Source organism: Cyprinodon tularosa, unplaced genomic scaffold, assembly GCF_016077235.1.
Source record: "Cyprinodon tularosa strain WSP-4 unplaced genomic scaffold, ASM1607723v1 ctg17, whole genome shotgun sequence".
Classification (NCBI taxonomy): domain Eukaryota; kingdom Metazoa; phylum Chordata; class Actinopteri; order Cyprinodontiformes; family Cyprinodontidae; genus Cyprinodon; species Cyprinodon tularosa.
This window is the reverse complement of record NW_024038531.1, coordinates 1-144179: the sequence shown is the minus strand read 5'-3', so window position 1 is coordinate 144179 and position 144179 is coordinate 1. Positions and strand designations below refer to the sequence as shown.

Here is a 144179-nt window from a genome sequence, read left to right as displayed (position 1 = left end):
TTAAAAGTTTAATAAAGAGCCCTATAATACAATGTAAATTTGAGGACATCCTCAGTTGTCAGAAAAACGATTGTCAGTTCTCAAGTATTAGAAGAAAACGTCAGTTCTCAGACAAAACACGACAACTGTTCTTTGCAGAGTTTTGCACATTGAGAGTCTGAAATTTATGTCCATTTTCCTTGCAAAACAGCTCGACCCCTTTGAGGTTGGATGGAGAGCGTTTGAACAGCAGTTTTTCAGTTCTTTCCATAGATTCTCAAATACATTCAGGTCTGGACTCAGACTTTCCCATTCTATCATCTGGATATGTTTATTTTTTAACCATTCCAGTGATGATTTTGCTTTAAGTTTTGGATAATTGTCTTGTTGGGAGATAAATCTCTCTCCCAGTCTCATGTCTTTTGCAGACTCCAACAGGCTTTCTTCCAGAATGGTCCTACCCATCCATCCATCCATCCATCCATCCATCCATCCATCCATCCATCCATCCATCCATCCATCCATCCATCCATCCATACATACATACATCCATTTTCCGTCCCGCTTATCCCAAGCAGGGTCGCCTATCACTAGGTACACCCTGGACATGTCGCCAGTCCATCACAGGGCAACACAGAGACAAACAACCGTTCATGCACACACTCACACCTAAGAAGAAGTTATAGAAGCCAGTTACCTAGCAGTCATGTTCTTGGAATGTGGGAGGAAGCCGGAGTACCCAGAGGGAACATGCAAACAAGAGAATCGAACCTGGGTGCCACCCACTGGACCATAGGCAAGCTCATGGTGCTGCACATTCTTTCTAATTTTAATCGTCTTCCCTGTCCCTGCTAAAGTAAAGCAACCCCGAAATCTAATGCTTCTACCACCCTGTTTGACAATGGGGATTGTGTGTTCAGGATGATGAGCTGTGTTGTCTTATGCCAAATAAAACATTGGAGTTAATGCCGAAATGTTAGATTTTGGTTTCATCTGATCAGAGAACCTTCCACATGTTTGCTGTGTCTCCCAGGTGGCTTGAGGCAAACTTAAAACAAGACTTTATGTGTGCAGTGCTGTATATGACTACCTCAGCTGTAAATCTCAGTTCATCCTGAGTGATCGTTAGCCTCTCGGCTGCATCTCTGATCAGCCTTCCCCTTATGTGAGATAGAAATTAAGAGGGGTGGGCAGGTTTTCGTAGATTTGCAGTGGTCTGGTGCTCCTTTCATTCCAGTAGTCTTGCTTGCACAGTGCCCATTGGGATGTTTAAAGGTTGAGAACTGTTTTTGTATCCAAATCTGGCTTTAGAATTTTCTACAACAGTATCTTGGACATGCCTGGTGTGTTCCATGATTTTTATGATACTCTCTGCATTTTAAACATACCTTTAAAACTATCATGGTGCATCTATGAACATGCAAACATATAGTTCGCATAAACATATAGAAGAAAATCAAAATGTAGATAGATCAAATGGAAGTTGTATGAACAGAACAGTGTACTGTATGTATAGTGTCAAAAATTATTTGACACTATACATACACCATGTTGTGAGAGTTTACCCGAAGATTATGAATATATTAAATAACTAGAACCGGAAGCTATAGTTAATTAATAGATCATTGAAATTAAGGGCCACTCTAATTTTCAGTTGAATGATTATAACTGTGGTTTTACTTACTGACCAGGGTTTTTACCTAAAAGGTTGGACTTCTGAATCCAGCTGTTAAAAATTCTGTTGTCTTTAACCAGTTTAATAATTTAGACTATGGCTAACAGCAACATTATTAATCACCAACCACATAAATGTGTCTCTTCATTTGGATGCTACTAAAAGAAGAGTGAATCCAGCCTGAGTGATAAATCGTTCCCCGTGTAAAATAAACACAAAAGACTGTGAGTTAAAATACATTGGTACTGTACCTTTATTAGTTACGATCACACATTATTATATGTAATAATTAAGCAGACAGTAAACACTACTGAAAATAAGCAAGAATGAATAAATAAAAGGGGAAGAGGGGTTTAAGAGTCCGTTCAAAGTCTGAGGAATGTTCGAAGTTCAGGGCCATAAAGGGCCATGCATGCAAAATGAAGGATCACCATTGGTTCAGATATTCAGCATTTAACAGAAATCTGAATTGTATGATAAAGGTTACGAAGCACTAATGGATCTTGTTGATCAGAGTACTCTCAATTCTCATTGTACTTAAAAAAGTACACATTCCATTTGGATTGGCTGTTTTCATGTAAACTGGATTTAGTGGAGTGTGAGCTCTTTTTTCTTATATTTTATGTCTTTATGCTGACAGCTTTGCAGGAATAGAGGCCACAGTTTAGGTGTAGTAAAGGTCTCCCAGCTAACAGAGATCCATTTTAAGGGACTCCTGTCATTGTTAACTCCACTGCCTACAATGTGAACTTATTATTAAGCCATTAAGTTTCAATTCTTTCTGCATGCTGATTGAGTTGATTATATATAATTTAGATACAATATTTCTGTTTGTGCTCTTGATATCCAATTTCTGGAAGATGTGTAATAATATTATTATTATTATCAATATTATTGGTAAATGGCCGGTACTTATGCCGCGCTTCTTTTTCAAGACGGGAAACTTAACCAAAGCATTTTACACTACATTTAGTCATTCACAAGCCACATTGTAGCCAGAGCTTCTCTGGGGTTAACTGACCGAAACAAGGCTAACAGACACAGACGCCTCTGGACTGCATTGATCACCATCAGTAGACAATGCATATGAAGTGTCTTGCCCAAGGGCACAATGACATTTAAAACCAGAGCTGGGGCTTGAACCCTGAACCATTCGATTGCTGCAGCCGACAGTGGCCTTGGATTCAGGAGTTTGCCTTGAAGTCAAAGGGTTGTCGCTTGTAAAATATAAGGATATAAAAAATAATTTTATTAATCAGTTTTAGTGTTATTGAAAAGTAACTATGCAGTTGGAAAGCCACAACTCTGGTCAAATACAGGTTCATAAAGGATGAAATTTCTATTTACCTTAAAACTTTAAACTTTTCCTGCTTATGGATCCAGTTCAACTCAAGTCTAAGAATTATAGCAATGCACAGCTCTCAAGCTGGTCATAATCTATCATAAGTTGAATCGCTAACAAAAATAATGTCTCTAAAGGAAGGAAACAGTGTTATAATTAACCTAGGTGGCACTGGGATTAAAAAGTAAAAATAATTGTGCATTCTATTTATTGCGAGCAGCTTGAAGGTGCGATGCAAGTTTTTCTTAGACTGATTCTAATAAGTACACAGAGGCCTGTGAATTAAAACAGTTGGCTCACAAATCCTTGGCACTTATATACCAAACATAAAACAAGTCATGGGGCTTTAAATCATAGGACCTTCAGGAGAGAAAGAAGAATTGTTTGTTTTATCTACAAAAACTTTTATGTACTAAATATCAAAATGCAATTTCATTTTTTGTACTGCTTTGTTGGATGAGATGTTCCTGTTTGCTTTTGACTTTTTGATCCAACTTTTCTAGAGAGATTCTTCAGGATATGCATAAAACATGCAGCAGGATGTTTAACTGACCCCGTTGTTAAATATGCATTAGTTTGTTTGGCTGAATTCGCAGCATTAATGTGTTTCTCTTTTGTTGTATTTCTGGGGAAGATAGCTATCTATTGAAAACCTACATTATTAAGCTCTATGGCTGTTCTCATGGTAACCACATATGTCTTCAAATCAACTGAAGACTAAACATCTAATCGAGTCTTCTGTACTGTTCTATTATTGTTTTACTCATAGTGAGCATAACAGTTAAACATTTTCTTCGCTGATCATTACTGACATCCTGTTAACCCTCTTTCACCCATAAAATGCTGAAGATAGTCACCTGCACATCATGATGGGCAAATTGCAATAGATGATTAGAAAAAAGTTGGAAAAAATCTAATCTTCCCCCATCGGTCAGGGGGATCTAGGTTTAAATATATATTTACTAAATATTCTAGACTCTCTAAAATGCATAGTCAATTTTACTAGTTAAGAGAATTTTTTTCCAAGCAAGTTCTGGGATACATCAAAGACCTATTTGACTTAATGTTTGTTTTACTTTACTTTTGTTCTGCTGCACTTTGTGTATAGCTTTTGTTTTTCAGCTGCTTTTTGCCCTCCACACACCTCTCAATTTTTGCCTCCTTCTCCTTCAATCCACTCCTGTCTCTCTCAACAGCTGATAATTAAAGAAGATTGGTAGCTTCTTGATGTTCACAGCCTCACTCAGTGCTGATCTCCTCTGCAACTAAGGCAGAATAAGTTACCATTGAGTGAAAGTTTGAGGACTTGGGTCTCATTAAGGTTAAATTTAAAAGCTGAGCAGAAAGGATGTGCTGTACATGTCAAGTAAAAAGAAAATTGAGCCCTGGTCTGAGAATGGAGAGTCAAGGGTGATTTAGCCGGTCAGTTAAGCAGCCATGTGTCTGATGAACTCCTCTCCATGTCAAGGAATTTATTTCTACTAAGGATTAAGAGCATGTTTTCTTCACATTCTATCTTAGTGAAATATTGTCTTCCTATTAGAGCCTATTTCCTGCATTGTTTCAATAATTTTTTTTCTGTAATTTTAAATAGATTGCATATTGGAAGTATGATGATTTTACAAATCTGCACTACATGTGAGTATATGCCGAAAAAGTGAGTTTAGACAAAAGTTTACTAACAGTTGAAAAAAAAAATAAAAAGAAGAATATATTTTATAATAGTCTTTCACACTAACAGTTTTTTTGGTAGGTTCACACACACACACACACACAACACACACACACACACACACACACACACACACACACACACACACACACACATATATATATATATATATATATATTTTGTATATATATATCAGTGGCGGCCGGCCCATAGGGGGCACTGGGGCACCGCCCTCCCTGATAAGAAGAGAGAAACGTAAAATATATTTTTAGAAATTAACTCATAAATGTCTGTTTTACTCTCTAGACTGTGTAACTATAAGCAAAACAAATTATATAAACTACATTTCCCTATCTACTGTCATTAATTTGTGGATTTCCACAGACAGACTCCTACCGTCTCTGTTCTGGGGGCTGTGATCAGACTGACCCACATTTGCAGAGAATCTGTCAATCATGTACTATTGCTAGGTGAATTTAATGGCCAATCAGCGTCTCGGAACTTTATGGTATTGGGGCGCTGAAAATACTGCGCTTTTACAGGCTTCTCTTCTGAACCCAAGCGCAGGTGCAGACAATTAGAGGGAAGATGGCGAATGTAACGAGCGAGATGCAGCTTCCACCAAATTCGGTGAGATCCTTATTTATCTACCCGTTTGCCAGAAGAACATCCCTGTTGTATGATATGAACATTTCATTTCATGGTTATTGTGACTGTGACGAATCCACCTCGTCGCTTAAAACAACCTCTCTAACTTTGCGCGCCACACACACATTCCTGTTATACTGTGTTTGTGAGGACCAATACACTCGCGCTGAGATCAGTAGCTCTATTAACTTAAAACACACAAGCTGTCCTGGTTACCTGCTGGCGTATTGAGGGTGCACACTTAATATTTCAGTGGGGTTAGCCGTGTGTGTGTGTGTGTGTGTGTGTGTGTGTGTGGGTATGTGGGGGGTGTGGGTGTGTACGTGTTTATGCGGGGACTTGTCATCTTCAGTCTGGCTGCGTCTTTGCTGGGTTCAAACCCAGTTTGGTGTAATTGAATAAGTCAATGAATCTGTGTAAAAGAATTAAGTTGTAAAAATTATTTGTTTTTGTACATCAATTGTTTGTGGAGGTAATATATGGACAAAACTGATTAATGAGAAGAAATCAGAAATAAGAGAGCCTGAGGTGAGGGGCTTAAACTATTTAATGAGGGCTGTGGGAAGAAAAGCGGCAATTTTTGTTTTCTGTTTCTTTGTTACATTGCTGGTAACTGGAGGGAGGCTGAGGCCCAGAGTATCTTGTATATGTTTAGTTTCTTTTGCACCCTGTTTTGAGTTTTTGAGCTCAATAAATCACCAACACCGGTAACCCGACTGAGACTGGATTCTTGGAGGCCAAAGAACCCCGTCACAGTGACCCAAATCATCACTGTTACTGTTATTATATAGTAAATTAAATCATTACTGTTAAATTGTATGTATTGTCCAATTGTTTATTTGAATTCTTATTCCGGGTTAGTTGGAGACATACACTAGGCTATATCAGCCCCACCAAAAATATTTTTCACCAGCCGCCACTGATATATATATATATATATATATATATTTATATATATATATATATATATCAGAATCAGACATACTAGATAGGGTTAGGGTGTTCCTGTTGTGTTCACAGCAGCCCAGATATTGAACCCGTTGACACTTGTTTTTTGGTTATATTATTTGGCCAGACAGAATACCAGTTGACCTGTTGGTAACCATTTCCATCCCACCTTCTGCCGTTGCCCACACTGTATCTTATGTATCAGTTCTATTGTTGCTTAGCTACAGACGCAACAGCCAAAAGCATTTCTGACACTAGCTGGTGATTTTAATCACAACTAATTTTCTGGTACACTGCCAACGTTCAAGCAGTTTGTCATCTGCTGTACCAGAAACAACAAAAGTTTGGACTCATACAAACGTCAAGGGCTCCTACTGCTCTAGAGTAAGACCTCCTCTCTGTGAATCGGATCACAATCTTGTTCTTCTCTCAGTATAAGCCACTTAATAGGAGACAACCTGCATTACAAAGAAATAAGAAGATGGTCACAGGAAGCTGAAGAAGCCCTCTAAGTATCTACACATACTTACCGGTATGTGTAGATAATACCATCCCTACCTATAGGGATGCAGTTACTTCAGATACAAGTGAGACTTAATTAGGAGCATACAGGAGTAGCTTAAGATCCAAATAAGAGAAAGCAAGGAGGCATACAGGAAAAGGCTGGCAAGCAATATCTTGCAGAACAATATCAGATGTGTGGTCAGGGATGAAGATCAATTGAGAATTGGCTCTACACTGAGCCTCTCCCAAATGACCGAGCTCCTTAACCTGTCTCTAAGGGAGAGCCCAGCCACCCTGCAGAGAAAGCTTATTTCAGCCACTTGTATCCGGGATCTCCTTCTTTCAGTCACGATCCAGATTTCATGACCATAGGTGAGGGTAGGAACGTAGACGGACCGGTAAATTGAGAGCTTTGCCTATTCGCATTATAGCAAAAAGCAGGGACGAGATCCGTTGGTCCCCAAACCAGACCCCCTCGAGTCCTCGGCTGCGCCTAGAAATCCTGTCCATAAAAGTTATGAACTGGACCGGTGACAGAGGGCAGCCCTGTCGGAGTCCAACATGCACTGGGAACAGGTCCGACTTAATGCCGGCAATGCGAACCAGAATCCTGCTCCACTTGTACAGAGAACGGATGGCCCCTAATAAAGGGGCCCCTGACTTCAACAATCAGCCGGACTCTCCTCTCCAGCAGCCTGGCATAGGCCTTTCCGGGGAGGCTTAGAAGTGTGATTCCCCGATATTTGGAACACACCCTCCGGTCTCCCTTCTTCTAGAGGGAAACCACCACCAATTCAGGATCACATAGCCAAATGGCCTGGTTCACATTGGAAAAAATTAGATTTGTATTGTTCAGACTGTCATGGAAAGATCAGATACAGCTTAAATGATGATCTTCTTTTACGCAAACCTTAGGAAGATCAGACCCCAAACGAGACTATAGAATAACCACTTTTTTTACACAGCACTTCTTAAATTACTGACACATCCAGATTTTCAGCATTCCCCCATGTGACTGTTAAAGCCTCCTATATGCTTTATTAAACAAATTTACTTAAGTGGGTGCCTGTCTCCAACATAAGTAATTTGAGAAGATACAATATATTGAACTGAAATGTGCTCCATGTTCCTGGAAAGACTGCAGTGCTGTTTTAATCTTATAAAGAGTCATGATAAAATTTATCTTATTTAAATGTATGTCTTAATTTCTCAGATGTTCGGATGTCATTTTTGTGACATATTTGTTTATTTCTCTTTTACAGATTTGGTGAGCATTTGATGGACATAAAATGTACACATATAAAAAAGATGTATTTACAGATGCACAAGATCAAAGACATGAGAATGTTTGTTTAAAGGTTAACGACAGTGGATAATTCACAAAGATGTGTGCTATTAATGCTGTGTTGGCAACAACAACCATTATGTTTTACTGTAGCTGATTTCAACACTTTATTCTGTCCTTTGACATGCAGAACTCATACTCTTTTGACTAGTGAACTCGTAAATAACCCTAGTTATTATATTGTCCAACAGAGACAGCATAATAACACGGTCCAGGTCACAAAATTAATCTCTTTTAGAAGTTTTATGAAAACACATCAGCTCTAAGTAAACTTTTATTCTATATCAGGGGAGGAGCAGCCTAGTGGTTAGGGCAGAGGGCTTGGAATTCTGAGGTTCTGAGTGCAAATCCCAGTCCAACAGGCTGCCACTCTGGCTCTCTGAGCAAGACCCTTAACCTCTGATTTCTTCCCGGGTGCCTCACTATGGCAGCCCACTGCTTACCAAGGGCCTGTTGTATTAGGTTATTCTATTTATTATCTATGGTGAAAGCTAAGTGAGCTAGCCAGTGGCCAGAGGTAAAAATAACATGGATACTCTAAAAACCTGCATAGCTAACAGAGCTAAATCCTAAAGACTGTTTTTGATTGGGAGTTTTGCAACATAGATGTGTAATCAACAGATTTGGTACAAAACTGTAATTCAAATATTTGATCCTATCATGTAACTATAAGCCAGAAACTCAGAGGAATGTTTCCAACTCCTTATTTTATCTTAGAGTAGTTTGAAGAAAATATGGGTGTCATGATGGGTTTTAGTGCTAGCCCAAGATGCAGAACACACACGGAGAAACTGGGTAAAATGTCCAAAAGAGTTTATTAAAGTGCAAACATGGATATGACACGGGTATTGGTTCAGACTGGGGAGCGGGTTCACTGGAGATAGTTCAGGGACTGGAGACTGTTGGTAGGAAGAGTTCATGAGGGGCTAAGCTCCTAGCTTCAGGTTAGCGAGGCAGTCCTAGATTTGAGCTTCCAGCTCACTGCAGAGAACACGGGGAGGACTCTAGAAAACAGATTCTTCGTAGGTACCTCTAGGGAAACTCCTCATAGTAGTCTCCGGGTTTCATCCACGTAGGAATCTTCGGATTGGCTCACCAGGGCAGATTAGCTGGTTAGACTCTCCTAGAGCTTCTGGCTTGAGACTGGTTTCTTGTGATGCAGCTCTCCCAGAGCTGCAGGCCAGAGATGAGTTGCCAGAGAGACTGCTCTTCCAGAGCTTCACGAGGGGACAGGAGGTTAAGCTCATCCAGAGCTTCACGAGGAGACAGGAGGCTAAGCTCATCCAGAGCTTCACGAGGAGACAGGATTCCTGTGAGGCAGAAACAAGGAAGAGTTAGAATCTGGTCTCAACCTAGAAACAACCAAGACTCAGTCTATAGCAGAAGGTTCAGGAAGCTAACCAACTAAGATCAACACTGCGGCGTAGAATCCAGGTCTGAAGGTAGCTTAAATACTGTGGTCCTCCTGATTACTAGATCAGCCACAGGTGTGTGAGAGGCTCAGCTTCAGGAGGACCCACGGCGCACTCTGCTGGAGGCAGAGGGTAATCTCCAGAACCTGACAGTGACTCCAGCCCTAAGAGAAGAGAGACAAAAAAGAGCAGAAGAGGATCCTCGGCGCCCTCTGGTGGGCAAGCCAGAGGATCCCAACAATGGGCAATACATTATTTTGGTTTTACTGTCTTACAACTTCATGCAATTTACATACACTTTCCATTTACAGCTTATGATAAGAAAGAAATTTTAACCTCAACTTAATGTAGATGTGTGCATAAAGTGTATATATTACATGTAGCTTATGAGCACTTTAATATCATAAGGAATCAAAAAGGTATGTATTTCAAGTTTTCCCAGGCGGATGAAATTCTACTGAACTGAAATGTTTTTTACTAACTCAAATTTTGTTTTTTTTTCTTATTAGGTTTGATGTAGAAAACAATCATTCCAGACTAGTCACCATAACACCATAATGTGATGCAATCGGTCATTAATTTTCTTATGAGATTTTTCCCCAGTAAGAGGTATTGCTGCAATAACTTGATGTGTTGATGCACAACAAGGCTTAATTCAATATTGTTGGACCATATTTCATTGAAGGATCAACTGATTTTGTGTTGTATTGTAATTTGGACTAAATTCAATTTTACTCAATATCTGTATGTATCTACATGGTTGAACTGTACTGGATTTTTTAAATAGTTAGTGAAATCAACCTGGGCATGGAATCGAACTCTTTGGGTCTGATCTTCAATGATCTTACATTAAGAGCACTAAATAACATATTGTAGGGTGTTCACCAGCGTGTAAAAAGGTCACGCTGAAACCAAGGTCCAGTCACAAACTTTATTTATTCAATACAATCAAACAGAAAATGCTTGTTCCCTTACAATGTTACCATCAACAACTGCAACCTCGAGAACACAATGTTAATCCAGCATGAATAGACCACCAACATAAACAACCCTCTTCAAAACAAAAAAAGGACAAAATGGTGATGTTTCCCCATTTTGACGCTACCCAGCAGCCCTTGCCCAGCAGCTACTCCAGCCTCACAGGACATTATACAATGCATATTTTATTTTCGTACGTTGAATATGCAGATTACATGTACAAGGCTGTTCGAGTTTAAAAGAAAGATGAGGTTATAAACCACGAATTTAGAAGTAATATTGACAATGTTAATTAAAAATAAATAAATAAACAAGACTGATATATATAATTTATAGTGTGCTTCATATAGGTGGTCTGTCTTAAAGGGATTCAAACAGAAGTAAAAGCTTCAATTTTGGAATTCACAACAGTTAAATATGAAAGATAAAATATGTAGAAAAATAGTAATTAATACCCGTCTTGCTGATCCTGAGGAAGACTCAGAACTCGACTATGAACAGAAAAAAGCTGTTATAATTGCTCAGAATGTTTTCCCAGTGACAGCATTTATTACAGACTTTGTAGAAATGTGTAGAAGGGGCCAAAAATAGCTGGCTGTGAGTACAAGTACATGCAGCACCAAGCACCAATTACTTTTAGAGATTTATTTGCAAACAGTTACAGTTTGCTCCAGATGTAACCACAGCTCAGCCAGTGGAAAGTAAGATGTAATCTTAGCTCTGCAATTGAACTGTAACTGTAATGATCTGCCATTCTGGACTTTTTGCTACTTCAACGGCAACCCGGTGGACCTTAAGTGGGGGTAATAATTCAGAATGCATAAAATTCCACCGGTAAAATTTCTACCAGCAGATGGAGCCCTTGCACGCAGCCCCAAGCTGACACCAACAGTTCCAAACCCCACCGCTGTGGAACTGTTATAGCTAGGGGTCAGAAATGTTCTGCATTGGTGGTTGACATGATGTAGAACTAATATAATACAATAAAACCTGCCTTTTCCCAAGAATGTCTTTATTATTCAAAAAAGACCTATCATTTCTGAGAATTAAAAAACAACAACTTTGAGTCATGTTTGAACTGATGCAGGTTGGTCTGTGTACTAGTCATCCAATTTATATACTAGGAAACTAGAGGGTGTTAGCTTTCAAATAATGTATTGCACATGTAATTTGGGCTTACAGTTCCTAAGTAATTTGCTTTTCCATTTGGGTATGCAAAATATGCAAGGATTACCCAAAATGAGGTGGATGTTAAGAGGTTAAACGCTGTTTTCCCTGGTTACTATGTTGTCCCCTGGTGGGCAGCAAAGGTGGTGGTTCCTTTCCCCTAACTACTTTCCACACCTGCTCCCAATTAACTGATAACCCCACCCTTGGTTCTGACCAGAGATGGCAAAAGTACTCACTTTCCGTACTTGAGTAAAAGTACAGATACTTGTGTTAAAAAATACTCTGGTAAAAGTGGAAGTACTGATTAAACTTCTTTACTCAAGTAAAAGTAACAAAGTACAGGCTTGTAAATTTACTTAAAGTTTAAAAGTAAAAGTAGAAACCAGTTTTTTCATGCCGTTGCCTACATTTTAAATGGATGTCTGTCAATAGGACTAGATCTACGTTGTGTTCATTTTCAATCATCTCGTCGTCCATGCTACTATGCTAACGCCACCGCCACCAAGCTGCAATGATTTGCCGCGAATGAATACCGTCGAATCTGTCGATTCATCTAGTAGTGGTTCGTCAAATGCAACGTAGATTCCCATCCAATTAGATTGAATTTGGTATTGATGACGTATAAAATAATAACGATAACTCCATTGAAATGATTCAAAACTAAAGTAACGAGACAATTTTTTAAAATGTAAGGAGTAGAAAGTACAGATATTTGTGTAAAAATGTAAGGAGTAGAAGTAAAAAGTCGCCATAAAAATAAGTAGTAAAGTAAAGTAAAAATATCAGAAAAATCTACTTGAGTACAGTTACGAAGTATTTGTACTTCGTTACTTCCCATATCTGGTTCTGACTCCCATATATATTCACCCTCTGCAGTTCCTCAGGGCTGGATTCTGTTCATTCCTTCTTCTATGTTTCTCCTGAGCTTCTCTAGTTTTTCGTTCCTGAATTCCCAGCCTGCTACTTCTGGATTTATGTTTTTGTACCATCTATCTCACCATTATAACTGCAAGAGTCTTCTCTGCCTCCTCTGCTGTGCATTTCGGTCCACAACAACATCCACCAACCGTGAAAGAAAATAAAGAAGTTCAGACAAAGACAATTCTTCAAGCTCACTTATACAGGTGCTGGTCATAAAATTAGAATATCATGAAAAAGTAGATTGATTTCAGTAATTCCATTTAAAAAGTGAAACTTGTATATTATGTTCATACATTACATACAAACTCATATATTTCAGATGTTTATATTGTTTAATTTTGATGATTACAAATGACAACAAATGAAAATCTCAAATTCATCATATCAGAAAATTAGAATATTGTGAAAAGGTTCAAAATTGATGGCCCCTGGTGCCACACTCTAATCAGCTAATTAACTCAAACCACCTGCAAAAGCCTTTAAATGGTCTTTCAGTCTAGTTCTATAGGCTACACAATCATGGGGAAGACTGCTGACTTGACAGTTGTCCAAAAGACGACCATCGACACCTTGCACAAGGAGGGCAAGACACAAAAGGTCATCGCTAAAGAGGCTGGCTGTTCACAGAGCTCAGTGTCCAAGCACATTAATAGAGAGGCGAAGGGAAGGAAAAGATGTGGTCGAAAAAAGTGTACAAGCAAGAGAGATAACCGCACCCTGGAGAGGATTGTGAAACAAAACCCATTCAAAAATGTGGGGGAGATTCACAAAGAGTGGACTGCAGCTGGAGTGAGTGCTTCAAGAACCACCACACACAGACGTATGAAAGACATGGGTTTCTGCTGTCGCATTCCTTGTGTCAAGCCACTCTTGAACCACAGACAGCGTCAGAAGCGTCTTGCCTGGGCTAAAGAGAAACAGGACTGGACTGCTGGTGAGTGGTCCAAAGTCATGTTCTCTGATGAAAGTAAATTTTGCATTTCCTTTGGAAATCAAGGTCCCAGAGTCTGGAGGAAAAGAAGAGAGGCACTTCATCCACGTTGCTTGAAGTCCAGTGTAAAGTTTCCACAGTCAGTGATGGTTTGGGGTGCCATGTCATCTGCTGGTGTTGGTCCATTGTGTTTTCTGAAGTCCAGGGTCAACGCAGCCACATACCAGGAAGTTTTAGAGCACTTCATGCTTCCTGCAGCTGACCAACTTTTTGGAGATGCAGATTTCATTTTCCAACAGGACTTGGCACCTGCACACAGTGCCAAAGCTACCAGTACCTGGTTGAAGGACCATGGTATCCCTGTTCTTAATTGGCCAGCAAACTCTCCTGACCTTAACCCCATAGAAAATCTATGGGGTATTGTGAAGAAGAAGATGCAATACACCAGACCCAACAATTCAGAAGAGCTAAAAGCCACTATTAGAGCAACCTGGGCTATCATAACACCTGAGCAGTGCCACAGACTGATCGACTCCATGCCACGCCGCATTGCTGCAGTAATACAGGCCAAAGGAGGCCCAACTAAATACTGAGTGCTGTACATGCTCATACTTTTCATGTTCATACTTTTCAGTTGGCCAACATTTCTATAAATCCTTTGTTTTTATTGGTCTTCAGTAATATTCTAATTTTCTGATATGATGAATTTGAGATTTTCATTTGTTGTCATTTGTAATCATCAAAATTAAACAAAATAAACATCTGAAATATATGAGTTTGTATGTAATGTATGAATATAATATACAAGTTTCACTTTTTAAATGGAATTACTGAAATCAATCTACTTTTTCATGATATTCTAATTTTATGACCAGCACCTGTAAACTTGGAGTTTTGTTTATTTAAGTATTTGTAAAAATTTAAAATCTTTGGTTTTGTTTGAAAATATTTGCTGTATTGAAAAACAGTATTAAAAAATTTGGGTCATTATTGAAACTCTTACTTCAAATAATAATAAAACATGTTCTGATATTTATGCTTCCTATGGGGCTCTATTTTGATTTCCTATGATTCAGCCCATACCAGATCCAAAGAATCCTCAAATACCACTTAGACACACCATCTCTTAAAAATTAAATATCCATCTTCAGTTTAACTAAAAAAAAAATTTTTTTCACTTTTATTTAAATTTTTTTACTATTCATTTTGAATAATTAGTTTCTTTTCTTTTTAAACTGTTGTCTAAACACTTTACATTTATGTCTTTACAATAGTGCACAATCCACTTTAATTTATGGTCATTCTCACCATATTTTCTATGTTAAAACGGAATTAAAAATTATTACAATGAGTTTGTATGTGGTAAATGTTTGCTTGTCTTTTCAACAGAGATGGGAAGTAAAGAAGTACAAATACTTCGTAACTGTACTCAAGTAGATTTTTCTGATATTTTTACTTTACTTTACTACCTATTTTTATGGCAACTTTTTACTTCTACTCCTTACATTTTTACACAAATATCTGTACTTTCTACTCCTTATATTTAAAAAAATTGGCTAGTTACTTTAGTTTTGAATCATTTCAATGGAGTTACCGTTATTATTTTATACGTCATCAATACCAAATTCAATCTAATTGGATGGGAATCTACGTTGCATTTGACGAACCACTACAAGATGAATCGACAGATTCGGCGGTATTCATTCGCGGCAAGTCATTGCAGCTTCAGTACTTCCACTTTTACCAGAGTTTTTTTTAACACAAGTATCTGTACTTTTACTCAAGTATGGAAAGTGAGTACTTTTGCCATCTCTGCTTTTCAATGGCTTACCATACAATATGCTTCACAGAGGTACAGCAATTTAGCAGTGAAAATCAATTTTATACCAATTTTGTGCTAACACTAGGACAAACATTGTGCATAAAAGTTAATACTTCCTGTTATATTAACTAAGAAAAACTGTTATACATTTTTCTGATCTGCATATGGCATAAGAAAGCAGAAAGTTTCCCTGTTAAACCAGTTATCCTATCGTGATATCGAAAACAAAAAATAAAACAATGCAAAAACACTAGCCTGGGTGCCATTCCGAACTTAGTCCCGCCCACAAAGTTTGAGGTCGGGAAGTTCGGTCTGGCTCTGCTCCATAGTAGCGCGAGTATTATCGCCCACTGTCAGGCGATCCAATCAAATATAATGGCTGATAACAATAATGGCTGCCGCTGGAGAGTTAAGGTGAGTAGATTCTGCTATTAGGTCTGTTCTAGAAGATATCGACAGCAAATTAATTTTAAAAGAGGAACAGAGAAACGCGATCAAGTCTCATCTTCTTATTATAGGCGTGCAACTGCACGCTTTGATTTTTGTGGACAACAACTATGCCTCGCTTAACATACGTCACGCACTCTGTTGCTCTTATTGGTTGTAGGTCTATCCAATTGAGTGCAGAGGCATTTTTTTTCCTGGTTCGTTCGAAACACGCCCCATAATCACAGCTCTATGGATGATTAAATGCGCTCAAGGACTCACCAGGATTACCATGTTTATAAAAGTTAAAGCTTGGACACACAATTATTTTTGCAAATAGGCTAAATGGCATTACTGTCATCCTTCTGCCATTAAAGGGGTAAGGTTTTATCTTTTATCTTAAATGATTGTGTATTTTACAACACTGTATGTAAATGTTATGGTTTATTCTTTATAAATACACTTACTGAGACGAGTGGACAAATTGAATAATCCCAATTTGATGAATAAAATGGTATTTTCTCTGAATTTACAATTTCTTCGATCTGCTGTAAACAAAAAAAAAAAAATGAACACCACATCTTAATTCTTTAGCTGTTAAATGGACTGAAAAAAAGAATGCAGTTTTGTAGTCTATGTAAACATTTTGTGATGGTGATTGAAACCAGCCAATTTAAACAATCAGGATAAAAGACTATCATAACCCATGCTGTTGATCTTTGATATCTATGGTACATGTACTGTTGAAAGAGTTTGCAGACTTGGTCTCCTAGAAAGAAAAATTATATTTTCACTCTATAGTTAAATACTCCCACCAGTAAAGTCAGTTGTATGTAGGTACTTAGCAAGTTCTCCTTGGGCAAGTGTGGCTGGTCTCCAGGTACTTTGGCTTTCCTTTGCGGTCCAAATAAAAAAGTTGACTTAATTGGTCTCTTACGTGCCCTTAATTAAGAGTGCATGCATTCATTGCTATGTGTGCTGTGGGTCTCTGTGTTGCCCTGTGATAGACATATGATCTCTTCAGGATGTAGCATACCACTGACCCAATGAATGCTGTAGATCACTTTAAAGAAAGCTTCCCTAGATTCCTTCAACAGGCAAACCCTTAATCTATGAAAACATGTATCTGAAAGAAATTATGCAGGAGTATCTTGTTTCTAATTGGTTACTGTAATTAAATCAAAAAGGTGGCAGGGTTATGCTTATTTATTGTTGATAACATATAAAGAGTACATGGGATGTGATACTTTTTTATAGACTAACAGAAGAGAATCTCACCAATCTCCTTGGCTTAAGGTAGGTAGTTTTTTTTTTTTTTTTTTTTTTTTTTTTTTTAGAGTGTCCTTTCTGGCAATGTGGCAATAAGAATAATTGCTTTGTTGCAAAAAAAGAGAGCCCAAGGCAACTTGGGTTAGCTTTTTGAGTGGAACCAGATCAAACATTTTGGAGAATCTAACAACAATTGTATGACTGGGAAATCATTGGAGGGGGGTAAACCTATGATGAAGTCCATGGATAAGTGAGACCAAGGACATAAGGGGATGAGGAGAGGTCTCAGCAACACCAAGTGGGGACGATGGTTAAAAGTTCCTAAGTTATTTTCTTTTCCATTTGGGTATGCAAAATAAGCAAGGATTACTTCAAAATGAGGTGGATGCTAGATGGCTGTAGGGTAGTCCAAGGTAGTTCACGAAAGTTGGGAACAGACATGGTGTGCCTGGTCACATGAGCAGGCTACTTATCAACAAAGAAATGATTTTATTCCTGCCTGCTCTTTGGAGGTGACTACACTTGTAATGGGGCAAAGCAGGTCTTGATGTTCAGATTTAGCCACCTATCCCATTGAGAGTATCTCTTATTTTTGCTACCAAAGCAGCCCTCGACATCATAAAATAGCTGCGGTCTTAATGCAATTACCTGCTCATCTGACTTGTTTATAATTTAAACACCGTTCCAAAAAAAAAAAAAATCTTCTGGTGGCAACATTATGACATTTGGAAAGCTGACAGAAAAACATTAAGTTTAAAATAATGACAACTATGATGAAGGAATATGTGTTAATCTCTACTTGTTAGAAGTAATGATGTACTTGACTGGTGTAAATACTTTTTGCTTAGTCCAACTAACAGCTACAATCACTTATACAGGTATTTTTCTGCCAAACATCTTGCAGTATTGGCTTCCTGTTACACATTCCCCATCATAGAGGTCACATAGAGTAGCTGCAATGCTTTGTACTGATGCAGCACAAAGTGTAGCAGCCCCTGACCTTCCCTGTGGTCAATATCTTGTTAGTGCTAACCTTTGAGGCCTCAGTTGCTCCTCTGAGATCCAGGTCTTTGCTTTCTTTGTGCCTCTCAGCTCCTGCCCTTGTACTGTTATTGCCTTAAAATTATATCACACATCCATATTGCCACGACTCACTGATGAATTTATTCCGGCTCACCGTCCTAACATTGCTGTCTAATACTGCCAGTGCAGTTCTTTAGTCAAGTTTATTTATATATCAGCATTCCTAATGTGACTCATCACTTCCCTTGAAGACTGATTTTGGTCAACCTTAGATTCATATTGATAATTCAGACGCAAAGAGTTTTTTTTTCCATTTATATGAGGTTTTAGATGCAAATCTATTTTCCATTTAGCAGTGTTACTGTAGCATTGTGTGCTTGGTTTTAACAATCGGTGAGTTCCTCTTTTCTTGTTTTCTGTTGTTTTAACCAAGACAGAACATCAAGCAGGTCTCTCCTTCAAGTGTTTTCTTATATCTTTATCTACTGGCTGAACATATGAAGTCACAGCTTCATTGTCAGTAATGATGCACCAGGAAAACTTATATGATGATTATGTATCCTGACATCTTCACTAGGCTTGGAAACACTACTTATTAATAAAAGATTCTATGTATTATCTAAAACATCTCATGCAGTAAATGTGTCCTGCTGTCACTGTTCGCCATTCTGATAATCGTCAGCCCAGCAAGTGTAAATCCTGTCTTGCCAAGGCTTGTTCTCCTCACCAGAATGAAGAAAATATTGAATAATTGAGAGAGAAAGAGCATTAAAATGAAAAGCAGAGGTGTGAACATTGGAGGTGAGAGCATGTGTGAGAATGTCTTCATTAATTTGTGTAATAAAGTCCTTTTCCTGATAGCTTGTTGTTGCCTATGTTAAGTTCAGAGTCTGCTGACCAAAGAGGGGCTATAAATGTGTCACCTTGCTAGCACCAAAGCTTAAGAGTCAGCAAGGACCACATACTATTGCTGAATGTTTAAAATAGAAAAGCACACGCACCATCTGGGATTCTATTTATACATAAGATTATATTTCACATGTAAGGAACATGGCAAAGTTAATCTGTTCTGTTGATTTCCTTTATGGTGTGCCATCTCCACACATGCTCAGACTAATAGGGCTTCCTCCTGATACTGTCTTAGTCTAATAATGTTCCACCAACCAAGATATCAACAAGAGAACATGAATCAGTTTTTATGTCCTCTGCTATGAATACAAAAGAAAAAAGTCAGATAAGAGTATTTAAAGGCCTCACTGTTATAGGGTTCCTATGCATTCTGAATATGTCTTCAAGTTTGATCAGGTGTATTTCAGGGCTGGTTGAATATCTAACAAGAGAATGAATTTAAAAAGAAAATATAAAAACATGTTTCTGACTTAATGTCTTATCCCATTGGTTATTCCATCCATCCATCCATCCATCCATCCATCCATCCATCCATCCATCCATCCATCCATCCAACCAACAACAATCTTGTTTACAGATTAAGTGAACACCTCATATTAATGTATAAGCACTGTTTTTGATTGGAAATGATTGGGGTTCAATTTCCAGATTATAACAGCAACAGGCTAAACATAATCCTCAATATGTACAAATCTATTTGTCTGAGATACAAGGATGTAATCAAACTGGACCACTCAGCAGGCCAATCACTCGAAAAATGTTGAACGATCAAACTATCAAACTTGACCTTACTCTAATTATCATATTGAACAAATATTGAACAAGTTGTAAAACATGCTGTATGTTAGACAAATCAAAAAATAATACAGTTCAACTGTTTTGTGTACTGATTTTGTTCATATTTTAATTCAGGATCAAATTATTTTTGCTTTTGAGAAATGAAAGAAGACACGTTTCACTAGACTAACACATCTTAATTATAAGAGGAAGCAACCTTTATGTGTCCATGGGAAGAAGGCTCATTTTCTTTAGCACATCGGGCAGGGCTGATGAGTGTCAGATGCAGTCTAGATGAACTGTAACTCTCTGACGTGAGAGCCTACCTGGAACGGAGACTATGCTTGTGACACCTCCTTAATGTGAAGGAGACGACAGGTAGACAAGGCAATGCAGGAGCCTAAAGGGCTTTAGAAATGTGCCTGAAAGGACTAATGAAGATGCTGGGCACTAGCTGCTCTGACAAAAACACAATTTATTCAGCAGAGATCTCATGTAAGGCTGCGTTGCTCTATATATTTGTCAGACAAATCAAATTTTAGATTGTTGTGAAGGCAAATTAATTGACAGGACCTCTAAGGTGACCAAGAGGGTTTATTGCATTGCTTTGGTGACAGTAGTATCATCTGTGGCTTGTTATTTTATTTTATTTTTCTTATAGGATTCAAATCCTTTAAGAGAACCAATCTCAGGGAAGCCATGGCAGGATTGTCTGGATTTCAGTTTCCGGCTCTGCAAATGGCTCAGTGTGCTGTTCAAGTTTTAAAAGCTACATATGAAGGTCACCAGACTGTAGGTTTAACTATCCTGGCTTCCTGATTCTACCTCCCCTTAACTTTAAATGAAGGAAGATTTTCTGCTTGAGCAAAACAAGTTTACATAGAATAACCTACAACAATTGACTTCATAGCTGATTAATGGATAGTTTGATAATCATCAAACCCCTGTCAAACTACTTAGATCTGAATTTCTTTTTTATTAGTTGTAGTGATAGACATTACAACATTACATTCATTTAAAACTGATAATATGTTTAGTTGTGTTAGTTATCTCCATCTGAGATTAGCTGCAATTTATTTTAAAATGTCAATTGATGTGGCATGCAACTCAAAGATGCAATATACCATGTAATGCACATATCGGCCACTACATTGCAATGTATATGTAAAAATGTAAATCCCTCTATTTTCCCATAATAGTGAAATTCACGCTATGCATTTTGACCCAACCCCTTGTATATATATGCTGTCTGCACAATCGAAAAATACTTAGATAACCATGATACTACTTCTTTCCAGCATTCAGGAAGTATACAAACAGTGTTGATTAATGTGACAAAGAACACAACCAGTTATTTTATAATACAACCTAGATAATGGCATGACAAGCTGTACTTTATGATAGCAGCTTAAAACTCAATAAATTAAAGGTAACACCACAAGGCAGATGTTTGCTCTAAAATTATTTATTGTCAAAAGCTCAGAACATAGGACACAGAATTCAAGCAGACATATCAAGGTACTAACAAAACAATTGCTTTTAAATAAATCAGCATGTGGCTGCTCATCAGCAGGGACAGGTTCTCTGGATACTCTGTAGGGTTAGTGACTTCAGAACAAAGATGAGCCCAGAGGAGGGAGTGAAGTCCGGAGGGATGTTTCTCCATAGCTTGTGTTCCAGAGTTCCAGGAGAGAAGCAGAGCAGAAGAATTCGGAGGGATTATCCAAAGGCGAAGCAGGAACAAATTTCCATGCCAGAACTTCAGAAGTCCGAAGAGGAGCTGAAGGGATAACCAAGCGAGGTGAGAAGACAGGTCCAAGGTCCAAAAACAGGTCAGGTAACAGAGAATAACAGGGGAAACCAAAACTCAGAAGTCCAGGGACAGAAATTAGTCAGGATCAGGTAATCATAAACTCATAGTTAGCTAGAAAACTCTCGGCTCGAATAATCTTGCACCAATGGCTGAAAACAGGCAGCTTAAATGCAAAGCAGGAGCAGGTCAATCTGATGAAAGACTGAGTGGGTGGAGCTAAGCAGATTGGAAAAAAACAAAACAAATCCAGCCATCAGTGCCAAGATCAGGACATTTACATTACAATTTTGAATAGTGAAATCGATTCTCATATTTAGATGTACAATATCAGAAGTTGGATTAAAAACAATGTTAAGGTAATAACTATATAAAATAAATATTAATACATAACAAATAGAATCAATCTTAGCAAATGGAAAATATTATTATATATCAGCGTACCATCCTATAGATCAAAGGGTCAAATTCCATTCCCAGAGTGCTGGTGTCCTTCAACTTTTAGATATGCTTCTGCTTGACCACTGGAGTTTTACACTCCTGCTATAGATAATAGCAATATATTCACTTTCTTCTTCTAGAAATTGCCAAATATTTCTTTAATATTAACTTAATCTTTCAAAATTAAACTAATAAAATGACTTATTGTAAAGAGCAAACAGCTTTTATAAGGGGTAATATTTGTCAGATTGTAATTATCTATAAAATGCAACCTCAACAAAAGGAATCATGATAATTTAGGAAAAATGTTGGAGTGGAAGGTTCTGCTAATCATGCTTTTATTTTTTTATAGTGTTTAAGATGCTAAATTTCCATAGGAAACAATCATATGTACAAAGACACACAGACCAAATGCAATTAAGGGCTGCAAATTAACCACAAAGGTTAATACTGTTCTTTGTGAGGAAGCTGGAATACCAAGAGAAAATCAGCAGAAATCTTGTAAAACATGCAGATACTGTAGATCCTGGCTGGGATTTAAACCCAGGAAAATGTTGTAGCAAGGCAAGCTTCAATAGTATCTTGTTTTGTTCTCTTATTTATTTCATTCTCAGCAATCTGAAATAAAACTTTGTCACAAAACATGCATATGTTGTCATAAAACACAACATTTTAATACCAAAGGGAGATTTTTCTTTTGAAATAAATCCTTGAATTTATTAACATATTCATATTTAAAGGTAATCAGAACAGAAAATAAAGTAAATTTAATTATATAATTAAATCATCTTTTTAATAAGCAAAAAGTATTCCAATCTTTTTATCTTGTAGTATTGAACACAGCCATGGTGATGTATAAGGCATATAATCATATGCTCCCGCCCCATGTCCAGGAGCTATTTGGTGAGAGAGAATCAGCAAACACCTTAGAGTAAGAGGTATATAAAAAAAAGTTAAAACTACAATGAATTAAGAAAGATTTTTTTATTTCAGTTAAACGGGTCAGTATATGGAATAAGTTAAATGAGGAATTTGAAAAATACAAAACAATAGAAGTCTTTAAAAGGCCTTATAAATCTTTGCTTTTTGAAAGTAGCAAAGCTATATAATCTATGCACTTTCCCTTTTTGTTGTGTTCAGTTGTATATTGTGATACTGTAGGAAAACTATTTGCTCTCCTTGGTACTATGTTAGAATTGTGTAAGTATCTTTTCACTTCAGCCTACACCCTTTTGGTCATTACATCTGCTCTGCCAACATTTGATTGTTACAATAAGTTTTTTCATCCGTTTCCTTTGAAAACAAGTACATGATGGGCCTTACAATGCAGATTTTATGTGTATTATTGAAACTATTGATACTAGAGAATTACTTTTGGTGTACTGGACTTTCAGCTATGTTCTTTTGTAAATTTGTCCATGTACAGCTGTGATTTACAATAGTAAAAGAAAGCTCAAAGGTGGCACATCTTCACAGATGCATGACAGAAATGTCAAGTGGTAATGAGGTCTTCGAACCTGAAAAACATGGAGCTGATGATCATTCTTAAATATTGTTGAAAAATGTCAAAAAGCTTGTCAGCAATTGTAAAAAGTACTTGAATATTACAATTCCAATAAAGTCAAATTTATAAAAAAATCTATTTAATCAATCATTCAACACCTAAAAGGTAATTAACCATTTGAATTTGAACAAAAAAATCTGTTGTCATAAAGATTGTTTTTATAGAGACTTTATTATTTTACAGTTTTATTATTGTTCAGTTTTCAAGGTGCTTTAAGTCAAAAGTAAGTTTCCAGCAGTGAGAATTTTCTCCTGTAAGTATTTATATATATGCTAAGTGCTGAGTAGAGACTGCTGAAGCAGAAAAGAGTTGATGTTAGGAGAATATCGAAGTATTAATGAAAGTTTTGATTAAAATAAACAAGTAAAGCAGGTGTTGGATTAAAAAAGTGACGCTGCAGGAAAACAAACATATGAAACAAATTAGATGTCTGATCATATAAACCTGGTGACCTTTGAAACCATTCATGCTCAATAACTGTGTGGTCAGGACTTCATTATCACCATTTCTTTTACAAGATGATGGCTGACGTGATCTATCATTTTATTTCGTTGGGATAAAATAGAGAGTACACAGATTAGGACTGAATCTTAGCAGAGGTGTAAAGCTCCACTGCCATCTATTGATGGCATGTGGGATAGTTCTGTGAGCGGTCTCAGACTCAAATTGAGTTTTTGGCAAATTGTTTTCTGTAGGAAAACTATAAATCAGTTTTGTTAAACACTTTCCATTGAAATATATTTTATTTGACCACAATATGTTAAAGTAAAGCAGCTTTGGAATACAACACAGCAAGGACAACACAGTTCCCATGTGTAGGAGATGACAAGTAGATAAGACAATAAATTAGGTGACACACCAGAATGAATGGTTTCACAACTAAAAAGTACAATAAACATTTGCTTCAGAGAATTGATAATTCTTAAACCTCATCAGCAAGGGATTTCAAACAGAGGTGTCTCTCCATATAAACAAATAATCAGCATTTTATTCATCAAAGAAATGATAAACACATATTTTGCTTCATGTAGATTTCCATGTAGATTTATCTGTTGGTATTGTATATATGTTGTTTTCTTTCTAGCTCTAAGAGTTCAATCATATTGCAGAGATGTTTAAGATTGAAGCCAGTTACAGTTATAGTGGATTCTAAGGAAAACCATATGAAAATTAGAAGTGCAAACCCTATCACCACCAAATGTTTCAGATGAAATCACATGGACGCGTTTTGGTTACAAATAGGTACATTTTCAGTCTCTTCCCTTTCACTAGCTTATCCAGTCTTTTTACATGTACTGGGAATCCATGATGTCGAGATACTTGGCATCAATCACTCTGGGAAGCAAGCTGGTCCTGGAATAGAAAGCACAACATCCTTAAAATATTTTGCTTTTTTATTTAGTACAACAGCTTCTAATAAACAGCTTTGTTTACATATACTATCTGGAGGGAAATGAAATGAACATCATTAGTAGGGATGGGAATTGAAAACCGGTTCCTGTTCAGAACTGGTTCCGTGTGTTCCGATTCCATGGCACCGTTTGGCAGCTCGCTTAACGGTTCTCTTAACGGTTCCAAGTAGCACCAGAGCCTAGCGCTGGGCAGTACAACGTCACATATTTTACGCAAGTTACGCACACGTCATTCAGTAAGCAAGTACATTGTGACCAAGTCTAGAAAAGCAAAACAAAAAAAATGGCATCCCATCGGGTAAACTGGTCGAAAGTTTGGATGTAAAGTGTCGACAACATCCGCGGGAGGAAACACATCCAACATGCAGAAACACCTGCGCACACAACGTGGCATACATTTTAACAAATGTTGCTGTGTTTTTGATGCTTCCGGACAGAAGAAGACGTTACGACTAGCATGGAAGGCAACTCTGGTGGTAATTAACTAGTTTTATATCACTGGCTGTGCTTAATGTGGTTCCTAGTACATATCATTTACTGGAAATAACCCCATTTCCTACCTCCCTTTGGGGTTATTAAACATGGTACGAAGTTGCTCTGCAGTTCAGGGTGACGCTCGCTTATTTAAATCAAGGGGAGATGAGTTTATTTCCCGACATTGTACAGTAATGCTTTTTCATTAAACAGATGCATTCTCCATTAGATTTATACTGTATGACTGTGACGACGGGTAGCATGACTGACCCAGAGGCTGCCAGCTCCTGTTTACTGCCTTATGTTTTCGCCGAGGCAGGCAAATATAGAACATCCCAGGCGAAGGTAGACAAATGTCACCGTGCACTTACCAAGTTCATTGTTTCACAGAATCGATACGAGAATCGATAAGGAATCTAATCATTTTACAGAATCGATAAGGGAATAGGAATCGTAAAAATCTTATCAATTCCCAACCCTAATCATTAGAATTTGCTGTCCTTACTTTGTCCTGATAAAACTTGCATATCACAGTAAGAGCTTGGATGTTACATGAAAGTCCAAAAGCCCTTATTGCATTTTTATACTGAAACTGTCTTTAAAGAAAATAAAGTAATTCATTTTAGATAAAACAACCTTTAATCATTATTCCTAACTACATGTAATTATGAGTCTTATTTTATTCAGTAAAATCAAAGCATTGAGCAGCTGATCTGAAACTTGACCATAGCCCTTTTTGATTCACCTCACTCATTAGTGGATGCGGGTATCTCACCTGACAGGGACCAGTAAGATCATCAGTAGAGGAAACACCATCTTCATGTATGGGAGAGGATACATCCCAAAAGCACACAAGATTATCAGCTGAACCATCTGCAGGGCTGTGAAGAAGTGTACTTTTCTCTGAGGCACACGTCGTATGTAGTGAGTCGGAGGATAAGATGTCTAGACCGACAGAAGGGGAATCAAGCAGTTATTGCACAATACAGTACAACATAAAGTATTGCTAAATTCCTTTTTCAATGAGTGCCAGGTCAACCCTAATTCATTATAATGGGTAGACACACTGTCTTACCGCTGACATTGGTACAAAGCCCTGACAGCATTGTTTTGGTTGTCTTCCACAAATAGCATCAAGGTTCAATATATCAAATATATTGAACCTAGATTTTTAAAATCTAGTTAAGGTTTCACTGATATAAGATTTTCAGGCTTGACTCAAACATAAAAGAGCAAAAAGCTATTTTCTCATGTGTCAAAAAAACCACTTTGACCATCTGCAGTCTTATTCAGATTCTTACTATGCTCAGTGTGTGCAACAAATCTATTTTAAATACACTATATTGCCAAAAGTATTTGCTCACCTGCCTTGACTCACATATGAGCTTAAGTGACATCCCGTTCCTAATCCATAGGGTTCAATATGACGTCGGTCCACCCTTTGCAGCTAGAACAGCTTCAACTCTTCTGGGAAGGCTGTCCACAAGGTTTAGGAGTGTGTTTATGGGAATTTTTGACCATTCTTCCAGAAGCGCATTTGTGAGGTCGCACACTGATGTTGGACGAGAAGGCCTGGCTCTCAGTCTCCGCTCTAATTCATCCCAAAGGTGTTCTATCGGGTTGAGGTCAGGACTCTGTGCAGGCCAGTCAAGTTCATCCACACCAGACTCTGTCATCCATGTCTTTATGGACCTTGCTTTGTGCACTGGTGCACAGTCATGTTGGAAGAGGAAGGGGCCAGCTCCAAACTGTTCCCACAAAGTTGGGAGCATGGAATTGTCCAAAATGTCTTGGTATGCTGAAGCATTCAGAGTTCCTTTCACTGGAACTAAGGGGCCAAGCCCAGCTCCTGAAAAACAACCCCACACCATAATCCCCCCTCCACCAAACTTTACACTTGGCACAATGCAGTCAGACAAGTACCGTTCTCCTGGCAACCGCCAAACCCAGACCCGTCCATCAGATTGCCAGATGGAGAAGCGCGATTCGTCACTCCAGAGAACGCGTCTCCACTGCTCTAGAGTCCAGTGGCGGCGTGCTTTACACCACCGCATCCGACGCTTTGCATTGCACTTGGTGATGTATGGCTTGGATGCAGCTGCTCGACCATGGAAACCCATTCCATGAAGCTCTCTGCGCACTGTTCTTGAGCTAATCTGAAGGCCACATGAAGTTTGGAGGTCTGTAGTGATTGACTCTGCAGAAAGTTGGCGACCTCTTCGCACTATGCGCGTCAGCATCCGCTGACCCCGCTCCGTCAGTTTACGTGGCCTACCACTTCGTGGCTGAGTTGCTGTCGTTCCCAAACACTTCCATTTTCTTATAATACAGCTGACAGTTGACTGTGGAATATTTAGGAGCGAGGAAATTTCACGACTGGATTTGTTGCACAGGTGGCATCCTATCACAGTTCCACGCTGGAATTCACTGAGCTCCTGAGAGCGACCCATTCTTTCACAAATGTTTGTAAAAACAGTCTGCATGCCTAGGTGCTTGAATTTATACACCTGTGGCCATGGAAGTGATTGGAACACCTGATTCCAATAATTTGGATGGGTGAGCAAATACTTTTGGCAATATAGTGTAGTTGACTTCCAAGTCTGATCTACTTAAAATTGACAATGAGCCACACCACCCATATTAATCATTGTAACCCCAACCCCTTTACCGGGGAGCAGAAGACCTCGCTTATTCAGCCAGGCCAACAATTCCCTTTAACGACACCCCTTTCAGAGAGTTAGACAGGTAAAACAAGGTTTTGAGGGGCTACTATATAAAACCTTGAGCTCAACGCTATTCCTGACATTTTTAATCGAAAAAGCTTCCTGGATGGGAAGTGAAATATCTTCAAACTTGGAAACAATGTCCAGTGGATTGTTTTTATGGAATTACTATGACCTGGATTACTGACAATCTTTACCAACATACACCCATATTAAAACCCCGTCTTGAAATCATCCTTTCATTTTACCAATTTTAGTCTTTGTTAAGGTAAGAGAGGCTGGCATACTGAGCACTATACTATCACATAAGTTTATTTTTGTATGCAAATTATTGTTATCATACTGAAAAAAATTTCAAAAATCTTTAGTTTAACAAGAATCTCAGGTGAAATTATTCTTTTTCTTTTTTGTTGTTCCTTTTCTTTACTATGGACTTTTTTTTCATTCAAGTACTCTTCATCAGTATTTTAATTAAGTACACCGGAGGACTGAAATTATGAGCCAAACAAGTAGAAACCTAATGGCTGAACCAAGCAATTAATAGTTTGAAAAATCTTTCTGCTCACCTGCTCTTTCAGCAGCAAGGTCATTCGGTCCACCATCTGATTTCCATCAAGTGAAGTGGCTGCAATGTAAAGGAAAAGACCATAGAGGACAGGCTTGGGAATCCACTGGAGAGGAATGGGTAGCATGAATGCAGATAGGCCGATCAGGATATTTGCTGCTAGTGAGGTGAGACGTGTCTCTTTGACACTGACGATCCTTTAACGACAGAAAGCAAACAGAGAAACAAAGAAAAACTGTTTTATTCAAAAATCTCTGTGGTTTCTTTATGGTAACGCAATAAAATAAATAACAATGGCTCACTCTGCAGAAATGTCTCTTTCAGAATTAAAAGGATTTGTTTCATTTTTGGTCAACAAAAATCTAAAAAATATCTTTGAAAATAAGCAGGTTGGGTGTTTATAAACCGATACTTCTTTACAAAAAAAAAAAAAAACAGCAAACATAATCTTTATGTTTTATCCCTGCTCTAAACTCAATCATAAATATTTATGTAATAAACAATAGATTCTATTAATCTGATAACATTCATCTGATGATCTTGCCTTAGATAATTAAGTTCTCCAAAGCATATGCATTTGGATAATGTTTATAGTGGCCTGTTTAAATTCAAGGATTTTCATAGTAAAACGAAATCTTACATTTTAATCTACAGTAAGAGTTTCTTAATCCTGGTCCTCAGGGCCCACTGTCCTACATGTTTTAGGAGTGCCCCTGCCTCAACACACCTGAACTGAATGAAAAGGTAATTAACAGGCTTTTGCAGCATTTGAGGGGTTACAAGGTGGAAATGCAATCATTTAAATCAGGTTTTCTTGAGTAGAGACACATCTAAAACACTGAAGGACAGTGGTCCCTAAGGAGCAGGGTTAAGAAATGCTGCTCTAAATTTGGGAATATCTCTAACATGGTGTTAAGGTTCTTAAGTGGAGCTAATCGCAGATAAAACTGGTCAGGTCTCAGTCCTAAGCTTCCAATTGTAAGCAATACCTTCAGAGCTTCAAGTAATGCAGCATTAAAATGTGTTGTTTATCTTAATTTCTGTAGTGGATCTCAAGACTCCATATTGCTTGACCAAGGACCCCAAGTACGGTCACAACTAAAACCTTTGGGATCAATGTTCTAGACCACAGATGCCAAACTCCAGTCCTTGAGGGTCGGCGTACCTTTTAGATATGTCTTTGCTTTAACATATCTGAATCAAATAATCAGGTTATCAATAGGACTCCACAGAACTGGGTGGCATGATGAGGAAGTTATTCAGTCGATATATTGACTTGTTTTTGACCAGGGATATAAACACATGGCAAAAATGCAGGTTCCACATGTTTATTGAAAGAAGAATACACAAATTATCACAGTAATAACATGAATTTAGCAAGTCATAATGAGTGAAAAGTATATAAAAATTGATGAAATGAAAGTCAGAATTTGATTTTCGCCCATGCTTCAAGAGAATGATTAAAGAAAATAAAATAATGAAACAGCCCTGAACAAATCGGGACCCCTAGAAAAGGTTTAACATAAAGTGATGAAAGGGAGATATATCTACAATCTTTTAATCAGTCAATGGGCCTATATATAGATTTACAGGCATCACAGTGCTGTTTGGTGACATGGTGTGTATCATACTCAATATGGACCAGAGGAAGCAAAGATAGAAAAAAAAGGAGATTAGACCATCTCCAAACAGCTTGATGTTCCTGGGATTACATAAACTCATATTGTTCAGAAATGTAAAATCTATGGGACTGTAGCCCAGAAGGAAAATCGATGACCAATAGAGATGGATAGTAAGAATTGTAACCCCTTTTGATGTTCCTTCTGTTAAAGGAACATCAGTAGCATATAACACCATCTGTTGTTGTTTGAGCAAAGGTGGACTTATGTAAGACAACCGAGGAGGTCACCATGGTTGAAAACAAATCATAAAATACAATGGAATTTACCAAACTACATGTTGCTAATTAATAAAACTCCTGCGAGAATATCATATGGAGAGATGGGGAAAAAAAGTAAAAATTTTACAAACATTTAACAGCTTAATGATCACAAACAGAAAAATGAAGCATATCAAGAAAATAACACTGCCTCCATTGTGAATGGAGAAGGAGGCTCTGCTATGTTCTGGAGCTTCTTTGCTTCATCTGGCAAAAGGGGTCTGAATCTCTGTAGGGTATGATGAAATCTCCGGACTAGCAAGGGATTCTTGAGAGAAATGTGCTGCTCGGAGAGCTTGGTCTCATTTGCAGGTCATGGATGTTGCAGCAGGAAATGACCCAAAACACACAGCTAAAAATGCCCATGAATGCCTAAGAGGAAAACATTAGCTATTCTGAAGTGGCCTTAAATGAGCCCTGACCCAAATCCAATGGAGCATCTTTGGAAGCAGCTGAAACAGGCTGTCTGGAAAAGGCATCCTTCAAACCATAGACAATTGGAGAAGTATGCTCATGAGGAGTGGGTCAAAATATTTGCTGAGAGAAGCAGAAGTCTGATTCACTGTTATAGGAATTGTCTCAAAAGGTTGTGCAACAAAATATTAAGTTCAGGGTTACCTTTTGTTTCATTAGTTTATTTTTTTTAAATCATCCCGAAGCCTGGTTGAAAAGCATTTTCTGAATTTAATTTCTTAATTTTCATAGATTTTTTTTTTTATATACTTATTATTTTGGTGTCCATTGTGTTTTTGTCTGTCATTAAACGAGGGGCACTAAGAATCTTGTCCATGTGTGTAACTGAAAGTTGTAGAACCCTTTAGTTTGGCTTCAGTTTGGCACGCCTGATGTAGAGGTAACTATGATGGTGACAGTTTACGTAAAAGTTTACGTCTTTTTCCACAATTGTTAAGAATAAGGTATGCATCACCAAGCTAACTTCTGTATGTCTGTTATCTAGAGTGTCATCTGTTGCTGTAGGACCATCAAAGTAAATGACTTAAAGCTTAACAAGCTGATAGAGAAGGCCCCCTCTGTTCTAGGAAGTTCTCTATCACCTCTAGAAATTATTACTCAGCCTCCGTTTGTGTTCTGCATGTGGGTTTAGCCTTAAACCAATCATGACATCCTCAAAGATAAATTCTTCATAAAATGATCTATATGGACATCCAAGAGCATCCTCCTGAGACGGCCGATAAACATCAGCAGTGTCTTTATTTAAAGGCTTTTTCAGATCTGAGTTAAAACAACACATAATTTCTCTTTTTAATCAGTGAAACCTTTTTTAAAACCAAATCAAATGGAATAATCTGAAATATCTTCTTGTTTCATGGTGCTAAAAAAAACAGCATAATTATCATACATCTTCCCTGCACAGCAAAGGATTCAAACTCTTTTTTTTTTTTTTTTTAACTTTACTCACGTTGTGTAGACGTGTCCATTCTCTACATGCTGTTCCACTTTGGCAAGCTGACGGGCATGTAGGGAAGAATGAGGAAAGGCAGCGTGCATCCATGGCAACCCCAGACAGGACATGAGGATGTTGATGAAGCCAGTCAGCATTAAGTCCCAGTGGAACGCTGTGCCTTTTAACAACCTGATGGAAACGTGCACACACACACACACATATAAAACTCCAACTTAAAGCGTAAAAGGAACATTGCTGTTCTTATTCAGAAGTTATTGGAGAGAAAATAGACATAATTTATGTCATACTTTCTTGTCTTTTCTCTCTATTCAGACATAAAAGTGGGTTCTTACTTGTGTTCCGGTACATGTGTAAGAGAGATGACAATGTTCTGGTCTATAAAGATTAGCAGTGCAAGCAGGAAACCTAGTCCAACAGCACTAAGTGCTGCCATTCCTGACAGGTGTTCAAATGCAGGGTACTTGAGGATTGGACCATCATGGACGCTGAATACAGGAACTTTTAAGAGAGAAAATACATTATTCACACAGTAACCAACTAATAACAGCGTTGAATCACTAAAGCTGTTGTGTACCATAGCTGTGAGTTTGAGCCTCAAGGGTAGTCTTCAATAAATACTTTCATTTGATGGATCTGTACTTACGCTGTATGTCAATGAAAAGATAGGAGCCAATGAAGGAGAATATCAGCACGGAGATAGGCAAAGCACAGTCAGACACCACTTCTCTGATTTTGCAATTCAGAAATGGGCTGCATTGGAAAAAAAGCATCACATAGTACAACTTTCTACAGCTTTCATGAAGTGTGTTCTACAGTAGAAGAAGTATCACAATAAATATCTCTGTAGTTGCTTTTTTACGATGGGAATAATATCTAATTTAAATTCACGAATTGATAAATAAAATGCGATGAATATGACATTTCAATGAGTAAAAAAGAAAATGCCGAAATGCTTTGAACTCAAACTAACAGATGATGCAATAACTTCTCCTAATCTTCACGTCATCCTAAACTGATGCAGCACAAATGAAATATTGCTTTTGTTTAGGAGGTATTTAGGCACCGGTGCATCCGTTTCAGCGTTTAAACCTGAAGTCAGTGATAGTTATCTAGGGATTCTAGTCTCAGTACACTAAAATTGTTTCTTTAGACAGAGTACATAGTAGGCTAAAGCTATCTCCTACAACACATTTGATATGTGGTTAATAGACCTATTCTGCACTTTTTGGCATACACTTTATGGTAATGCTATTGGTTATATAAGATGTGCTTTAGAAGAAACAAATCTAAAAAAAATGAAGGACAGTGATGCCCAAGGACCAAGGTTGGGGGGGGGGGGGGGGGGGGGGGGGTTGTGCTCTTGTAGTTATTGTTTTATATTTTATTTTCATAGGTTAGAGATGTTTACCTAGAAGGGTTTTCTGACACATCACTTGCAATTCTAGTGTGAATAAAAATACATTCAGGGAAGGGGATAGGATCTTTTTTTCCCAGAAATTAAACTATTTAGGTGTAAAATACTTAAGAATAACCCCCCAAAAAATTATGAAAAGCAAAATACATTGTTAAGATGCTACCTTTGGCTGATAAGAGTGCTTCATTATTCCAAATATAATGACATTTATACTGATATGAATTGAGATTCTACTAATGAATGATAACTGAAATGATAACATCTTAATGGAATTGAAAAACAGATGTGTCCCACCATGCCTGCATATGGTAAAGCACTGGTATCAAAGTCTATGGAGAGCCAGTGTACTGTCCTGTTTCTCTACTTTAGCATATCTGATTTCCATTGTGGCTTATTTACACGTTTACTGAGCTGCAATGTGAAAACCAAGTGTTTAAAGGCAGACAGTCATTTTAAAACCTGGAGGACCCCAGCCCTTAAGGAGCGACTTTGGACATCCCTGTTTAGAAGTGTGAACTGCTTAAAGCAAGTTTGGAGTGGTATTGAATCTACTCTCTATGGCACTGAAGGGTTAGCCCACACATTACTGTGATAAACATACTGTATTTAGCATTCAAGTTCTTAAATGTGAAGTTCTAGTAGTACTTAGGTAAATCATTAAATCACTTTGTTGAACAAGAACTATGAGCCAGTGTTTGTAAAATATCATACCTCTTCTTGATGAGGTAGAGTGTGTAACCCAGCCACAGAGTCCCCAACATGAGCAGCAGACAAAGAATGGGCCTTTCTCTTGTGCAATGCACCAGAGTCTCTGGCAGATAGTATAAAATTTCCTCTTCTTGATGTCCAAAAAGTGACATGTTCCTCCCAGTTCCATGCTTTGGCGCAGTTGCTGTTATGTTCTCAATGTCTTTCAGAATTTCATCAAACTGCTGACTCACCACTGTGCTGTTTGTGGTTGCCAGTGTTGGCCCATGGAAGTAGTGTTCAAAAACTGTGAGAAAAGATTGGAATGAGAAAAGAAGGATCATTTATATCCACTGTCATGCCAACATGTCTTTTCTAAACTTTTGTTTTTAGGAGTATTCTTTGTTAGTCTCCCACCAGCTGTAAAAACGAGTTTTAGCAAAAGAGAAAAGCAGATTAAGGTATCTTTCGCTGCTCAACACAGAACTTTATTGCCTGTAGACAGAATTAAGGGCTATATTTATATGTTTGATTATTAAAAATCGTTAAAAGTGAATAAATATAAACAAAACAGAATTTAGTTGTCCATATAAAGGAAACACATGAGTTTCAGTTCCTAATAAAAGTATTCGTTTTTGGTTTTTGCTCTGCACTTCAGCCCACCATAAAATAATTACATTGTCCCAACCTGGAAAATAAAAAAAAAATAAAAATTTCATTTATTTATATGCTAAAAATATATTTCTTTTAATGTTTAAAGTTTGTTAGTATTTTATTGTCCTGTAGAGTATACCATGAAATATAAGATGATGCATGCAGATGAGCTGCTATAGAGTTTAGCACCCAGAGGGTTTTATATTGTTTTATAATACTATGTTAAATTAAAACACAGGATGAAATGCCTTGTGAATAAAATAAAAAATTTTTATCGTATATCTACATGTTGTTGCATATAGATAACTAGATTTAAATTTCTTATTCTATTTTTAATTAAAGTTAATTATATTATTATTTAAACAAACACATAAACTATTATTTATGAATTATTTTCCATACATTGGATTGAAGCACTTTTGGCCCTTACTACCTCAAAAAACTCTGCTGGGGTTAATCATATCGTCTGGACAACATTATCTATTACAGCTGGGTTTACAGCTTGGGTCATGTTTTCTGACCTTTCTGAGACTTACTTTTGACAGTGCCTTTCACTGCGTCCCCAACAAAAGCTATAGAGATGAACAATGCAATGACCTCTTCAGTTGAACTACATGATAAGACAAACAGAAAGAGAGTAAATTCACAAATCATATCTTTTTACTTACAAGAGCAGCAGCCTATTCAAAGCAAACTAACAGAAGATAAGCCAAGAGAGAAAAGAGAGTAAAGTTAGTGAGGACAGAACTTACGGCAAAAACAAAGAAATCTTTGTTTTATTACTATTGATTTCACTTAAGTGCATGGCCCCGTAGGTTAATGCTCATTTAATGTATTACAAGCAAGAGAATCTAAATTGTAATAAAAGGAATTTTCTTGTGTATTTACCGTTTGAAGAGTTTCATCATTAAGCTGACATTGAATAAGCCCCCGAGGATAAGGAAGAAGCTGTTCCATAAACCGATGCAAGCATAGAAAGCATCAAAGTCGAGGTTGTAGTCATCACAGATACCTCTGATAACTATGAATTATAGATACAAGCAAAACACAGACACAAACTCATAAATATTTTGCATTTCATCAGAATTACTCCTGTAAAGCCACATGGAAATTATAAATTATTTGCTGTGAATAATATTGCAGCTTTTTATGACTTATTCATTCTGTTTAGTGATTGAAAATGCGCTAAGCTTACAAAACATATGTTACATACATATGACCATATATAGGTGTAGAGGTATCATGCATTTAAGACTTTGTAAGAAATGTAAAACAAATGCAAAACAAACTGCATCATTAAAAGCTATAAATCATAGATTAGACTGATTATAGCCTTGAAAAATAGTTATTCACTATCTGTCTCCTTAAAGTCATTTGTTTATGTGTAAACTCGTTTTTTTTTTCTTCTTTACTTTTGTTTTTCTGTTGATATGATGAATATAAAGTGTTAAAATCATAATGCATAGGGATATTTTATTTGAAAATATTACCCAAGAATACACACCACTGATGAAAATGGCCAAAGGTGCAGTGGTCAGAGGAATGACCAGAGGTGAACCAGCAAACAGAGAGTATATCACTCCTCCAATGCTCTGGCCAACAATGGTCTTCTGGACATCTGTGATTGCAAAAATGAACCACAACTGTGTACTTAACACATACAAATAATATTGTATAAGATAGGACAATATATTCCACCCTTTTATTGTCATTACACTGTCACATGTACAGCACAACGAAATTCACTCTCTGCATTTAACCCATCCCCTTGGGGAGCAGTGAGCTGCGATTTTCAGCACCCAGGGAGCAGTGTGGGGTTAAGGGTCTTTGCCCAGATTGGCAAAGACCCTTAACCCTTAATCCTGAGGTTGTGAGATTCGAACTCACAACCTCAGGATTCCAAGCTCTATGGCCTAACCACTAGGCCACCTCTCCCAAAATATTATAATACAATTCCAGATACATTATTAAAACAGAATCCTTACCAATTTCCCCTCTTGTGCTTTCATCATTCAGAGAGCCAAAGGCAATTGCAGGGAGGAGAATTGCAATGTAGAGGAAAATAGCAGTGGTCGTATACTTTAGTAAACAGCAATCTTTTCCTGTTAGACCTGTAAATTGGATAATAAAAGGGATGAAAAGCTAAAACAGAGATCTACCAAACAGACCACCAACAACTTTGTCATACCGTCTGTGAAGTCTGAAGGATAAAGAGGCAGTCTCCGGCGGAGGTCATCGTAAACCCCTTTACCAGCTTTGAAGAAATCTTTGCACTGTGAGCCACAAAGCAAAATATAGCCAGGACAATTGAAATGAAGAAAAATATGGGAAAATCTAAAAAATGTGTCTTATTCTAATTTTAGTGTTCCTCACATATTATTTTGCAGATAACCACATGTACTGTACCTTTATGATAGTGAACAAGTTAACAGACAAACAACTTAAGAACTAAACATGTATCATCCATTTGTAAAACTAGAATAGAATAGAATAGAGCACTACATGGCATATATCTGGATCCTTTCTTTTTAACTGGCATGTTGTGGGTAAAATGGCATATTTATGTATTTATTTATTTATTTTTTGCAGTGGTTGCTTCATGTTGAGTTAAACGATGTTCCAACCAGGCAGACAATTCAGCAAAGTGCAGTTTTCCATCAATTCTGATAATCAGAAAATAGGAAGGACCACAAAAAGGAGGACGTGACCGCTGAACATCAGAGAGTCTAGCTTAGAAACAATAACTGCAACTAAAAGCTGTTGACAATGGCAAGAATCTGCTCCGATCACTTTTTTTTATAGTAAAATAGGTATTACTGTGCCAATCACCAGAAATTTGTTACCAATATAAACATTTTTGATTTCCTTTACAAAGCTTTTAAAACATTAACTATATGCATCAATTGGTTGTAGAATTAAAGCTCCTGCATTATGCAGGCACTCTTCACTAAGTAATTAACTTTGTTATAAGATATCAAAGGCAGCCTGTCTATTCTCTGCATGATTAAGGGTGATTCCCACAACAGCAATTTTGTGGATGTGGATTTTTTTGTTTGTTTTTTTTAAACTGGGCAAGAACATCGACATATTTTGTTTTTGTTTGTCTAGAGGCCATGAGGATTGTGCTTGCCTACCAATACGGGTGTGGAACGCTTCTGTTTCAGGTGTACTGAACTATGTATAGACTATATGTAGAATTTAATACTACAAGTAAACACAGGACTAATTACTAGCTAAGACAAACATTCTATGTAGCATATTTAACAGAATCTGTGACTTGGAAGTGATTCCAGCCTCCTGAATCAAAACCACAGCTGAAAATATGATTATCATCTTTTCAGATGACATGCCATAAGAACTGAAAATATTTTAGGTTCAAAACTACTAATTCAGCCTTAGAACATTTTGGAATCTATTTGCGCAATTATTCACTGCAACAAGAGGAAGATAAATATCTGTATACTTCAGAAAAGATTACGAGCCCAAACATGTTTTTACTTTTGACTGACCACTAGTCATGGATGTGTTTTGTGAAGAAAAGGAAAGTCACAGTGAGGTGTATTAATGCTGCATGAATACTATATGGGTATAGTGAACATTAGAAAAGGCCTCATGCAGCACTTGCATAAAAAAAATCTGCCTTTTAGTGAAAATCCTTTCACACATTTATTATTCATAAATACACTATATGTACATGTTAAACTAAGGTTTTTGCAGTCGATGCTCGACAGTCCTGGGGGACATTTAGAACGATATGTATTGGAAATAAACGTAAAATAGAGAACACTAAAATACAAATTGAATTATATATCCAACAAGGATGCTTTTAATCCACTTCATTTTATGCTCAGAGATTGTGAATTTAATGCTTTTCATTGTCTGAAATGTTACTTTGCAAACCAAGTAGACTATGGATCACTATCTCAGAAATAAACATACTGTATACTTTGTGTGGTTTGCAGTTTACAATAAATAAAAGGATAAAACAATGGCTTGGCAGCTCGAATCCAATACTAAAGTGCCGTTTACAACCCAGTAGGAAGATAAGGTGCAGCATCAAACTGTTGTTAACTGCAGTCTCTAACGAGCCAATCCCCTACCTTCTCTCTATATGGTCTTTGGAGATTCCCTCTTCTTCAACACACGTGTTTCCTCTTATCTTAAAACTGCATACTAGGAAGTAGTTTATCGCTGAGCTCTTCACATTCTGCCGTCAGCATTATGAAAGGGTTGGCAGTGTTTTTATACCGTTCCCCAGCTGCTTGTCATCTACTGCTCTGGCTAATAGGGTGTGCAAACAGAATACTCAGATAATTTGGTTCATCTATTTTACTGCACTACATCTTTATATGCCTGGATAATGCTTGAAAACACATGGGTAGTCTCCAAATTTGGAGAGTTCAAGAAGCCAGTAGAGGGAGTATGTGCAAGTGAGGGCGCCTGCTCAGAAGGATCAGTGTTGTACTGACCAATGCATTTTGGCATTCATTTATCACTGTGTGATCTATCAGTAAATTCAAGGCTGATCCCAACACAGAACTACCCAGTTTAACTGTAAACTTTTGTCTCACACCTGGAGAGCTTTTCCTTTCCGTGGGTCCGACTCATCTACTTCCTCTATGGCCGTCTTCTCAGTGATTACAGAGAGCTGGTGTCGCTGAGAGATCAGCTCCTCTTTAAACTCTTCCTGAGTTTTTGTATCCAGAAGCTTTTGTCTGAAGGCAATGTCCGAGAACATGGTGGCAAATGTTCTACCCAGTTCAACAGCTGTTTTGGTGCTTTTCTGCAAAAAAAACAAAAAAAGGATTTCAACAGATCTGGTGTTTTTATTTAATAAAATGTTTATGTTAGCTGGAGAATGGTTCAACATTTTGTAGGATATGAGTCTTGGATGTGGATTTTCGAAAAAGTAAAATAGTAAAAATTTATTCGCAGGTTTGAGCCTATTAAGGATATTTGGTTATCCACAAATGGTGAGAATTATCCATAAAGGCTAAAACATATGTGCATTTTACGAGCATCATGAAGAGTCACTAAAAAAGGAAAACAACCATTTTAGATTTAACATTTACATTTAGTACTGTACCATTAGAAATCCATTTTAAATGTGTTTTGTAATTGTACATTCTAAATTTAATCATTTAAATTGTCTTCATCAACCCAGGATTAAATGCTTCAATTTGAACATGTATTTTTAAGTTATCTTTTAACTGGAGGATTTGAAAACAACGATACATCAATCTGATTATAAATATCTTTTTAAACATTTAAAAAAGGAGTTCCCGTTTCCATTTCCATCACCATGTATCTTCAAATCCTTCTAGCAGATGCATTGTCTTCTCATTTTAAAGTCTTAATTTCCCATTTTTATTAACCTTCTGGTCCCTGTGTATACTTTTAATGATTTCCCTTTTCCATTTAGCTTTTGCATGTCCAATCTGAGAACACTGAAAACCCAGTAAAGACAGCTACTGTTGCTCCTCAGTTGAAACCAGCTCTCCCATTGGTTAGTCACACTTGTATCACGACATACATGTTTTATGTTGAATTATATTTACAATAAATTAATGTATTCTAGTCTTTAAAATGTGTTTTCTGAAATAGGATAAAACCTTAAATTGGAGTATTTAAAAAAATCTATACAATTTACAATTTATCTTTGCTTAAATAATTTAAAGGAGAAACAGCACATTTCCATTACTCTAGATAAAATATTTACAAACAACATAATGTGTAGTTTCATTTCATTGGAGGCATTGATCATATTATTATTTTTTTAAATAGTATAACTAAATTACCTTCCATCATGTTGTTTTGGTAGATAGAAAGTTGTATTAAAATGCAGTGAAATTTACCTTATAGTAGAACATTTAAATGTGCCTTTACAGAACACATTTAAATTGGATTTCTAATTGTTTGATTTAGATGTTAAATTTGAAATTGTCCTTTTTTCTTTTTAAGTGACTCTACTGGTCCTCCATAGATTTTTGACTATTAAACAACTTGTACATGTTAAACCACACTTTTTGTAGCTATGAAAAAGCTTCTGAAGAACAGTTCATTAAAACTGTTTGGTTTCAACGTAATCTATTAAGATTGAGTTCTGAGCCATTCTAGAAGCTTAGAATGGTAACATAGACAAAAGTAAACCATTTCTAATAGATATGTTAGATCATTAACTGTTTAAAAAAATATCCATCTTGTTTTATGAAGTCACTTCTCAGTCTTACCATTCTAGGTGGAGCAAGGATTAGGATTACATAACGAGCCTCACAACAGTTGACTCCCCAGTTTTGGGGCCTCTCCAAACGGGTGATGCAGACTTGACGTCTCTGCAGGTTTCTCACATTGGACCTTTCAGAAAAAAAAAAGAAACTTAAGCTACAGCATGTATGTCAAAATGAAGGCCCTAGGGCCAAATTTTGGTCTGAAAATTAAAGAGAACCTCTAAAACCAAAGAGGGGCATATCATCTCATAAAGTAAAGATGTACATTCTTGGTAATGATAGAAAGAGGTCAAAACTACTAAAGATATCTGAGATCAGTTGAAATATCTCTCTGGGTTGTTTGTAAATGAAATGATTAAATCAAAAGTTTTATTTACAGATGCAACCAAAACGCTAAACATTTTAAAGACTTATTCAGGCCGAAGTTGCCCTACATAACATTTTTTATTGACTACGTATTTCTACTGCATTTCAGAGTAACAGGTCTCTCTGATCTGATTCTGCCAAACAGGTCTGTTATAATGTAGAAATGTATTGATCATAAAAGAACTGTTTACTCTCATTGCTGAACTCACAGAATACAAATCCAGGATTGCTGGTAATGAATACCGGTTGCGGTAGTAGTCACACCCTGAATAGTCTCTGACAGAAGATGAACTGCAGAGGTAAAAAGAATGAGAAAACAAGACAAATAAGGTTTTTGATGCTTATTTGAGGGTAAATAATTGCAATTTAATGATTATTAAGACCTCTATTTTTCACTCACCATTTATATCTCTCCCTCCTGCATCTGTGAATAAAGAGTTCATCACCTCTTCTACGTTACAGCTGCCATGGCCGTCCTCCACCATGTGAGCAATCATTCGCCTAAGAACCTCATCCAGAGTGGAACCTTTTTCATCCAAAAGGATGCTTGCCTGAGAAAGGAAGCTATCCAGGTCTCTGTGGGCACGCACTTCTTCTTGAAAATTCATGGGCTTCACATACTGAAAGGAAAGAATATTAGAATATATACGATTATTGACAGTAAAAGATGATTAATGGGTTTTAGTATATACTGTACAGAAATTACTACAAGAGCAGTTATGATATTGTGCTACAAATATGCTGGATCATCCCTGCAAATAAGTTTCTATTGCTCATGAAAATACAAATTGATATGATAAACACATGCCATGGCCAATGATTACAGAGCTTTTGTACCTTATTTGTATCTTATTTTACTTTGCAAAAATATATGTTTGGGACATGTAACTTTATAGCCTCTCTGACTATACAGATGAAGAATACAGCTGTGAGTGACTGTCTTATTACATCAGTGCCTCTAGTGGCAAAATAAAGAATTACAAGACCAAACAGATAAATTTTCCTGATTTTTTTTTTTACTTGCCTTTCAGGGCAGAAAATAATACAAGAACAAAAAAAAGAAAAAAACTTGAAACATTTCCTTTCTCTCTTGCCTTTCAGGGCTTCCGTAACCTACTTTCTCTACTCTCTTTCCCTCTTTTTGATGACTTCATTTTTACACATTTATGGCGATATTGCTGAGAAGTACATATTGCTGTTAGAGAAATCAATGGTGATGTGCTTGCAGACTCTGTTTTGTGCTATTCCTCATGATCAATGGATTACAGCCCGATTAAAGTGGTAAGCTTCCTGGGTTTTGTTTTCTGCTTGTTTTTGACATTATCTAAACCAGTTGTGTTTAATCATATCTTTAATTGCCTTTTATAATTTAAAACCGAAGATTATGGCATTACAAGTAGTTGTGTCATAATTTGCAAACGTATGGCTTCTTAGATATCAGAGTTTTTTTGTATCACAAAAATTTTCTTTTCTGAGTTGGAAAATATTTGCAAGACTATAAAGAATATAATCAAAACTGTCTTAAATTGATCAAAGTCAAGGTAGTTCCTAAAAGAATTAAAAGGGTTTAAGTGAGATCCTGTTATTAAAAAGCATTTAACTGCTTGATCATCAGAACAAGTTCGGAGCAATTTGTTGGTCTGGATTGTGCAGAAGTGGAGTGGATTCAATACAAAAAAAAAAGGTTCCTACCCATTATTCTACAATGGGAACAACTGTCCAAAGTAGAAGACATTTAGGCAATGCCAATTATCTCATCTGAATATCTCATCTTAAAGTTCATGACAAGACAAGGACTGAACCTGAAGATTTTTCATGAGTTGTCAGATTCCACACTTATGGATTAACCACAGTTTGTATATAATATATATAATATATGAGCAATGCTGCTTTTGACAGATAAGAAGAAATAAACAAGACTTGCCATAGAACACAGTAACATGTTTCACAAAAACAAAAGCCAGGAAATCTACAGTTGTCCAGTCAAAGATCGGACTCAAATTTAGCTATTAATGAGAATTGTGTTCATCTTTCTAGAAAGTAAATTAACCTACATTAACCTAATTAACCTAACTAAAACATTTTTAAAATGTCTCCAAAATGTTTTCAAAAGACAGATATAGGCATACAGAAAACTACAACTGAGAGCAAAAGAATCACAGCTAAAGCATCAACTAAGATGTTCCTATTTTTCTATACAAAAATCAATTTCACCTTCATATGATAAGTAATGACATACCTAAATGTGTTGAATTATTTTGTGTATTTGAAGCTAATTTGAAAAATTACTCTCGATAATAACTGCTGTTTTGTTACTTTTTACCAACATTGTAAACATTAGCTTACTGAAACTAAACCTTACTTTTCTGGTTGTGTTTAAAAGCCCATATCCAGGACCTTCAGTGTCTGCAAAAGAACATCAGCAAAAAAAGACAAATAAAAATAATTCAGATTTTGTTCATGATTTTAAAAGTTTTTTCTCAAGAAATGCAGATTTTTAAACAGAATGATAAATAAAGACTGTAGTTAAAAAAATAACTTTTAATAGGTTAGTCGCCTTTTTCAGAACAAGTCCCACCATTTTCATATATGTCTTCGAAACTGGTAGGTAGGTCCTGCTCCAAATCCTCCTTCTCTCCATCCTTTAGCTCTGTGAATAATACATTGAGGCACAGTCACATCATTTGTTTTACAACAGAGGTAATCTCATAAAAGTAACAGTAAATGTCTTTGGAGAGCCTCAGATGCTGCCGCATTATGATCACACTGAGATAAAACTGCTTTTTGAATCAATGGGATGCGAGCCACATTAACAGCATCTCCAGTAAGGGACAATTTATTCTGCCCTTCCTCCACTTTGCCATCTGTTGACAAGAAAACAGCAAGAGGGGGGAGAGAGTGAAAGACCCAATAAAAAAAATCCCTCTCAAACTAGACCTGCAGCAATATAACAGCAGCCTCTCGTAAATTCCTTCATGTACAGAGGATAAATATAGGCTTTTGATTGTGGGCCTTATGGGAGGAAGGAAGAGAAACCACCTCAGAATTAGATAATTAACCCTTCATAAGCCCCAGATTTAAGCAATGATTATTCCTTCACCCCATCATTAACTCAGAGATCACCTGCCTTGTTATTCACCCATTAATTAACCTTCAAACACACAGAGAGAAGGGACTGGCTGTGCTCAACAGAATGTGAAACAGACCATCAGTAAGCAAAGAGAAGCTTTGATATTAGCATAAAGAACTAATAGAATATTTTGAAATACACATCATCACACGGGCGGGGGGAAGCCAAATAAAATTTTATACAATATAGATCACATAGAGTCCATAAGAGGGGAGGACTCTGCTGAGAAGTGCAGCCTCCATAAACATTATATGCGACTTCAGCTACATACCCATCTCCTGGAAAACATATCCATTCTTAGACCTCCCAGTGGATGGGGCCTCTGTGGAAGAGAAAAAGTAAATATATTTACAAAGCTTCAGGCTAAGTTTCAGGCTGACAGTCTCTTATAATAAAGGTTTTTATTATTGTTTGCATTGTCTGGGCAGTCACCATCCTGCATATCAAATATGAAATGTTAGAACCACATGAAATATAACCAGGGGAGAATAATAAAAACGATTCATCCTATAAAAGTTTAGACCCCATTAGGATATGTCTCACTATATTATGTATTTTTTTTTAGGAATTACTTATTTTTCTCTCTGTTAAAGTGATACAATTTGCAGTTTGGTGATATTTAGGTTTTTTAGTTAGGAAAACCAATCTGTCAGCCTTTTTTCAAGTACTATTCTCCTATAGGATCCACAATTTCTAATTTATAAGACCCCTATTAGAGAGATGCCATAAGGTTTTTTCTGGAGTCAGATATTTACATTGGATGTGTAAAAAAAGATTAACTTATAAGCAGATCTGAACTGCTAACACTGCATTTGACATAGCTAGAAAAAGACAGTAAGGACTTCCCAACAAGCAAAATAAAATTACTAATTGGGGGAACACAAATGTTCGTGCTTTAGAAGTGTTTTTTTTTTTACTGACAGTAAATTAATGCAAATGGAGGTATTTAGTCAAATAAAAGTACTTTTCAGTAAGAAAATGTAATATTCAATATTTTGGTCTTTGAAGTATTCATGCTTAACATGCCTAGTATATTGAAAGCAGCAATAAATAATGTAGTCTTCCATCTTTTTAATGTGACAATATCTAGAAAACCTTTTACTAATGAATTATGATATTGTTAGATTGTAAAAATGGTCTGTTATAAAAATAAGAAACACTTTTAACACTGTGATCAAAGTTATCGGCAGACAAAAGATCATTTGAAATCATGAAACTTTAGAGAAAAGATCTTTTCTGAGTTGGACAAGTTGCTTTAAGCTTACTGAATATTTTTTTGTCCCAGTGTAACAACGTGAACTTTAAAATTCTTCAAAAGGCAAGCGGAGGATTTGGGTTAGGAAAACACTGGAAAGGCTAACAAAGGTGAGATACTGAGCAACTGAAACAAACTTCTTTCACATTTAGTTACAAGTAAAACCTGATGCCAGCTGTGTGTGGTGTTTGTTAAGGTGATCATATATCTTCAGGGTGCTGCTGCAGCTGTGCAGAAGCTGTGCTTTTTTTTTCTCAGGCAGAATTTGGCTGCAGGGGCTCTGGAGCAAGGCTATATCTCAAACGTGATTAAACAGAACATTCCCAGGCCTCCTCCGCATCACAGGGGTCTGTGCAGAAATCCAGGGGGTTAACCCTAAGCTGTTTGTGTGGGGCACTTTAAAAACTGAAATGCGGCATATCAACAAACTTACCTTGCCATGCCATATGATATTAAATTGTTGTGATGACATAAATGGCATTTGGGATGAAAATACAGAAAAAAGACCAAATATTGTATGAAAATCATAAACGAATCTTTTCCTCGTATTGCTTATAGAGAACAAAGACTAGCAAAAGATTGTTCATGTATACCTCATGTGTTCTCAATTGATGTGTTAGTCTTAATAACTATCTCAAACAAAATGTGGGATAGGAACAAAACAAAAAGATTAAGCTGTAATCTTCTCCACAGAGTAGAGCTAAAACCATGAGACTGAAACCAAAATAGTCGTTTTTCTCCTCCTCTGACCTTGTGTGTTAAATCTCTCACTGCACCAGAAGGTGGGAATTCTTAGCTGTTACTGGGATGTCAGGGTTACCCACTGTTCAACCATCATGACTCTTGTTTTTTTGTATCATCATTTCTTGTAAGTTGTGTGTTACAGCAAGAATTAATGATAAACATAGACAATAATTTAAGGCAACTTTTAAAAAATTGACACAGCCAACCTTTAAAAGGAAAAGCGCAGATTACATTGATTACACCCCTTTAAAGGAGAATCTTCAAATTCTAAATGTCTTTATTGTCATTAAAAACTTTTTGCAACCAACTGTTTGGTATGTAAACCAATTAAATCTGAATTTGAAGATTTGACTTTTTTTTTTTTTTTTAGTTTTTTTTTTTATGCCACTTACTTTTTTTTCTGGATGTTAATCTTGAGTATTTTTGCTAGCAAATTACTGAATTGTAAATCTAAAGTTGGGATAGTAGGCTAGTAGGGCTGCTCAGTGGCAGAGTGGGTAGCACTGCTGCCTTGCAGCAAGAACGTTCTGGGTTTCGATTCCCAGCCCGGGTCTTTTTATACGTGCAGTTTGCCTGTTCTCCTTGAGAATGCATGGGTTCTCTCCGGGTACTCCAGCTTCCTCCCACAGTCATAAAACATGATTGTTGGGTTAATCTGCTTCTCCAAATTCTTGTTAGGTGTGAGAGTGTGCGCAAATGTTTGTTTGTCCTGTTTGTCTCTATGTTGCCCTGCAGTGGACTAGTGACCTATCCATGGTGTACCCAGCCTCTCGCCCATAGACAGCTGGAGATAGGCACCAGCACCCCTCGTGACCCCAATAGGGATGAAGCGCGACAGAAAATGAATGGAAGTTAGGATAGTGTTAAACTTATTCTTGGTTTTAAAAAGTAGGATGAAATTATTCTTTGGTTTACATTCAGTAAAACAAATTAGCTTATTCAATGGCCTTAATGTCTCATACTTTAAATGCCTTTGAACGGTTTGTATTTATGTTAAATGTATGTAAATTGAAGTTAATATTCAGTTTGCAATTGAATATGAACTTTTTGAGAAAAAAATATCTTCCTAAGTAATAAATTTTTATATCACCCAGATATAGATATATTAGCAAAGATTTTAACACAATAAAGTAATTTGCCTAGTAATGATCCCATATAAAATGCATGAACACTGTGCTACTCTACAACACGCAAGATTTGCCAGGTAAAAACATATTACACAAACAGAGAGCACCCGATTGTATCTGATACAGTAGGTGTGACAGATTTTCAGGGTTTTAAACATTATACCTCTGTTTAAAATATCTAAAAAAAAATTGTCTGTACCTATTTCTGAAGCTATTTTACATAATGTGTAGAAACATTTTGCAAGCAGTAACAGTCAGCAAGTATATGATAAGAACCTTGTATCGACTGTTTCTGCTTCAAGAATTTGAAACCACATTGGAAGTGTTAACCTAAAGCACAAAGGTCACCACCTTTTCACACCATGTCATACATACTTAGATAAATGCAGTGAAGAAAATATGTATTTTGAACACCCAGCTATTTTGCAAGTTCTCCCACTTAAAAATCAGGGAGGGGTCTGAAATTGTCACCCTAGGTGCATGTCCACTGTGAGAGATATACAAAAAAAGAAATCCAGAAATCACAATGTATGATTTTTTAAAACTATTTATTTGTATGATACAGGTGTAAATAAGTACTTGAACACCTGTCTATCAGCTAGAATTTTGACCCTAAAACACCTGTTAGTCTGCCTTCAAAACGTCCACCTCCATTCCATTTATTATACTAAATTAGATGCACCTGTTTGAGGTCATTAGCTGAATAAAGACACCTGTCCACCACATACAATCAGCAAGAATTCAAATGCAAGATCTCACCTCGTGGGTTCTCAATGATCCTAATAAATGTGAGGAATCAGCCCAGATCTTCATGGGAGAAGCAGGTTAATGACCTGAGAAGAGCTGGGACCACCGTTTCAAAGGTTACTGTTGGTATTACACTAAGACATCATGGTTTGAAATGATGCATGGCACAGAATGTTCCCCTGCTTAAATTAGACCACGTTGAGGCCCGTCTTAAGTTTGCCAGAGACCATTTGGATGATCAAGAGGAGTCCTGGGAGAAAGTCATGTGGTCAGATGAGACAAAAATAGAACTTTTTGGTAATAATTCCACTAATTGTGTTTTGGAGGAATAAGCATGATGAGTACCATTTCGAGAACACCATTCTTACTGTAAAGCATGGAGGTGGTAGCATAATGCTTTATGAGTGTGTATCTACACATGGGACAGGGCGACTGCATTGTAATAAGGAGAGGATGACTGGGGCCATTTTTTAAAAGATTTTGGGGAACAACGTCTTTCCCTCAGGTAAAGCACTGAAGATGGGTCGAGGCTGGGTCTTCCAACATGAAATGACTTGAAGCACACGGCCAGGATAACCAAGGAGTGGCTCTATAAGAAGCATATCTAGGTTCTGGCGTGGGTTAGCCAGTCTACAGACCTAAACTAAATAGAGAATCTTTGGAGGAGCTCCAACCCTGTGATTCACAGTGACATCCCAGAAACCTGACTAATCTAGAGATCTGTGTGAAGGAGTGGGCCAGAATTCCTCCTGCAGTGTGTGCAAACCTGGTGAAAAACAACACGAAACGTTTTACCTCTGTAATTGCAAACAAAGGCTACTGGACGAAATATTAACATTGATTTTCTCAGGTGGTCAAATACTTATATGCAGCTACATCATACTAAATAAATAGTTAAAAAATCCTATATTGGGATTTCTGGATTCTTTTTTTTTATTATTATTATGTCTCTCACAGTGGATATACACCTAAGATGACAATTTCAGACCCCTCGATAATTTCTACACAGTAGAACTTTATTGTTCAAATACTTTTTCTACTTTTTCAAATACTTATTTTTCTCACTGTAAATAATATATAAAAGCAATATAATCATAAAATACGACAGTGCCCAAATAGGAGCATGTCATCTCGCAGCAAGCCATATGCTTTTTTAAAAGAAATGTGCTTTTAGTTTAAAGACATTGTATTCCACATTTTTGGGCCATAAGAGAAAATAATTCCTTCTCCTCTAAATGTTCACCTAGTTTTTAGGACAGCTGAAAGCAGGTCGCCAGTGGATCATACAAGGGAAGGAAGGAATAAGACCTTTTACGCTTTTATAAGCGAACAATAACTTTTTTAAATTAAATCTCGGATGCATGTCGTACCAATAAAAAGATGCTAGGAAAAATGAAATGTGCTGGTAAGAAGTTGGGTAGCAGCATTTTTAACAAGCCTAAGACATGATGGAAGTACTGAGTAACACCATTACAAAGTGCATTAAGGAAGTCAAAGCGAGTTGAGATTAGGGCTGCATTATTCTTTCCAAGTCGTGCCTGGACTTAAGAGGCTCATGTTGAGGCATAACTTGACATAAGGTACTTGTCTTAATTATAAGAAAAAGTTTCTGGAAGGAAAAGGGCTAATAACTCTAAATCTGTCATATTCTGTCAAATTAAACCTTAAAGACTGTGTAAAGAGAATTCCCCAACTTTTTTCTCAAAAAAATTATAAATATCATGAATGTTCTTAACACATAAGAGTCTCACAACTTTCTATGATTGTGCTGTGGATCTAGAATTAAATTTGGGTTTCAATATTCCTATATTTTTGTCTGTGCATAAAAAATGAAGCCTCATATTGTTATAGCCTTCAGCACAGACTTGCCCCTGCTGGTATAAAACAAACAGTGAGGCTTCTTTTGAACTGTTGCCAACTAAGCAACTTTGACGCTGTATTAAGCACCTCTTTAGACACCTCTAGCTACAGTTTTTTCAAGATAGCGACTAGCAGCAATTCTAGCAAATTTTTCCTATCTGGCAGTTGATGACAGCAAATTAGTCTGTGTTTATTGTGAGTGAGCCCCTCCCTCGCGTCTGAGATGCAGCAGGTGCAGCCTGTGTCTACAGTTAGAGAGCAGAGCTACTACTCTACTCTGTTTCCTCACTCAACATGAGTCCCACATGCACAAACCTGAATTTAAAATCAGAAAGCAATATTTAGATTATATCTTTTGTTAAACTATTGCGGTATAATAAAATAGCGTGTCGGCATGGTTGAAGCTGCCCTAGCGGAAACGACCTCAACTTCCCAGGGCAGACTACAGCTTATTCTCTGTAGTTTCTAACAGTAAAAAATTAGCCTTATTATCCACCTGAAACAAAGTCAAGCCAACTTTAAACATCACATGTAAATAAGAACAGAAAAAGACAGGCATTAAATTAGAAGCCATTTGTCTAAAGAATTAATCAAAGAATATCCCACCAACTGTTTTTTGTGTCCATTCAAGTACAACTGGTGGATGACAACAACTCTAAAGTCTTAAACATATTTCATAATCAAATGTTGACCCAGTTTTCAAAAAGTCATTTACAACAATGTTAACCTTTTTAACATAATTCATGTAAATGTAAATCCCTTTATAGTCCCACAATGGGGAAATTCACTCTCTGCACATGACCCATCCACTTGGGGAGCAGTGGGCAGCTTTCAGGGAGCAGTGTGGGGTAAAAGATTTTGCTCAGGAACCCAGAGTGGGGGCTGGGGGGATTGAACCGGGAACTTGAAACCTTCTCACAGCACAAGGGCACTACTCTAACCACAAGGCCAATACTCCCCAATTTCTCCAGCCATCCATTAAAGATACCTGCCATTGATTGACAAACTCACATTTCAGGTTCAATGTAAACCACTTGTTGGGACACTAGACAGAATAGTACAACAGTGAGGAAATTTGTCCTTTTCATTTTACCTACAGTTCTTTGGTTATATATTTTGCTTACCTAAAGTGACTTACTGAGTTTTAAACAAGCAAACTTCTGGCCTCTAGGACCAAAAACCTTATTCCTTAAAAAAGAGATTAATCAAATGTAAGTATTTTTTATGTTTTCATTGATGAATAAAGTAAAACAAATCCTACATGTTTCATTGATTCTATTTTTTAAACTTTCTAAAAAATATACAGACTTCAACGCTGCTGAGAACAGAGCAGCATTATAATTTTCTTTACAATGAATAAAGTCAAATTTGCTGAATCTCAAGATGGGAGTATGTTTTCAGTGATCCTTCATTGACTACTGTATCTCTTTGTTTATCATGAAGGTTATAAAAATGAAAATATTTGACATGACTTGATAAAAAGGCGAAGGAAGAGTCAATAGACTAAAATGTAAATCTCAAATAAACTACAAGAAAAGTCTAGTCTTCTTTTGACTATGTATATTTTTCTACACCATGCTATACCACTAAACCTAACTGGATGATGGTGTTGAGGGTAATTTTTCAAAAAAGAAGTTGGAGTTTATAAAGGTTGTTTTGTTTTCTTCAATTTCCCGTTATCCTTGTTCGGCTAGACATCAGGTGACCTTGAGCAAAAACAAACAGAAATCTCTGGCAACAACAGCACTGGGATATTACATCAAAAACGTTTCGTTTCTTTTAAATATATATATATATATTTTTAAAGACACAAAAAATCCACTTAAACAAATATTGAAAACAATTACTTAACCTCCTAAGCCTTAGTGTCTATTCACCATACAGTATATGCATACTGATATTTCAAAAGCCATTTCTCAACTAGTAAACTACCTATCTTGGTATCAAGAGGTTCTGAAGGATGATGTTGATGTGAAAATATGATATTAAGTCATTCTGGAGCATGGGTAAAGGAGGTTTAAATGCCAAAAAATAAATTCTGCTTAAAAAAAACGTTTACATACAAAATCTCTTACTATTTCTGTAAACATCTGATCTGAACCAAGTCCGGTGTGCACAAGAGAAGCATGCTTGGTTTTACTTATGTTTTGGAGGAAATTTGTTCAGTGGATAGGTGAAAGTTTTAGTTATGCAAATGAGTTTGGCTCTGATGGATTTAGCATGTTGTTGGCTTTAGTTATCAATGCATCCTCCAGCACAGCTCTGTGTGTTGTTGAAACCAGGCCTAGAAACACAGAAACATAGTCAAAGGTTGCATTTTGGCTATCACTGGGCTTTTTTGGATGGTGTTCCGTGGATATAATAACTAAGTAGATACGTCTAAAGAGGAGTCTTAGATGAAGATATGCATATATGCAATGTGTTTTGGTCTTTGAGTTATTCAACTGTGTGTTATTGTTGCTAAAGATGCCAAGTTTGCTTCTAAGGTTATTTGTGTCCTATTTAAAACAGAGGGTGTCCACTGATTTAAAAAGAAAAGTTTAAAGTTTCACAATGTACACTTTCATATGCTTTATTGTTATAAAGCAAATACCAGGAAGCAGGAACTACAACTCATTTCACTTCATCACCTCAGAGGATGCCGATAAGAGCAGACTGATGTATGTTTATCTGAATCCATGGAATTGATCACTGGACCAGTTTTAATCAGTGACACATCAGATGCAGTATAAGAGCTACAGCACATCCGAATGGCCTTTTTTCTCCAAAGCAAGACATCAGAGGATTTTATTTGACATGTGGTACTAATCCTTGTACGACAGATGGGTTTTACAGAGCCATTTCTTACTAATTACAGGGTAGACTGAGAATTACTGTTTAAGACTGATCATAAATAACAAAACCTGGTGATTTTAAAGGCTTAATGCAAATAAACCTTCATTCTAAATATATCTATTATAAATTAATCTATGTCAGTTATGCAAGGGTTCAAATGAGAATTGGAATTACCAAGATTAGAACATTTTCTGCCAGTTAATCTTCCTAATCCTGTAACAAACTGGGCAGGGGATTTTAATTCTTTAAAGGGGCAGCCAAAAGTTTGATATCTATTTTTTTTGTTCTGCTGTGTTTAAACTACCGGTAATTAAAAACACATTCTGAGAAGGAATTCTGCTTCAGCTAAGATACAAAAGACTTTACAGCATGACAGAAAAAAACTGAAAATCAAAACAAAAATGTTGCCCTAGTCCTGTTGTATTGCAAAAAAGGGTAAAGTATAAAATGTAAAAGTTTTCTAATTTGTCTTTTTTTCCCTCCAGCTGGTGTGGTGCATTTATTCAGAAAGAAATTTGGATCCTTCCTGTTTTAAAATCCTTGAAGGAAGTGCCATTTATTGCTATAATGTAAATATTGACCCGTATGCTCTCCTGGATATAAAATATGTGTTCTTGTCCTCAGTGAAGATGCAGGTCTTATTTAAGACTAAACAAGGAGAAAACAGTAAAAAATAAATAAACAAATAAAAGGGAACATTTGCTTTATGAATGCTAACAGCTACCCCACACAAAGAGCCGCATACTGTAAAGAGGCTTTCTCATGCTCTTAACACAGTTGGCTCAGGTTACACCATGAAAAGACCTTTTCACCCCAATGAAACCCCTGTGAACTTACCAGCTGGCACAAAATGGAGGACTTTTTTGGAATTCATGTTCTTCTGGCTTTAACAAAGACTCCCTCCAAAATCAACCCATCATCCTTCTTCTCTATATCAAGCAGTGTTCCTTTGTTAATATACTTCATACACCCACCCACACACACAAACACACACATGCACTCTGATACTGAGGTAAAGTCACCTCCTCCAGAAGCACATGAGCTAGTGGGAGGGAAGGAAGAACAGAAACAAGTGTGCACAAGAGTTTTTTTTCTCTCTTGTGCTGAGTCCTTGAGTTTAGGAACTAGAGTCAGTTCTGTTACATTTTTTAGCAGGAAATATTTTCATAACAACAATAAACTTGTAACATCTTTCCTAACAATGGCCAGAAAAATGTATTGTGATATTTATTTAAAGTTAGAGAGAAGTCATATTTAAATGTCAAATCATTAAACATGTATATAAATCTACTCTTTCTCAGACTATATTGTCCCAAAATTTAGAAAATTTCGTTTTTTTTAAATCCTGTCTTAAAATCTATGTGTATGTGTGTGTGTGTGTGTGTGTGTGTGTGTGTGTGTGTGTGTGTGTGTGTGTGTGTGTGTGTGTGTGTGTGTGGGGTGGGTGGGGGGGGGGGGGGGGGGCGTGGCGTTATTTCATGCAGGCCAGTTAGTTATACGTCAGCTCGTACACCTTTTTTTTCAGTCATAGCATCTTGATTCATATGTCGCAGCTAATATACGCAATAGTTGAAATAAGAAATAAGAATAATTTTCTTTAACATTGAGTTCCGTCCCAGTGTTCACAGGGATGGACGTCTGTGTCTTTGGTAGGCGTAGAGCTAACAGAACTTGCAGAGTTGCGAGGCAAGGGCTCAAACATGTACAGCTATAAGCCTTCTACACCAAACGAATCTTCGCCCTGGCGTCCTCTTCCACAACAACTTTGTTCCCACTTTCCTCCTCTAAATAAAAAATGTATGACGGAGGAGACTCATCCGCGACCTCTGACACAAAACTGTCCTCCTCTTCCATGTTTTAGCTGTCCATAACATTCCTTGACAGTGTCGTTTTTAAGTCAGCAATTAAGTGCTACTTGGTCTCAATTTCATTTCCCATTGGGAACCTACTAGCACTAAGTTGCTAACTGGTTAGCAAGATGCTTCCGAGATACCGGCCGAAACCAATCTTGCTTGCAAACCTTCTGCCACAACAATCCCGCCCTATTCATGAATGACCAATCACATTCATTTTATTCACTTGTGCAAAGTCAGGTACCACTCGGGAGAATTCGGAAATGCAACCGTTAGAACAGCCATTTCTCTACAACTTTAACTAGGATTGATATGTAGAGATAATATAACAGTAACAAATTGCCTGAACGTAGGGTTCAGATCCCACATGGGGACCCTCCTTTTTGAACCCTGAAACTCGCAACTGAAAACCAAAACAACTTTTGTTGTATTTTTATTATTATTTAGAATGCTGTTCTCCTCACAAACTAACTGCATGGAACATAAAAACAAAATTACAACAACTACTAGATGGGATTTGATAAACATTACTAGATTTGTCAAGCTGTTAAACACCTCATAAGGGATAATTGAACAGACATGGTTTTGGCAATGTTTTCCTTTTACTCCTGGTTAAACACAAATTTTACCTTGGTTTACTCCATTGAGTCTTTTTTTCACGTCTCATACAAGTTAGGATTGAAATCAGTTTGTCTCTAACTTATAGGTAACACAAACCAACAATGTCTTTGAGCAGCTATAAATAATATTCTTTTTCTTGCTTACTTTTGTGCTTACTTTACCAGCACACTGTAATACATTAACAATGCAACAACACAACTTTATATGCCCATTCATAGCTTTCTAAGCAAAACTGACACAAACAGAAAAACACTACATCATAAAAGCAATAGTTTTGCATAACTACACAAAAAATGCAAAAAGACTTTTAAGCATTATGTAAATCAGAAAGCGGCGTCTATTCAACTCAACTGTAAAACACACCAAATTTTTCACATTACAATCTAGAAGTTCTGAATTATTTTACTATGATATTTAATTTTTCCACTCCTTAAACCGCCACTTAAGCATGGTTTAGGGGTTTCAGTGCCCCATTAATCTCAGAGGCTACGTTGTCAAGGGCTTAAATGCCCCTGTTAGGGTTTTTAAAGGCAACAATGCTGTTAGCGATGGCTCAGACAAAGATCATTATGAAAATCGAAGAAAATTGAGGCATGCAATGTCGCCACATTGTGGCTGAGAAGGGACCTCATTCTGAAACCAAGCCTGGGGTTGAGGCCGGCATGGTTAGCCCAGTCCATCAGAGTCCACAGCCCCCGCAGATGTGACCACCACCTTTAGGGGGAACCATAATGGACCAGTGCTAAGAGGATTGGGCAGCAGTGAGATGCAGAGGTGACCCGATTCATAGAGTCCTAAAGTGGATCTGGGGATGTGAAACGTCATCCCGCTAGGGGAGTAAAAGCCTGAGCTTGTGCAGGAGGTGTAGTGATACCGCCTAGAATTAGTTGGGATTGCCTACAAACATAGCCTGTGGATCTGCCTGTCTCCCCCAGTGGAAATTACACTAGTGGACAATAATATCAAAACCTTTCAACAGTGTCTGAGCATTGTTTCGGCCTATTGGCCAAATGGCAGAACAGAGAACCAGGCTTTCTTAACTTTGTTGGGGGGATTTTGGATAGCACTTCTCCTGGAGGAGAGGAGTAGAACAAACCCCCAGCTATGAACCCGAGTGATGTTTAATCATATGACTTCTGTACAAGTCATGGATTATTCCATAAAAGTTCAAAAAATATCCACTGGACTTGGTTTCCAAGATTTGAAGACATTTCGCCACCTCTCCAGAAAGCTTTCTCAATTAAAGAGAAAGCTTCCCGATAAAGCTTCCTGGAGAAGTAGCAAAACGTCTTCAAATCTTGGAAACCAAGTCCAGTGGATATTTTTTGAACTTTTACGGAATGACTATGACCTGGATGACTGAGAATCTTCATCGTCATGGATTATCCATAACAAACAATGTCTTGTGATGGAGTGTTGGCATAGTGGTTAGAGCGGTGCGCTTGTGCTCTGAGAAGGTTGTAAGTACCCAGTGTAATCCCCACAGTCGGCACTCTGAGGAGCCATGTGAGGTTTAGGGTTTTCCTCAGAGACCCTTAACCCCAGAAAGTAAATTTCTTCATTGTGAGATCATTATGAGATCAATGAAGTTCAATTTCAACTTTTAATCCTTCATCTTTATAAGAATGCCCAAGTGCCTGGTGCATTTGGCACCAGAACATCCTAGGCCAAATGTTAATGATTGACTTTGTAGTCATATCTTCTAAGCCATATGTCTTGGACACTTGGGTGAAGAGAGGGGTGGAGAGGTCTTGATCCCCACCTTGTAAGCAAGATATGCCTGAAGAGGGGGAAGCTAGGCAGACTCTCCAGGCCCAAGTGAGTAGGGAGGTCTGCTGGGAATGTAAGTTGGAGCCGTCAGTCAGGGACATATTCAACTCCCACCTTCATGAGAAGCTGGGGAGATAAAGTCTGATTGGACCATATAAGTCTTGATTGTCAATGTGGCCACCCATTGTTGTAGCCCTAAGATATGTGCTGCCTTTAGGGACTGAAATCCCCAAACACTGGTAGAAAGGAACAGTGAAAAGCTGAAAAACAGTTCTATTGAGCCTATTTGTCCTCATGGGACTCCTGAGGCAACAAGCAGGTTTTGTGAGGCCAAGCGTGCCACTGCCCAGGTGTGTCATGATCACAGCCCTGATAGCTCATCTAATTGCTCACTTTACTCACCTGCAGAAACTTCCCTGCTCACTAATTATCTTTTATCTTATCAACCTGCTCCTTCTGCTTTATATATGGCTCAGCCAAGCTATCTGGGCCAGATCATTGACGTAGGTTTTTTTGTTCATTTGCTTTAGTTTGATTTATTTTCATAGTTCATGTCCTCGTTCTCAGTGAGTAGAGAGGATGTTAGTGTTGTCTTGTCATGTCTTGGCTCTTGCCCGCTGAGCCCCCTGTTCCTGTTTCGGGCTTATCCACTGAAGCATGCCTCGTTCCTGTTCCAGCTCAGTAGAGGGAGCCAGTTTAAAGTTCTGCATTTCTCCTGGTATCATGTCTTGTCTCTGCTCTCACCCACTGAGCCCACCTGTCTCCATCTGAGTCTGTCTGTCTAAGATCGCTACTAGAGTCATGGAACTCTGATTCTGCCTGAACGGTTTGTGGATTCCTGGAATCTTGGATCTGTCTGTTCCTGCTCTGATCTGAGACCATGACCGAGTTTCAGACTACTGGATCTCAGAACCGTCCTAGTTTTGCACGGTTCCCCTGACCTGGCTGCTGCATTGGGGACACTGTGGGCGGCTACACGCCACATCTCGTTGGCAGTCCATAGGCTGGATTCTCCCTCACCCATGAGGATGGACTGAACTGTTGGACCAGGTAAGTGACTCACACTGATAAGCATCTTCCAACACATGATCGTAGTCACTTACAGTCTCCCTGCCCCCCTGCCACCCTCTGCAGCCAGTGCAGATCTGCAGATCCACGCTTTGCTTTCTGTTCTGTTTATTTTTATCAAACATTTTTAAACTTCCCATTGTCTGTCTCGCCTGAATACCGGGTCCCTCTGAAAACCTTGAATGACATTCATCCTTCCAACTAATTTATATGCTCCAAATTTAATTTCACTGTAGACAAATGTCGTCTATGTGATCAAGAAGAGGAATCAACTGAACATCTGGTAAATCTGGTAAATCACACTGAAGAAAACATCCCTCTCAGTTCTGTTATGATGGATATGCTCATGGATATATGTCACAGTACCTGGCAACCCTATGCGCACAGCTTGCTGGAACACAAGAAGAAGCTCGAACAAATCTATTTGAGAAGTTACCATTTTGAATATGTTTTCTTTTTTAATTGCATGAATTTGAAGTTTTGAGTTCAGTGTCTGTGTCCACTTTTCATCATGCCAACAGCCAAGGAACATTTTTGATGGAGGAAGTCAGTGGTGCACTTTTTAATTTCATGTACAATAGAGCATACTTAACATATGCCAGTGTAACTGCCTTATTTTTTAGTTAGCCTTTTGGTACCCATTGCAATGATAAGAACTGATTTATTTTCATTGTCCTTAAAACTCAGTACTTGAACGTCAAAGAACAGTTTAAGAATGAGGATCCTTCATCAATTCTCAAATACAAGGCAGGAAATGGCAAATAATTACCTTGTGGGCCAATAGAAATTATTATTAATAGAACTTAATAATATCCATTTTTCTTTTACAACCAAATATTGGCAAGTATGGTAGTATGACCATAAGTAGTTGCATTCCAATATAATGCAGATTAAGTTTATAATAATATGGCACTAATGTGGTTTAAAGAGCAATGCTAAAATTGAAATATGTCCTTTCAAAACACTCTTCATAAAGTTTATTTAGACATTAATAAACATTTTAAAAAGTGCACTGAAACAGAAGCAACCTTGGAAAGTAAAACACTAGGAGGAGCCTCATAAGCAAATGTTTCTCTATGTAAATATTCTGTTTAATCTGATGGAACAACGTGGTTTAAAAAGCAAACTGAGAGTTGTTTTGGTAAACTGAAATTATCTTCTTAACGAGTAAATGTCTTTAGCATCTAAAGTGAATGATTGAGCAAGAGAATAAAACAGCCCTTGCCTTCCTAATTGCGTGACAAATTCCATCTCACGGTCAATACTGTGCAACAAGTTACAACCCTTATAAAGTCTTTACAGGTTTGACACTAAAGGTAGTTCCAGAGAACACCTTAGGTAAGCTGTTAATTTTTGGTTTTATGCAGAGCAGCAGTTTAGGATTGAATCTGTTGTTGGATGAAAACAAATTTCACTAAATATTCCTGTTTATTCTTTTACATGGTGATAGCAGGTGGCAAATAAGAACCACAAACCAAAAAATGTTTTTGTTAAATATGTTTATCATATGACCAAAAAAATTAAATAAAAAACAGTAGCCTGCTTTTTGACACAAGATGGCAGCAGAGTCTGTTCTCAGATGATGTGTATCCACCATGTATTACGCAATTTTAACAACAAAATATGTCTAAAGATAACTTATCTGTCTTTTTTCTTTCAAAATCTTTTATTGTTTCAAATTGTTTCCATTTTGGGTGACCTTGAAAATGATCTTAGAGAGATTAATCATATGCTAAACATCACAGCGCTAAAAATGTAATAGACTCAAAAGCTAAAAAGTTATCCAGCCACCTTTATAAGAAGGACCGATCCATATGAAAATCTGTGAAAAAAAGTTTCACATCTATGTATAAAAAGCAAACTTGAAAAAAACATAAAGTCTTGAAGAATGACACAGAGTAAAAAGAAAACTGACAGTCATCAAAGAGCAGTTTCATGTAACCAGTGTGCTGTGTTTTAGTGATCGATTGCAAATAGAAAAGTGTATCTAAATATCTGATATTAGAGAATAGTATTTTCTTGCTCATGTAAAATAAGACTGATATATTTCATTCAGCTTTGATTACCAACATGTGTTTAAAATTAAAGAAAGAGATTTTTCAATTCCTAACTTTACATACTTGTTTATGTGTGTATCTAATGCTTAATATGGCCAAACACTTCCATGTAAGTTTCCTCATACCACAGAACACGTCTCTCAGGTTTAAGGTCTTTTTACCCGACTGCATTTTTTTAGGTCAGGGGTCTTTAATGTTTTTCCAGGCCAAGGACCCCTAAACTGATGGCGAGATGGAGCGGGGACCCCCTAATTATATATATTGTATGAAATTGTGTTATATTAAACTGGTCCTATAGTCACTCTTTTATAGATTGTGTAATGTAACTAAAGTAATTTCTCCCTGGGATTATTAAAGTATTTCTGATTCTGATTCCTCGTTGATGGGACAGGTGTTGTAAATGAAATGGTGCCCAGCTTTAAAGAGCTCCTGTGTGTCGCTGAATGTGTGCATTGACGACTGAAAGACATCTTCTGCCTCCATTTATCTGTTTTATACATTGTGTTGAATTCATGTTAATATGCATTTCAAGACATTTCAATTAGTGGAAAAAATTGCAGGGGTGGAATATTAAAAATAAAGTCTAATCAACCAAAACTTTCGCAACCCCCATGCTGTACCTCTGTAGACCCCCTAGGGGTCGTAGACCCCTTGTTGAAGACCTCTATCTTAGGTCATAATCATTTTTTTTAAGATTATTTTGATGTAATTGCTTCTTTCTCACTGATTGGCGGCAATGTACTAATTTGACTGAAGGTATTAATAAGCATAATCTTCAATTAAGTTTATTTAAAACATTTAACAGTTGTTCTGTTAGTCATAGACAGATATTTTAACTAAGCAAGTTAACCTTATCCATCTCCTCCATGAGCAGTTTGATTACAGGACACTCTCATGTTATTTATACCCTTAAGGACCAGCAAGCTGCACATACTAAAAGTGGCACCAGTGTGCATTCTTGGGTTGAGGTTGTCAAGGACCCAAATTAGTAGTCTTAGTTGCAACCTTTGAGGCCTATCCAGGAAGCAGTTGTCCTTTTTTTCTAACCTGTAGGCCACCCTCCCCCTTGCTACACATAATGGCAACTTTGGGTATCTGGAAAAGAATAAATCAGTCCACAGATCTTTTGTGATATCTTGACTGATATTTATTTTAGATTTTTTCCATAGTGCTACATTAAGGTGCAGTGTGTTTGAGGTTTTGCTCTAAAACACAGCATTATTTTTGCTTATAATGACTCATATCATATAAATTACTGGATCTGAGATTCACAAAGCCATAATATAATATAATTTTTTTTCCAAATTACATTAACTGAAACTTCTGAATATAAAATAGAGTAATTATGCAATATCTAAAAATATATCACCCCTATGCATCTGACCTAAAGCAAATTCCCTGATAATTTATTTTAAACAACACAGGAAAGGTTTAGTGTAATTTAATGTTAGAAGACGAGAAGGAAAAGTGTTGTGTGCAGTTTTTTTTTAATATGGCTTGAACTGTATGTAGCCTGTCAGGCTCTATCAACTGTGAAACATTAATGAAAAAAAAACAAAAAAAACTTTACAAGCACCTGAAGGCATTAACTGGATCAAACCCCCATCTAAACCCCAGGAATGCACCTGCTATTGAAAGTAGAAGAAAATTCACCAAGAATATTTCCTGAATTTTTTTTTTTAGATATAATCCATCTGCCAGAATAATGGTCAGATAATAAGCCTGGATCACATAAAAGAGCTTCTGAAGTATTTTCTGACAGGATCCTATAAATGTGTAACAGGTTGCATGTCAGAACCTACAGTCAATCTTACTGCAGTCAAACATTAAATATGAAGGCTTGTGTTGGTAAACTGTGCTCAGCGACTTTACATATTGAAAGGTCAGTAACATTTTACCCTCTGCTGATTCTGAGCCTCAGAGAAAGAATCAATCCATGTGCCATAATTTCAACATGACAATTTATGGAAATTACTGAGTCAGATTTTGTAATATTGGTTAGAGAAATATAATGTACCAGTTATGACATTGTTATGCATTTTTATTTTAAGTATTTAAGATTAATATTATGTCATGGATATGATACAAATGTATTTGTAGCATTTTTTGTTATATTCCTGTCATTTACACATGTTTCAATCTCAGTAATAGCTATGATATTTTACCTGTAAAACCAAATCAGGCGATTTTTATGGAACAAATCTGAAAATGAAATAAATATTTTGATTTCAATCTGCACATATTGCTTACCTTCTGCATAACGATTCACTGTAACTTCTGGCATCTCCTCTAATTCCTTTTTGGTCTTCATTCGGCTGGAATTTCTTTTCAGCTCAGACAAGAACAAGTACTTTTTTCAAAAAGCTTTGAACATTTAAAAGTCTTATCTCGTTAGACCTGAACCAGAAGTGGACTCATGGACAAACACCCAGGTAAATGGGAACAGGGAGACTGCAAATGAGTAACACCTTAATGTCTTGCCTGCCAATCACAGACAAGATGAATTGCATTACTTAAAGTGATAAGGAAGTTTAGGGTGGGCTTTGGGCAAAATAAAGCTATATAAACAAAGGTGCAGTAAAAAGGTAAACTATTTTTAGTACATTCTGACTTTCTCTGTTCTTAATATAATTTTAGTAGGTTTCGAAATTTTGATATGTATGATTCACTCCAGTGATAATATATCCACTTTATGCGCTTTTTTTATTGGTTTGCTATTTGATCTTTTACAAACACCAACTCACTCACATAAATTCTCCTCTGACATGCATCCTTTCTCCTCTTACATGTGTTTTATGACATGTAAACCTTTGGAAGATCAGACCTTTAATGTTTAAAACGATTTGGGACCACCAAAAAATGGCTAAATAAATAAATAAAAAATAATAGAAGCCAGTCCTTGTGCACAAAGCGTGCTACTACATTTGTAAGTCACATTTGACTCACAGATATTGGCACATATATAGTCCAAGCTGGACTTGGACTTGAACTATCTTCCAGGGTAATATCAGCTCACACAATACCCCCCCCCCCCCCCCCCCCCCCCCCCCACCCCCAACTTGTCAATCAGCACCCTCTCATGTTACACAGAGGGCTAGTAGAGCAATGACACACAATTTCTTAGTGCCCCTCTGTGCTACTAAACAAATTAAACCAATAAAAAAAGCCTTTTTGATCATCATGTACCGACAGGTAAATACCATCTCTAAACAAACACCTCCTCATTCTTTCATTAGTGACGTTTTCCAGCAGAGCTTGCTGCCATCTTTGCACAATGAAAATGTCTTTATAGAGCTACTGTATTTATGAACGATTGTCTACATCTTGTCCAACTGATTAATTATCAGAATTAACCATTTTGGAGTAAACTCAGGTATGCATACAGGTATCTTTCACAGTTGGTATTAACCACATCCCAAAACTATGAAATCTAAATTTGAAGCAATCATCTACCTGATTATGCAATCTGTCACTGATTGTGTCAGCTCTTAAAGACAAAGACTACATGTCTAACAGGTACCTCACCTCTTATTTTCTGCACCCATTTGCTTCTATATTTAATATTTATCAAATGATGTTCAATGGTTTAAATTAAAATGTTTCCATTTTCTTAACTCATTTTAATTTGCCTCTTTATACTCTCCCACAGCATTATAGTGTAGAAATAAAATTTTTACTCACAGCCAGATGTAAAAAACTTAACTAAACCCCAAAATGTATATCTGCTTGTTTAACACTCTCTGGCAACAACCATCAAGAAGTTTGAGGATCGGCAATGCATTCTTAAACACAATTATGATTGCTTAATCAAATAAGATGCACCATGGACCACTGTGCTTAGCAGAGGGGGTATTATTCAGCAACACTGGAGGTTACGAGCATGAACTGCCTGTTTAAATCAAAGCATCTCAAAAAGATTTCAGACTGGACTTAAGCTAGATCACTTCTAAACCTTTACTTTGATTGGGTTGCATTTAAAGAGGGAATGCTTGTTTTGTCAAACGCCATAATCATGTGTCCATGTACTGATGAATGGAGATTCTTTAAGAATACAGAAACACACTAAAGGACTTAAACATCCTTAAGATGTACAGGCTGACCCTTCTTGTTGACAGTTCCCCAGTTGTGTCTCTAGTTAAGTCTGTTGTCCAGGTGAACACCATGGTATTTATACTCCACTTCCAATTATCCTTCAATGATGTTAACAGTTTTCAACTTTGTGTTTCTTCTGAAATATACCATTTTATCCCTTGTTTTGATCACATTAAGGAATAGATGTGCATTTCCTCAACATGCCACAAAGCTGTCCACCAGCTACCTGCCTTCGGCTTCTTGCCAATCTCTAATGCACCCAACAACTACAGGGTCATTCATGTATTTCGGCAGACAACATGACTCTGTCTTGTGCTGAAAGTCAGAGGTGAATGGAGTAAAAAGAAAAGGTGTGTGAAATGTCCACTGTGGCTGTACCGATAAAAGGCCCTGTACTGCTTTTCACACTGTATATTGTGTTGGAAAGATGTAGTTTTATTCAAATTAATTACTTATTGACTGTGCATATGGAGGATTCCAGGCATTTTAAGTGTAGGCTACTAACTTTAATGTGACGGTTTTCTCTGTCAATGGGGTTAATTCTGTAGTACCTTCCAATAAGCCACTGAGAGTATTTCTCACCAAGGAGTGTATTCTCCAAAAGTTGTAGCCTATTCTTGATTACTCACACACAACCTTATCATAGTAAATTACCAGTTAACAACTAGGTAAAGTTAGAAGCATGATCGGGGCTTTTAGCTAGCAGGAGTTTTGGCCTATGAACTCTCGTGAATTGCTGTATCTGTTTTCTGAGTCTCTAATTTGTCATTTATAAATATTCACCTCAACCAGATATTGCTTTATGCATTCTACTATAGGTTTTTTTGGGTGAGATTTCCTTGCGAAGAATCTAATTTTGATCAAATGGCCTCAACTAGCTTTTGTTGTGAAACACATTCTGTCTGAGCGATTTTTCTTCTGATCTGACAGAAACCAGGACTAGATGTATCTATAAAGATTGAACTAATCTATCTTTGCCAAAAAAAAAGCCTAATCGGACAGTATTCAAACATTACCAGCATGGAATAAGTAAACTTATTTGGTATGATAGTTTTTTAGCCTTGATAAGTTGAATACAAGAAATGTGTTTTGGATTTTCTATATTGAAATTAGTTCAATCATCCAGTCCAATGTTAAGGTATTCTATCACTTTCTAAATGAACTAAAAAAGGAAACCTTTCATTTGCTACGGTCTCTTACACAATTTTGGCTTGTTCTCAGTATTTAGAAATACCTTTTTTTATACCCACAAACCTTTAGAAGAAGTGTGGAAACTTTGTAATATTTTGAAATCAGTCATGCAATAAAAAAGAAATGCAGTATATAATGGCAACATACAAACAGTTGTATCAGATGCTGGGTCACAGATCATCTAGCTGATCTAGAGGTGGCAAACACAGACCTGTTGGATCTAGAAGTGTTCCCAAGCCAGAACTGATATGTAGTCCATTGAGTTTTCTTGCCAAGATGCCAGGGAAGCATTCTAATCAGATGCCTCATCACATCTGCTAAAAACTTTTTGATGAGAAGGAGCAGTGAGCCTAGTCTAAGCTTCCTCAAATGACAGAGCACACTAATCCTATTTGTAAGGCTGAACCCAGTCAACCTACAGCGGGAACTTTGTTAAACTGCTGGTATCTCAGATCTACAACCTATCCTTATAACCATATCTTGTGATTATATACTAAAGCCAAGGTTTAGAATATAAGTAGGTAGATGAGTAAAGTCGGGAGCTTTGTTTTTTTTTTTTAGCTCTGTCTTCACAAAAACAGACCATATTAGGGCCAACATTTCTGCATACAAGGGCCAGTCAACTATCCATTTATCACAATTACTCAACATCACTCTTCAACATGAAACCAGGATTCTTAGGCCTTGTCTGCGCTAAAAGGAGAGTAGGTGTATCCTTAGATTTAAACAACTTTTATTGTCATTTGTATACACAGAATGTTAGTGATAAAGTTTCTTTCCAACATGTCCTTGCAATCTGCTGCTTTAGCAGAGAAACATGGTTTAGGTTTTAAAATACTTATACTGCAATTAGTATAAAACGCAAATTCTCATTCTACAATGAGAACATTTAAAGTGAATACAGTATAGGACCAAGAATATTAGGGGGAGACAAGAGAAAAAAAACAGCAATGACATTTCACACCGAGCATGTTTGCTCAATAATTTATTGCTACTCTTTTGGATCATTAAAAGTTCATGAACATAACTGTTTGAATGTCTTTATTAAAGGTTATCTGATTAAGACTTGGCGGGCATGCAGCAAAGGGTCTTTGGTTTGTTACAACATACCTCACTTTTTACGAAGTTTATGCCATATATAAAGAGGGGGATTATAAATCTATGCCATGTAAAACCAGTATGTACTTAGTACATATTTTTTTCAGTTACTTGTTTGCTGGTTATTTGCATTCATCAACCGTTTAAAATCCAATGCTTGGACTTTCACATGCACAGCTTTAATTCTTTTTAAATTGGTTGGTTTATGCAAAATGAATAATTTATTTAAAAAAAAGGAAAAGTGTTGCAAAGGTGGTAGCCAGTGCCTAGAGGTTAATGAGCAACAATTAGGTAATGAATGACTGGTTTTTGTTGACCCTAGCTGAGATATTACCTATCTTTGTCTAGGAGTTAAGTCTTAGTGAAAAAATAAACCACAACAAGACTGAGAGGTGAACCAGGAGCTTCAGAAACAGGGCATAATAACTCAGATCGGGGACTTATTTTCTGGTTGAGCAGACCTAGGGCACTCATGCAGCACTAATAAGGTTTGGGGCAGAACTTGCATCAAGGTAGCTTAATGTTGCAATATGGAAAACAAGGAATATATGAGACCCTGATAGTTTTAAGATGATATTTGTAAAACACATGAGCTTCTTTGACCTCATCAGCTCTTTATTAAAAAGTTCAAGAATTAATCCCTAATTTTTAAAATGGCTAAACATTTGATTAGCCTTACAGAACATTTAATTTTAAAGAAGTATAAATTTAGCATGGTGGTCAAAACCATGGAGAAGAAAACCAAACAATTTGAGCATATGCCAGTTAGTAATTCACCATGAAGATGGTTTATAATTTTGTCAAATTTGAACCATCCATCCATCTTCCTCTTCTTATATAAGGTGGGGCTGGTGTGTATCTTCAGCAGTCTATACAGTAAAGGTGGGTTATACCCTGGTCACGTCGCCAGTCTATTAAGGCAGAGACATACAATAATGTGCATACAATGACAGTTAAAGGCAATTTAGAGATGCCAGTTAACCTAACAATCATGTTGGGGTTTTTTTTGGACTGTTGGGAAGAAGATGGAGTATACAGAGAAAACCCCTTACATGCATGAGGAGAAAATGCAAACTCCACTCAGAAAGACACTAGGATGGGAGTTGAATCCAAGACTTTCATGGTGCAAGGTAACAGTGGTACAAACCTTCCTTTTAAAGTGTAAATAAAACTAAACAAACTTAATTTACAAGATTGTGTCTTACTATTATCAATGATTGAATTACAAATGTAAAAAACTATAAACGTATAAAAGAAAAAACGTGGCATTGTTTTTTAATCTTTTGCCGAGGGCACTGCCATCTTTTAGTAATCCTGGTGATGTCACAGTGTTGGTTGGTTTTGAAGCTAACAATTGAATTCATCACTAATATCAGCTGTAAAACACTTAGGAAAATTTGGTACGACTGAAATTGAAGCTGAAAGGCCACTCGAGCATCCAAATCCCATTGCATTTTCTTGTGAGCCAATTGGCAGTATAACTCGAGCTGTTGTAAGTAGAGAAGAGGCCGTTGTGGAGATTAGACTTAAAACATTTATTGTGATTTTGTATACACAAAGTGTATACAAAAGGGAATTTAATTTAGTACAGCTTTCCAGACAGTTAATGAAAATTTCCATTACATAAAGTGTAGCAGATTGTGTAAAGCAGAAGACTTTTGAGTCCGGCAAGTTAAGTCCATTGGACAAATAGACACTATGTCCAAGGATCAGAAGCATGAATCTTTTGTAATAACAGGGTGCGAAAACCCATTAAGCAAGTAAAGGAGTGACAGCTAAAGTTATGATGCTAGGTACTAAGTCATCATCTATGCCCCTAACTCCAAAATGAACATCCACTTAGTTCTCCGACTTTAGACCTATGTGATTCTGTTATTAAACACACCTTTTTTAGCTCAAACAGCGGCCATCAGGATGAACCTGTCCCTTCAGCATGGGGGCCTTTAGCCAGTAATAATCACAACTAGTTTAAACAGTGATTCCTTGTTTCCATAGCAGGCAGTCTGGTTATCCTTATTCCCGTGCTCTCCCTCACCATCCTGCAGGCTTTTTATCCAGAAGAGTGTTCGATTCAATGTCTCCCCTCGCACAGCCTGGCTACCTCCAAAAATGTCAATCTATCAGCATAGCAGTCTATGTGCAAACATTCTTAATGTACATAACTTATGTTACATGATATATTCTGAATCTTTCTGCTTTTAGTTTAAAAATAAAAAGGAATAATACAGAATTAAAAGAAAAAAATGAAAACGATCTAAATGGAAGACCTTTAGAAATAAAATATTAATATGGTTTGTTGGTCTCTATTCAAAACCTGAGTGTTTAATTTAGTTTTTAGTGGTACAATTGCATAATCATGGTGTAATTATAATATGCTCAGAACGTAGGACCCAGAATTCAGGCAAGACAAACTGTGTGAAAATTCAAAGCGTTTATTCTAAAACTTATAGGCGGATCTGCGGATCTGCAATAACTGCTATTGTGGTGGGCACCGCCCATCACTGGAATTCCTGTATTAGAAAAATACAGACAAGAGATCAATTAGATATGGTGGGTGCCATCCAGAGAGAAACAGATGCTGCAGTCTAGGAGGGCAAGAATGAGTCCGAGCCGAGTCAGGGAAACCAATCAGAACAGGAAAGTTCAGAGGTCCAGGCATCCTTAGTCTGGTCAGGGATTCCGATCAGAACAGGAACAGGCTGGGTCAGGGTTCCAGGAGTCCAACAGAGAGTTCAGGCAGAGGGAACAGGCAAGCTCAGTAGTTGAGAGGCAGAACAGGGCAGGATATCAGGAACACTATAGTGCACTAAAAACTTGCTCTCTCCACTGAGCCAAGACAGCAACAGGGGGCGCTTAGTGGATGAGAGGCAGAACATGATCAGGAAGACAGGAAACACTACAAAACACTAAAAACCTCACCAGTGCCCCCCTAAGAACGAGAACATGAACTGTGGCATCAGCAATGATTTCCAACTAAAACTCAATGATCTGGCCCCGATAGCAGGGCCTGAGCTGTATATAAAGAAGCAGGAGCAGGTGGATGAGCGGTAAATAGAAACCGGGCAGAGTTAGGCAGGTGAAGGAAATGAGAAATTAGTCCAGCTCTCAGAGCCATGATAATGATAGTAATAAATGCTATAAATGCTAAAGGTTTGTTACAGCAATAATAAGTAACTGACACCGTTGGTCAATGCTGTGGGTAAAATCAAACAGCCTTGACTTCAAATCACTCGGCATTGTTTGATTTAAAACAAAAATGTGTTTTTAAATCAAACAATTTAACTGCGCACTACCAACGCTAGATGGCAGTATAACATAGGTATAGGTTATATTTGCCTTCAGTTTTTACTGTGACATAATAAAATGCCACTCGAAAAATGTAATTAAAAAAGTTTACCAAACTCTATGAGCATGTTGTAATCAGGAACACACATTTTTTCACTCAATCCTTTACAATGGATAAAATAATATTGAATATAACTTAAGGGGCTTTGATTAATAAAAAAAAATGTGTAACTGTTTTTTTATATTGCTTAATAATATTTACTTATATGTCTGTTTTTCACATTTCTACACTGAGCCTGAGTCCATTATTAATATAGCAATTAAATTAAATCTCATAATGTACAAAATCACTGAACCTTTAGAAAACAGAGGACATGTTAATTTCAGTCGATTGCAGACTATAAAAATTAACAAGTAAATAGGTATTAATTTAGTCATTCATGAATGTATATAAAGGAGAGAGAGGGAAAGAGACAGAGAGAATGAGAAATAAAAATAGAGAAAAATAATGACAACAGCCATTTTTTAAAGACATTTAATAAGATATCAAAATAGTTTTTCTGTGGCTAAGGTATCTTTTATCAATAAATCCTTATTTATATTGTTTCTAATGTATGCTTAAAGAGTTTTTGAAGGTCTTATTTTGTTGAAGTTCAAGGTGGTTTTCTCATGGCTGACTGGAGCAAATTAAATGATACCACTAGGCAGGTGTAGACTTGATTTGTTTCTGTACCTACATTTGTGGAAAACCTGTTAGTTGTCTGCAGAAAGGGAGACAGACGGTGAATCCTCCGCCTTTACCATTGTTTATGCAGACTTCTCCTCAGGGTAAATAGCTGCTTGGTCTGTTCTGAACAGTTTTAACTGATAGTGACTGAGTAAGGGCAAGGGTGGTATAAGACTTGTATGTGAAATGACACACTCAACCCACCAGCCCACTGCATTCATAATGTCTTATTATACAGCAGAGCAGAAATAGAGAAATGGTCTGAACTATTAGTGTTATTAAAAGAGTCCAAGGTTGAAACCTGTGAGCTTTTAGGTTGAGTGCCTGTTTTTATAATTGAAAGGAAAGATGAAGACATGCTTTCTCCTGAATTCATATGTTATCTAATATTCTTAGATGTTAACATGAAACATAACTTTTTTTTATGATTCTACTTTTTTTTTTTTTTTTTTTAATCATTTTTACCCTGCCATTCGATTAATTGCACTGAAGGTCACTTAGGTAAAGGACCTTTCTTCATGTCTGTCCTGTTTAAGCAGAGTGAAAACATGAATTTACTTATACTGTAAATTAAGACCTGAAGTGAAAACTGAAACTTTACAGTCTGCTCCACAAACTGCATTCCATTCAGTTTCATAAATATGTTCCAGGAGAGGATCCTCTACTCTGATCTTTTAAAATCTCATCACCAGAAGAAATTTGTCTGTTAATCTTAAAATTCAGTTAATCGAACCATCATCATCATCATCACTTTCTTAGAAGCAATGCAGCAGGTGTGTATTTGCTTTTAAGTAAAGTTTACTGGACCACATTGGAACCCTAATTATATGAGATATAATAAAGATAAATCAGTATTTGTATTAAAAAGATGTGCTATTTTCAGATACACAGCAAAAACTCAAGTTTTGATTTAACCCCAGCAGAGTTGATTGTAACACTTTTTCAGGATTTATATAGGTCCAAACTCTTGAGAGTTAAATTAAAACAATTGAAATAGTTAAATATTTGAACACTGAAACAGAGTTCCTTTTTTAACTCACAAGGGAGAGTTAAATTAAGGGTGTGTGGACATAACAGTTAACACTGATCCAAGGACAAAAATTAACTACTATCTTAGAGTTGATTTAACACATTCAAGTGTTATCTACTAAAAAATTAGTCACTTTATGATTGGTATATTTTAATAAAGCATAATTAAAAACAAATCAATTTTAGAGGCTGTAATTTTGCAGTCGAGTTTCCAACATTTTAAATTGTGGCGCAATGAACAAACACTGATTATAAAACCCATAAGAGTTCTGAATATCAAATGGCTTATAAAATTTGAGCTCTGTGATTTTTACAAGTGTTACAGTTTCTGACACGTAAAGCATGTCAACATTTTTGGCTTGACTTGCTCACAGGATAGCGCAAAGGGCTGGTTAAGCAGCCTTATACGTAGACATATACTCTGAGCAGAGAAAAACAAGATTGTGATCCGATTATCCGATAGGAGGTCTTAGTTTAGAGATGTATTGCTTGACATTTGTATAAATCAAATCCAATTTTTTTTTTTTTTCTGTACAGCAGCTGACAAATTTTTGCAGCATTTGCAATGTAGACAAGAGTTCAGCGTGATTAAAATCACCAGTTTTTGCCACAAATGCAATTGGCTGGCACACAGTATTGGCAAAGGAGGAGGGTGGAAAATACAGTAAACGGTCACCAAAACACTACTAAGCTTTCTGGGCTAATAATATCCTGGCTGAAGAGACAAACCTTTACAGTAACATGTCCTGGATGACACCGTATGTTGTTCACAAACACTGACAAGTCAGCTCCCTTGGGTTTTCTTACTTTCTTTAAATCTCTGTCTGCTCTTATGGTTAGAAAGCCTGGTAGGCCAGGAATATAATCCTGCACCCACGTTTCAGTGAAAACCATAATACATTACAGATAGTCTGGCTAGGTCCTTGGTAAGTCTTGAAATTTATAGAAACTTTTTCCCTAATGATCTCCTTTTCCTCATGATGAATGAAGAGACGGCTTAAATTTCCTGCTCCTCTCTCCTCTCCTTGCTCCTTCTCTGCTTCCTTGGTGCCTCCTTGTACTTGTGAAAGTAGTTGAAGTATTACTTATACTATAGAGATGTTAATGAGCTGCTCTTGGGTGTAACAAAACAACTTGTGCAGCAGAACATTGGTGCTTGGTAACAATACACTCTTTGCACACCTTCTCTTCCTACAGGAATTACCTATTAATTGTTACCTATCCACTGAAAAAAAAAAAAAAAACGAGAATGACAACCTTTGGGTTACAGTTGTGGTAATACATACGAGTTACATGAAAAAACAATGGTCCAATCAAACATGGCTAAAGTTCCTGTCCAGTTGTTGCTTACGATCAGAATGTGAGTAAAAAATTGTAGCTACTACTTTGTAATGGTAGCAGTTTTCTAGTAGCCTTAAAATGGTGGAGGAATTAATGGATGTGGTGCAGCGCTGATATAAGTTACTCAAACAATACATAGAGGAGTTGTAACCACATTATTTGCAAAAACGGAAGGTGCAATCATGCAACAACTTCTGCTTCTTATACTTTGAAACATCTGTTCAACCACGGTAAGCAGCACAATTCTAGAATTCAGATTCTAATTAATCTGAATGTGGCTAAAGCAGAATCATGCTCTTTAAAAAACTTGATCAGATGAACAATTTTGGGGGTGAGGTAAATATTTTTGATTGCAACTGCTAACCTTGAGACTTCAAATTTCTTTGACAAATACAGATGTTTTTATCCCTTTTGATTTTTAGTTTCTTTGTACAAAGCAGCTGTCCTACAAAGAATTATGACAGCCATGTACTTTTAATCGTTGGACATGATTTGAACCAGAGTTATGATTGAGGATGACATTTCTGAAATGTCAACGGGGGTAAAGAGTTCAGAGCTACTGGCTGGCTTATCTTTTGTTTGTGCCCTGTATTGCACTGTCTGGGGTAAAAACTTAATTTCATGGGGAGCAGTGTTAAAGAACACCGAGTGAGTTCCTCCTGGTCAGTTTCTCCTGGTGAGCTAGGGAAACAGCAGAACATTTCTTATACCTGAGCTCATATTGAGTTGAAACTGCATGTTTATAAATAGCATTATGTCAATAAATTTTTTTACATCTTAAATAAACAAATAATGCTTATGTTGATATCCAAGTACTATGGCTTCATATGGTCTGCTCCATTATCCTCAGAACTAAAATGACCCTCTGAGGTAGATACATTTCAGCTTTCAGCTTGTAAACTGTGTATTCTTCATGGCCACCTTGGCTACCGTTTTAACCACAATCATAAAAACAATGTTCTGCATGGTATCCTGCACACATTATTGCGTATTGTCCCAAAGTATTGTCCTGTAAGCTATAACCCCTTAAAAGTAGTGCCTCAATGACTAACCTAAAGTTGAATACATACTACAAAACTAATTACCGTAGATTAAAAGACACTAGAAGACAGTTTAGTGAGTTTGAGAATTTATTGAAGTTATAGTGGCTGGTAAACAAAAATCGAGTTACGGAGAGATAAGGCAAAACCTAAGAACCTGATAAATAACAGCAAACTGAAGGCTTAGCTGCAAACAATAGGTAGATGAGGAGACAAGTGAGTGGAATCCATTAGGCTCTGGCTCAGGGAGAACTCATAAAACAAGGGAAAAAGCAAAGGAGTAACAAAGAAATGAATCCAACCGTACAAAAATAATAACAAAAGAATGTAAGGAACCCAAAACAAACGGAAAATACCCCCAAAGAAATCTGCCAGAGAAATAAACCAGAAAAAAGAAAAGCAAACCAAAATAATTTGGTAAATCCAAAACTGTTAATATAACAGTTTTACAAACCATCATGGACTAAATCAAACCCAAAGTTGCAGATGGGTCTTTGAGGTCCTCTTCCTAATGTAACTTTATGTCCAAACTGTTGAGCCTTCATTTCTTCGGATAATTTCTAATGTTTTCCACCCGCAATGAATACCTGGCCATCTTTAACTCACCCCCCTGTAGCTCATGCTACGTACTATTAACAAAATACAACCCTGATTTAACAATTGGTCATTTTGTTGCTTTTTGTTTTTCCTGTTAAATAAATGTAATAAATTCAAAGTAAACTTGGTCCGGTTACAGTGAACTTCAAAGGTCATAATATTTATAGTGGAGCAACCCATTGATGCAGAGCACCAACAGCAAGAAATTCACAAGTCAAAAGTTTGTAAAATACATACATATATAGTAAACCTAAGGAACACTGGAAACAATTATATTGTCTACATAACATCTTACATTCTATCATCTATAACCAGAACAGAGTCGATAATGAGTAGTTAGAAACAGCATTGAAACTTCATCTGTGGCATCGGAAGGGCACTGTTAATTTATAGCCTTTGAAAATAATTTCTGTCCCTCCTCCCTTTATCTAAAGGAAACATGAATTATCAATAGCATCAAGTCATACTTTATGGTAAACTTCTTTACTGAAAAAGCCTTCTAGTTTCAATGTTTTTTTTTTCTTGTTTTTAAGTTTATTTTAGAGCCATGTGAAAAAAGTAGGGCACCTCATTAAAATCTTTCAAACCTATGTATGAAGGGGGCAGGATAAAGAAAATACACAAGTACACTGTTTATTTTTTAAAAGGAGGTTTAACCTATTTTAACATAATGCATTTAGTTTATTGTGCTTCTGACCGGCAAAGGAAATAATTTTTTATATAACAGCTGCCTGGGGCAGTTTTAGATCAGACAGAGCTGCATCTCTTGGAGCTGCAATGTCTTAGACAGGAAGACTCAGCATAGAGTGGAGAAAGTGGCAGAAAAGATCATTAGGACTCCTCTCACCCCAATCCAGGACATCACATACAAGTACTGCCTAATCATAGCTAACCAGATCATCTTAGATCCCACTGACCCCCACCACAGACTGTTTTACCCACTGGCATATGGCAGGGTGTTTTCGCACCAAGACTGCTATATATTTTAAGACTTTCCTCCCCCGTGGCCATCAGACTGCTTAACTCCAATACATCTTAAAATAATATTAAATCAGTAAAATAATCATACTGATGCACCGCTTGCTCTTACATTTCATAATTTATATTTATATACCTTGGATTATATCTAAATTTTTATATCTAATATACAGACAGTTTGTTTCTACTTATCTATCAACCGGAGCCAAGCAACAAAATTTTTTTTCTAGATTTCACCTTGTGCTTTTTGTGCAATGACAATAAAGAAATTATAAGTCTAAACACAGCAATACTAGACTAGACTGTTGTACAGTAATGCTTATATTTTTCTGGAGTAAAAATGTAAAATTTGAATCTTAAAATTTCTAAATACAGAACTGTGTGTTTAATAAAAAACTTTTCAAATTACTGCTAGGTTTGTTATTATTGACAGCCAACAACATTAATTGGTTTGACGCTATTCACTTAATTGTGTAATTGTACAATTAAGTGAGTTAAATGAGGAGTGTGATCCGTATTTAATTGGAGCACACCCTTCAGTCCCCCCTTTTAAAGAGCGATACTACCACCCCCGCATGCCAATCCAGGGGTTCTGTCCACGCGATATTGTGGAGACGAGTCAGCCAAGACAGTTCTACAACATCCAGACACTTAAGGTACTCAGGACATATCTCATCCACCCCTGGGGCCCTGCCACCGACAAGCTTTCTAACTACCTCTGTGACTGAAGCCTGGCTGATGGGCGAGTGCGTCTCTAACCTCGAAAGTCAGAGAAACCTCAGAGTTTTTGCCTCCGCAAGTAAACGAGCTACAGCCGCATCCACCAGATATTCCCAACAGACCCTCACAACAAGCTTAGGCCTGCCAGGTCTGACTGGATTCCTCCCCTGCCAGTGGAACCAGGTCATCACAGGGTGGTGATCGGTTGACAGCTCAGCCCCTCTTTTCACCCAAGTGTCAGAGACATGCACCTGGACACCAGAAGACACAACTACAAAGTCGTTAACTGACCTCCAGCCTAGGGTGTCCTGGTGCCATGTGCACCCATGGAGGCCTCTGTGCTCGAACATGGTAGACAGGGAGGCCGTACCTACTGATCACCCCAGTTCAGGTCTTGCTGTCACTGCCCACGTGGGCTTTGAAGTCCCAGAGTAGAACAATGGAGTCCCCAGTTGGAGCACCAACTAGTATCTCTCCCAAGCACTCCAAGGGGATGGGTTTGATGCAGAAAATTAAATTCATTGCTCTGTACTTGTGACAGTGGAATGACAATAAAATTGAATTATTATTATTATTATTATTAAGAAGGTCAGGAACTGCATCGATGTTGGGCCCATATGCTGAGACAACGGTGAGAGACCTGTCCCCAACCCGAAGGCATAGGGAAGCGACCCTCACATTCACTGGGGTGACCTCCAACACGTCATGAATAAGCAAGGCCACCCCAGCTCGTGGCCTCTCACCGCGGGCAACACCAAAGAAGTGGAGCGTCCAGCCTCTTTCCAGGAGACGGGATCCAGAACCCAAGCTGTGCATAGCGGTAAGCCCGACTATATCCAGCTGGTACCTCTCGACCCCCCACACAAGGTGGGGTCCCCACAGGGCCAGGAGGCTCAGTCCATTTAATACCCAGACTTTGGGGCTCTCATCCTGTTCCATCTTGGATGTGATCTGCCCCCAGCGAAGCCCATGGGTCCCTGTCGGACCTGGGCCCTATGGCCTTTGCCCCCTCAGGGACTGGGCCTCTTTGGGATTTGGCCCTTTTTGGGGTCGGGCTCCGGATGCTCTTGTCTTCCCTTCTCTGGTGGGTGTGGACATTCCTATGACTGCCGCCTTTCTGTCCCAGTTATCTGGGGTGCCTCTGGATCTTGGGCCTGGATCACCTCTTCATCGGTCTTGGGCCCTGTAGGGCATGTCTGGGGATGCCCACACCTGCAATTAAGCATATTTTCCTACTGAAGAAACTTTTAAAATCCTTTATTCACGAGCATGCCCTTGCATACAAACCACAGGAGTTTGGTTCCAGATTCCCACGGATACACACAAATACTAAACACTAAACTACAGCTACATATATATATATATACCACCCAGAATAATATTGTGTAATCAAGTTTTGCCTTTCACACACATTTTTATCAATGGGATACCCATACCCACTGCTCTTTAAGCTTTTTTTTCATATTTACTTTGGTTGTCTGTTGTCTTCTCTTAGCTGTTGTTATGTTCGCTGTTGGGCTGCTCAGTGAAACGGTGGGTAGCATTGCTGCCTTGCAGCAATAAGGTTTGGGGTTCAATTCCTGGCTTGGGGTCTTTCTGCATGGAGTTTACATGTTCTCCCTGAGTATGCGTGGATTCTCTCTTGGTATTCCAGCTTCCTCCCACAGTCCAAAAACATGATTGTTAGGTTAATTTGCTTCTCTAAATTCTCGTGTGTGAGTGAATGGTTGTTTTTCCTGCACCCTTTGCGACCCCGCTAGGGATAAGCGTGACAGAAGATGGATGAATGTTTTCTGTTCTCTCTCTGGACGGGGCCGCCTTTTACAGCTGCTTTTTGTATCTCTGCTTCTGTCTTCTTGAACCCCAGTCGGCTTCGACAGATGGCCGCTCACACTGAGCCTGGTTCTGCTGGAGGTTTCTTCCTGTTAAAAGGGAGTTTTTCCTCTCCACTGTCGCTACAAGCATGCTTAGTGTGAGGGATTGTATTTGAGTCAATGAGTCAATGCAATCAACTGGTTTTCCTTAGACAGAAAACTTTGTATCAATTTGACTGTATGATCTGGTTGAACTGTAAAGTGCCTTGAGATGACATGTGTTGTGAATTTGGCGCTATATAAATAAACTGAATTGAATTGTTCTTCTCACATCACATAATGCAAAAACATATTTCTAGGAGTTGTCTTTTTTGCATTTTTGTTTTATTTTCTCTCTTTTCATGGACAAAATAGGCTATAAGAATTAAGTGGAGGAAGAGACAGGAGTCTCTGTCTCTTTCTCCGCTTAATTCTTATTGCCTATTTTTTCTCACCTCCCTTTCCGTCTATTGTCCGTTGTATACGATTTTACCCCTAAATAATCAAGTGAGAATGCATTATTTCATTCTCTCCTATTGTTTTCCTGTTTCTCTTTTTCCATCTCTAACTAGGCCCGCATACTTCATCCGATTTCAACATTTTGGTATCAAAACGTTCAGCTTCTTCTGGAAGGTTATGCTATACATTTTGGTAATTTCAGCTATAATAATTTTTGAAATTATTACTATTACTATTATTACTATTTTTTGACCCATAGAAATGAATGGGATTCTGCCAAAATTCCACTAAAACTTCTGATATTTTGCCCTTTAACTACTTCTGCATGCTTTCAACTAGAAATGCCATTCAAATTTTAAAACGATTCTACACCCTTCGGCTATTAATGTTTAACTCAGTTTTTTGCTATTTTGTTAGTTTTGCTTCAGTGAATCTCCAGTTTTTTAAAAGATTTTTGGTTTTATATGGAAGTGAATGACAGAATCTTTGTGCTCCTAGAGAGGGCCACTCTAGCGCTTACAAACATTTTACTTTTGCAAACAACTTCTGCTTACTCGCTAAATGTTCTAAGTACCCATACACAGGGTTCCTACAGCATAAGGCAAGTTAAATTCAAGACTTTTTAAGACTTTTTAATGCTACTTGAAATAAAGATTTAAGACCAAATTCACAAGAAACACAAGAAAAACCTGCTTGTGACAACTTTACCCAAAGGTTTATTTTAACATAAACCACTCACTAATGTTTCAAATTTTGAAAAGCTTCCCATACAGGAAGAAAGAAATGACAGATATATTTTAACAATTATTTAACTGAATTCACAAACTTTGTTTTAGCAGGGAACAAAACAAATCAGTTTTAAAGACACAACATAACCAGTGCTAAGTCTTTTTTGCTGCTATTTTTCTTTGTATCGTTTTCTTAGTATGTTTGATTTGGTTATAAGTGGAGGCGTTGCAGAGACAAGGTTGGAACAAAACTGAGACTGTTTCTCGGTAACTCGATTAAGACGCTTTGTGTTTCGCGCTTCGCATGTGCGACTCCACTGCCTTAATTCCCATCGTTCTGAGCTTGAATCGCTTCTTGCACAAAATCCAGCGTGCCTCATGTATTTTCCATGGTTTTAGCCATGGAGAAAACACTTGGCTGGAGCCAATATTCTTTACATTTACACTTGCTCATATTTTCCAGACAAAAAGTTAATTGTGCATCTCCCAAATGTCCCGGCCGCAACAACGCTTTTATTGGTTCCGCTATAGGGACGGAACCAATAATGGAGAGCCATCATTTTTTTTAAAGAAAAAAAGAAAAAAAATGTCAATGTTAACGTTTTATTTAGATTACAAAAATAAATCGTAATAAAAATAATCCTATTTATGATGTTTTAAAAATTAAGACCTACGAAAGACTGATTTAAGACATTTTAATACCAGTTAAGGCCTTAGTTTTATTTTGAAGAATTCAAAGCCTTTTAAGACTTTTTAAGGACCCGCAGGAACCCTGCATACAAATTATACATCAAAACACAGGTATTTTTTACAGGTGCGTGGCTCCAGGTATTTAGAGATTCACTTCCATACAGAAAGCCCATATTCTTATCTTTAGCTACCACAGTATACATGTCAGATTGAATGATACTACTTATACTTCAGCGATAGTATCATTACTTTATTGTATGTCTTGTGCCATCTCCTTTGGGTGTGCTGTTCTTTTTACATCTCATCGGGTGATGAAGCAGACTGAAGATGTTTTATCATTATCTCCCTTTTATATCCTCTTTCTTTCATCTTTTTTCTGTTTTTCTTGTGCTGTCCTACTTACATTGCAGTGTCCATATAATCTGTAATAGTCCCTGCATAATTATAATAAAGCTATTTATATGCATAAATCAAACAGAACACTATGGTGATAGCCGTACTGCTCCACTTGTGAAAGTAAAATCTGCTGGGCTCTTTTTGGCATCAAGACAATTATTTTTCTTGCCACATGGTCAGACAAGACACAGTAAAAAAAAAAAAAAAAAAAAAAAAATGGTAACACTCATTGGTGTGGAATTTACAGTTTTCCTACAGTTTGGACTAGACCACCAAGAAGTCCAAACTCCCTTAACAGAAATTCAATGGGAGAGTTTTCAAAAATCACAGAAGAAAATCCAAAACGACACATATTTTTCGTATTGCCGCCTCTTCTCAACCATTTGATGTACAAATATGAAACTTGGTATGAAACATCTTCAGACCCTTCTAGCACTCACGTTTAAGGAATTTTTTAAAAATCATTTACGGTTTAGCCTTCTTGGCAGAAATGTTTGGGCACATGAAAGTGTTGATTCTGTGAAAAAGCCTCAGCCTCTAGCACTCATATTAAAGAAATGTTGCCATGCAGTTGGATTGTATCTATTAAAGTATTAGCTCATAGAGTGCAGTGGCATGTATTGCATTTCTAAACTTAAGAGTTTGTTGTTTTTTAATCTATAATCAGCCATGCTTCTGCCATTTGCTTCTTTCTGATTCCTCTATTTTCAGGAAGGCTTTTACTATTGCTCATTCCTAATACTTTACCAAAGTTTTTGTTTCCACGTTTAGCTTATTTCTTAAGTAATTCTCTGTTCATATTTTACATTACTTCAACTTTTCTACACTCTAATCAAGCTTCTTATGTAGCACTAAGCTGCTCATTCAATACATTATTCAACATTTAGTCAATAACCTTATCCTAAACTTTTATTTCTTCAACCAGATGAGATTCATGTTTGTCTTGCTAATTTCTTTTCTGATTCTGTTAATTTAATACATTTCCGCCTATATTTTCAACATTAGCTTAATTCTGCTCTCTTTCTGGACAGGCATTAAGCTTTTCTGTTTGTTGCCAATTCATAACATGCCCGACATGTTTCTGCTGTCGGCTTCACCTTGCTTCTGCTATTTTCCAACAAAGAAATTAAGCATTTATCTTTTCTTCTATTTCATATAATTTCAACCGGACACAAAAAACAAAAAAAGAAACACAGAATCAATATTTACTACCAAAACTCTAAGATACTTTATCTTGGTGTTGATAACAACTGAACATGTCAAATTTGTTCACTTTATTCTTTGGCAGAAAAAGCAGAGAACGATCACTAAAATAAAAGGGCGTTACAGTCACAAACACAAGGCATAGCAGCTACAGGTACAATTATTGTGTTCTGGTTGTTTCCTTTTAGTCCCACAACATATTTTTACAGATAAAGACCAAAGACCTATGTGTTCTATGAACAGATGTGTTATCACCAAAACAGAACAGGCTTGATGTAAAGACCTGTAACAAAAGTCTGCTGTGTTGACAGAGATGGGAATCAGAATTAGTCTTGTTTTCTAAATCATTCTCGATATAACATGTGTACTTTAGTTCAGTGTGTGTACACAAAATCTGGTTTACCTCTTTTGCAGTATCTTTAAGAAATAAAGTTCCATATTCTGCAAATAGAGAGTGGTAAACTCCATCTTCTCCAGCATTTCCAGGGCAGTTGAAGCACAGAATAGTGCAGACACAGAGTTCACTGATGTCCTTCAGATATAGTATATCCCTTTTGTTATTTCAAAAACGAATACATCTTTACAGGTATATGATTCATCAAATGGTACAGTGTCACACATATCTGTGTTATATGTAGTATTATAATAAAGCTGGGTTAGTCCCAAAACCGTGTTTGCATTTCAGCTTGTTTTACCACATGTTGTACAAATGTACATACTGTCTCCAGACTGCAGAAGGCTCCCCACTTGTTTGGATTTAGTCTGTTTTGATACAGTAATGAAAAGGAAAACTGTTCATGTTTAGGCAAAGGAATAATAGCAAAGGTCAATTTTCTTCTGGTTCTTCCATCTGTTTAAAGGGTCCTTAGCAAGTTTCCCGGTAATATTTAATATCTGCAGATGCAATGGAGGAACAACAACAGAATGCTGAAGGCACCCTGAAGCATTTGGCTGGGAGTTGGGGCCAAGTTTGGGAGACTGTTGGAGGGAAGAGTGCCATGGCCAACCAGGAGTTTGTTTCCCAGAGCCTGAAATGGAGAAAAAAGTATTTACACTGCTGTGCTAAAGACCAAGTTCACATGTTCTACTAGTTGATAATGTCAAATTTGAAGAGTGTGTTTTGAAATAAAAAAATATAACCTTTAAATTCTGTACTTTTTTACTACTTAAAAACAGAGATGGGAAGTAACGAAGTACAAATACTTCGTTACTGTACCAAGTAGATTTTTCTGATATTTTTACTTTACTTTACTACTTATTTTTATGGCGACTTTTTACTTCTACTCCTTACATTTCTACACAAATATCTGTACTTTCTACTCGTTACATTTTAAAAAATGATCTCGTTACTTTAGTTTTGAATCATTTCAGTGGAGTTACCGTTATTATTTTTCACGTCATCAATACCAAATTCAATCTAATTGGATGGGAATCTACGTTGCATTTGACGCACCACTACAAGATGAATCGACAGATTCGGTGGTATTCATTCGCGGCAAATCATTGCAGCTTGGCGGCGGTGGCGTTAGCATAGTAGCATGGACGACGAGATGATTGAAAATGAACACAACGGAGATCTAGTTCTATTGGCAGACATCCATTTAAAATGTAGGCAACGGCATGAAAAAAGTGGTTTCTACTTTTACTTTTATACTTTAAGTAAATTTACAAGCCTGTACTTTGTTACTTTTACTTGAGTAAAGAAGTTTAATCAGTACTACCACTTTTACCAGAGTATTTTTTAACACAAGTATCTGTACTTTTACTCAAGTACGGAAAGTGAGTACTTTTGCCATCTCAGCTTAAAAATAATAATGATCATGTGATCGAATGGCAGCCTTTAGTGGGGAAAAAGTATTCAACTATTCACCGTAGTTAAATAAACAGAGATTGATGGATTTCACTCAGTGAACATTTATTCATATCTTTGCAATGAGAGAACAGTTCATCATACAGCCACTATGGCACAGCATTCAGCCCTGTTCTGCCTGAGCAGCGTCCGTTCCCCCTTACTTACGTACAACAATGAAGTCAAAACAAATGTTATGGGAAGAAGCTATGTCTGGTCTACAAATACCCATCACCAGAGAATGGTATGGCCTTGAAGGGGAAACAGACTGAGTGAAAACTTTTATAGTGAGTAAATAGGATAAATTAATATATAATAGAAGAGAAATCTAAATTTTCTCACAACAAGGCCATAATCAGCTAACTTGATCAGCTCTGACCATTGACAGGCCATCACAATCTTAAAGGTTAGGACACATATTTACAAAGATTCACAGGACAGAAGCGAGCAAGGGAGAGGCCTGTAAGGAGTTGTTGTTCAAATTTTAAGGCCAAGTCAACAGGTTTCTCAAAATCCTCTACTTCAGCCTCAATAATTGTATGTTATGTTGTATGGATGTTATATGTGTTCAGTTCTTACCTTCCATATTAACAAGAAAAATTGAGGTATTCACCTATTTTTCTAACAAAATGGGATGATCAAAAAATGTCAAATGCTGCACTAAGGTCTAAAATATTATATGCATTATGCTTTTTCCACAGTCTTCTTTAAACGGATGTCATTTAACACATTGAAACTGTAGTCTATATACTGTGGTGAGCACAGAAGCCCAACTAAAAGGCATCAAAGCTGCTGGTCATTGTTAGGAGGATGTTAAGCTGCTGAAACAAAGATTTTTTCAGTAATTTTACTGATGAAGGGGAGGTTTGAGATGGGCCTGTAGCAGACATCCCAAGTTCCAAAAACTGATTTCCGGGAGATTATAAGAGATTAGTTCTGTAAGCACTCCAGTGGAAGTTGCTGCTGCCATAATGGATCTTGAGATCTTTTGCTGAGCCGTGTTGCGCATCAACCATTGACTTTGCATGTAAACTAGCCGCTTTTGTTACCATAGGCGTGAACGTAGCATAATTTCTGCATCTTTGGAGCTTTTTTGGTGAGTTTTAAAGGAAACATACATACCTGTGTAGGTATTACTTTTTCCAGAATGTTCCTTATAGTTTCAATGGAATGTGGCTGAGAAGTGCTGCTTTGATCGTCTTCTCTGTTGTTGCTTGTTGTACTGAGCAGTGTTTGCTGCTCCAATTCTTTCCCAAACATCTTCAGAGAATTTTCTGAAACAAACATGTTATAAAATGTTATTAGAGTTGGACAGTTCACAGTCTTACTAATTTTCTGTTTGTTTTAAACTCTGTTATATAAATCACCTCCAATTTTTCATACATTTAGTTTCAAACCTTCAGTTTGACAAAACTATTTTTAAAAGGGGAGATTATGTACAAAAACAGTCAATGCTCAGTTTTCCTTGAAACAAGCACATTAACTCAACTAGCATTTTAAGAGAAAAAAATATTATCTCCTATAGGTCCACAAGAAGCACATTAATTATTTAAACCTTAGGTCATGAGGGGCAAAACAGGCAAAGGGTCAGGATGGAAAATAGAGGAGATGAAGCACAACAGAAAATGGAAAGAAGTACATTATCATTTCAATAATAAGTCTGTTCATGAAACTAACATAAAGCAATCTCCTAAAGTTACTTTAAAATTACATTGTTTGCACCATGATTGGTGTACGTAACTTTTCGTTATCTAGCTCATGACCTACTACACCTAAACAACATATAAAATCTGTGATTTACAATTATAATCCTCTACGATTGAACTACCTCATTTTATTAAACATTTTGAGCACTCACGCATTTCCACAGTCCAAGATATTAATTCTTAGGTTGTCCACACTGTGTTAAGGTCATTCTGTATCTAATTTACAGAGTATATCTATATAAGCTTGGTTTTGTTACAGTGGCACTATGTATGTTTGACCCAATAATTACCTTCATTTTAGTTAAAATAACTTTCAGACCAGAAACAGAGTGTAGGCTTCCCTTCTCAAACACATGCCTATTTCATCTGGAAAGGTTTAGTCTGTCACTTAGTCATGTGATCCAGAGCACCACCTTTAGCACAAGAGCTAACCCTGAGAGAGAGATGAGACAGATTGTTTGTTTTTTGATGTAGGATTTAATATAGAGAGGTGAATATGGCCTTATCTTTACAAGTAACTCTGTGACTTTTCAATCCACAGATCAAAAGTGGTCTGCTACCAGATTCCAATTATTTGCAACAGTTTAGGTAATGCCAGTTGCTTTTAGAGGGGATAAACATGGAAATTACAACTGTAGCTTGCTTCAAATCCATGTTTGATCTTTTTATTACAAATAAAGGGGTTCTAGATTCATTCGTCCAGAATCTAGAAAGTCCAAAATGTCCAGTGTTGAACGATTATGAATTTACCTAGATAATATTCGTATAGAATGCACATAAAATACACAAAGAGATTGATAACTATTTTAGAAAAATATAAAATACATTACAGAAATGTGGAGGTAAAATCAGAGATTTTATATCCCCCCATCAGTTACAATGATTGTGATTCTTTTTATTAAATAGTAAAATATATAAATTTTGTGTTTAACTTTCTCTTGTTTTGAAGAAAGTGATGTAGCATCTGTATGTTGTTAACTGCTTTATAAAAACTATGCATTTCTTTGTCAATTAAAGATTTTTAAGTGACCAAAATTTAATGATTTAGCAGTTTAGTGTTTTTCTTCATTTGCTTTTATCTCACTCTTTGTGATTAGTCTATTGACAGTAGTCAGGTAGAAATATTGGGACAAATAGACCTGTCAGTTAGTGAACACATAATATTCAGAACATGCATTAATTATAAATGGACTAAGAACAACTGGACAAATCTAATTCCAATATACATATCCATAGCACAGTCTTACATTTTTTTTTTCTAAATCTTAAGCATAAATTAATGTAGGGGTTCTCACTGTTACCAAAATGTACCACAACTTGCACCTTGTTCAGATATTCAACCATAACTATTATGCAATAACATAATGCATAACAGAAATGCAAATATTCCAAAAATGATTTACATAACTTGAGCCATTTAAATCCAAGTGTACAAACCAAACAAGGAGGACTCCACTCACAATACACATACTAAATTAAACACAGCAGCAGTAGTAAGATCCCAGATAACAGTCAAATTTCTGACTGGCTCCCTCCAGTTTTTTGGCAATTGGTCCTCAATTTCCTGAGTTAGTTTGCAGCATGAGTCTCTCACACAACTTGTAAGATTGTGCAGCTGCCTTAAAACATGTTGACTTGAAAGAAAATTGGAACTACGACCTAAAATAAATCTTTTTTTACTTCTTAATTGCTGGAGTCTTGTACCCAAGTATTTTCCAGTTATGCAAAGTCTGGCGTCAGTGCATTTTGCCAGAACAAAGAAGCCACAGTTCTTTTGTGAAAAACTAAAGTGTATTTTTGAATTTGTTTTTGTTGTTTTGGTTTTTTGTGGAACAATTAAAATTTCTCTTTTTTTGGATGACGTTGACAACATACCTAAGTTTTTGTGTAATACAGCAGTGATATGCAGTACCTCTATCATCCGAACTGCATGATGAGACATTGCCCTTTAGTTTATGGTTTAATAATTGCCAAATAATCTGTTGATTTGTCAAAGCAACTGTACATTCCAATTATATTTAGTTTTCTGCACTGTGGGCTGCCACTGAACACTGTGGGATTAAGACCAGGGAACTTGCAGAATGCAAGACCCCCTGCCCTAACCACCAGGCCATCACTCCCCCACTTGTATGAGTAATGACTGTATCACTAGGAGCAAATTAAGAAAGGTAGTCAAATTACATCTGTAACATAAAAAATGTTCAACCGTTCAAATTGACATTGCACAGTTAACTCACAGAAGCCCACATGTAGGATGTCTTTGATTACAGGGCACTCACTGGAATCAAGACACATGAACTATGTGAGACTCCCAAAGGCTAACTGAGCTAATGGAATAGTTATAGTTTGGATTGCAACATAAAGGAAAAAAAGCAACCCACAAAGATATATTACAAGACCATATCATATTTGTTCCTTTAAGAATTACATTTAACATTAGATATGCTTCGCCAAATCTGTTTTTCCTTTTTGTCTGTACTACACGTTTTTCTTCCATTGGAGCCTCCTGTCAATCAGAAACCAAACACGTTTTTCTATAAATTTCTGCAGCCACAAAATACTCTGTGATTATACCATTGGGTCTATTTCTGTTGTTCCTGTTTTAGTTTATCCACATAATTCAATGTAATTAGTAAATACAGTTTTAATTTTTAATTCAAAATCAAATAGTCGCATGCAGCATGTATTTTAGTAAAGTTTTACTATTGTTATTAAATGTTACTATGTGTGTATATCGCTTTTTGATCCTACTCCACTTGCTGGAAATTCTTACATGGAATACAAAAAAACACAAGCTTTATCCATTTATGCGAAAGAAGTGTAAATCCTTCTTCTTACACATAAAGCCCTAGATAATAAAGCTCAATTTCATATTAGAGAGCTAAAAACAAACAGGAAGAACAATAATGCATCTAACACAGAGGAGAGCACAGAGACTCAAAAACATTGTAATTCCATAATGTATGTGTCAGGGATTTCTTAGAAACTCAGAAGGATTTTCTCAAAGCAAAACATTGCGTTGAATTTCAAACCCAACAACATGCTCAGACAAAAACTGGTTCATCCTAAAGACAGAACAACCAAACCAAAGCTGAGCAGCCTTGTTTATACAATCCACAAAAAACAATACACAAAAATAATCCATGTCTGTCAAGTCTTCGGATCCTTAGGAAGACAGTGAAAATGTTCCCCTTTCTCCGTGCAGCCTGGAACACTGCATTTACACCCATGGTTCTGGCTCACTTTCAATAGAGAAACTGCCTGCTTTGTAATTCTTGTAGAAGTAAACCCAACTGTAGGCTAAACAGCGATTTCGGGGTGTGACAAAATTACAGGCCAGAACCAAATAAGGCAACATCCCTGAATTGATGTCCTGGGCTTTATTGGATTCACCCGTTTTATGGAGTAAGTTTAGAATTGTGAGATTTGCATAGAAAGGAGGTGTCGAAGGGGTTTGAACTTCTCTGTAAGTCCATTTCACACACTGAACTATCGTTATTCATCTATGACAATGTAAACTCGGTTTTGCATCCAATGACCCCTTTAATAAAAAGGATCAAAATCAGAGAAGTCAGAAATGCATTATGTGTACAGCTTCTTGAGGTAATCACAGTTTGCTTTGATAGCAGCTGTTGGAAATTTTGCCCATTTTATTGGAAAATACCTCAAGCTCATTTTAATTGGGAAGAAGAAACTTGTGACAGTAATTTCAAGCCTTTTTACATAGCACTTCTAACAGGTGTTTTTACCAGTAGCTTTTTATGTGTTGTAATTTTTTATGTGAATCTTGAAGTGTGTTTTGTATTTTAGCACAAAAAACAGTAGTCCTGCTACGATGCCGACAGGGAAGCCTCAGGCTTAATAGTTTTGAATTAACAACCCCCCTAGCCTCCTACCATTTGCAAATGGAGCCATGACCTGCTAGATTAGATATTCAACAATACTCCTTACCCCTCTTTCACAAAGACTTATTCATCCATGTGTCCTCTGTTCCATCACAACAGAAGAATTCCTGGTCAGTATGGTAATTATTACTGACACTCTTGCATTGCAGCGTGAGGAACAGCTCCCCTGTCACCCATCAGATTTATGGATCAAGTCTATTTGTGATGAATTAATGAGAAAAAAATCATCAATTGCTAAAAAAACAGCAGAGCTGTACGAGTAAATTTCAAAATAAGAGGGGATGCAAGGATGGGTCCTGCGCTCATCGAGTGAGGACTTCTCCACAGTGACTTTTTGCAGTGGATGACGGAGGGGACATGTGACGTGGGTATGCAACTAGGGGGAGGGGTATGCTTGCACGCTTTATTCAGAATTCAACTTGTCGAACAAGTTTCAGTCATAATCACAATGTTTTTTTGTTTTTTTCAATAGAACCTTAGGAACGTTAATTCAGCCTGCTTATTAGATGCAGCAAACACTGACTCCCTAAATAAACTGAACAACTTCTTTGGAAGGCTTGGGTGCGGATGCTTTTCCTGGACTTCAGTTCAGCTTTCAACACCATCATCCCACAGCATCTGATGGGCAAACTGGAACAGCTGGGCTTCAATACACCCCTCTGCAATTGGCTGCTAGACTTCCTCACCAACAGACCTCAGTCAGTCCGGATTGGACAGAACACCTCTGATGTCATCCCCCTAAGCACAGGCTTCCCTCAGGGCTGCGTCCTGAGCCCCCTGCTGTTCACCCTGATGACACATGACTGCGTCACCAGGTTCACCTCCAATCACATCATAAAATTTGCAGACGACACCACGGTGGTGGGCCTCTTCAGTGACGACAACGACCAGAACTACAGAGAGGAGGTGGAGCAGCTGGTGGACTGGTGAAAAGATAACAGCCTGATCCTGAACATGGAGAAGATGAAGGAGATAATCTTGGACTTCAGGAAGAACCCACCTAACAACGTTCCACTGGTCATCAACAGCTCAGCTCTAGAGGTAGTCAACATCACCAAATTCCTGGGGGTTCACATCACAGACACTCTCACCTGGAATGTAAACACCAACTCACTGGTCAAAAGGGCACAGAAGTGCATGTACTTCTTGCGGAGGATGAGGAGAGCCCACCTGCCCCCACCCATCCTCACCACCTTCTACAGAAGCACCATAGAGAGCGTTCTGACCAGCTGTCTCACTGTGTGGGGTGGAGGCTGCAGCGCCTCAGACTGGAAGAAAGTGAGGAGAGTGGTGAGAACAGCAGAAAGGATCATCGGTGCTCCTCTTCCCTCCATTAAAACCATTTCATTCCAGCACTGCGTGTTCCAAGCCCGTAACATCATAAATGACCCCTCACACACCATGGACTGTTCTCCCTGCTGCCCTCTGGTAAGAGACTTCGAAGCATCCAATGCAGGTTTGATTCAATTATTTTTTCTATTTATTTCTTAAGCATTTTATTTATTTACTTTTAAGTATTTTATTGCATTGTATTTATTTATTAGTAAATGTGAAATATAAATTAACCTGTACTAATCTGACTGCCTCTGTAGCAAGTTCTCCGAAGACCTACTGACTGTGTATGCTATTTTATTAATCAATGTATCTACTTTCATAACTGTTGGCTCACATATCAAAAGGGCGCCTTAAAGCATTACTGGTAACTTGACAACCTAACTTTGAAAGAATGCAGTATTAGATTACAAAAATCCAGTGTTTTTTTTTTGTCTCAAACAGATGTTCACCATCTTAAAGTCTGAATCTAAGAGTGTTGTGCAGTGCATTTCCAGTCTGTGAGTTAACACAACGGTCTATGAGTAGCTTAGATAAGTTTACATGATCTTTGACTGTTCAGCAAGAAGACCATTCTCTTTGGCACAGTCAATGAGTTTGGCCTGGTGCTTCTCTTATCAGCCAAACAAAATTTGGACCAACACCATTTCAGTACTCGGGTATCTTGTAGATATAGGATTTTTTAATTCTTGTTATAGTTCAAGTGCCTGGGTGCTATGTAGTGTGCTATTATAATAACATTAAATCTAAGCTTATTCATCTGGCGTTTTCAGTGTCTTGTACTACACTGAAGGTCTATGTGCCCAGACAGTTGGACTGTCAGAATTCTGTGTATAATATACAGTGTGGTTGAAAATGGGTATACCCAGAAAAAGAACCCAAACATAGTCACTGACTACAACGGTATGAGGAACAGTGTGGATGTGATGGAACAGATGGTGCAAGAGTACACCGTGCTCTCAGTGGCACAGTGAGGCTAGGTGCTGGGTTTTACAACATGACTGACATGGCTGAGCTGAATTCACATGTGCTTTATCAGGCATGCACTGGGGTGCATGAGGCACTTCCTGGTGGAGCTTGTCAGTGAGCTTGCTCAGTTGCATTTGGGAGCCAAGAATGCAAAAAAAAGACAAACTCCTCTTGTGACAACATGTCACAACTGGCCAACGAAAAAGGGCAATGTGCTAACTTAACAGTCTGTGCTTACCTCAACAAATACATGTGGTAAATGCAGAAAGGAGGTGGAGTGGCAGTGCCAACTATATTCAGAAATTATAGAAGGAAGAAGTAATGACACACAAGACAATCACACCAACAAGGACATGCCACCACCTTTTGCCATCTTATTGCATTTGGCATTTTTAATTTACCTTTCTTTTAAGGAGTAGTTCAGGTTTTTGGACATGAAATTGTGTAAAACGTTCAACGTCTGTAGCTGAGATGCAACAGTGTCTCTACCATCACTTAACCTCCTGCTATGAGAAAAAGCCGGTGCTCTCGGACGCACGAGAAAAAAGTAGTTCCAGTACTGTATGGAAGCACAGTTAATCAAAGGTATTTCTAAGATATAAACTATGCAAGTGTTTTGTCAGACTATTTCAATTATTTTAAAATTTCCTGTTACTATGTCAGACCTTGATAATAATTCCCGCTGCCGTGTACATGCAGAAGACAGTTCGTAAGAACAGAAATAGAAATTAAAAAGCTCATCAACACCCCGAATAGTTAAAAGTTGTTTACAAAAGTAAACTATTTGGCCAATATTAGTGATGGACAACATGTACAAGCCCGATATATTGTATACATTGTTTATATGTAACTACAGTACCACCTTTCAAATTAAAATGTAAGATATAGAAAAAAGAATTGACAAATGATTAAGCGAGAATGCTCTTAAGAGGTTTTTGGGAAGCCAACAGTTTTGTTCAGTTTTCAAAAAAAAAAAAGCACTGAGTCACTGAGTAAATCCATGTCCTTAATGTTGAGGTGAATCCAACAACCAGCAGACAGATCAGAAAAGCACACTGGGAAAAGATAGTGCCAGACCAGAGAACAGAAGGCAGCAGCTGACTACTGTCTGCACTTGAGGTATGGGAGGATGACAGAACAGTCCTTCTAGGATTAAAATAAAATTGATTTTTTCAAATTCAACCAAAAAGCTCTTAAGAGTATTCCCCACTTTGTTCTTTCACAACATTATTTTTATCTATCTTTGATCTTTGATTTAAAAAGCATGTCTACTTGTTTATAACAGCTGAGATAAGAGGTAGTGTGGAGAGTTCACTTTTGTAAACAACTTTTAAGTATTCGGTGTGGTGATGAGCTGTTTAATTTATTTCTCTTTGCAACAACTGTCTTTCACACCTACGCGTGGAGTAATAGCAGCCAAAACATAGTCCTAATTGAAATCAAGGTCTGACATAGGTTTGAGATGTTTTAAAATGCTTAAATAGTGTAGCAAAACAGATGCATCGTTTTTCTAGCATAAAAACCTTTGATTAACAGCGCTCCTGTACAGTTCAGAACTACTTTTTCTCTGTTGCGTTGCCTTCTGTTTCTCATAGCAAGAGTCTCTGTGCTGGTAGGGACACTATTAGATCTCAACTATAGCCTGTGAACGTTTCTCACAACTTCATGTCAGCAAAACCTGAACTATATCTTTAAAAATTCTGCCCCAAATAAGATACTACCACATTGTAATGGAAACTTCATTAATCTGAATTGAACCAACTCAATCTGTCTCAACCTGAATAGATAAATTACCAAGGAAAAGGAGGCATTAGAAAGGCCATATGGCTGTGCTTTGGGACTAAGTGCATGAATATTGTTTTTGGATTGCTGTCAAATAAAACATTTCTACCACAATCTGAAATAGACCATATATATGTCCTATTCTATTGTTTTTATTGCTTTCTTTTGCTTTGGTGGCTAACGCTTTATTCTGATTTTTTTCAAACGTCAGGATCTGACCCAGCATGGATAAAGACATATAGAACTGATTTAAAGCACTTTCTAGAAAAGGCAACAAATCATGAACAATCTGGGATTCACATGGAAAATAATACAATATAGTGTACTTTTTCTAGGTGTATGTTAATTTGCATAGTTGCTCTTAAATAAGCACATTCTCAGAAAATAAATAGTTTTTATATATTAAAAATATATAAAGCTGACAAATAGCTTCTCCATCATGAACTGGTGCATAATCCTTTTTTTTTTAGGTATTTGATCATTCAAAAAAAAGATTTTACTTCACAAAGCCTCAGAAGGGCAATATTTATGTACAAAAAGTAAACTTGTACATGAAATTATGTTGTCATAAAGTGTTTTTATAATGTTATAATGTTACATATATTCTTAGAAATATACTGGTTTTATTGGTTTGATTGGTGTTTGATATACGTACTGTATATTTAGAATTTATAGCCCCTAAACTTATAATTTAAATTTATAGCCACTAAACCACATGTGTCTCGAGATGAAGTTGAGCAGTTTGAGAAGTGCCCTCAAGATGCCAGACACATCACCAAGAAAAGGCAAATGGTATTAGTTGCTTTACTTGAAAAAAGAGATTGGACATTTGTAGAAATCCTGATCAATATGTCAGTGTTGGCTATGAATCTACTTCTAGGAGCCAGCCCAGTTACTTTTGGCTGAAAGGGTATGCACATGATACTGTACGGATTTACATTTTCTAAAGGTTTTACCACCTTCTGTCCTTTTCTTTTCATTTTACAGCTTCAAGTCTTTTTTGTGTTAGTCTATTACATTTCCACTGAAAACATGTTGTCATTTGTAGTTGAAATAGACTGCTGTGGACTCACGGAGACAGCTGTTGTCTGTGAAAAGTCCCAGGAAGTGATCACATTCATCCCTCGCCTCCCCAGACGATGAGCAGGAGCACCATGGAGCCACGTTGGATGTAGAGTTGTCGACATAGTTGGGAGTAATTGTACTTCCTGCAGACGGACAGACAGCACTAGTGGTCGATTAAAATTAAATATTCATTATTGGTTGAATTGTTACACTACATTCATACTGCTTTTTTTTTTAAAAACATTAATGGATATTGTATTTCCTGTTGTTCTTTTATGAGGATATAATGACACAGTATTATTAGAGGTAAGAGAGTCTTTTCACTGATCTACTACTCTGTTTCTATCATTTTACATCTAGGAACTTTTCTCATCAGCATGGTGATTGTGGAATTATAAGTGCTTTCATAAATACAAGACAGGGTTTAAAATGCTTTGAGAGTGTCCATTGAATGTCCTTGAAATGCATTACGTTAAATCTAGCATGGAAAATAAGCCATTAAAAAAAAAAAAGCCAAATAACCATTATTTTTCTATTAGCAAATACATACACTGCACCTTACATTATATAGAAGGCATGTCTTATTTGTTTTGCACTAAGAGAGGTTTTCAGGTTAAGTTTTTTTTACTGTCTTGCTTAGTAAGGTCTCCCACTCAATCCTATTGTGTTTTGTGCACGCTATTTTCCCTTCAACCTGGCTTTCACTGAGTCCTGTCTGTTTGTCCTATGTTTCAAACAGCATATAGAGTATATCCCCATTTTGTCATGCAGCAGCATATTTGGTTTTGTTTGCACATGTTTTCCTTCTCTGACTAACATCTTAGATGTCTGCCCACCTATAAGCCCTGTGTAGGCGCTGAGACACGCTCCATAGTTCTCCTGCTTGCAGCCATTGGCAGATGTTTCTGATGGTTCGCAATCAAACTTAAACTGTGCCAGACGAGACCTGCAAAAGAACATGATGGGTGCAAGTTAGCAGAATAATGACAGAAATTTGTGAAGTTTCAAGCAGAACCTTTAGCTTTTTTTCATTAATTATTTCTGTTCTAACTTTAATTAACATGACATGAAAGATATATAGTTTTACATGCTAAAGAGACTTAAACTACTGAAATGCAGACATAATGTGATGGGGAGAATAATATATTTCATACCCCAGACCTGGGATCATTAGTAAAGCCCTGTGAGTGTAATGGGGCTGAAGAAAAATAATGGCCATGCACAGGAGATAGCAATGAGCAATAACTCTGATCCATCTGCTTCTCAGTCGGCACTAAATATTTAACAGGTTATTTAAACAGTCTCTCACTGGGGTGTTTAATGCAATGGTGGCAAAAAAGCTTTAAAGTAAAACAGGTGTCCTTTTGGCTGATTTAATTACAGTTTATTCATTTATTGTTTACTAAAACAGCTGTGAACTGCAATTCTATTAACAGTCTTAAAAATATGGCAAATAATAAAATGCATCAACTTTGCTATGTTCTAACCTGCATACATAGTCTGCATGACAATTCTTCATCTGTATAATGCAATTGGGTTTTTCCCCATTTTCATAGGAACAGCTTGGTACAATGGTCTGCCTTCGACGCTCTGCACATGCAGTGTCTGTACAAGGGCAGAAAAGCAGTTCGTGTGTGTAGTCGACAGGTACTCGGTCAAAGAACTTGCGCAGGGCCTTGTTGCATTTAGGCCGGTTGCACAAGCCTGATTTGGAAGTAGGTTTGATGCAAGTGGAGACGTATTCAGTGCGCAGCTTCTGGCACAATTCGTCCACGTTGCAAGCCTTGGCTGCATCCAGGCAGCGATTCACAGTTTTCATGCCAACTTCCGAGTCTGTGGATGAAAGGATGCACAGAGTCAATAAGTCAGATGAAAAGTATTAGCATTCTGTAAAATAATTGCTTATTCAAATAAGTATGACCTGTGGAGGATACTTGTAATATTCATTATTTATGTTGTTGTTTCTTTGACCTTAATATTTTTTCCGAGCATGTTAATTAAAATAGCCAAACCCACAGCCATTCATGAATTCTTGGAAACAAATCTGATCAACTGGTTCTCAGAAATGTACACAAAGTGGGCAATGTGTTAAATTTTGTCACTTAGGATTGGGACCATAAAATAATCATTCAAAATGTTTTATCTACATTGCACAACAGCTATGGGTAGAATAAGAGTATGTAGCATTCTGGTTACGAACATGCACACCCTAACATAAACTTTAGTGAAGTAACTTTTAATAACTTTTAACACAATTCCTTCCTTTTTGAGCCCATAACTAACATTAATCTAAAATAAAGTTCACCATTCTTACAGATTTTCCTCATCATTTCACAATACTTGCATTTTTAATTACTAAAGCCATAGTTTGCAGAGAAGCTGAAAGGGAACTAACATGTCTTCTACAAAGGTATTAGAAGAAATGCAAAGAAAGTTCAACATTATTTATATAACATGGCATAGTTAAGACATTCATCAATCATCAAGAAAAGTGAAAGATGACATAGTTATCACAAAACTCTAAATTTAATTTCTCCAAATGTATATCACAAAAGACAGAAGCTAACCACGTTGGTTGACTAGAATGGCAAAAACGGCAAAGAAGCTTTTTTATCCCATTTTATTTGAAATCATCACAATATTTACAACGTCTAACTGGAGGAATGTGGACAAGGGATTGGAAATAATGTATTGTCAATATATTTGCAAACGTTTAAATGGGAGAATTAATCCCAAATTTGATTTAACCAAATATTGTAGCTTTTTTTCCTTATTACACCATTTTTCATTCTTTTATTCTTACTTTTGAAAAGACTCATCACACTTACCTTTTGGTAAGCTTTTCAGCCACTTGGAAAACATCTTACTACTGTGAATAACACCTTGTCAAACAACATATATTAGATAAATAAAAAAGGGCCTCTACCTATATAGCACCCTTTCAAGTCAAATGACATCAAAGCCCTTTATACTCCATTAAGTCATTCATCTATTCAAGCGCACACTGATGGTGGCAAGCTGCACCAGGGTTGACTGGCAGAAGTGAGGCTGCGTTACACAAGTGATACCACACCCTCTGACCACCATTAGTAGGCAATGCAGCTGAAGAGACTTGCCCAAGGACACAACTGACCCATGGGTTCCCCTCATGGGGGAAACTGTTCAGATGTAGCGCTGTTCAACTGCAGTGTGGCTTTTAACAGACACCATCCTCCACTGAGAGCTTTTTCATGCTGGAGCATCTCTATAAGGTTGCACTCTGATCACGTTTGCATCAGCCTGCTATAGTAGTGTGCTTATAGGCTTTGAATCAAACAATAAACCAGTAAGGTGTTTATTTTACCAGTTCTATCTGTTCCTGCTATTACACTAATCATCATTGATTGATTGATTGACTTTATGTCACAGAGAAGAAATTTACTCAATACAACAGCTCGAAAAGTCCAAGGAGAAGAAGAAGGTTTAAAAGGAAGAAAAAGGTGCTTGGGATATATACAGTATATATTATATAGGTTTTTTTATTACATCATGAGTGAGTCAGAAAACATTTTTCCAGTTTGATTTAATGGTCATATTCATCACACCTGTCATTCAAGTACATCAATTTAAACATTTTGATATTTGAAAATATTTTTTTATCAAATCAAAGTCCTGGAAATGCGATCCAAAGTCTGCACATGTAATCTTTTTGTAAACTCGACCAGATCTGCTTTGCTTTTCATCAACCGACTTCCTGGCTGAACAATCCTCTTTGCTCCAAGTGGAACTGAAGCAACAAGAAGCTGAAACTGAAAAGCCAGCTATTTTAGAAGAGTGGCCACCAAGCCGGTGCTTCAGAGATGCCTCACTTGGACTACAATTGCAGTGATCCACTGTGACAGCCCTGAGGAACGACACCTTCAGTGGAACCTCTAGGTAAGACTGAAGGCCTGAACACACCGCTTTTTTCCATGTCACACTGACCGCGAATACGCTCCAACTAGGCAGAGTGGGCAGATCTGAGAAGACTTTTTTCACTTCTGCATCTGTGCTATACACAAATTCAAACAATTTTCCACATTTGACTTAGACAGATTATGAAAAGTTTTTGTTTTTTTTTGTTTTTTTAAACACTGGCACACCTATAAAGCAAAGCAAGTCTGTGCAGCATCTCAAACCAGAACAGATAGAGAATGTTTCTTTGCCTATATTAAAAACATAACAAGATCAACGTCTAAAGAAAAGAAAAACACGGCAATATATGCAGTGGGATGGTTTATATTCTAACTGAGGCAGTGAGAGATGATTCTCAGAGAGAGCTCTGGGAGGTTTATCACTTTTTAGTTTTTTTCATAAAGAGGTGAGAAAGATACGCTGCGCTTAATTACTGTACCTGCTCTTTCTGCCCCTTGTTATTTTGTTTTTTGTGATTACTATTTTGCTATTTTTTTCTCCTTCTAAGGTTATTTTATTGTTTTTTTTTTCGAGGAGATTGATCAACTGAGCTTTCTGTCGGATCTGATGCAAAATCAGATTCGGTGTGTTGTAGCCTTGAGACAAAGGAGCTGAAATTCAAACCCATGACAGTCAGTTTACAGGACCAACACCGACCTCCACCCTCACTGTTGCCATCTGAACAGATGGAAGATAACTCACATTAAGTAAGAAAGGCAATAGCTCTAAGGTTGATCCTTTAGGAAAACCCATTGAAAAACTGATAGCTGCTGATTTACATGACTGAAGTCTGACCATTTGCAAGCTATCAGTGAGATAATAAAGACTTCAAGTGCTACTTGGTTAAAAATACAGCAGCCCATTTTATAAGCAGGATTTTATGACTGGTAAAGGCTTTGGGACCCTGGAACGCAACACAACAACACAACCTCAATCCAAGTGAACTCTGATGCTTTCTGCAAACAAGCACATAGAATTCTTAGTTGAGTTATTGGCTCTAAACTATATATGGTGAAACTTAGACACTGTGGGCAATAAACTTTGAAAGGACTAATTACCTAATAGAATCTTAAAAATCTCATCCAGTCTCATCCATTTATCTTTAGTATCTTTATCTTTATTTTTTTCCCACAGATCTACATAAAAATTGGGTCAGATAACTATACAGGGTATATACAGGAATGAATAACTCTCACTTAATGCTTTAATTTTGATATACTGTATATACAGTGCTTGCTTGTTTATTCTTAATGCACCTTTTCCTCCTTGTTTGCACCTTCTTTAATTACTATGTCAATATGTGACCAGTGAATTTCTCCGCTGTGAGATCAATAAAGCTCATCTAATCTAATCTTTTAATGCTCTTATAAATAATTTTAATGCCAACAACAGGTACGCTTTAGTTGAAATGGGCCTTTTTCCCCAAATCTCTAGCTTTTTCCGAACATACGGCTTTGCGATCAACCGGAAGAAGTTCCCCACAAATATATCGTGATATGATATGTTTGACGAAATTGTTTTTATAAACTATTTCTTTTTGGGAAAGCATTTAGAATGCCACAATAAACACATTTGGTGAATTTTAATGCCAATTAAGAACTTAATTTAAAAAATAATAATTTAATGACATTTAATTGTCAACAATGGGTGGTGAGGTTGCTTGAGGACCCAGATGCAGAGACAAGTGAAGCAGGGATGAGTTTTGAGAGGTTTAATTGTTGACCAAAAAGCAGCAGAGGCAGAAATCCAGAAATCCAACTCAAAATATAAAACAAACCAAAATCATGGAGACATCAGGGTAAAGACGAGTCTGAGGAGCCAGGGAGAGACGAGCAGAGTAGACAACACAGCAACAAGAAGGAACCAGCACTGAGAGACTGCAGAGGTGGAGTATTTAAGGACAACCAAACAAAAGGATGGACTAACGAGCTGAATGGGGAGCAGGTGTGGGTGGAACTGGCAAGAGGGAATCCAAGGGAAAAGAAAACAATCACAAGGGGGCAACAGAGAGTAACTAAAGAATGCTTGAAGATAATGGAAAATAACAAAACAACTGATAACAGAAAACTCAGAGTCAACAAATAAGAACCATAACATTAATGAGTTTTAATGACCCGCAGAAACCCTGCTGTAGTTGAGCAAGGGTGTTGCTGCCCACCTCCTCACTAAAACTCACTAAAAAAAATTAGGGTACATCGCCTCAGTTTATAAATCTCTGGCTTTACCACAAAATGCATCACAAAATTGGAGGTGGTCTTTTGGAAGAGATCATTTTTGTCTAGCATGTATTTATCGTAGCTATTCTTCAGATTGAGAGAACAGCAGGGTAACAAGACAATCATGTAAAGCTGTAAAAGTACAGGAACATGTATCTGCAAGAAAAGCAGAGTGAATATCATAAACAAAAATAAATGCAAACAGCTTCACCAATCCATAGTCTTCATCTCTAACAGAAAGCAATTGTCCAATTTTAACAGTTTAATTTATTTTTCTGTATGGATTTATTGTTTAAAAAGTCCTATTCTAAAAAGATTTAGATTACGGCATGATATGACTAAATGTTGGTTACTTAAAGAAAATTCCCCATTAGCATGCTGTAACACACAGTGATTATTCTGTTTTATTTAAAACTATGAATGTAAAGGATATGTGTATCCAAAAATACCCACAACATAAACAAATAAGTTCGATTGTTTGAAATTAGTCAGATGAATATTTATGTTATGTAGGATTGCCATGAAATAGTTTTATTTGTATTAGGCATGTTTCCAGGGAGGTCAGTGGATTATGTGACTTATTTCCAGAACAAAATGACTTTGAAGGATGAAATGGTATAAACAACAGGGGGAACTGTAATGAGGATGTCAGCAAACCTGCTGTAATCGAAGCCAAGCGGACATAATCATAATCCCTGTACACCGTCTCATAGGGATAACTCTCCACGAGGTTCAGTCCTGAAAATATAACAGATGGCCTAAATGAAAGATTAGAAGATAAAACCAAAAACGCAGAAAATAAATCAGTATTTTATTTTTGTCACTTATAGACACAAAGGGATGAAATAATACATCTAACTTAGTCTGTTGCTGTGTTTGTGATTTATCAAAACATGCTTTCTACATTAAATACAGACCATGAATGATGGACTGATGAAGACTCCAGTAGATGCTGAGACAGTTTTTTTCCTTCTTCATTCCTCGTTTGCACTGGCAGCCACGTAAGGGACTGGACAGGAGGGCAGACACTGCGTTGGCACATTGGCTTTTGGCACTGGGGCCAAGCTTCATGCTGCCGTCGCCGGCCACACACTGCCGCAGAGTGCGTAGGCGCGGACTACATGTCTCATCACTGGAGCACGAGTCTCCAGCCACCAAGCAGTCTGTGCCAGCCAGTATAACATCTGACAGGGCTGTAAGGAAGGGAATGAGACCACAGAAGAAAGCACGTAAATTAGGATAATAGACATCCAAAGTAAAACAACAAAATTAAGCATTTTAGCATTTTAAGAGATCAAATATTAACCATTTAATGGAGATGCTAAGCAATTTGTAAATAAGTCAGACGCTTATTCTGAAAATTAGTCTTTGGAGTGAAAAACAAAAAAATCCTATCTCTATGTATCTCTATCTCACATGTGATGCTTAATTCTAAAACAAGTGGAGGAAATTATAAACAGAGAATAAGTGGCTATACAATTAGATTTACATAAACTATATTAACTCTGACAAATGTATAAAGCTTCAGTCAACGATATGAAATACTTTATAATTACAGACTCAGAGTCCACAGTTCAACAAATTAGAAACAGAAAAAGAGACAAATATGTCTACTTTCTCAGCTTTAATGAGTGGTAATTGTTTTTCTGCCAGTTTCTAATGCAGCTAGTAACACATCTGTCTGCTCTTTATCATTTCTGCTGCTAATCTGAAGGACATCCCCACAGTGGATCACATCAGAGGAGCAAATTAACTGAACATGATCAAAGTCTCTACCTGAAGAACTCATTTGAGCTCTTTTACGTTTACTGATTCTTTCATTTATTTTCTGTGTTTATTGCAGTAGCTTGTGTGGTTTGAATACTTTATTAAACAATAATATGGTGGTAGGGATTATATGTTTAATAAAGTAACCCTTTTCTTTTAATTGTGGTAGTCTGTGATGATTTACACACAAGTGACCAGTTGTCTAAAAAGAGAAGAGCCTGCTTCTTTTGAGTAGCAACTTAAAACCGGGAAAAACATTTTCTTGTGGTTAGTGAATAATAAATCTCCTTAAATTATACACCAAGTTATTGACATTTACTGGTGGTTAAGACATCTTGGATTTTAACATTTGGTCCAAAACCACCAGCTACAAACATAAGCAGTTAATAACACCTGGTAATTGAGCAAATTGTCAGTTATAAACATTTAACTTCTTGATTGGAATGACATATTGATTAACTATAACTTCCAGTTCCTGCGATGGACTGGTGACCTGTCCAGGGTGTACCCCGCCTCTCGCCCGTAGACAGCTGGAGATAGGCACCAGCATCCCTCGCGATCCCAATTGGGATAAGCGTGTAAGAAAATGGATGGATGGAATAATATATGCATAATCTCCTTTTAAACAATGTCAAAAAGATTAAAGAAAGCACATATAGTTAGGGGTTGATATATCAAAATACTGCAAATTGGATGATAATAACAGAAAGAAGCAAAATGATGTAAAGTGGTTTCTATGTCCTGCAGCAGCCTAAGCCTCATGCAGTATAACAATAGAGATAGCTCAGGATAACCTGAGCCACTTTAACTATAACCTTTATCAAAAATGAAAATTTTAAGCCTACCCTTAAAAGTAGACAGAGTGTCTGCCTCACAGACTAAAACAGTTCATTGGTTCCAAAGAAGACGAGCCTGACAACTAAAATATCTGCCTCCTATTCTGCTTTGAGATTCTTCGAAATACTTGTAAACCTGCAGATTGTGAGTAAAATGCTCTGTTAGGAACATAAGGAACAATCATATCTCTTAGACATAGTTTGGTTATTTAGTGCTTTATACATGGAATTTAATGGGAAGCCAAAAAAGGGAAGCTAAGATAGGAGAAATATGATTTCTCTTTTTAATTTACATCAAAAGAGAAATTTTATGACTTGAAGCTAAAATTTCTTTGCAGTTAATCCATCCTGTCTGTCACTAACAACTGCAGCATATTCTTGAAAGCAAATTAATATAGATGAATACAAAAATCAAATATCAATTAATGTTGTATTTACTATAATCGAAAGACAGAAGAATGTATGTAGTTGATTTTAATAGTTTGTAGAAAACTGAAACATAATAACGTTCTGCATCTGTTATTATGATGCAACACTGACAAAATGTCTAAGGTAAACACATTTACATGTGCTATCCATTACATGATCCTTGAAAATATGGAAAACAATCTGCTTGTTTGTAATAACTGAATGATTAAAGTCTCTTGGTAAAACCAATTGGTCTGCTCCTAATTAAACAAGCTCTAACAAAACTTTGTAAAACATAAAATGCCTTTATGTTTAAAGTGTAGGTTTATTTGAAAGGTTCGGTTTCTTGTTTGTTTGTCATTTACTAATTATGTCATTATCTCATCATGTGCAAATGTTTATGATTTTTATTACATGGAATTTATTCTACATTAACTAAAACTAAAAGGGAAAACAGAGATAGAGATTACATTAAAAGCCACAAAGGAAGATTGTCAGCACAAGCAACACAACTGGCGGATCATGGACAAAGTTTTGGAGAAACAGGGTTAAATTAAAAATTAATATCTCCAAAATTGGATCAGCTCATAGAACACTGTTCAGTCCATCATCTGGAAATGGAATAGTACATACAAATCTGCAAACACATGGCTTTTCCCCTAAACTGACACAGACATGTAAAAAGACCAGATTCGATATGAACAGCAAGAGCTGCAGCACACTGGCTACATGGGTGATCACCTACATCAGACACAGGGAACTGAGTTCTTGGGCTGTAGTCTGTGCACTAATCTGGTGAGTTTTAGCAATTAAATGAGCGCCCATAATAAGGTGACCAAACATCTTTAATGACCTGAGCCTGGCAAAAGCTGTCCCCACATATGTCTCTGACTTTAGCGTTAATAAAGGATAAAACTAGAAAAGCACTTAGAGAGCGCAGACCTCTGCCGAGCAGTAAATTTTACCCAAAATTTTGACTAATGCTACCTTCTTGGGGTCTCGTAATTTTGGTAAATGCCAAAAATCAAAACACCCGCTCATGTTGTCATTTCTACCTGAAAACTGGAAAAATATTATGATACCAAAGTTCCCAAGAACAAGTAAACTTGGACATTTCAACATGGTGGAGAGCAGTTAAACAATGCTTTAGAGCGAGTACTGCATCTTTATGCATTCTCTCATGATGTTTTCATAGCCTACACAATGCAGTGACATATATTTTTTTCTATATATCAACATTTAAACTTGTATCTCTTTTGCAATGACCATTATTGTTATTGATTTTATCAGATGCTTTTTTTCCATGTCACACGGACTGCAGTTCGTAAAGAGAGGCTCCTTTAACAGTTTCTTTAACATTTGTGGGGCATGTATCTAGGCCCTTAAATTGAGACAAGATCCCAAATTAAAAAAAAAAATAATAATAATTGCTGGCACGGCTACAAAGTCATGACCGGCCTTTAATCCACGTTTTCAATCCAGATTATTTCAATTTATACAAAATACAGTATGAAATACATTTAAACAAAAGGAAAACACAGTAATAAAATCTGTAGATATAAAGGTACTGAGTGCAGCAGTAAGTGGTGATTCTCAAAGAGTGATCTATGAAGTTAGAAGTTTTTCTCTTTTTTTATATATATAAAGAGGATAGTAAGGTATAGGTAAGATATTTTGCTTTTTGAAATATTTAATTCATTTTTTAAACTGTTTTATTTAGTAATTTCCCAAAATTGATAGTGTTTTACTTTACTCTTTTCCTGTCATACCCATGAAACTGCTACTTAGCTGCTGCGTAGTACGACTAAAACAGAGCAGAAGTTCATCTCATTCTGAGCTATGTAAGCCCCCTTGCAGAAAACCATCTGAGCATCAAGTGTTATGACCTTGTAAGACTCTGTCGGGTCAGAAGCAAATCGTGTTTGGTGTTTTCATGGCTTAAGGGTTTATCAAAAATGAGATTTTTAAGAATTAAATGTGCACCTTTAACATATATGTTCAGGAATACTTGTAAGTTATTTTTATTTAAACTAAATTTATTGTAGTTTATTAAAGTATTATAGTTAACTTAGTCTTTTAGGATTAGGTGTGTTTATGTTCTTGGACATATTACAGTTAATTAGAAAAAAAAAGTATGCCACATTAAAACTAAGTTTCATTTTTCTCCCACTGCACAATTTTTCTTTTTTTGTGTGTTGGGTTGTCCCACTAAACCTGCAATATAATGCTAAACTTTTGGGTTGTAAAAGTCAAATAAGAAAAAGTTTATGGTTTAAGTTCAATTCATGATTGCTTCAAGTACATTTTCCTTTTGATATGCATAAATCTTATTAACAGCATGTGATTTAATTTTCAAAGACGTATTCTGCTGTTCTCTGCATAAGAAAATATTACCTTTTTCACGGCATTAAATAAGCACTTTAGACATCAAAGTAAAGCGGGTTGAGCAAGGAAAATATAACTATGAACTTTAGATCTAACAACCTCAGCTCTATTCTTAATATAAACATCAAACAAACAGAAGACCCATAGATCCCACTAATTAAACTTCAAGGTGTTTGAAAAGAAAAGCATGGCACTTTCAGGAGATTAGTTCAATGTTATACAGCTTTTAAGTATATTTTAATACTTCCTCAACAGTAGTTGCTTCCAATCAAAACAGCAAAAAAGTTTTGTTTTATATTTTTGTATAAGACAAAAAGATCAATTACTAGAAAAAAAACCTTGAAAAAGCCGCTTAAATGCAAATAAAGAATGTAGACTGTATTTATATCCAAATATTTCTTACCTCCCAATTTTACTGACATACTTTAGATCTAAATTTTGGAACTGATTATATAATCAGGTCCAATCTAAATCTGACATAGAATCTGATAGAGAACGTTAAAATATGCCACATGATTTTGTTGTTATTGTTTCTACCCTCTGGCTTTAAACTCACAAAATTGATGGAGGGGGGATTTTGTATACATTATAAATTTTTTGCTGATTGAACTGATGGTTAACTGATGTTGGCTAGCATTGCTTGATGGGTTTGCTCTAAATTTCGATGCTACGAAAAAAGGGAAAATAGTGGGCATGACCCATTTATATGCATGTTTGCCAGCAAAGCAGGCTTAGTTTGGCTGTTTGGTTTAAAGCTGACTTTCTCCCCGTCATTTTTGAACAATGAAGGTGTGGGCTGCTGCTTTTTAAAGTTAGCATCGATCATCTGTATTTAATCCATCTCATGTGTATTGAGGAGGTTTTTAAAAACATGGCTTGATCCAAGTTTCTCAAAGCATTATGGATACCTAAGGCACTGTGGAAGTGTGTTCGCAGTTGCCATAATAAGCACTTAATATCTGAACAGTTTATGCAGTTAGGAAGGAGCTAGGAACATGAGCACGGATTGTTTGCTTAAGTAATTGGCTTAACGAGAAACAAGAAGCCTCAGTGGCAAATGTTTTAGTTGACTTAATGATGCAAATTAAAATGCAATTATTAGGCAAAAAATTTTTTTACTGTTATAGCTCTGTCAGAAGTTTAAAGAAAATGTAATACTCTTACAGGCAATATTTTATGCCTTGTTGCCATATATATATTTAACCATATTTAGCTGAAACAACTGTGCCATAATTAATGTTCATATTCATGTCAAAACTTAATTTAAAGTGCTTTTACAAAGAAGTAGCATAAATATCAGGGGTTTCTAAATAAAGCTAAATTATTATAACTCTTAACCAATTTGATGTTTGGATAACCTAAATAATCAATTACAAACAAGATATATATTTGTTGCTGTGCTCGTATGATTGTTCATTCAATAACTGAGAAGCAAAAATATTAAATTCAAAGGTTGGTTTATTTTGTGGATATGGTTTTAGATTTAAATGTGATTAATGCAATTAATTAATTACAGTCCCAATTAACTTGATTAAAATCTATATTCACATCCCACCACTACTTTCAGCATAAAACACCAGTCTTTTATATATAGAAAAGTGAATAAGTGCAATAAAAAAAAAGTTGTTTATTTACTATTCCATAAAACCTCTCCTCTTGATTTTAAAATAAAGTAAGTGTGTTTCAGACTTGAATTCCAACTCTTTATTGCAACTTTTATGCTAGTAGTAAATATTTTATTGGTTAACTTTACTGAGTTTTTTTTTTTTTTTTTATCACAGTTTTTCTACACGGTCTGTAAATAAATATTGACTGTTAATTTACATACATATTTTTGTTTATATAAACTGTATTTATAATTGATTAACCTTTATGTTGCTTTAAATGGTTTAAATGCTTATGTACTGTATGGATAAAATGTTTACATAATTTTTTACAATTTCTGGCGAATGTCATAATTTAAACATACAGTAAATAAACATTAGTTATGCTGAGCTTTTCACCCCTATCACATAACCGTATTGTTTGTATTTGAAATTTCACTAACCCATATGGCAAAAACTAAGAAACATGCAAACTGATTCACAAAAGCAAAACATGTCTGAAAAGAAAGTATCTAAAACAAAAGATTATTTGCAAATGTGACAAAGACCTTTGTTAGTATTCATGACTTTCTCTGCTGCTTCAGGTAAGGATCTCTGCCATTTCGATCCAAAGAGTCAATGCTGCAAAGCAGATTGATACTTGTGAAGGTAAACTAGCATAATAGCTTGTTTGGTCTCTTGGAAGTATGACTTGACTATTAATAGCTTGCTTCTTTGCTTTAACCTTTAGAAAAATAAGTGTTTGGTTTAATCTCTGATAGTCAACATTTTACCAGTGAAGGTTTGCCTTAAGGAGATTTTCTAACTCAAAAATGTCTTAATAAATTCTTTACGTCACAAAAAAAAGAAAATCAGGACCTGGAGCAAATTCTGTCAGGATCAGGCTGACACTATAGCAGAAGTGTGAGGAATGATTCAGAATCAATATATCCTCTGATCAAACATAATCCCAGTACTATTGTTTCTATCCACTTTTTTTGTGGATTTTGAAGTATCGCATTAGAAGAGCTTGATGCGAACAGTAATATTCCAGTCAACTTACTGAATTTCCCCTGCAAAATTTTTACAACTCAACCTTGATGTCAAAGACTTGAGACTTACCTGTGACTTGTAAAACATGACCTGATCCCACCTCTGGTGTGTACCACAGATGAAATGGCATCAGCAGTGTATTAGTTACCCGAGTAGGCATATACGGATGTGGGTCCACGGTGGTGTGGATAATGATTATCCTCTTAAAGCACTTCCTAACTAGAGACATAAAGGCTAAAGGTCGGTAGTCATTCCGGCCTGTGGAGCACTTGGGGGTAGCAACAACAGAGGTGGACTTCAAACAGATAAGAACAGATGCCAGGGACAGTAATGTGTTAAAGATGTCCACCAAGCATAACCCTTTTGTGCTCATGTATTTTATATTTAAAAAAATCGTGATATGATATTTTTTCTATATGGATCAACAGTCACTCTCTCAAACTGCACATAATTAGGATGCACAGAGCTTCCACATGTAATGGTGTGAATGGTGAGAATCCACCCTGTACTGCTACAGCTTAAATCCTTCCAGTCCGACACAAAATAGGTCACCAATAACAATGTAAAAGCAAGAGTTGCTGAGCCCAAGTCAAACCAAAATAAAGGACTGGCTCCTGCTGGCCTGTCTAGAACTGCACATAAGGTGTGTCAGGGTTCTACCCTCTGTTTAAGTTTATTTTTAGTTCATGTGTATTTTTAGTTTATTTCAAGCAGTGTTTAGTTCTTGAATTACTCTCTGTTGCCCCCTTGTACTTTTTTCTTTTCCCTTTGGCTTCCTTCTAGTTAGTTCTACTCACACCTGCTCCATATTCAGCACATTCGCCCATCCTTTGTTCTGTTATCCATTTATACACCACCTATGCAGTCACTCAGTGCTGTTTTGTTGTTGTTGTTTTGTTTTGTTTTTTTGCTTCATAATCTCTGGCTCCCCACATGACTTGTTCCTGATATTATCTTATTGTCATTCTCAGCAGTTTTGTATTTTGTATTTTTGTCCCTGTTTCCTTGACTTTCTACTAAATCTACAAAACTCACCTCTGCCTCCTCATCTCTGCATTTGGGTCCACAAAAACCTCCACTTAACTACGATACAGTGACATTTCAACTCTTACGTTTGTTGAATTTAACAGTAAAACAGAGTAACCTCTCTCTAAAAAAATCTATTTGTGTTAGGAATCCAGTTTGTGTTAGTTGTTTTTGTGTTTCTTCTCTCTCCACCACCAGGTGGTGCCCTGTCCTCATTGGGCCTCCCTGAACAACTGCAGCTTGTTGGTTCATTACTGGAGGAGTATTTGAGCTGTGGGCTGTCACTGCCTCGAGGCGACAGTGTTTGCCAGTTTTGGGTACTCTACCCAAGCTGAGATTAGCAGAGTCTAACCTAGCTTTGTTTCTCTGAGTCTTATGACTATTTTTGTCTTTGCTCTTCAGCAGGAAGCCTTCCTTTAAAAACTGGATACCTGGACCTCCCCCCCTAGAAGGAATTACTGAGTTTACACTGAGCAGGGGAAACCTCCACATGATCCGTTCAAGTTCCCATCGGAAATCCAAGTGACAGTCCGCTCCATTACTCCTCTGGGTCCAACGTAAGTCTACCTGTCCGCTCTCCAACGAGTTCCCTCTTCTCTGGATAATCCCACACAGACTGGATTCAAGGATTGACAAGAGCTCCCTCAAACACTTTCCAGTTCAGGTTCACCAGTTCACTAAGTTCCAGATCCAACCTCTGTTTACCTTACATCAAATAAACCTGAAAAAACCTTTCCCCCTATTCTCTGAGTGGTTTCTCTGCATGTGGGTAAGATTCCTTAATCCGATCATGACAATTTGAGGATCAAGTACAATATTGGTTAGAAACTACTGATTTTGTATGAGCTGTGCACTGTTCAAATATGTTGCATGTATTATTTTTACAATGCAGAATTGCATTGGATTGGAACAAACACTTGGGCCATTGATTTTCTCTGTAACTCCTAGATTTAAACATAAGACTCAGAACTATTTTTATAAAAAAAGAGGGATTATTGTTCACTTAGAGCCTACATTATGGTCACAGGATGTGAAAAATTAGTCAGTGTGGCCCATCATTATAGACTCTGAAGCTAAAGACTCAACCATGCAAGCCCATAGGGAAGAAACCAACATCTGCAATAGCTCAGTAATACTGCTTGAAAGAAAGCTCACAGAGGGATATTAGATAACAAAAGACATAGTCTTGAGATCTTAAGACATAATCCTTCAGTCAGCACATGCAAAGATACTATAAAATGATGTAATTTGTGTTAGTTTTAGAGACCCTTTTGATCATATGCCTCACATATCTATATCCCCATAATTAACTTATTCAGTATTTCTCATAGGGACATGCACAAGTCCAATTTAGTACATCTATAACTTGGTAAAGCTTTATCCCCTCTTTAAAGTTGCTATTCTAGCAATACCTTTGAGATCAATTGAATTAAACCCAGATGAAAGAACCAAAGTTGTAGCACATAATGAGGATATTTCATTGGTTCCTATGCTGCAACCAGCAGAAACACATCACACAGCAAATATTGTTGTTTATAAGTTTAGGCATGTGCTAATCTTAAATTTGAAATTTCACAAAAAAAATGTATGTATTCAAATTTGCCTCTACTCGTGAAACAGTTTGTTAATAGCTTAATATTATGTCCATTAGCTAAAAGAAACAAAGAAATATAACAACAACAAGAGCTGAAAAACAGTTTCACATTTCTGTCTCCACTTGAGAAAACACTTTGTATGAGATATTTGCAATGTTTTTAGCCACAGCAATTTTACTACCACTTAGAATTAACCATAAGAACAGACTAATTCATGGTTATGGTTTGCAGGGGTATTCAGCAACCGAAGATGAAGTATAACTCTGCAAGTCACTTTAGTTAAAATGTATAGGATAATCCAGTGCATGAGAAAAACCATAACAATAAAAAACTTATTGAAAAGTCTGCAAGATTAATGCAACAGCTTGAACCGTTATTCACTCTTTTTATCCTTTTGCAAATATTTTAGAACCAATAATTTAATATGAAAGGTGTGCAAATTATTTCCCAATAAATGGATGTAAACAATTGTTTTCCTTGTTAAAGAACGTAAAACAAGACCTGCAGCTAAACAAGTTTTTCTAATCCGTATTATTATTAGAAAACAATGCTTTACATTCACGTAACCTACATTTAAATCTTGTATGAAAACTTTGTAAATAAGACAAATTTCTTTATTTGCATTCAAAAAAACAAACAAACACAACTTTATTTTAAAAGTTTAATTTCAAGCGTTTCCTATATTTTAAAAATTAATATAGGTAAACATATAGTTGATATCAGGTGGTATATAGATATTTTTCTGTTAACAAGTATCAGTGAGATAGTGGAGACTTTATAGTGACTGTTTTCACATAAAATGAGCAGCTAAGTAAATCTGTTGACAGTGTCAATCCCATGGATTCAATCACTCTACTGGAGGGACTTTGATGCATACTAATGCATATGTGGGAGATGACAGTGACACCTTGAGGTGTTTCATTACGGGACTTCTGTACAACCCATGAATTGTCCATAAAAATCTGAAACATTTCAAAAGAATCTGTTTAGTGTGGATTCATCTAGTTTAGGGCTGACCATTCTAATGCTGTTCTCACAGTGCAATTTAAAGTATTAGGATATTTTTGTAATAACTATGGAACCAAAGAACACATATGATGACAAAAATATTCCCTGGACTTTTTGTCTGATTAGGTTTTCATTATCAGGCTACAGCAGAGAGGTAGCTGTCCTTTGTAGCTGTAGCACTGTTTTCCTGTCTTTTAAACACATTCTTCTTTTTTATTTTATTTTTTTTGCATTTCTGCATTAAAATCTCTAGTTCCAGTAGGGTGAATTAGGCACTTCCTGTTGCCTGTTGTCATGTTCACTCATCAAATGGTTTTCACAAGTTTTCACAAGTTTTCACACTTGTTGCACATGCGCTAAACTCTGAGTGGACCTAGTTAAAATTGTTTGAACTACTTGATTAGCAGCCGTTGTGAAACCTAACACTCAGAGTTTAGGCTAGATCAATTGATTTGCGGATATTAATCTGAATTTGTTAAACCTGCTTCGTGAAACGGAGTCCAGGAGACCATTAACACTGAGCGATTTGCACACAACGGTCGACTGAAAATCAAATAGTTTGATTTTCTCCCGACCACGATTCCTGATTGTGAGGTGGTCGTGAGAGGCTGATCGCCCCTCGTTACCACCTGTACACAACACAACGCACGATTAGGCTGAAAGGCGGGCAGATCGAAAAAAATTCCCGCAAGATTGGGAAGGCAGCCCAAAAAGTGCAAAAAATCGTACAGTGTATGCCAAGCTTAAGAAAGTAGAGCATATCTATCTATTTTTTATGTGCTTACACTGGCTCCCTCTAGTTCAGAGAATAGATCTTAAAATCCATATGTTGGTCTATCGATCAATGAATGGATCGGTACCTCAATACATAGCAGATTTGTTGTCAGTGATCAACCTCCCAGACCGCTCAGGTCTTCTGGTTCAAGCCTACTTTCTGCACCCAGAACTAGAACCAAACATGGAGAAGCAGCATTTAGTTCCTATGCATCTGGAACAAATTTCCAAAAGACAGTAAAAGTGCTGAAAGCCTGATTTCTAAAGTTAGATTTCATAGTTAAAAACCCATTTTTTCACAGCTGCCTTTGACTGTCGAAATTAAACTGTTAACTGAGGTATCATTAGAAAAACCTTTTTAAGACAATTGGCTAGATTTATAGAACAGAATACATGGATGTGATATGAGTTTCTCCTACTGAATAAAAACAAAACTGGTAATATTATTTTCTGGACAAAAGAAAGTCAGATCGAAACTTATCACACAGCCTGTGTCATGATGGACTCAGACCTGAACCTTTAGAGGCACATAAAGGCAGTTACTAAGTCAGCCTTTTATCATCTAAAGAACATTGCCAGGATCAAAGGACTAATTTCCCAAAATATCTAGAAGAACTGAGTTTTTAATTAAGATAATTTAACTAGCAGATTATTTTGGGCTGTTTTATTTGCTCAGAGTGTTCTGTTACTAACCGTTTACTTTCAAACTTCTGCTGTTGCCGACACTGCATGTGATGTAATCAGTGTCATTGCTGCAAAGCCACAAACAACAGCCTAAGGCATTTGTGGCAATAACTGGTGATTTAAATTACCCCTTCCTCTGTTATACATTGCCAATGTTCCAACAGTTTGTCAGCTACTGTACTAGAGAAAACACAACTCTGGACATGTTTAATGCAAATGTCAAGGAATCATACATCTAGAAAGTAACACCTCCTTTTGGGAAATCAGATCACTATCTTGTTTTTCCCTGCTCAAGATTACAGATGCAAGCATAATAAACATCCTTGTTTTCCCGCAGAAGTGCTGCAGACATAGTGCACTAGGACTGCTGTATGTCTGCAATACAACAGGCTGAAACAGTCATCCCAGGAATATGTCATCATACATGTTATGCAGCTTGCTCATTAGCCAGCAAATGCTTCTTGAACTTACACACTTTTTAAAAGCTAAACCTACCCCCTTGGGAATATGGGCATCTCTCCCTGCAGAGGAACTAGCAGACAAGTGGCTGATAACTGACTGGTCTTTGGCACATAGCCAACTGACAATTTACAGAGAGGGGATGTTTTTCATGCCTGCATCTGTATAGGCTCAATTATAAGAGAAAACCTGCATTAAAAAGAACAGCAAGAAGAAGGTTACGGGAAGCTGAAGAGGCCCTGAAAGGTCATTTTGAGGCTACAGACTGGGATGCACTACATCAGCAACCTGGATAGAACATCAATGCAATGATTGAGTGTGAGACTGACTACATAAACCTAAATAGAACAGTGAATAACAAACCATGGATCACAAGTGATCTGAAGGAAGCCCTTAACAAGGTAGTCTGTGACTTACAGTAATGAGGACTATACAGAAGCAACTTAAGGTCAAGATAAAGCAAGGAGACATAATGAAATAGGCTGGTGAGCAAATTCCAGCATGACAATATCAGAGATGTTTGATCATGGAGGAAGAAGATCACAGGCTTCAAGCAGAAAGGTGATCAGACAGTTGGAAGTCTGGAAAGAGCCAATGAACTGAATACATTCTTATACAGGTTCAGTTTAGGAACAAGCTCAGTATCCATCCCTCTTTCCTACACATGGACACCCTACACATGGACATCCTTACCTCCTCTGTCATCCACTCTCCTGCATTTATGAGTTTGCTGTCAGCCAAATCAGAAGACGGTGCTGCTCTCTCTGCCTTTCACCTGTCTGGCTCTAAAAATCAAGTTTAGAGGCAACTGGAGAGACTGAATCGTAATAAGTCACCAGGTGGTGATGGTTTCAGCTCCAGAGTCCTAAATACCTGTACAGAGCAGCTCTGTGGGATTTTACAGCACCTCAACAAACAGCCTGACCCAAGAGACAGTTCCAGTGATGTGGAAGACCCCCTGCCTTGTTCCAGTGCAAAAGAAAACTCAGCAAACAGTCATAAGTGACTATAAACCTGTTGCTCCGACACCCCACATCCTAGAGAGAATTGTGTTGGTTCACCCCAGCAAACAAATAATAATTAATCAGGACCCCTTCAGTTTGCTTATTGCAAGCACACTGAGGATTATATTATTTGATTTTTCACAACTTTAACACATTTTCAGCCTGACTTACTTTGTGAGAAACATCAGATTCAGAAGACACAAGTGGAGGCATCAACAATCGCCTGGATCAAATACTACCAAACAAGCAGACCACAGTTTGTCAAACTGAAGAATCAGCTGTCTAATCAAGTAATCAGCAGCACAGAAGTACCACAAAGGCAGGTACTCTCATCATTCATTTTTACTCTTTACACCTCTGACTTCCAGTACCAGACAGAGTCTTGTTATCTACAGAAATACCTTGATTACTGTGCAGACATTGGGTACATTAAAGATGGACAAGAAGCTAAGTACAGAGAGCTAGTGATACACTTTGGGGCATGGTGTAGAAAAATTCATCTGATCCTGAATGTGAACAAAAAAACGGCAGATGGTTGTAAATTTCAGAAGTAACTGAAAGAGGTTGAATCCTATTAACATTATCGGCAAAGAAGTTGAGGGGTGGTGGAGAAATATAAACACATCGGTATTCACCTGCATAACAAACTCAACTGGACACAAGACTGTAACACCTTTGGTGTTTGCAATAAGATGCTACAAATCTTTTATAAGTCTGTGTTATCTCGTCCTCCATGAAAAAGCATCAGAGCAAATGACTTTAAAAAAGCTCAACAAGTGGATAAAGAAGGATGGCTCTGTTCTATGGACTCATCTAAAACTCCTGGAGATCATTTAAAAAAAGGGAGAATTCGTCATTAAATGAAAGATAATGTGGACAACAGTGAGCAACCTCTTCAGAAGAGTTTTTAAGTCATAGGGAAATCATTTAAATGTCAAATCATTCTGGCTTAAAAATGTATATAAATGTACTCTTTATCAGACTATAGTATCCCAAAATTTAGAAAATTTCTATTTTAAAAACAGTCCTGTCTTAAAATCTGTTTTTTTTTTTTTTCATTATTTCATGCAGGCCAGTTACTTATATGTCAGCTTGAACACCTAAATTCGGCCAATCATATATCAACTGTCGACTGTGAATAAAACTTTTTCAGTCATAGCTTCTTGATTCATATGTTATAGCTAATATACGCAACGGCTTAAAAAAGAAATAAGAATAATTTTCTACCATTGAGTTATGTAATGTAATTTCCTATTGGGAACAAGCAAGATGCTTCAGAGACACTGGCCACAACCAAACTTGCTTAAGAACCATTCGCCACAACTATCCCTCCCCCTTGATAATGGACCAATCACATTCACTTTATTCACTCGTGTAAAGTCGTGCACAAATCGGGAAAATCCGGAAATTTTACAGTTGCAACAGCTGTTTCCCTACAACAACAAAAAAACAAAGCATCTCCAGATGTGGTGCAAGACAGACCAATACAGAAGATACTTCCTGCCCACAGTTATGATCACTACAACAATTCAATGGGGAAAAAAAAGCAAAAAACCAAAACCCTATGATTTACTGCAACATTTAAGTTTCCTTTAGGTTTAATAAAGTATTTTTTTTATTTAATATTAAAATAGAATTTCTGTACATCCAGAAGTACAACCAAACATGAAAAAGGAACAAAATCACAAAAGACTTGCAAAGTACTGAAAACCTGATTCTCTTAATTCAAAGTTAAAAACCAATTTGTTTAGAACTGCATTTGATTGTTATAATGAAACTGTTACTTGATGTTTTATTAGTTTAAGTTTGTGGTCCAATTGTTTGTTGATGTTTTTTTACTACCTGCTGTTATTTTGCTTTTATAGTAATATGCTTTTCTTGTATCTTTGTTTTTCTTGTATTGTAATGTTTAATTCACATAAAACACTTCGAATTGTCTTTTTTTACTTAATTGGGCTATACAAATAAACTTGAATTGCCTTATAGACCCAATCAAAGTCTGATCCTGGTGCATCATGAAATAATTTAAGAGGATAAAGACAGATGGGCCCCAAATAATTTATCAAGTCTTGGCTTCCAACGATGCACTATAAAAGAAAATTATTTCATTTGTTTTTTCCTCATAATAAATTCAGTAGAGAAATTACAGATTAAAAAAAGAAACTTCCCCGTATAATGTTATTAAATTAACAAAAAAAAACAGTTTGAGAGAAAAATAGAATGATACACTGATTTATTTTCAGTATGATGAAGTTTTTAAGTTGTCAAATTCACCCCAATAAAACCTAAAAAGGTTTAACTCCTGACTTTAATGTTGTCATCACTGAAGTTTCTACTGTAGGTATATTTGCATCAAAATGTCTGATTAACGTCATGTCCTGCCACTCGTTTTCAGCTGCAGAAAGTTTGCAGCTACAGGACTGTGTTCCAATTAGAAATGTTTTCCAAAGATGCAGTTAATATTATAATTTTTTCCTTTTTAGTCTCCTTCTGATTTAGAATCTGAAGAGAGCAGGGTCAACATTAGCCATGGTAAAAGTTTATACTCTGTGCATCTGTGAGGTCCACGCAGCCAAATAATATTCATCTTCTATCCGTGTGGAAAGAATGCGCCACACCCCTAAGAAAACTTGTAACTAAATGGACAGATCCACACAGAAAAACATATGGAGTACTACTAGCGAGCGTTTACAAATGTGTCTGCTTTGTAATCAAACAGAGACATCCTGTGATTTAGCCCATAAATCCCAACTCAATAAAAAAATACTGGAAAAACCCATGCAAAGAAATGACTGTCACTCTTTGGTGGCTTTAAAAAAAGTTGTAAACTGCTGTGTTCTCAACTTCTTTGTCGCGTGTGGTGCTGTAAGCAGTAATTCACCAACCAAGTTTTTTTTTTTTTCAATCTACTGCAATACTGATATCTGGGCTAGGAATATTGACCGATATCCGACACCGATACGATTTAACTGTTGAATTAATGAACCATATCTTGCCATGTGAGTGAAGGCTTTAGCCTTGACATCAATATCGTCTTAAAAAAAAGTTAAAAATTTACAAAGATATAAATGTTCTTTACCTTATTTATCAACAAATAAGCAGCAAGAAAAAAAGAAATATCAGTTCCATGTAAAGTGCACTGGATTGGATCTCTAATATCAAATCACCAATTTCCGATCCAGCTAATTAGTCAATATCAGAACCGATATACAATCCAGGAGTTGGATAGGTGCGACCTTGGTTGAAAACTTGATGTTTGTCCTCTACACACACCTCCAGAGCCGGCCCGGAAGGGAGGAAAGGTCAGACATAGTATAAATGTGGCAGATGTTGTGACGAGCAGAGGTGTCAAAAGTATAAATGTTTATTACTCAAGTCAAAGTAGAAATCCTGCTGTTTAAAACACCTTTTTAAGGTTAGAGCAGGCATGCCCAAAGTTGGTTCTTGAGGGCCGCTATCCTTCAAGTTTTAGAGGTTTCCCTGCTCCAGCACAGCTGATTTTCATTTATAGTTTTATTAACAAGCTTTTGCTGAACTGCACTCATCAGATTCGGCTGATGTAAGACAGGGAAACCTCTAAAAACTGCAGCACATTCACTCTTGAGGACCGACTATGGGCATACCTGACTTAAGCTTTTTATTCAGGTAAAAGTAAAAAATGTTTAACTACTTAAAGTATAAAAGCAAAAGTAATGCGAAAAAATGTCAAGGGCAGAAGTTTTACTACACTACGATTTTAAAGTGTTGTGATACAACAGAATCAGCCTGATCAAAGCCCTGACTCACATACTACAATGCTATATTGTTTATGCATTTGTAAACAGTAACCATTATAAGCTGAATTAAATTACATTGTTTTAATGGTATTTATTATTGCATTTATATCTGATGCTATTTTTGAACGGACATTAATAAATGTATTTGTTGTCCCTTGGATAAGCTTTATAAGCCATCTCAACAGACTCTTAGACCCCTTTTTCCCTTCTTTCAAATTATACATTTAGTCTACCTCAATAGTAAGTTTAATAGTGTGTAGCGTTGGCATAGGTGTTAGATTAATGTAATCCTAAATTATTAGAAATAAAGACATAATTGTTTAACTTGCAGTCATTTGTGCATTGTACAGCAAATGGTTTATCACTCGGCCAGAATCACGGTGACATTTCGGGGACATTTGAATACATTAAACAGAGACAAATATTTCAATGGTTGGGAATTAATAGCCCAGCCTAAGTCACTAAACTGGGGAGAATAACTGGATTTTAACAGCAGGTCCAGAAGCTACCCGAAGTGTGAGAGGCCTAAAATCCTGGTAATAAAACAGGTAATAGTTATAATTACTTAACTAAGAACATTAAATTGGTTTTACCCTTGATTTTGACTGATTTAAATAATTAACTACAACTCCACTTCCAGTTAACCATATATTCATAATCTACAGGTAAAATATCACAACAAAAGGACAATTTTTCTACAAGTCTCGATGATAACTTCCTTACACTTAATTTTCTTAGTTTTATTACTAATGGCAACAGTGTCAAATTTAACTTTGCATCATCTTGAAAAACTATGTATTTTGGTATGTGGTGAACAACAAGTTGGTGCAGTACTGAGTCTAACTAAAGAGAAGTTAATTGTCTGGACAAAAAAAATTATTTTGATGGTTTTTATTTTTTTTAAATACCAACAGATTTCATTAAATGAAACAACTAACAAGTCTGTTTTTTTAAATACAAGGAGTAGAAAGTAGAGATAACTGCGAATAAAATGTAAGGAGTAGAAGTAAAAAGTTGTCTAAAAACATAATTACTCCAGTAAAGTATAAATAGCCAAAATATATACTTAACTAAGGTAACAAAGTATTCTTGTTACTTGACACCTCTGGTGACAGGCGTCTCATATTGTATGTGGGCTAATTGTACGTGCATCAAGAATAAGAGTACAGCTGAGATATTCTACTGAGAATATCTTACTACTCAAAGAACCTTATTGACCTAATGCATATGCATTATGCTTTTGATGTTTGAATACAAGCACTTACTGTGCATCCATGGGATACTCCCTATTTTTTCTTGGTTGGTGTATTACAAGGACTTTGCTTTATCTTCCATTCATTTAACATACATTTGTGTGGCCCAGCCACCCTAACCCTAACCAGTATATACCTAACCCTAATTCTAACCTGGACTTGATTCAGACCTTGGTCCTAAATCTAACCCCCAACCCTAGAAGAAAACCTCTTCTCGTATGGGGACCATTCACCTGGTCTCCACTGCTACTTGTAAGTCTCCAATAGTTAGAATATTCCTAGGAAATTGGCCTTACACTGTCCCCACAAGGTAACAATTATATGGGCCACACACTTTATCATAAGAACACTGTTGAATCCCCCAGGAGCCATTGTGGCAGAGAGTCGATGCACTTAATATGGAGTGTTTCCTCTCTTGAGGCACATATGAAATTGTCTTACGTTTCAGTTATCGCTCATAACGGCTGTCAGATGCTTGGTGACATTCTCTTGATTTAATTAAGTAGGACCTAATAAAATATGGTGAGGAAATAGATTCTTTCTATGGGGTGGTAATAGAGTGAAAGACCTCCACAAATTAAGCCAATGTTTTATCAAACACTGAACAAAAATTATATATATTATATATTTTTCAAACAATTGTGTGGACCATATGTACATTCATACATCCCATAACAACACTGCAAAAACGACCTCGAAATGAGTAAAAATGGGTAAAAAAAAATCAACCCTTAATTTGAGCAGGTAAATAAGATGATTTGCCAATGAAATAAGTATATTTACTCTTAAAATCAGGTATCTAGATATTATGCACTTGAAATAAGACAATGCAATTGTTTTTTCTTATTTTAAGGGTAAATTGTCTTGTTCCATTGGCAAAGTGTCTCACTTAAATACGTAATTCAAGAAAAAATGCACTTATTTTAAGAAAAAATAACTTATTTAGATAAAAAAAAATTGCAGTGAAGAAACTAAACTAAACAAAAATGTCCCAACTTGTATTATTAAGATATAACTTCCTTTACTTTATTGACATATTTCTTAAGTTTAGGGTCTACATTAAGGAGGACCTAGAGTCACTGAAAAATAAAACTATCCATTTCAAATTTGACATTTAAATCATACAATTTAAAATGAAATTTGTGAAGCATTTCTAATTAAACATTTTAATTGGAACAATTAAAGATGAATTGTAAATTGCATTTATTAATTCATTATTAAATAATGACATTTGAAAATATATTTTCAAAACAAGATTAATACATTTGATTGTTTATACCATTCTTGGCCGTAGACAGCTGGAGATAGGCACCAGCACCCCAGAAAATGGATGCATGTTTATGCCATACCTAATCACACATTTGGTTGTTTTGTTTTGCTTTACCCATTCCATTTACCATTTCCATGATCCTTCTGGGTCCTGATCACACTAAAACCAGTTTAACCAATCACAGTTGATCCTCAGATGCAAGCAGCTCACTCATTAGTCATTTTGTTAACTAAGTATGGCAGTCTAACCAATGAGAGAGTGAACTGCCTTCCAGTGTGCTCTTGAGCCCAACAGGTCACAGAAAACAGCTAAATGGAAACTTGTAAAGAAAAAAGAAAATGCTATTTGAAGAAGGATTTTAAAATGCAAGTTGAAAATGAAAATGGAATTGGGAATAGCCTTTTTAAATGTATGATTAAGAAAGATCTTTATGATCAGATTTATAAATTTTAGTTTTTAAATCTTATTTCTAAATGAATATTTTAAAATAAGACTTCAAAATAAATTTACCAATTCCAGTATTTAATAATTAATTAATGAATAAAACTTACAATTCTTAAATTTGTACTTTTAAAATGCTTTTTAAATTGGATTTTAAAGTGCCTGTTTTAAATGTTATGTACATTTAAAATGGCTGGTTTTCTTTTTTTTTGTGACTCTCTAGGTCGTCCATATTACATGAGTAGTTAATCTCTTTCCATCTTGAAGCAAAGTAGTCTGTGAAACTCCCTGGTAAGAGAGAGTTAATCAAGCCATGTTGAATGGTGGTGACATCCTATCCTGCAGGAAGCAGATGTTGTTAATCTACTGCAGCTCACTCATACAAGTGTCTACCACCTGGTTCCTTTATGTGTCTTTGTGTTTCCATTTTGAGAAACACTAAGCCCATCTGTTATTCTCCTCATTATGAAGTTATACAGCAGACCTTGAATAATTAAAGAGGGCCCTGTAGAATATTTGTAACATTAACTTTTTTGTTGATATAACTTATAGTTAAAATGTCAGAGGTTGTACTTGGCTATCTCTTTAGCTTTGCTGCTATAGGCTTAGAGTGCTGCAGGACATAGGGACCACTTATCATTCATCTTAATTTTTTATCTTTATTCCCCCGTTCTGAAGTATTTGTTCATTTCCATCCATAACTTTATGCTCTCTGCCTTTTCTTGTCATAGTAGCTTCAAGTGATCTGTTCCCATGTTGCTGTAAAACCATCCCAAGGAGAAATATCAACAAGGCTGCTACTATCAACGCCTTTTTTCATAGATGTTAGGGTTGGCATGTTTTTCTGTGTAGTCCTGTTTCTCTTACTTTGACTAACTGTATGTGCTCTATTTCCTCCTCTGACATTGGAGCTGACTTGGAGCTCGTCTTCCTAGTTGTGTCTTTTCTGGACTTTGCCACCTTTGGAACAGGTGAACCTTTTGTACCTCTGCCTCTTTTTTTATGCCAGCTTCTATCTCCTTGAACCCCAGTCGGTTTCAGCATGAGGCTGCTTACCAGAGGTGTCAAGTAACGAAGTACAAATACTTCATTACTGTACTTAAGTACACTTTTAAGGTATCTATACTTTACTCCATTACTTCTGACTTCTACTCATTACATTTTCACACTAGTATCTATACTTTCTATTCCTTACATTTTTAAAACAAACGTTACTCGTTATACTTGGCTTCTAGTGTAAATGGATGAGTTATATAATGCAAACACTCATTGGTTAGCTGAAGTCATCAGAAGCAAGCAGGTGCTCTTCAAACTGCAAACGTGAATTGTCTATGCCATGCTACAATGTCAGATTAATGTTGAAATGTCTGAAAGGTCGGACACAGGCGAGAGCGTATCTGGAGACGGAGACCAACAAGACCTCCCTCATCCTTGGCCCTATCTCAAAGAATTTTTTCAAAATTGTAGAAAAATTGAGCTTTAAATTCATATAGTAGCATCTGGCAGTTTTTTTTATACTTTAAGTAGTTTTTGGAGCACATACTTTTTCACTTTTACTTGAGTAAAGAGGTCAAGTTGATACTTCAACTTTTACCAGAATGTTTTTAAACTGCAGTATCGATACTTCTACTTAAGAAACAAATGTGTGTACTTTTGACACTCTTGCTGCTTACACCTAGCCCACTTCTGCTGGAGGATTCTTTCCGTTGAAAGGGAGTTCTCCTTGTTGCCATATGAAGGCTTAGTGTAAGGGGTTCCTGACGAGTCAATGAGTCGATGCAATCAGCTGGTTGTCCTTAGATCAAAGCTCTTAAATATACATTGTTGGATATAGTGTCAAAACTCCAAAAAATTTGAATTTGGTATTTTCATATTGCATAGGTAATATCTCCATTATCTCTTATGTTTTAACTACTACCTTATAGTATTTACTGCAGAGCTGCCCCACGGGGTTACGTACTGTTGCAAACTTAAGTTATTGCAGTCTTTCTGAGTATTATGTAAGTCTATTTGCATATGTATACTTCAAATTCTATTACTGTACTTTAAAAAGGACTTTTTAAGAGAATATGTGGTAAAGCTATGTGCTTCTGCATCATGGCCAGTGCTTATGTCACTATAAACTGCAAAATAGGAAGAAGCATAAAGCTTGATCCCACCTAAGTATTTAGAACACACCTAACTTGTGGACATGAGCCTGAAGAAAACTCGCTGTGAATAATGTTTTATTTAAGCTTGAAAGTATCAATGCACCGCTGACTGCAAACACAATAAACTCTATATTTAAACCACAAAGTGCAAAGCAAGGACCGACCCAGAGCACGCCATTTCACAAAAGCTGAACACAGGAATCCCAAGATTAAAAAAGAAAGACTTGACCTATAGTAAGGAATGCTTCCTGGCTTCATCCATTCCACAGACACCAAGCCAGGCCCCACAGGTACAGCTTCTTCAAGCGAGGTGTAAGTTGTCAGGCTAAATGCAGGTCTTTAGTTTTCTTTAAGAGACCAAGGTAGACCACAGTTTCATTGATTCCACAAGAAAAGTGGATTGATTAAATGCCTAAATTCAAGATTCCAGAACCAATTCTCTTTACCGAAAACATCTTAAGTTAGAAAGAGACTTATTTTTCTCAAATAAACTTTTGTATGGTCATAATATGGTCATATGTGTAGATTATACAGATTACAGATTTATAAAACAATTATATCATCAGATTAAGTCTCTCTTTGGTATAGTGGTTTCCTTGCCTTCAATGTGGGAAACATAAGATCAAATCCTGAGTAATTAATGGAAGCCATCAAGCACAACATACTTTACCGAACAACAGGTGTTATATCAAACTTTTTTTTCTTAGAGCATTCAATAATTCCCAGAGTTCACAGCAGCAGAAAATCCAGCCTTTTAATTTAACAAACAAACACATATTAGGGAAGGGATCCAGGGAGGGACAGGCTTAGAAGCAATAAGGTATGTTCCAATAATATAATTCACATAATAAATGTATGTATCTGACAGGCCTAACAATAACTAACTTTACATCTTTATTTTGTGATTGTCTCTCTACAAACTCTTATTCATGTGCTCCAGAATTCGGACAGATAAAATAGCGAAACAGTAAAGCACAGTGAGTATGGTCTTGCTTCCTCACATATTGCTTTCCATTGTTTACTTTCCTTATTTTATGTGGCACTGGTGACAGGTTAAATGCTAACCCTGCATGATGGTTTCACCAGACACACAGCAGCAGGGGCACAGAGGCAGTGCAGCTTCCCAGCGAGGGGTGAGACTCAGCTTTTTTTTGCCAATGGGAAGGAGCTTAATGGTGATTGTTAGCTGGTTGACCCATGTTTGAAAAACCCAAGTTAACCCGGTATTTTCAGAGGGAAAGAGGCTTTAGGGGTCTTTCTCTTAAACATCTGTCTTTAATTACACATGAACATTAACAATGACAATTATTATGGTATAGACCAGCATAACAACTTAGGCACAGGACTATACAGTAATTTAATTGTGTGTTGTTGTTTTTTTGGCTGATAAAAAAATACCAAAACATTTAGATAACAGCATTACCAACAAAAGTTTTTGCTGTCATACAAACAGCATTTATAAATTTGACAATAAATTAGATCAGTAAGATAATGAGCTTCACGGTGACTCAGGTTGTAGCAAGGAGGTCCTGTGGAGGTCTTTCTGCATGGAGTTAGTTTCTCCCCTTGCATGTGTGGGTTCTCATGGGTACTGGTTTCCTCCAGCAGTCCAAAAACATGACTTTTAGGTTAATTGGTGTCATTATGTTGTTATCATGTGTGAGTGTGTAAAAAACTTTAACTTTTATCTTGGTTTCCTAAAATCGGGCTCTGGTCCACCCTACCCAAATGTGCATGTCATGCAGAGTGTAGCAGAGCACACAGATGTGTTATTTCTTGTGCTCTCCCAACTGCAGAATGGGCTCCATCATTGTGACTCAGCACATCCACATCAATCAAGTGTGAATTAGAGAAATTAAATGGCAGGTGGAAATGTATTCATGTGCACTCTGCCTGCTCTGATCATCTCTTATTACCTGAGGCATCGGACTTTCTCTCTCACAAAGGAGCAGACAACAACTGAAGTTCTACCCTCTATTTAGAAATAAGTAGGACCACAATTTGTATTCACAAAACTAAGTAGACTGAACAGCTTATAGACATTCTGCTCTATGCTGTCTGTGTTAATCTGTTAAGGCTGGGCTTACCAGTACCGGTATGAGACTCTGAGGGTGTCCCCAATATTGTTTTTTCATATCTTGTTTTAGTGTGGCAGCACTTTATACAAAGGAGATGCTTTTTCAATGACTATCATACATTTCCTACTCTCCCATAAAACAGCATCATGCACAGACATGCTCTGTCCCAATCCCCCATGGCTGGTATCATTGGGAAGTAGAGACTCAAGGTTTGCCAACAATGTATAACAAATCTGTGATGTGTCCTGGTGACGTAAATTCTGTGAAAATCAGACTATAGAATATCTGAGCAGAACTGTTGTGTGCAGAGCGCATTACACATCTAGCAGACACCCACAGCTTGTTGATTTGTTCAGTGCTGTGGAGTTTTTTTTTTTTTTAAACAGCTTCAGTCATGATGGCACAGAGGCAAAAATTATCCATTCAAGAGGCTTTTGAGAAAATTCTAAGGGTTAGTGATACCGAAATAGAGGAGTTTTTTTTTTTGGTCTTGTGGTCAGATTTTGAGTAGGACAAATATGAACAGTGGCTCATAACGAACCCCATTTAGGAGTGACTCATTTGCCTACTTTTTATTTCCAGAATCTTTATCTTATATTTCAACTGCAGTTAGTCATGAATAACTCGGCTTTACTTGGAGAATCAGAGAGTTTACCCCCACCCCTGCTGTCAGCTTCATAGAGTATACAAATGTATAAAGGGACAATTCTTTGTCTGGTGGGTTAACGCCACCAAAGTGACAAAAGGGGAAAAAAGGTCCATACGCGACAAAGATAGACTCTCTATGCCCATAAAAAGCAAACCACACACGCAGGGGAGAAGAAACATGCACTCATAGAATTAAAGCTGCAACCAATAAACATTCAAAATGTGCAATGAGAGAATCTTACATGAATGTGTTTTAAATAAAACTGCTCATATCAGTATAAGTGCAGGATTCTGACTTCATAAACAGGTTAAACCTATTCGGTATTATGGATGGCCTAAAAGTGTTATAACATTTTAATGGCCTGTGCTTATATAGTGCTTTTTCAAGTCAGGAGACATGACCAAAGCGTTTTACACTACATCCAGTCATTCACCCATTCACACTGATGGTGGCAAGCTACATTGTAGCCACAGAAGCGAGGCTGCTGTACATTGGCGCCACCGGGCCCTCTGACCGTCAGTAGACAATGAAGGTGAAGTGTCTTGCGACACTGAAAGCCAGAGCTGAGGCTTGATCCACCAATCCTTCGATTTCAGGACACACTCCTACAACTAACGCGACAGTCGCCCCACTTATTAACACCATTTCCGGCTTACAACTGCATTGTTTTGGGTAGCAATAGGTAATCATTTATCCAGCTGTAATCAGAACCTACGTATGAAATTGAAAAAAAAAACATTGTCATATGCAAAAGTTGCGATGCCATGGAAATCAGCACTTTTATTTGACTAGATTACTTTCTACGAGGTAAAACAAAAAAAAACATTTGACACAGTTTTGGCAACCTTTGGCATAACTGTGCCAAAATCCCTGGTCTACCTGGCACACTGTCTCCGAAAACCTTTGTGGAATAAAATTAGCTGCAGTTGTAGGCAAGATTTGGATCTATACAGTCTGAGGTTTCAACAACATTTTTAAGGGAGTTTTCATTGTGTTTTGAAGCGTTTAGATTTGAAGAAATGATGCGAGGCTAAAAAAAAAAAAAGATTATTTTTTCTTTATTTGATCACCTTTGAATCAGATATTGTGACATTAACAAAAGTGGTTCTGCTTGAAAACTATTCTTTAACGACTGTGTCATCCAAAGATATTTTTAAAGTTCATCTCCAATTTATAACCTCGGACAAACATTTCATTTAATCAGATATTTAATTTCAGGTGGCAACTGAGAAAAAAAAAACCTCTGGGCTTGAAGGGTTAATCACATGATACATACATGAATTTGTACTTAACCATTGTTTATAGATTTTATTGATTTTATTGCCTTTAGTTTCAGTCCTAACAGGTAACGTCCCACAGAGGAATTACACAATGAGCTAGAGTCACAGCACTGCGCATCTCTTTTTAGAATGAGAGACAAGAATGGATATTTCATTTATATGGAACTAGCAGAGACTAGGCTTTATTTATGACTTATGAGTGCCACAGACAGGCTATTTGTTTTTGTATGTTCTGTCTTAAAGGACAAGCTTTTCTGCTCTCCAATGCTCACAGCCAGCTGGCCCTGTAGTGCTGGCTCATGCGGTTACAGGTCCACAACGAGGTTGTGAGGCAACATGACTGCATCACAGGAGAGATAACAGTTACTTAAGAGGGACAGCACCTCCATGGGCTGAACCAGATTGGAAATACCCAGAAGTGCTGTATTGCAAAAAAAAAATAAGAAAATAAGGTTTTTGGTTGTTTTTTGAGATTGTCCTAAAAATGTTCTGAAAATCAAAGTAGTTTTTTTTGTGTGTGTGTCCTAAAAGGATTTTCAAAAACCTTTAAGTCAGGGGCAAAAAAAATCAGATTTATTGAGCATAATACAGGGTTTCCAGTACTGGTCATCTATCCTGGTGCACAGTCATGGAAAAATAAAGCTGCCACACCTTCAAAAGGAAAAAGAAAATGTTTAAATGTAAAGCATATTATAGAACAAATTGTATATTTGTGCAGTTATTCTAATCAAAAGCAGAGCTTAAAATGAACTTAAATAGGAAATGTTCAAATCTGTTTTATTTTGAAAAAACACCACTGGCTCCTGTATGTCTTGCTGTGAACTGGGGGCTACAATAAGCTGTGCTACTATCTGTAGTGAAGTAAAACTGGAAATGACATTCCGGTGTTTTCAGCTTAGCAACCTGGTTGCTGTTGGGGACTTTTCAGACCCCTCACTTTATCAAAAAGCAATAAGAGAAAAATTTCCTCTGTGTTTTTGGCGAGTTTAGAAACATAAAATCAGCAATCATTCTACAGTCATTATCTCACAACAGCACAAAGAATTATTAGTTTTGTAATTCAAGGGCCTCAAATTACTGTCTTCTTGGTAAAATTAGGTATATCCAGTGTCAATTTAGACAAAGTATATACATTCTTACATTATTTCATAAAGTAAGGTATGTTACATTTAAATAAAACTTTAACAGTGATCTGATTGATTTTAGTTTTGATTAAGATATGCATATCCTTACTACATTTCATAAAAAATCCTAGAGAAAACCCTGAAATCAACTGTCAGCAACTAAGTTAGTAATTGATTTATCATTAAATTTAGCATAGAGACTCTGAAACAGACATTAGATTTGTTAAAAGCATGAATCCGACTTTTGATTCATGTTATCTTAATCATTGAAGATTTTAAGTTTTATATCATCTGGGAAAAAATACATACCGGTAACTAAGAATTTCTTGTATTTCTCCAATTGTGGCCAGGATAAAGCCAAAAACTTAATTCTTTTATCTGATTACATGAGGAAATCTCTCGAGACATGTGATGCCAAAATTGATCAAAAATAAATCTCCAAGTAAATGCTGTTGTTTATGTCATAACTCAGCTGATAAATGTTTTTAAATGGGAACTGTGATAACTAAATATCTTATTTACAGGGCAGGTAGTGCTATGATTTACCTGTCTAGCAAGGTAATAAAAAACTGAATAGTGTGAAACTGCAGTTGTTTCAATTAAACTAATGCAGCTATAGCCCCTATTACATAAAGCTTCACATATCGAAGAGATCAGTTTCTAACTTTATATCATTCTGCCCGTCAGAGAGAAAAATCACTCAGGAAACAGAATCACATATGTTGAAGCAGAGCTATCATAGCTTTTATGACATGTAAGACTCAGGTTTTTTTATGTATATGGATATACTATAGAAAAAGACAAAAAAATTAATTAACATCTATTTTTCCTCATGTAATATTACCATGTCAAAGATTAGAGAGGAAAACTAAGCAAGGAAGCTTTTATCTGCCATACTTATCACAATAAACAGGATAAAATAGGAAAGGATAACTGAAATACATCTGATGTATTTGGTCCAGGTTATCATGATGACATCAACAAGAGGATTTTTCAAATAAAACCAAGACCTGATTAAAACAACTAAATAAAGCAAAACAAATTGTTTGACACATTTTCCCAATTACCGCCCCTGTGGGATGCTGGAAAAAAGGTAGACAGAGAAGTGACCCCTGAGATATTTTCATCAGGAAGGCTGACTTATAAACAAAGGAAGTAAACAATGATCAATGTGGTCCTGGACAATCTATTGAAGCCTAAATTGAAGTAGAGATTAATGTTGTTTATCATATGTGAGATTGCTTGCCAAAAGACAAAAATTTAGCAAAGTAAAGCCTATTCTACATATTTTGAAATGAGTGACTTTTTTTTTCTCCATAAAATGTTGCACTATTCTCTACCAATACTTTTTAATAATGTGTATGCCTAAACTATCACTGTTTTGAGATACGAAATCCCCAATATCTGCCCCAGCATAAAAACTAGGAGAGTAAGGAAATCAGCCTGATCAACATGAAATGGAAATCATTCAGGCAAAGCAGAGTGTAGATTTGCAAAGAGATATATACGCAAACCACAGCTTTCAGTCTTTTCAACACAAACAGAATATTTTACCAGGAGCCCGGCTGTTTCTTCTCATTCTAACCTCAAGAGCTGTTCTGGCCAAAACCTTTGTCAGAGGTGTGTGTTGCATGACCCGCTCTGATCCAACAGATTGCTGGCTTTGTTAAAAATAAGTCACAGTTTTTAATTACAGTCAGATTGAGAAATGATCTAACTCTAACACAGTTAGGACATTTTGGCTTGTCACTTCTCTTTTATGGATACTAAATGCAAGTCCTTAGAAATACATTTCTCTTATCTTAGGTAGAGGTATTTTGTTAATTTCTTCTGTAATTAATTGAATTTAGTGGGAGTAGTTCAAACTATAACTAGATACAGATTTTTACTTAAAGTGTTGATGACATGGTATTGACATTTTCCAAAATGTTTTGTAGATTAAAATATTAACATCAATGATCAATGTAATAATTTCAAGGGCACCCTCTAAAAATAGCTTAAATCAACAAACCTGTTGTCATTCATAGGACTATAGTCCCGCTCAGTGACAGGGAGAAAACCGTAGTGACCTATACGGAAAAACGGCGGAGAGCTGGAACAGTGGTTTTGTTCAAGGCAGCTACAGAAGTTTTCATGGATTGGGATAAAGCTGTGCCTTCGCTTTGATTCACAGCTTTTTGCTTTATTCTCGATAAGGATTGTATCAGCTTATTTAAGTTTCCTTAGGATACTCAGCTGGTTTCATTGTGGGAGAAGCAGGTCAGATGATCAGGAATAGTTGGAGCACTACATGGCGCCTTTTCTGGGCTTTGAACATTTTGAAAAGGATGTGCTTTTGATTTTGTTTCCTCATTTAAAGAGTCACTTGGTTTTTCAGTGAATATCTACTTTGAGCAGCTCCCAGTGGCGGTATCTACGGCGACCCAAACAGGAGAGAGATGGGAAATTAACCAGCGTTTTAACCAGAAATGGATGGATTGTTATTGAGAACCTGCTAATGTTGCTGCAAGTGTTTCCGCTTCCAGCTCCATATCCAAGGAGAGATGGTGTTGAGGTAAGAGACATTTTAAAAATATTTAAAAAACAACCAGAGGCTGATGTGGAGCTTAGATCGTAGATTGCTGCTGTTCCGGATGATCAAAAGCTAATTGTTATCAGCTTCTGTAATACCAAAGTAGAGCCTAGTTTCGTAGTAGTAACAACGTGGCTCTGTGTTACATGTATATCAGGTGTTTTATAGATTTGTGGTTTAAACAGAAGGTTCAGGTGAATTTATATGTTTTTATTGAGGTTGGGGGGTTCTTGTTGTTTTTGGACTGGAAACACGCAGTCCACAAACAAACATGTGCCATTTGGTCCATGGACCGGTACCGGTCCGCGGCCCGGAGGTTAGGGACCACTGGGCTAGTTCCAAAAGTCTTTTCCTTCTGACCTCAGCACACGGTGATGGGTTTTTACTAGTTTTAAATCAGAGTGTTACTGTGGAGCTACTACATAAATGTAGGATATTTGTGTTAAAAATAAGCCCATTTCATTCATAACTCAGAATCACCTGGTATGTCCTGCTGCATGACTTTAATGCAAACCAATAAAATTATTATCATCATCTCTTTAAGTTTTCATGTTATTTTAACTTTTTTACATTTTGCCACATTCATTGATTCCACCAATTCATCAGTTTCACAGGCAAGTGCTACAAACTGTACTACCATGCAGCCCCATTTTGCTGTATTGCATCTAAAAATGTGTTTTTTGAGGGGATTTTAACAAACCAGATAAACACCAAGTAGTAACTAATTGTGATGTAGAAAAAAGACATTTTAATCTTTTTAATATAACAGCATAAAATACTGAATATATATTTGGTCATTTTGGATGGATTACATCTGTAAACACCAATGTTCAAATTTTGTCACAAATTCTTCATGTGAATTAAAACTTGACTTTAACAAGGATAGTCTTACCTTTCAGCAAGTATGTAGAGGCTGTTTAATGGTAATTGAACAACGACCATTCATAAATTATTTGTTCTCAATATTCAAAGAACATTTTCTGGTAGTGTCTTAATTCCTTTAAGCTGTTTAACGTTGACTTTGAATTTCTGCAAGTGCAATGTTAACAAAATGCCTCTAATACACGTTTGTGTTTGGCCCTTCAGTGATAGTGAGTAATCTATTTTATTTTTGCTATTAAATGCACAAGAATGGTTTTATTGATCCAGAAAGCTACAAATCTGTACCGCTCCTAACAAAAAGTAAATTTTCTCATTTTCCTATACTACAACATCTTCAATCACATAAATCTCAATATAAAAACAGCCACCATTAGTGAACAATCACATAATATTTTTCAGCAAATTAAATACATTACATCACTGCTAGTCAATTTTAAGCCCTTTGTTCTGAACAGCAGTTCAGGCAGCAGTTTCTGAATTTCCTAAACTTAACTGTTACATGTTAGATCTTAACACCTCAAGCCCACATGACATAACAAAATAAAACAATGAATGAAATTAAAGGTATGAGACATTAGATTGATCAATGTCAGATCAATGTTAATATGTGAATTTGAAGACATCAATAATTAAAGAGAAAAGTAGGAACACATCTTACTGAATGGGTAAATTTGAGTTTTAAATAACATATCTACAATAATCAGTTGTTTTAAAAACAATTACCAAAAAGTTGTAAAAGCTGCTTCATTAATATTATTTATACAATAATATTAAATTTCATAAAAAAGGCAAAAAAGGCATTTCTATAACATTTTTCAATGCAACTTTTAGTGAAAAAACTGACGAGCAAACAAAAGCCACCCTGCTTCACCACTGGGAAAACTCTCACAGCACATTGGATGCATCAATTAGCCTGACATGCAGCTGTTTGGATTTAGGGGGACCACAAGTTCAGGAGGTCCCACACATGTAGAGTGTGAACATGATAACCAAAAGCCTCCAAGCAAATGTAAAGCCAAATTTCCCTGGTGTGGATTTCACTTCACTGAATAGGATAGAATTAAACTTTTATTATCATTACACTCTCACAAGTACAAAGCAATGAAATTAACTCTCTGCATTTAACCCATCCCCTTGGGGAGCTGTGGGCTGCCATTGTTCGCCCCCCAGGGAGCAGTGTGGGGTTAAGCGCCTTTGCTTAGGGACCCAGAGTGTGTGGGAGTGGGGCTTGAACTCAGCACATTAGGACCGAAGCGCAATGCCCTAACCACTAGGCCAACACTCACTACTATAGTCAATTAAAACTTATTTAAATTCTGCACCAGCTTCAGATTACTCAGCATCGTCTTTCAGTTTAAAAGCATTGAAAAATGAATCTAGTTTTCAACTGACCACAGTTCATCAGGGGCATTAGGGTTAAGTTTCCTCACAAATACATTACAAACAATTCTCTCTTATGGAAAATTAGATCAGCAAAGTCATCATTCAAACAAAGCCAAGAGAAGCCCTGTTTGCAAGTTTGCCCAAAGTCATTTTCAGGACATGGTAATCAAATTGAGGAAAACGAAAAAACTTACGTTTTCAGCAAACACCAGAAAGGTTAAGAAGAAAGTGGTGGAAAACTGATGATCACTTTTACTCCATTATAATCATTAAACATAGTGATGGTAGCAGTATGCTGTGGGAATGCTTTACTTCATCATGTAGTGGAGAGCTTGCCAAAACTGATGGAACAGAACACAAACTAAGTTTGTCAAAATTATTAATACTCAGAAGAGTATCCATACTCAAATACTGTATCAGCATACAGTACTAATTTGGCATGGTACAGTATCAACCTATATACAGAATTAATACATAAAAAGTGTTGTTTGCTATTACTATTATTTTTGCTATTGTTAAGTTTAGATTTCTAAAATATTTGCACATTAAAAGAATTTTAGCATTTAATTCCGTTGAGATTGAAAAACTTGAGGTTTTCATTTTAATAAATATGTTTTCATGCCTTTGATTATTCAACATTTTCCTTTCCCATAGTATAAAAAAATCATGCTAAGAGAAATACAGACCATTAAAGGTCAAAAGCCATATTATACAAAACACAGCAGAAGAAAACAATATTTCAAGCTCTGGTTGGTACGCTCTGTTCATTTCAATCACACAACCACTCAAATATACCTTTAGGGAGTGAGCTGTGTGGCATTTATTGTTTATGAGGTCAAAAGGTAATCTTTGGATATACAATTTATCAACACATGTATGTGGTGAATTATGGTAGAAAATATTGATATCCTATGTAGATAATGCTGAAATAAATATAAAATTTTAATTCCTTACATAACCTGCTTCATTATCAACTATTTAGCAAAGATTTGAATAGAGCTCACTAGAGCAGCTCAACTGTTTACACGTTCACTAAGAAAGGAAATGGAGGCTGAAAATGCATCCTTGGGTCATATGTGCCATAATGGTAATAAAGCATTTCTCTGTTTTATCCAATCCACCCCACCTACAGCTAAAGCATGAACAGGGTTGTGTATGTGAGGTTAAACAGAAATTTGTAGCACTTTTCCATGCAAGGAGGCCCACTGAGTTTATATAGTAATTACAATGTTTAACATTGCTTATCTTTCTCTCTTTTACAAGCTTCATCCACCAACGCCAAAAACATTCCATTAAATAATGCAGCGGCAAGGCTGAACTAGAGCATAAAACCCTTTTGTTGTAGTAATGGCCTTAAAAAAATTATATTTAATATCATTAAAAACCACAGAAAACACACTAAAAAGTTTGGGCAGGACTTTATTAAATTAACACTTAAAGGTAAAAAGACTACTGAAATACTCTGGCAACTCCAAGAATCATATTCAACCATTTTTATACCACCTAAGATTGTTTATTCCGCTTTTAGTTGAGGGTATTTTGGACTTTTGCTGCAATAAGCTTTGTCTTACAACTAGTTCTTGCATTGCAATGTTAAATCTGATGTAGCTCTGGTATAAACAAACTGTATGTGCAGTTACAGTAGGTTGATATTGCATAAGTTTTTTAACCAAACTCCAAAAAATTAGGAACCTATAAATGTCCAACCTGGTTTTTAAATAATTATAAGCTTTACTGTGTGTCATTTTAAGTGTATCACGCACATAAAATCAGATACCAGATAGTAAACTAGCCATTTCAGATGATTTGATTCAGTTTTCTACACTCAGTTTGACAGTAAAGCTTCTCCAGATGTACAGAAGGAGCCTAGATCTGCTCTAAAATTCAACTCCACGAAATAATTCTCACATCAGATTTTTTCTAGATGTAATTTCAACCTAAAATAAACAAAAGAAAGTTATGCAGACAGTAATGATGATAGAAAACACAACTCCTGCTTATTCCACACCTTTGACAGGTTGTCAGTAGGGCTCAAACAATTATTCAGATTTATTGTGATTAATCGATTATTAAAATAATCGTCAACTAATTTAGTAATCGATTAATCATTAACTGAAGTATAGAGACTCTAAAACATGGCTTTAGCTGACAGAGACACCCATTTAGAGCAGTAACTATACCAAAATTGTTTAAACAATATTAATATGTTAATTTAAAATAACAAAAACCTTTTCTTCTGTCAATATGCTTTATCCAGAACTCCTCATGTGGAAAAGTTTTAGTTTCACCTGGTTTAATTTGGTAAAAAAACTTCTTTAAGGATATCTGATTATTATTCAATTAATTTAATAAATAATCAACTGATTTATCGATTAGCAAAATAATCATCAGTTGCAGCCTTAGCCAGTTTGGCTGCAGGGCAAAACAGAGACTTACAACCATGCATACACAGACTAACACCTAAGGTCACATTACAGATGCCAATTAATCTAGCTGGACTGTGGGAGGAAGCCGGCCGTACCCTGAGAGACTCCACGAATTCACTGGGAGAACATACAAACTCCATGCAGAAAGACCAGGAATTAAACCCAGAACCTTCTTCTTTAAAAGGTTGTCTTTAAATAATATATCTATTGTTCATTTATTTTAATAAATATATTTACTAGTGAACCAGCAATTATTTAGCCAGGGAAGGTAATCAGTGTATTTATACTGGGTCAGCTCTGACAATGACTGCAATGTCAAAAACAGAAACATCAGGGGCTTATTAATCCATCCAACCAAAAACGTGCCCTATTTTTGGTCTATATAGGAAAATCCAGCAGCATGTACTGTAATACATTTTTTTTTTTTTTACATTTCATAAAAAAATCTATCAAATTTTTTAATCACAGTTGCTTCAATTACTAGAGTGTTGCAATTCGTGGATTTCTAAACATATTGCAAGATTATGTCGACAACTACATCCATCAAAGAACTAAAAGGACCTTTTCCATATTTACCTTCGTTTCATAGTCCTTAGAATATTGGAGGTCGGGAGGTCAGACCTCAAAGAAAACTGGACTCTGTAGTGGCCAATAAAAGGCTGATCAATGTTACTGTAAACAGATTATACGTAAATAATATGTTGTTTTTTTTTACCATTTTGTTGATGTATTTGGCATCACATTAAAATGCCTCTATAATTCTTAAACACAGTTTAGGAATAGTGTTATAAAATGCTATAGAGGCTTTGAAACAGGAAAGCCTTAGTGTACTTTGAGGCTGTCCAATCCGAGTTTACAAATAGCTACAAGACAATAGATTTTTTCCTTGTATTACCTGAGCATTGTTTGCACAAGTGAGCACACAATGAAATCTTTCACTTTCTGATCTCCTGAGAAGCAGAACTACAAAACCAGCCTTTTAATGGACACCTTTTACAACAGAGAGGCTTTGAAGTTTGCCTTCAAAGATGGTTCAGGAAAATTGTGGTCATTCTGTTGTGGCCTGTAGCTTTCTCAAGTAGTTAGAAGACGAGGGTGATGTGTGGTTTTATTTAATCCTTCCAGATAGATGCCAGAAGAGGAGTACATGGAGAAGCAAAAACAAGTTTTTGCAGTCCGGCAGATTGTAGACACTGACCTTTAACTGTTTGATTATGGTTAATTGCTTTGAGAAAATGGCTAAATAAGCAGGAGAACAATATCTACTGTAATCCATCATAAATCTGCAAGTTTAGAAACAGACACATAAAGGTGCTTTATAGAAGTTTTCCACACTCCTTGATCTTTCAAAAAAAGTTAGACGCATCGCAGCTACATACTTAAAGGTGGGGTATATGATCCTGGATAAACGGTTCCTGCCAGCTACATTTTTGAAAATACACACCTTCAGCCCACCCCACGAAACCACGCCTCCAAATTACATGAACGCGCCTGCTGTCAGTCGAGAATGTTCGGATGTTCCCGAGAACGAGAGAGAAACAGGCCGAGACCTCGCGAGTGCACGTGACTCGGGATGAGGCGAGAAGCTCATGTCTATTACTAGCTAACCACAACATAACAGGCTAACTTCCATGATGGCGTCGTCTTCTCCTAGTACGGTAAGAGTGTTGAACAATTCAATATGGTCGTAAACAAGTTGTCACGGTTGTCATTTCAAGAAGTATTGATTAGGGTGACCAAACGTCCGTATTTCCCGGGACATATCCGTATTTCACGTCCTGTCCCGGGCGTCCCGGGTTTTTTTTAGAAAGTGAGGAAATGTCCTGATTTCACTGCGCACGACGCTCCGTGTGACGTAATCCCTGAGCCGCGTCAGTGCAGGCAGCCCTGTTCTTAATCAGAGGCTCTGTTCAAAAACCTGGGCTGCATCCTCCAAGGACGCGGTCTACCTAGACTGGACCCTTCGAAGTCCTTGAAAATAAGGAGACCACAAGAGTTCTGTCTGTAAATTCGAACAGGTCCTCCCTTCAGCGGCACTTGGGGGGGGGGGGGGGGGGGGGGTGTCACGAGTCTGTGAACGCGCAGGGGGGAGGGGTGGGGAGAGCTCAGAGCTGACGGTTGATGGGCGTGCCAGAAACCAGTAGAAGTAGGGATGATAGTTACTTCTATTGGTTTGCGTTTTCCTCTGACTACGCCCTCTACACTGGACTAAAAGATTTCGTTTTTTTTCCAAACATTCTATCTCAGTTGGCGCAATGGGCTCGTGAGGAGGTTTTCAATCAGTATGGTAAAAACATGCTCCAGAAAACATCACATACCCCACCTTTAAACTGCAAAGTATTTATATTTCTTGCCACAGTTTCTCAATTGGATTTGAGTATGTATTAGGGCTGAAAAGATTAATCGGATAAATCATAATTAATTGATTATTTAAATTATCCTAAACTAATTTAGTAATATATTAATCGTTCACTGGAGTATAGAGACTGTAAAATATGCCTTTAGCTGACAAAGCAACCCATTTAGAGCAGTAATAATACCAAAATTGTAAAAAAAAAAATATGTAAACATTTTGCATTATAGATTAAAAAATCAACATATCAACATGTTCTACACACAGCTTCTCAAGTGCAAATGTTTTAGTTTCACCTGGTTTTATTTAGTAAAAAATCTTTAAGGAAACTTTGCGTATCTGATAATTATTTGATTAATCGAAAAAATCTGATTCATTGATTTGTAAAATAATCTTTAGTTGCAGCCCAATATACTGTGGATCTCTGCAGCGGGTCATAGAGTTGGACTCTCATGTCTTGGTAGGTTCAAATTTTAGTCATCCCCAATCTATTTTAAACAGAATATTCAGTTTTATGTGAGATTTTCACAATTTGAGATATTGTTTTGCACTCTACTGTCCCTGTCTTCATGAGGTTATACATTCCCTAACAAAGCGTTGAGGCCTTGCAGTATTTCTACTGACATTAAATACACAGGTGAATTATCATGTAGAAAAATTAAATGTAGAAAAGTTGTTTTTGGCTTCAGTGCTGAGAGAGAAATATAGAGTGGGAAACCATTTGATTCAGCATTTCCTTTCATTCATTTAATGAATGGCTTCCACAAACAGAGCCTATTAATATTTAATAAGAAAGATTATATATACTTTAATGCATTTTCCAGCCTTTGTTAAAGAGGAAGGCTGGAGCCAGGTGAAAAGAGAAAAGAAGTCATCAGAGTGGATATAACCACGCAACTGTATGAAACTCTGTTTCCTAACAAAACAAAAAGATATATGAGGACAACCAGCAGCACATTTCTCTCAACCTAACACTGCACGCTGCTGCCACAAAAATCAATATTCTAGCTTCAGTCAGTTAGAAACCAATATTTCATAGATGACTGATGTATTGCTGCCAGTGGTCGCTTATGGAGGATTTACTAAACAATAAAGCATTTTCATCATAAAATCTAAACTCTTAGCTGTGAACTTGATATTTAGTAAGAGTATAAAGGAAGAAAGGAAATCTACCTTTCCTCAAGTCTTAATAGAAATATAAACTAGAGGCTAGGTTGTAGCTATTTATATATATATATATATATATATATATATATATATATATATATATATATATATATATATATATATATATATATATATATATATATATATATATATATATATATATATATATATATATAAAACATAGTAAGGGAGATATCCTACAAAGTGAAACACACATACTTTTCCACTAATCTCTACAGGCCAGAGTTCAACAAGGAAGCTATTATAAATTTCTCACTATGACACTCTTACCCTGAAACTGTTGTCCATTCTTTTTGGCCCTATAACAATACTAAACAGTTGGGGGGAGATTTTTTAATTATTGAAAACATATGGGAGGATTTTGATTTACATTAAAATATTGTTCTTTCTTATTCCCCATAATATAAAGAAACTGTTATTTTCAATAAATCTTATTCTATTGGATGGATGGATGGATGGATGGATGGATGGATGGATGGATGGATGGATGGATGGATGGATGGATGGATGGATGGATGGATGGATGGATGGATGGATGGATGGATGAGCTATCTCTATAGTTGTGCTGCTATAGGCTTAGACTTCTGGAGGACATAGGGACCCCTATTTCATCATCCTGCTTCATTCTATCTCTATTCTCCCACTCTGCAGAATCTGTTAATTTAGTCTCTAACGTTATGCTCTCTCTGCTTTTTCTTATAATAGCTTTGCCTTTGGCTGTGACACCATCCTGGAGAGAAATATCAGCTGTGTAGCTGCCATCAACACCTTTGTTTATAGATGTTGGAGATTGTCCTGTTTTCCAGTGTAGTCCTGTTTCTCTAACTGTTACAGGCTGGACGAGCTGGCTCGGAGCTCGTCTGCCTGGCTTTGTGTTTCCTGGACGGGGGGCCTTTTACAGTTCCTTGGACTCCAGTCGGCCTCGGCAGATGGCCGCTCACACTGAGCCTGGTTCTGTTGGAGGTTTCTTCCTGTTCAAAGGGAGTTTTTCCTCTCTACTGTCACTACAAGCATGCTTAGTGTGAGGGATTGCATTTGGGTCAATGAGTCGATGCAATCAACTTGTTTTCCTTAGATAGTAAACTTTGAATCAATTTGACTGTATGATCTGGTGAACTGTAAAGGGACTTGAGATGACATGTGTTGTGAATTGGCGCTATATAAATAAACAGAGTTGAATTGAAATTGAAAATCGGATCGATGGATGGATGGATGGATGGATGGATGGATGGATGGATGGATGGATGGATGGATGGATGGATGGATGGATGGATGGATGGATGGATGGATGGAACTTTTATGTTTCTTAGGCTACTATTTGTCAAAAAATAAAAATAAAATTTAAAAACAAATCTTTGTCTCTCTGTATGATGCAAATAACCCCTGCCTGTGGTTAGTTATACTGTTTTTTTTTTTTTTTTTTTGTATATTTGATTTGATATGCTTGTTAGTCGGAATAAAAGAAAAGAAGAAACATAATTAGGGAATATATTGTAGGACCACGGTGCAATCAGCCAATTAATTTCTACTACTCCTTTAATGCGTAAATACAGGTAACCAAGGCAGACTTGCCCTCTCCTTGGCACATGGGCTTGCAAAGACTACTCTATGTTTCATCATATCGCATTTCTGCCACTGTCAGCCGATATAAACACGAATCCCATATTATAGCGACTAAAAAATGCAGCAGCAGTATCCAATTCAAAATGTAGGCTCTAAATAAAACTATACGCTCCGCAAAAACAATGCGATCAAATGTTGTCACACGTATTTTGGGTTTCAAATTAGGCCAAGGAAGCGAAGTTATGACTTACCAAAAGTTAGGAGTAAAGACAGATAAACTCCCCACTGATCCATATTCAGCTTCTGCCTCAGAGCTTTAACACCTACAGCAGGATATTCCTTCTGCGCATTTGGGAATCCTTGTTGCACTATTATTTCCTCCTCAACCACTCTGTTAAGAGTTGTTTTTTTTTCCTTTTAATTATATCTTAGAGTCCCGTAAGTACCTTCCAAGCCGCTTTCAGTGTCACGTTTTTGCGCAAAGGCAAAGCCATGCGGGATGTTGCAAAGTGGAAACTGTCCTGCTCGCTGGACGATTGGGAGCCTTCTGTTGCGCATCTACGTGGTCGCTGAAGTCCTTGAGTCTGCTGCTGGAGAGATGCTGAGCGCACTGAGCTGAGGAGGAGGAGGAGGAGGCAGGAGGAAGGGTATGTGCATTCTGGTCACACAGTTATTACCTACTGATCGGGGGTTTTCCTTTTCTAAAAAAAAAAAAAAAAGTGACTTATTATTATTTTAGCAAATTAAAACATTTGTCGGTCTTAAAATCTAGTGTGCCAGTGCAGGTTAAAAAACATAATTAGGGGGGCCACATGCCGAAGGCATGGCCCACCTATTACTATTGCACATATTTATTCCGCGTATTATTAGGGGGGCCACATGCCGAAGGCATGGCCCACCTACTACTATTGCACATATTTATTAGGGGGGCCACATGCCGAAGGCATGGCCCACCTATTACTATTGCACATATTTATTCCGCGTATTATTAGGGGGGCCACATGCCGAAGGCATGGCCCACCTATTACTATTGCACATATTTATTCCGCGTATTATTTTTATAGCTTATAGTTCTCCTCGCCACAAAACTTCGGCACCTAACTAGTCCCGCACGGTTTGTCGGATCGGGCCCAAAGTTGGCACACGCGTCGGGACCAATGGTGCGATGCGTGCTTGTATAAAACTTTCTCATTAGTCCGAAGGTTCGCGAATTATTAGCGAAAACGTCGCAAAAAAAACCCCATAGGAAATGAATGGGGAGAGGGAAAAAAAGCATAAAAAACAGCACTTCACTGTGTAGGCATACATTCATGTAGAAAAACAGTTTAAAGCTCAGTTTGTAGATAAATCCTTCGTCTGTATAAAACTGAAGACGGCATGTTGATAACTGCTACGGTTTTTGTATAATCAGACCTCAAGCGCCACAAAGTTTTAGCAAAATCCAGCCTTCTAGAGTGGAGAGACTGAAAAGCTAGAGTGTGAGGCAGCCGTTTTTTTAAGACCAAAAAACATTTTAAACTCGCCCTCACGGCCACATTTTTATAGCTAGAGTCACCATTTTTGGTCAGTTTGTAGACTGAAATCTCTGGACCCACACAATGTCTTCGGAATTACGGTAGGATTAATACTTTTCCTTAAAAACCCTCCAGACCGACCTAAAGTCGATGAGAATCAGAGCATTTTTCCATTGGTTTTGGAGCAGCAGTGGGGAGAAAAACGAATGACATTATGTGTTTTAAACTCGTCATAAATATTGTTCTGAAAGACACACATACACCAAAGTTGGCATAGTTGGAGTCGAAGGATGGCTGACGCTCACGGTGAAAAAATTTTTTGAATAACTCATACGGTTTTTGCTCAGCAGTCGTTTGTTCGGAGGACATTTTAAGCACCAGAAAGCTAGGTGAGAGTGACCTGCTTCAGCTAGCTCAATTAGAAGCTCAGGTGTGAGGAAACGTTTTTTCTTTTTCTTTCTCTTCCCATTCAGGTTGTAGATGACCTACAGCCATGAAAGTTACTCCAATTGAAGACAAGATATAGCTGTCGCTTAGATAAAAAGAATTTTTCAGATATCATTTATGGTTTTTACTCAGCAGTCGTTTGTTCGGAGGGGTGCTTTAGCAGCTTAAAGGTGAGTGAGAGTGAGGTCCTGCAGTTAAAACAAAGGGAGGAGCAGGTGGGATCAGCCATTTTGTTTGTGCTTCGTTTTGGGTTGTGAAAGACCTACAGACATGAAAGTTACCCCAGTCTGAGACAAAGGATAGATGTTGCTTTCACTGAAAGAATTTTTCAGATACCTTTTATGGTTTTTGCTCAGCAGTCGTTTGTTTGGAGGGTAAGCACCTGGAAGCTAGCTGACAGTTAGCTTCTGCAGCAGCCTGCTACAGTGCAGCTGCTGAACTCTTAGTGTGAGGCAGCCATTTTTTTTAAGATAAAACATTTTGTTCTTGCCTCACGGCCACATATTTGGAGCTACAGTCACCATTTTTGGTCAGTTTGTAGGCT

At 36.8% G+C, this 144179-nt stretch overlaps 2 protein-coding genes across 4 annotated transcripts; both read right to left on the bottom strand.

The window, feature by feature from the left end:
* Positions 1-23717: 23717 nt before the first annotated feature.
* Positions 23718-62955, bottom strand: LOC119781055 (sodium bicarbonate transporter-like protein 11). 3 transcript variants are annotated; one of them, XM_038281384.1, is made up of 20 exons: positions 62771-62955; positions 44855-44905; positions 44032-44103; positions 43816-43859; positions 41854-42073; positions 41663-41744; positions 41091-41214; positions 39434-39643; positions 37049-37133; positions 36846-36971; positions 36365-36478; positions 35749-35881; positions 35397-35470; positions 34231-34513; positions 32749-32855; positions 32438-32603; positions 32100-32273; positions 28742-28937; positions 26228-26397; positions 23718-24919 (listed from the first exon to the last, which is right to left on the bottom strand). In XM_038281384.1, exons 1-20 carry the CDS (start codon positions 62829-62831, stop codon positions 24853-24855), a joined length of 2559 nt encoding a protein of 852 aa, XP_038137312.1. In that variant the 5' UTR covers positions 62832-62955; the 3' UTR covers positions 23718-24852. The 3 variants fall into 3 exon arrangements, with proteins under 3 accessions (XP_038137312.1, XP_038137313.1, XP_038137314.1); XM_038281385.1 differs by lacking the exon at positions 62771-62955 and adding an exon at positions 53989-54137; XM_038281386.1 differs by lacking the exon at positions 62771-62955 and adding an exon at positions 48469-48627.
* Positions 62956-81203: 18248 nt separating this feature from the next.
* On the bottom strand, positions 81204-142315 carry gfra4b (GDNF family receptor alpha 4b). The gene is made up of 8 exons (XM_038281389.1): positions 141926-142315; positions 101622-101897; positions 101362-101442; positions 96043-96388; positions 95392-95501; positions 94564-94698; positions 84919-85070; positions 81204-82975 (listed from the first exon to the last, which is right to left on the bottom strand). The coding sequence occupies exons 1-8, from the start codon at positions 141966-141968 to the stop codon at positions 82835-82837; spliced, it is 1284 nt and encodes a 427-aa protein (XP_038137317.1). The 5' UTR covers positions 141969-142315; the 3' UTR covers positions 81204-82834.
* Positions 142316-144179: the final 1864 nt, after the last annotated feature.

Coding starts and splice junctions, on each gene's coding strand:
- LOC119781055 (XM_038281384.1), bottom strand. CDS start 62,831: ATGAAGACCAAAAAGGAATTAGAGGAGATGCCAGAAGTTACAGTGAAT. Junction 43,860..44,031: donor CGAAGACATATATGAAAATG/GTGGGACTTGTT, acceptor GTTCTTTTGCAG/ACACTGAAGGTCCTGGATAT. Junction 24,920..26,227: donor ATCTTACTGGTCCCTGTCAG/GTGAGATACCCG, acceptor TTTCTATTCCAG/GACCAGCTTGCTTCCCAGAG.
- gfra4b (XM_038281389.1), bottom strand. CDS start 141,968: ATGGATCAGTGGGGAGTTTATCTGTCTTTACTCCTAACTTTTG. Junction 96,389..101,361: donor CTTGGCTTCGATTACAGCAG/GTTTGCTGACAT, acceptor TTTCATCCACAG/ACTCGGAAGTTGGCATGAAA. Junction 82,976..84,918: donor AAAAAGTAATACCTACACAG/GTATGTATGTTT, acceptor TCTCCATTTCAG/GCTCTGGGAAACAAACTCCT.